The sequence below is a fragment of the Falco peregrinus genome, chromosome Z (assembly GCF_023634155.1).
Source record: "Falco peregrinus isolate bFalPer1 chromosome Z, bFalPer1.pri, whole genome shotgun sequence".
NCBI lineage: Eukaryota > Metazoa > Chordata > Aves > Falconiformes > Falconidae > Falco > Falco peregrinus.
In genome coordinates, this window is record NC_073739.1 from 20,137,731 (window position 1) to 20,279,297 (window position 141,567).

The following is a 141,567-nucleotide window of genomic DNA, read 5'->3' on the forward strand; positions in this document are numbered from 1 at the left end:
TTCAAGATCTTAATATTCTTTCCCTGACACTACTGGAGTCAACAGAAAACTGTGTATAGACAATTATTACACTGAGCTGAGGGAGGAAGCAGTGTCAAACCTGAGGTCTGCCTCTCAGTGCTGCTCACTAGTGCAAGCAAGTAACTATAACATAAAGATCATGTTCACATGGTTTCTGGACAACTCAAGAGCCAAACAGCTTGAGTCTGCTTAGAACATGAGCAAACAGTATCTGAAATAGGCGAACAGAACTTTTTGTCATTGTTCACAATGTATCATGTATTTACAAGGTAATATGAAAAGGAGGACAGCACTAAAATGGCATTAAACTAGGAAATGCAAGAAAGCAATAATCCTTTGCAGAAAACCAACTATTATATGCTCTTTCTTCTCTGTCAGATGTCAGACTGCTTTCACACTTCAAAGAATCTCTATTTCTTAGTATTATTTGAAAAATTCTATTTAAGATTTTTTGAAATAGGCTTTTTACTGTCTTAGAAATATTATTAAAATGTTGACACCTTTGTCCCAATAAGTTTTGCTCTATGCCTTTGCGATTACTGCCATTGTTCTGGAATATCTTTTAATAGCAATTTCAGTTGGATATGTTGACAGAATCCACTGCTTGCAAAGCAGCTGCAAAACCTGCTATACCAGATGTTACTCCTCTGGTGGAGTGTTTCTAGAATGTCTCTTATTTAATATTTTATACTTTTACCAAGTCAGACCATCATATAAAAAAAAATATGCTTAACATGTGAAATGCTTTCCATTTAAGTTTCTTGTATTATATGCTCAACACACAGAATCTGATATGCCTTACATATATGTACAAACCCAGTTATAGGTGGATCTTGTTTCATTCAAGCCAACATGCCACAAAATGTTAGTGTCATCATTTCCGTAAGGGTATGTTTTGTAAATGTCATGTAGTTGCTATAATATATGGGTGATTTAACTATATTAATTCACACCAAAAATCCAGTGAACATGCTCTTTATAAAGATTAGTCAGAAAATGTAACTGACCTTGTTTTTAACACATAAAAAATGTTATATATGAATATATAGTGAACCTGGTTATTAATTTAATTATAATATTGAAATGTGATTTCTTACTTATATAAGAAAAAGATTGAAAAATATATATTTAAAAAATCCTTGGTGGCCTGTAAAAATGTTTTATGAAACGAGTCATTTTGACTTTTGGGACACAACAGAAAAACTGGCTCTTGTTATTGTGGACATATTTTTCTTATTACTTTCTTCACTTCTAAATTTTTTTGCCTTCATACACACTTAGCAGCTACTGCCCTTGTTATGTACACACTAGAACAGGTTTTTCAGGGAAATTCAATGTATTTCAATCCTAAGTGATCACATCCCTCTGTTATTAATGAAGCAGAATTAACTTTGAGATTGCTTCCTACTTAGTATTCATTTCACATATAGTCACCCTGTAAGCACTTACATTCCAAAAATATTTATGCATTTAATTAGTATTTTAATGTATAGAAAAAAACAGAGCCTGGAAAGATGATCTTGTGACAAACTCAAACCTGGGACATTAAATTTAAATGTGTACTGCACACTGTTTTCTTCTGCAACCCATCATAAATCAATTCCTATATCCTACATTTCCTTTTATAAGAAGCAGTTTCATTAGTTCATCTGGCTATTTCAGTTGTTTGTGTGATGTTGAAATTTTCTTTTACTACACATACATAGGAAGGTAAGTAAAAAACAGGATCCTAATGTCAGCTAGATCCTTTTAAGTTTTATTGTAATTGCCAAAAAAAGGAATGTAATTTCCAATAAAAGAAAGGGAGCAAGCCCAGAACAGATGCCTTGGTACCAGTAAAAAGAAACTCCAGAGCACAAGCTGCTATACAGGAAGCTACAAGTCACAGAAGATCTTCTGGCTTTGTAGTCCTCAATGTCTAATTAACATTATTAGCACTTTCATTCTGTGAAGCTTCTTAAGTTCTCTAATTTGGTTCACAAAACATGAACAATTAATCGAAATTTCTAACATTTACTTATTGTCATTTTCAATACAGAACACACTAAATGAATATTTCATTTCATCTGTACTGTTCTTATGAGTGCAGGTGTCTACAATAATCACAAATTTTAGTAAGTACTCCAAAAATATGACTTATATGCATGGCCTCTGGGATCAAGGCCAGATGTAGCTGCAAGGTGGTCTGCACAGCTGCTACAACATCATATGAGCTTGGAGAATGCCAAGATAAAGGAAGGGAAATGGGTCCCAGACGCAACCCCTTTTCCTTAAATAGCTTACCAGTTGGACTTCCCTGTATTGTTCTGCAACATATTATGTCCTACAAATACATGCTGCCCTGCCATGTGCACATATAGGCAGCTGTTCTCCAAGTAGAGATAACAAGACAGTCCAGAACACTGAGAATGCATGCTAAAATATCTGCGTGAAATACCAACATGAAAGGAAGAAAGTCGGAACAAAGCATCAAAGTGTGAAAGTGTTATATGGGGCAATGCCTCAAAGCATCCTGACTATGAGAAGCTGAAAAAAAAAACTTGACTTAAAATTAATTTAAGTAAAAAACTAGTACCACAAACAGCCAATACATCAGGTGTGAGGCACAGTGATTCTAGGCTCTGGAAGGGCAGTGAGGTTTAGTAAGGTGCAAGCAACAAAAATACGTATCTTCATCAGTGACTAAGTAACAAGAAAACAAAATTGTTGGATGAAGAAAGGCTGTAAGTATGACATCAGGGTCTACAAGAAACGTCCAAAGCAAGTTATTTTGGTACTTCACCATCCAGAGGAAATGGAAAGGAAAATTGAAGTTACAACCCAGTAGGCTACACAGACAAGGAACAACTGATGGGAGGCCAGGCTGGCACTGGTTGGAGTTACAGAACTGCAGCTGGCTCCCTTGTCCTCTTTTGACTTTCTCTTTGCTAACGTGCACAATGGAATTTAAGGCTGACATATCTAAGAATTACTTTTGTATGAAAGTTCAAGACAAAGGGAAGCACCTCTTTATTCTCCTTGGAAAATCTTTCCTTATTAAGTTTCTGATTCCAATTTTACACTCAGTGGATACAAATCCAATCTAGATAGGAAATCATATTACTTGATTTTTAAAAACATATTAACAGTATTGAGTACATCACATCCAAACATGCTTTATATGCAGACATAATCAAATACAACTACTTCTTATGTAGGATACAATAGCTGCTTGCCATCAGTGGCACTACAAGGAAAGAATACTCTCTGACTTTAGGTAGGCTGGATACAGCCGCCCAAGTCAGAATTTTTCCAAGACAGCAGCTGTGGTAAATACCCCTCACCTGCAGTCAAGAGCCAAAGCATTTTCAGCAACTATACATTTAACCTGGAATTCAGTTCCTGTTAGAACAAAATACCTTTACTACATTCTGCAAGGATGGGTACAAAGTAGTATCAGTTGGCTCTTTATTAATCCAAATGAAATCCAGACTGCCACTGAACAACCAGTACCAGTTTCTGAAACATCCTAAATGGAACTCTGAAGTTTTACTTTGAAGGACTAGCCTGGCCTGATGCCACTTGCATGTAAGACTTGTTAAAAATTACAGCCAAAGGTGACTTAGCTGCAGTTCACTTACAAGAGATGCCCTGAGCACCAGTCAAAATCAAATATTAAAATACAACAAGATCTAAATACCAGATCCTGCAGAAAAAAAATGCATTACAGGGACAGCTGACAACAGTCGTATTTGTTTAGATATTCAGACTTCAAAGCAGAATTCCAGGCACAACAGTGCCATCCAGGGGCCAGCAAATCGCTGGTGAACATCCAAAGAATTTCCTGAAACTGATTTTATTCATACAAACAGAAAGGCTTTATACTTAAAACAATTTCCCCAAATATTTTTTAGTATGATCTCAGTTCTTATGAATACTGCACCAGATAAACTGTAATGTGAAACAATAACTGATTCACTCTCTAGACATGCCAAGACTTGCTTACATTTAGGCATGAGTTTTGTAGAAGTCCTGTTTCAGTAAAATAGAAAAATATTTCCGACTGTTTAAATCAACAGTCCCTTCCAGCACAATAAACTGGAAATAAGGAGGAAAAGTTCTGCCAAATTTTTTGAGACTGACATCTCACGAAGAGCAAAACACATGCTCAGCCCCATTTCTCTACAGCTACTTAAAATCGTGTAGACAAAAATTTTAGAATGCTAAAGCTTCAGACAATATAATTGCTGCACAATCTGTACTGTGCCTTCTTCACAAATGGAAAAGTCGATCTGCAAATTTTAGAGCAGTTTGGAAACAGAGTGCTCTTGGGCCACGGGGAAGTGGGTAGGGGGTAGGGGGTAAAGAAAAGCCTAGACATATCTGCCGTTTACTCATGTGATCTTTTAAAGCCGGTTCCACAACGGCAGCACGACAAGCAAGAATCACAGATTATTTCCAAGATTATAAACTACTCGGAAGGGCAGATGTTTCATGTAGTTTAAGGATTCAGAGTCGTACAGCTCTGCAGGTCTTGGGCTCATCCAGCCGACGAAGCACCGCAGCAGCACAAAACGCCGCTCGCAGCAAGGCGCCCCAGGCTGAGCTGCCCCCGAGGCGCCCCGCGCAGGTCACGATCGGCCGCACCGGCACCCACCGGCACCCACCGGCACCCACCGGCCGACCCGACCCAACGCAGGTCCCCGGCGGCTGCGGGCCGAGAACAGGTGCGCACGCGCCACCCGGAAGTCGTGTGGCCGGGGCGGAGTCGGAGGACCGAGACCTGCGAGAGCCGGCCTAGAGAGGCTCTACCCATAGAGCTGCAGCCTGGAGCGGGCCTGCCGCCGCGCGCGCCGCGCATGCGCGCAGTTTCGCTTCGCGCTGCTTGCGGTGCGGCGTGGGGGCGCTCGGAGGGGGGAGGGCCGCGCCGGGTCGGGCGACGGCGGAGCTCTGCGGGCAGGGACCGACGCCATGGCTCCCGTGCTGAACCTCAACAACGAGGTGAGCCCCCACGTCCTCTGGGGTGGCAGTCGGAGGGGGCCGGCGGGGCAGGCTCGGGCCGAGCGGGACCCGATGGGGCAGGTGGTGGCAGTGGCCGTTGGAGGGGGCCGGGACACCGGGAGGGGAGGGAGGTGGCGGAGCTGGGCGACGGCGGCCTGTCACCCTGCGAGCGGGCCGAGCCGGGATGGCCCGGCCGCTGCCCTCCGTGGGGGCGGCGTGGCCGCCTGCAGCGCTGGGGAAGGCCCCGCGGGCCCGGCCGCGGCTGCCGCAGCCTGGCTGGGACGGCCGCCGCCGCCCGCCTCGGAAGGGCTGCGCACCGTGCGGGCGCTCAGCGGGAGGACTGCGCGGTGGAAATACAGATCTGCCTTGCGATGATAAGCTACCTTTTGGGGGATGCCACGCAGTTGTCCACATGTGTGCTTCGGCTCGACGTCCTGTCATTGAGTATATCTCGTCATCGTATCATGTCGTATCTTACTGCCTTTGTGTCAGCACTGAAGTTTTGCAGGTAATTCTCTCGGACCTACCAAAGTCTCAGCTGCCTGTCTTCTGAATGGCAAAGATACGATGTTGCCCTATTTTTTTGCAGAGAATGAGAAATTAATGGGTTAGCGCTAACTTTTTCCTATTCTGTAAGAAGTCTGGTGTTTCCTATTTCTTTCAGATTTTTTTTCCTGCTTTGTAGCATGGATTAAGTGTGTTTCACTTGTGTTGAGTTTTGGCTACCCATTGGCAAATCATTGCGTGCAATTGACACAGCTAAACTGTCCTCTTTAAACTGCTGCTGCAACACCTAAAGAGCAGCTGACAGTTATGCTGACCTGAGTTGTATCAGCTTCTGCAGACTGCATTATACACTTCAAGGATTCTTAGATAATTCACAGTATTTGTCATCAGTAGAACAAAAATGACCGATTATACAAGCACTCTGAGATTACAGTTGTATTTAAAGTTAAGTTTTATGTTGTAGGCATGTAGTGGCTCTGACAGAGGTTGGTTTGTAAGTCAAGAGTTTAGTGAGAGGTAGCCTGTTCATCAGAAAAAATGTAGTTTGATATTACATAAAATACAGATATTTACTTGGCATTTTATTACAAACTTTTGTTCCTAGCTGTTAACAAAGGTATGGTCAAGTGTGACTGATTACACTTTGAAATATGCCAATGAATCACTAAAGAGAGCATTCATCACTGAAACAGAAATTTTTTTTGCTTGATCAAGTTCGGGTGGTGATTTGTAGCCTTTCACCACAAAGTTACTCTTATAACAGGGGATTAAGGCAGAAGCGTTATTTGACTGAGGAATGATCAAACAGTTCTTCAGAAAAAGACAGAATGCAAGGATTTGCTGTACAAAAGATTTAAAAATTTTGGTAAGGACACTGGGAGTGCCGTAGTTCAAACATCACCCTGTCCTAAGAGGAAACTGATAATAAAGTTTGTAGATTTTCTGGAGGTGGCAGCTTTCATCGGAGCTCTTACAAAAAACAGGCATTCTCTAACAACAGGTCCATCCAAGATGTAAGGTAGTATAGAGACTGAAATCCTGGATGCCATCACATCAAGAGGGACAGCCGGTCAGGCTGGCTAGGAGTAGAATGGAGACCTAGTGTGAACTGATTAACAAATTTTTCCATTTCTACGCATACGCCTTTTCATAAGCATTAGAACTGTATTAATTACTATGGTGACTAGTCATAAAATCTGAAATATATTCTTTACCAATACCTGGATATCTTCGGTGGATTTATTACTAAGATGTCCTTGTAGGAATGTGTTTCAACAGGAAAAAGTATTTATATTCCTCAAACAAAGGTGAAATGGTGGAAATTGAGCATGAATAAAGTAAAAGTTTTAGAAGGGCTAATGTTTTAAACAATCTTGGACTTCCATTGTTTATTCTTCCAATTTGTGGAGGGAGATTTACTGTAATTACAAAGCAGCTTTATACAGTGCACCTTTGGCATTCCACAGTCAACCAATGCTAGGGATCATACAAATTTCTTCCCCCATTAGACTATATCAAATAGGCATGATGGTAGTTGTTGCAGAAAGAACTTTGTGACTCTTACATAGCTGATAAACTTGTTTGTCTTAGCTGGGTTTACAGTAGTTCTGTGTAAGACCTGTGTAAATTCAGCTGTGTTATGTTTACATATTTTGGGTTTTAATTCTGGCTAAGGCAGACTTCTGCTATTAATTAATATCATAAACTATATTGGTTAGCTAAATGATGGAGTCTCAAGAAATTCTGGGGTGGTCGGTTTCAAAAAATTTTTCCCAGTTGTTATTTTGCTTACAGGTAGAACAAATAGTCGTAAGACCAGTGTTTCTTAGTGTTGTGGTAGTTAAGTACCACCCAGCCACTTGCTCACTCTCCCCTCACCCAGAGGGACGGGGAGGAGAATCGGAAAGGAATGTAAAACTTGAGGGTTGAGATAAGAACAATTTAATAATTGAACTACAATATAAATGAAAGCACAATAATAACAATGATGACAATAACAGTTATAATGCAGAGGGGAAGGGACATAATAAAATCCAGAGGGAAAGGAAGAAAGGAACACGTGGTGCACAATGCAACGGCTCACCACCTGCCTACTGATTCCCAGCCAGTCCCTGAACGACCTGCCCGCCCCAGCCACCCCCCCAAGTGTATGTACCAGGCATGACATCCCATGGTATGGAATATTTCTTTGGCTAGTTTGGGTTGGCTGACCTGGCTGTGTCCCCTCCCAATTTCTTGTGTTCCTCCAACCTTTTTGCTAACAAGGCCTGAGGAACTGAAAAGTCTCACATCATAGCTAAAACACAGCACCATACTAGCTTCTAAGAAGATAATTAACTCCATCCCAGCTGAAACCAGGACACTCGGTTACAAAAATTGGCACCTTTCTTAATGTTAATTATTGATGTCCTAGAACTACTTTGTTCTGCAGTGTCTATAGCATTCCTATAAGCTGTATTGTCATAGATAAAAGTTGCACAGCATCTGTTGTGTACAGGTAAGGTATAGTTGTTTATATCTTACTTCTGAATGGGAAGTATAATTACTTACCACTTGAGTAGATAGCTTCAGTTCAGTGTCATTCAATGGCAGGAGTTGTTTGGGGTATTACTCTTCTGGTGAAAATAAAAAAAAAAAACAACCACTCCACACTCTTAATGGAAAGTTTTCTTAGTACAGTGTAAAAATCAAGCCTTTGCTTCTAATATTATAATGAAGCGTATACATGTTTTGAAATTAAAGGCCATTTAATTGAGTGATAATTTAACTTTCTATCACCAAAGAAACTTCGAAGTTGAGTATTACTCTTAGTGCAAAAATTTAATCCTTCAAGGAAGTGAAACAAGTGAAGAACTGATGTGTGTCTCCCTCATGACAGTTTTTGAATTCATTGGCTAATTTCAGGGAATTTGGAAAGGAGTAGAGACCTCAGAAGTTGTCTTGTTTGGGTTTTTTAAGTATTATTTGGTTAAAGAATAGTGCCTCCATGAAGCACCATGCTCCAACTGTTCTGATCTAATAGGGAGCAAAGAATGAAAATGTTTTACTGTTTAGGTGACTGTATGAATGGGATCTGAAGTTACTGTACAGTGGTCAGGATCCTGGGTGAAAATAAGAGGGAATTGCAATTGTGACGAGGTGAAATGATACAGAAAAATGTAAGAAATCAGTCATAATTTTTCAGCTATCCACAGAATAATTTTGGACAATCTGTTAATAATTTATTTTATTTTTTTATGCAAAGTTATTTTTCTATCAGTGTAACAGCTTCAGAAACTTAAATTATTTCTGTGTTAACAAACAGGTATTGTGCCAAAAATGTATAAATACTCTTTTTTTCTCTAATTGCATATATACCTAGTTAATAACAGAAAAAAGCCACATCTTGGCAGAACCCGCAGTTACCAGGGTCCAGTAATTTTAAAAAGCCATCGTCTTGCTGCTGGCAAATAACGTGGTGTAGTTTCAGTGTGACTGCATGACTGAAAAATTAAAATTGAAAAGAGTTAAAAAAACCAAATGTTTTTATAATTCAGACATCACATTTCTGTATGGGATTACTGAATTTTGATTTCTGTGCCCAAGGAAGAGCTGGGGGCCGCAGGAAAGTAAAGACTGTAGAAAGTTAGGACAGAGTGAGGACTGGAGTGTTTAAGAAAGAAGAGCAAAATGCAGTATTTCTTACCATTTTCTAACCATGTTCTTTTATACAGGGGAAAATATAACTTGTAGAATGAAAAAGTTCAGTTTTGCAATTCTGATATATCAACTGCATATGATCATGCTGTTGAAGGGTTTGTCTGTATTAAGCCTAACTGTATTCTCATCTTGTGTTTAATTTTATAAGCTTGCAGGCTGAAGGAATCTTTCTAAAACACTGTTGCTGTCTTGTGTGTGTTTCCTGTTGCTAAGTTTTCTAAGAATATTCAGGTGTCTTGTCACATAATAGCTTTCAACATTAAACTTTTCTGGAAACATTTGCTAGATGGCAGCACATAATCATCCACAACCGTGGACAAGGGCAAGTTTCAAGGGAGATAGCTCCTGTAATGTGAAAAATTATCATTGTTGATCAGCAATATACAGTAGTATGAAACTGAAGCTTTTGAATGGGAACCAACCCAGATTTGTGTTTTTTCAGAACCTATGCATCTTAAATAATGTTGTTCTGTTTTTACAGTGATACCCTGGTACCAATACTGTATGATGACAACAAATACAGTTATTGCTCTGCCATCCTTTTTACTTTTTTTTTTAAATTAAATTCTGCTTACAACTACCTCAAGGAATGAAGCTGCAGAAAGCCCATGATGCTAGTGGAAATGATGACTGTATGAATTGCTTTGAAAATAAGTGTTCTAATCTGCATCTACACAAGTGCTGTAGTGGTGAAGTTGAACATTAGTAAGGCATCACATTATGTAAAGCAACTTTAAATCTCCGATTTGAGAGGTTTTTCTGTCAGTGGGACCTACGAATTGAATTTGCCAAAGTTGTTTGGGTATGGAAACTTTGGTATCAGGTGATTTTTTTCTCTTTAAATCTGTATTTAATAATCAATTGCATGCATCCAAAATAATTTCTCTCTATAAAAACATTATGGACTTCTTGCTGAATTAGAAAAAGTTGAGCTTTATTTACAAAGCTGTAGTTTTTAAGTAATAAGAGCTGATATCTACATAATGCTTGTCATCTGCAGCTGGTGGATTGTTCTTCTTTTTTTCCGTAAAAGGTAGGCTCAGGATAAAAGTGTATCTTCAGTGTAATATGTGTGCACACACGTTTTTCAGTCTGCTAAACAAAGTGCAGGTTTAAAAAATGTTATATAGGAAGCTTAGTAATGATGCTTAAAGGTGGTGGATTCCACTCGATAGTGTTTTGGATCCCAACAGCTTGTGTTGTGATACTCAGCATGACAATACTTGGCCCTTTTACTCTTTAGATTTAGGACTGACATCCTGATCTCTTGACTTAATCTGGACAGCAGTTTAGGTGAAGACATATTCAGAAAGCAGTCTGGACATGTGCCTAAGGATTTAGACTAGTATACAGTGAAATCAAAGATGGATAGTGTAGCTGGTTATGAAAAAAATCAGACAAAAAGACAGGGGAAATGGCCTTAACTTGTGAAAAAAGACTGACATACGGTCTGAAAGTCTGAAACTGCAGTCTGAGTTATATTTGTAATCCTGCGAAACTTGCATGTTTTATCATAGTTGCAACCAGAAGTAAATGTATGTTTGGAGATGCTTATATAAAGACTGGATTGGCCTGGTGTAGCATGGATAGGCTAAATGTTTGTCAGTAGATGGGCAGACACAGCTAAGATAACAAACATAAATGGAAAGGCAGTTACTGAAATTGCATTTGTACATGCCTTCAGTCACAAATTGCTGAAAGGTGAAGCACATGCTTTTAAAACTGAATCACTTTTGGTGACCAAAGTTTCTGTATAGCAGTGAAAAAAACCATGGTCTGACTGGGGTATCAGGTGGAGTTATTAAAGAATGGAGAGGGGGCAATTTGAGAGGGTCATGCATTCCTCCTGAGACTGAGTTGACTTGTATAGCCAGGAACTGCTTTATGAATTTTGTAAGGTGCATTAAATGTGAAAAACCTGATTACTTACCCATGCTAGTCCTTAGTGCATTATCTATTTCTGTTACTGAAACAGTAGGTCCAGCATGTGAATTTTAAATTGATCTGAAATGAAATTAACTTACAGTTTGGTGGTGTTTTTTTTTTTTTTAATTGATTATTTTTGCCAAGAAACATTCCATGCAAAGTGAGTTTAAAAATTTTCCATGGTATTTATTTGCAGCTACTTAAGGTCTTCCTAATAATTCATTCATTATTGAATTTAATGAACAACAAAATTATTCAGCCTTCCTCAGCATGCCAGGATCAATATTCAATGTATAGGCACTGGACTTGGCAGTGCTAGGTTAATGGTTGGACTTGATGGTCTTAAAGGTCTTTTCCAGCCTAAACAATTCTATGATTCTATGGTTGTGACTGCCGCATCACTCAGATATGATATGCTTCTCTATGTTTTCATTCACTTTGCTGTTCAGTGTGTCTCAGGTACGTGATGTGCCTCTGAAGGAGTGTGGTTCTCTGGCGGATTTCACAGGCAGCTGGGCTCACTGCTTCTGAAGCTGTGGCTTCTCAATCTCCTTGCTCCTCATCCATTCCAGCCACATGGTCCTACCTCCTTCTTCTGTGAGCAGAATAATTTTTTTGCTAGGGTAGTTTTCTGTAATGGATTTAAGGTAGCAGGGTCTTAACAGGGAGTGTGAGCAGCAGGCAGATGGGATCAGGGAGGAATGGAAGGGGTTTGGAGGAGGGGTGAAGACAGACTGTCCCAATGCCACCATAGAGAGCTGTTCAGTTGGCTTGTGGGGCTGGTAGAACTGTGCTGTTCTTCATCTCACTTAAGTGTTTATCTTTAAGCAATGGCATTTCTGTGAAACAAGCATAACATCTGGGGAGGGTGTCCAACCAGCAAAACTTAAAATAGTCAGGATGATTATATGATGTGCAGTTGTGTTCTCTGGTAGGTGTTTATGTTACAGAAATTCTAATGGTCAAGACTAGAAGGGCAGGAGAACTAGATGGTTCAAAGAGGAAGTCAAAGGAGCTCTTGTATTTGTCTGATCTTAATGTTACGTAATGACTTAATTGAAGAGTAGCTACAAATCAGCTTGAAAGAAGAATCTTACGATTTCTCTGTTACACTTAAATAAGTTTATTTTTGGAAAATGTGACCAAGGGTATCTCGAGGGGGAAAAAAACCAACCTGGTCTCTTGTCTGTTGCAAAAGAACTCTTAAAACTGGTTGCAGTCCTGTAATAAGTCAAGCAAAACATTAATTTTCAGGAGTTAGACTTCCCACAGTAATCAGAACCGTGAACACTTAGGCTTGCTTTCTTGGGATTTCTGTAAAATTGCTTTCCTCTATCATGAACAGGCTGATGTGAGCATTCAGTTTTTTAATGTATTATATCCAAATGGCTAGTGTTACCTAAGGTGTGTTCTGATATTTTTAAGTGCATTCCTGGACCTTCTTTACCAGAGATAAAAAAAGAATCCTAGGTGGAAACTTTCAAAGTAACGGTGACTGAGTGCTATAGGCCTTACAGTGTTTACAGCAATCTGAAGCGGGCAGCCAGCCCGGTGTGGTGATCCAGGCTCCACTGTGAAATAAAGTAGCTACCCATAAAGATCTGTTTCATGTGCTATCTCTTGGGCTGTGTGGGAATCTAGGAACTCCTATAGGGCAATTTAATATTCCTATGTGCAGACTTTATAGCTGGCTAAAGGGGAGGTGAGGCATGAGGTGAGCTATCTGACCAGTTATCTGGTATTGGACTGAGCTGTGAGATGCCTTACTACTCAAAATTCAAAGTACCATACTGTCTTTCAAGGCATGCTGATGTCTGATGAGGAAAATGCTTTTTTTTTGTTTGTTTGTTTAATGGCTTAGAAAACTTTCCAGTAGTTGAGAAAGCTGGTTCCCTCAGTCTTAAGATGAGTTGAATCCTGTAATCACAATGACCAGCAGAGTGCACTAATCACAAATGCTGGTGAATGCTAACGCTGGGCTACTGTCCGGCAAAGAAGGGAGATTTTCTGGGATGAGGGGAGCCTGGTCATGTATTTCACCAGTGGGAGCATTTCCGTAGGAAAAGTCCTTGGCAGTGCTCCAAAGGCTGCTTATCCAACAATTAACATAAAATACATGAGCTCCCTCAAAGGAAATACTCAAACTCGGAACTCTTTACCCCTGAGGAAATTCTTCTTGCTGGTCTACAGATGAGTTCCCTTTTGCTGTTTTGTCTCTGGCTCATGAGCCTTGTTTGTTCCAGCACCTACCCAGCATGCTGGCCAAGCCACTCTGAAGTAGAAACATTTGTCCTAGACTCTCTCACATTGAAGTAGGTCTGTAGTTTTACGCTTTCAGTTCTGCTTAAGTACCCCAACATCTAGACTGTTCCTCAGATGGTGGACACCAGTTCTAGTACTGTTATGAGCTGTATGCCAGTACAGTTAAGCTATATCTGCTTTAGGTTCATCTGTGATCACGTCAACATTATTCTTAAGGTGAAGTGATTAGCACTTAGGTACTTCTGAAAAAGTATGGGTACCTAGGATGCTCTGTAGTCAGAACTGAAGCTGTAACAATTTCTGGCACTGCCAAGACCTGCATATCCCTGGCTTGCATGTGGGCTTAAATACTTCCTTGAAACTGGTCATGCAGTCTCTTACATGTCACTGAAATAAGTCTTGGAAAGGCATATAAACAAGTTATGAGAACCAAGAAAAAATAAATTTCTACACAATTCAAAACAGAATAGCTAATCTTTTCCATCAGTTTATTTCTCGGTATACTGGCAAATCAGTACTTTTTTCTGTAAATTGTAAGTCTGTGCACAGTTAGAAAGCAAAAGAGACTTTCTCTTTAAACTCTGGAATACTTGGCAGCAGTCATTTCAGCTCTATGGAAATGCATGTAAAAATTCTTGCATTACTTGCATTACTAATAAGTAATTCTATGTACAACAGTTTCTTGAAGGAGAAGAAAATTGGGCTGGATTGGGCTTGCATTCTGCTTAAAACAGTTGAAGTGTTAAATTACTGACATTCTTTTACAGACCATGTAAATGTCCTAAGGAAAAGGTCTTTTGAAAGCTTATGAAATTTCCAAACTTACACTCTGTGAGATAGAATTCTGAGGAATTGTGGCTTTTTTTTCCCCCTAGGAACTGTTCCAGCAGCTGTTTCTAAAGTTTCTAGAGTTGCCACATCATCAGTTGTACTAATATTAACAGCAAACTCTGATCTGCTATTTGCACAGATTTTGTTTCAGCAAATTACTGAAGCAATTAAACATGGCAAACTATGCAGGTTTTTTTGCTTCTGGCAATATTGTATACAGCCGTTATCAAACTACTGTACTTCAGAACAGAAATGAAAACTTTTCCTTAGCTCAAGTGGTTTATATAAAGTGTGTGTGGTAGGCCACGTAGACTAGTAAGATGCTGTCATAAAACAAAACATCTGTGGTTCCTTGGTGTGGTAGTATACACTAATGAAAAAAACATGCAAACACAGTCATGGGAAACTTTATAACTTTTATTTTAAAGGAACTGTGAGATACTTGCAGTATACAGTATAGTCTTTTATCAGATGTAATTTATGAGTATATATGCCTGCATAAAATACAGTTTTTAAAAATGGTTCTATTACCGTAAATCTGCTTAATAGCTTACTGCTGTCATTGCAGACATCTTTCTGCAGCCTTTACATTGCTGGGTTGAAGCTTGCTGCTAAACAAACAGGGAGGCAAGGCTGAAATGGGTATAGAAGGGAAGGGGTGTGTGTGTGTATTTTTTTCCTAATAGAATTCGGGGTTTTGGGGGAGGGGGAAGGTCTTAAAAGGAGAACAGTAATCAACTGCAAATTCATTGTGAATTGCCAATTGGTGTGGCAATGTTAAAATTCTTTTCAATTTGTCTTATGCTATGAGGGTTGATAGTGAAGAGCAATTGAGGGAAAAGTTTTTTAGTGAGGGTTTTCAGCACAAAAGTGGCCAGCTTCTAAAATTCAGTGACTTTTTTGATTGTCCTTTATGTCATATAAGAGTAGGGGATTTTAAATTCTTGCACTGATTTTCGAAGAAAAAAATTATATTATTTCTGCTACAAAGATGGGTCACAATGGTACATGTTAATCCATATGGCATTTAATACCGAAGGAAATGTGTATCTGTGTGTATATATGTCAAAAATTAACCACCTAGAATGTAAATCAGTGGGATATTTTTTTTTTTTTAGAATGCAAATATTGTGTTCATTTTTATTCTGGTGAATTTTCTGCTCTGTAATCATCTGACTTAGAATCATGCTTTTCTGTTTTGTGATTTTTATGTTGAGTAAACAGGTTGAATTCGGTCCAGCAGAGTATTTGTATAACTGCTGTTAGAGAACTTCATTTAAACCACCAGTAAGCTTGATAATGAGATCTCCATGACACCAAAACTAAGCTAGGAGTTCAAATTTACGTTTTGAGTGAACTGTCTAGAGATCTGGTTGGATTCCTTCAGTTGTGTTGGAAACTAGTTTATTGTATGTTTGTAGACATGTTTAAATTCCTTTTTATCTGTGGTCAAGCAAACATTGGATATAAAGTGGCTCTCAGCAGTTGAGTTGCATAACTGTCAATTTAAGATATTATTGTATAGCTGCTTGGTAGATTCAGAAGCCAGATCGCAAGGTCTTTAAAATTGAGGTAATGTGAAAGAGTTCAATCTCAAAAATTCATTACACTGTCTAGCAGCAGAAATGAGTAATCCAGTAGGAAGCTCAGAGTGAAGAGTAAAATGTGAAGGACTTCTTGTTTCCCATTTTTAATGAGACAAATATTGGAACTGGGGCTTGTCTTTCTCCCAGAAGATACTGTGTGTTAAGGTAAGATTCCAGTGAATCTGGAAAAGCTCTTTGTTTGGAAGCTATTTTAGAAAAAGAGTGCCATCTTATGATTTGGCTTGCTCAGTTTCCAAATAACTAATGAGAGTAAGCCAGTTTTAAATAAGTATCTCCAAACGTGCTCTAAAATGGCCATAAATTTGTGTTTATTCCTTTGTTTTTTCTGTTCTGTATTTTCTTCTGCAGTTCGGGAGTTCTTAGCTTTTTTTGCTAGATTCTGACTTTGATAATTTCAATAGAGAATGGAAACTAGCCAGCAAAATAAAGTTGACAGTGGAAAACAGAACTTATTCCTCAGGGTATAACTCTTAGTACTTCTAAAATTAAAGATACTGAAATAACATTTATTTTGTCTTGAAAGAAAGTGTTCACAAAAAAGCCCACCCGTTGTAAAGAAAATAAATAATTTAAAGCTGATGGTGGAGCAGGGCAAACAGAAATTAGTTTTTTATATAAGCAGTACATACCAGTATATCACTGGCATAGAGCTACCAGTGAATGCTGCATATGGATATCTGAATGTCTAAGTGGTTGGGGAAACATTTTCCATCGAATTTGTAGCCATTACGATGTGTCAGGTAAATGACAATAACAGGCTGTCTTCAATACGTTCAGAATCAGTTTTACCTTTGGAGCCAGAGTACTGAGGGAGCTGGAGGAAGTGCTCACAGCCAATTTCAATCAGCAGTCCTGGCTAACTGGGGATGTCCCAGTTGACTGGAGGTTAGCAAATGTGACATCCATCTACAAGAAGGGTAAGAAGAAGGACCTGTCAGTCTTGGTCCTGGGGTTATTGAGCAGATTCTGTCCACAGCCATCACACGGTATGTGCAGGACAACCAGGGGATCAGGCCCAGTCATCACAGGTTTATGACAGGCAGGTCCTGCCTGACTAACTTGCTGTTCTTCTGCGACAAGGTAGCACACTTTGTGGACAAAGGAAAGGCCATGGATATCATTTACCTGGATTTTAGTAAAGCCTTTGACACAGTTTCCCACAGTATTCTCCAGGAGAAACTGGCTGCTTATGGCTTGGATGGATGTGCTCTTCACTGGGTAAAAAACTGGCAGGATGGCCAAGCCCAGAGAGTGGTGGGGAATGGAGTCATATTCAATTGGCAGCTGGTCACAAGTGGTGTTCCCCAGGGCTCGGTGTTGGGCCCGGTTCTGTTTAGTATATCAATGATCTGGATGAGGGGATCGAGTGCACCCTCACTAAGTTTGCAGACAACACCGGATTGGTGGGGGTGTGTTGATCTGCCTGAGGGCAGGAGGCTCTGCAGAGGGATCTGGGCAGGCTGGAGCGATGGGCCCAGGCCAGTTGTATGAGGTTCAACAAGAAGTGCCGAGTCCTGTACTTGGGTCACAACAACCCCACGCAGCGCTACAGGCTTAGGGAAGAGTGGCCCCTCATTACAAGAAGGACATTGCCCCACCAGAGAAGAGTAATGTAGCTGGTGAAGGGTCTGGAGCACAAGTCTTATGAGGAGTGGCTGAGGGAACTGGGGTGGTTTGGTCTGGAGGACTCTCGGAAGGATCTTACTGCTTTATACAACTACCTGCAAGGAGGTTGTAGTGAGGTGGGTGTCGGTCCCTTATGCCAAATAGGAAATGATAGTATGAGAGGAAACGGCCTCAAGTTGTGACAGGAGAGGTTTGGATTGGATATTAGAAAACATTTCTTCACAGAAAGGGTTGTCAAGCATTGGAACAGGCTGCCCAGGGAAGTGAGTGAGTCACCGTCCCTGGAGGTATTGAAAAGACATGTAGACGTGGCACTTAGGGATGTGGTGGACTTGATAGTGTTAGGTTAACAGTTAGAATTGATGATCTTAAGGATCTTTTCCAACCTAAAGCATTCTGTGATTCCTCTTTGCTGTTTTATGAGAGCATGTTAGAAGAAGTCTGAGGTCATGTACAGGTATGCTAATGTAGGAAGGGATACAGTGAATAGAAACTGGTTCTATGAGGCTGGTAAGAACTGTTCTGAATAGCAACTCGTTCAAAGTAATGAAGCACCCAGAGGCAAAAATCACTGAGGGACTGCTGCAAAGGAAATGAGTAGCATAGGAGCAGGAGGGCATAACTGACACTTAGTTCCATGATAAAGTAGGAATTCTTTAAAATACAAAGTGAAAGGGCAGGTAAGGTGATTGCTTGCTCTTGGAGCAGTTCAGAAATTACAAGAACTATGGAAGGAAGAGAGAGGGATAGCTGGTAATTCTTTAAATATTGCAACAGTCAAAAATGATAGGTAGGTAATGAGGTGTGTCGGACAAGAGGAAATAGAATGAGGAATTAGGAGGGCTTATAAGGAGGGGAGATGTGTATTTGGTATGAAAAAAATGGAGACTGAAAAAAGTATCAAGCTTCAGAATAAAGAAATCCCCCAACAGAACCAGCACTTGGTGTGGGAGAGGAGTTCTAAATGGCTGGACCATAAACATACCATACCTAAAATAGATGGTTGATATGAGAGACTTCTAACAAAGGGGATTTTGCAGGGACCTTTGAGTGCTGCTCTAAGTAGTTAGTAACTAATACTGGGATAGTTGCGTAACCTCTTATAGCTCTGGTGTCTTGTTAACTGTCTGATGGAGAACTAATTGCTTGAAGGTATAGTTTTTAAACAAAAGAGTAGTGTCTGTAAGACCACCTGACAGGGATATTTTAAGCTCTTCATTCCTTTTACTTTTCATACTTGTCCTTTTCCTCAGTTTCTATTTTATGTCATGAAGAAAATTCCATGAAGAGTGCAGTTTATTAGATTATTTTTTCCCAAACACTATCTTTTCCATGTGTATCTGTTCATGAAAAATTCTCATAATGAAATTGTTTGGGTTTTTTTGAACAGTTCTCAGGGAATATAGAACTCTTAACTGGTATAGCAAGGTAATTCTCCATTCCCACTAGAAAGAATTCTTCCTGTCCTTCCAAAAAAACTGAAAAGTAAGTTACATGCTAAGATACCTCACTTTCTAAGATAGTTTTTTGGGGGGAGTGGGGGCCTCACCTGTAACTGCTCTGCAAGAGAAGGAGTTCCCACTAGTCACAGGATAAGTCATAAAGACATGATAGCAGAAATCACCTTAATGGAAGAGCAGGGTTTTTGTGGGAAGTAGGGTACTGTTTCAGAGTCTGGCAGGCCAGTAATATTCAAGCATGTTTGAAGCCAACAGAAGCTCACCTCAGATTCTAGTTAGTTTAGTAGTCTGGGACACAAGGTTTAGTAAGTCAGAAAAATACGAGTACTCAAGATCTGAACAGTGGTGGTACTCACTGGGTATGTTGTGGTATGTATATTTTACGTGCATGCTAGGTGACCTTGTACTAGGGGTAGTGTAGAGCACATGAAAACCCTTATGCTAGACTTTTAGTCCATTAGTAGAGGTCTGAAATCTGCTGTTGTTAGTTAGCATTTGTTAAGTAAGGAAAAGACAGTTTTTGTAAGAAGGTATGCAAAAGTACCAAATATTTTGCAAATCTAGAACTGCATACACATCTTTTCTGTTCTTTCCCTGTTTTCTTGTCTGTTTTTTTTCTTTTTCTTTTTTTTTTGTTAATGGAGTATTTCTTCCTTTGTATACATGAATGTGAAATCCTTATTACATGTTTATTGTCACAGCATTTTTCCCCTATCCAGGCATAGGAAAAAACTGTTCATGATTTATTTTCTCCATGCCACACACCCACCCACCCCACCCCCCGCAACCTTCACTCACTAACTTTTATTTGATCATTTTGTTGGACTAGACATAATTCTTTGCTTTCCTTATACTCCCTCATTCTATGACATACCTCTCTACTGTTCTCCTGATGGTTTTGTTAATGATACGGTGATGCTAGTTACAGACTTTTTATTTCCTCTTTAAACTTCAGAAGTGTTGTATTTGAGGATCACACAAGAAAGTAGACACTCTTGGGAGTTAAAGATGAAAAAATTATCGTTAAAGTGTACTTGCATGACAGAAGTTCCTTCAGCTTGTGAGAAGAGTGTAGTACAGAGAGAGTTGCTTATTCCTCCAAAATGAGTTAGTACTGGTGATACTCATGTGATGAAAATTAGCTTTAGCTGTTGCAAGATTTAACTTGGTGTGATTTGCTTCTATCCAAAAGTTAATTAATACTGTTTAATTTTAATAGTAGGCGTTGATAGTTGAGCCCTTGCTGTTTTTTAATGGGAGTTTTCACATGCCTAATGAACCTCCCAGTCTTTTGGTTTCCTAATACTTAGTCCTCTTCGTACATGTATGGACAGGGATGAACTTTGTTGAGGAGGAGTTCAAATTCAAAACAAAAACTTTATTTTTCTTATGATAGTAATAACAGGGGTTTTTTATTTTTTACAAACACAGGTTATACATATACTTTATAGACAATCTAAAAGTTGTGGTATTTAGTTCATTTTTTATCCTTCAGATTTTTTAAGAAGTGATTTAATAAGTATTCCTTTACCTTGATCACTCCTCGGCTGATGCTGAGTTTTGTTTAATGATCTTGAAACCCTATTTCCTTTATGATTCCTTTATGCTGCCTGCATAATAACAACTATATAGTGACACTGAAATAGAAATTTTGAAGTGGGTGAGTCTTGGTATGAAATGAGTGGTTGTGTTGATGACAGATTCAAAAAAATAATGCGTTTTCTGGTTGTATTACAATATGGATATTTGGCAAATGTGCTGCTGTAATGTTGCACAGGCTTCCCATTCTTCCCCTGACTACTTGGCATGTGAGACTAGTGTAAGCTGAAGGTAACTATAAAAATGTCTCTTTTTACATGAAGTATCTTGCACAGAAGAACCTGTCCAGTTCAGCAGGCTGTCAGTGTTCTAATTTCCCTTGAAGCTTCCATCACCATGTTAAAAACACAGTCCAAAGAATGTGGTAAGAATAATACAAACTGTATATTCAGGTTGCGGAACGTGGCATCTTAGGGCTTTGAGTCCAGTATTTCTTAAACTGATATCCTCAGCTGTTCCTTTGTCTCTACAGGTTTTTTAGTGTATTACCTTTGGAGTTTCTCTTTTTGAGAAACTTTGAGAAAAATCAGTAACTGTAGTTACGGCACATGTTTCCCACCTGTTTGGCTGATCAGGAGATGTGACTTGTGTTTTCTGGCTGATTCAGAGCCAGACGTGCTGGTGAATGAGTACATGTATAGTAATTGGCAGCCAAAATGGGAAAGATTTGAATTCTGCCTGTGTATTTCTTCCATGCTAGGCATACTAATTTTAGTCCTTATCTCCTACTTGGCTACCAGTTTTCACAAAACACGTAGGAGCTCTGGCCTCTGCTGTTTTGTCAAACTTGGTTTCTGTTTAGTAAGCTTGAAAGTTACTGGGGAGGGATAATGACAGGCAAACAATGTGCTGACAAACTTAATTTCCTCAGAAACCAGGTTAACAAATTTAATTCCAGAACACACACAGTTTTAATGTTCCAGTCTTTCAGGACAGCTGAGAAAAGTTATGTGTTTGCTCTCAGGACTTCTGAGTTTTTTCTTTGGTGATGTAGGAGGCTAATACCTCCATCTCTTCACAGAAATGATCAGTATTTAAAGTCAATTGGAAATGCTGAGCAGTAAACAAATGTTGAAAATCTGTGTTTTGAAAAAAGTTGAGAAAGTGGGATTTCTAGGATGTCATGGACACAGTAAGTTTTAAATGTAGGATAGTATATGTTTTCCTTCATTTTTTTAAGCATGTAAATGAAGTAGTTTATCATAATGTCAGTGTTGCATAAGTTACACAAATTGATGTAATACTTGAAGTCCAAGTAAGCAATTAAAAAGCAAAATTATACATATAAAAAAAAAAGTCAGCTTGGCTGACAGTCTTCAGAAGTTCTTTCTTAAGCTTTCAGTCATCTCAGGTGCTGATTCTCTGCTGGCTTTTAAAGCCCATCATAAGCTGTGCCACCTTTCTGATGCAAATAATTGCTTTCAGTGGATGTTGTCCAAAGCACTTCCAAAAGAAATGAATGCATAAATAACATGAGATCAGTTCTACTAGTGCAAAAAGGAGGGGCAGCATGCATTCTAGTAGGGCTAATTGGCATGCAGCTGCCACTGTCCCTATTTCCCCACTCCCATCCCATACCCCATTAGTACTCTAGTGCAGCAGGCTGATCTTAACAGGTGTAGCTGAGCAGTGTTGTTGTGGTTCAAAAATGGATCTTGATGTTTTACTTAATGACAAAGCACACTTGCATGCTAATCTGAGTGAGACAGTTTGACAGTTGACTTGGCTGTGTGGCCATAGGATACTGGAGGCCTGTTGATGAGGAATGAATGATCCACAAATGCTGAAGTCCTGGATTTCCTTGAAAGTGAACTGTAGCATGCAAAGAACAACTGGTTGGCCAGAGCAGTGGTATGAGGATGCTTGAAAAGCACGTTTAATCAAGTGCAATTTACTAGCCCATTATTTTGAACCTCATGAGGTTCAACAAGACCAACTGCAAGGTCCTGCACCTGGAGTAACTTGGATATTGGAGATACTTGGAGTAACCCCCAGTATCAAAACAGGCTGGGGATTAAGGGATTCAGAGCTGCCCTGCAGAGGAGGACTTTGGGGTACTGGTAGATGAAAAGCTGCCCATGAGCTGGCAATGTGCACTCACAGCCCAGAAAGCCAACTGTATCCTGGGCTTCATCAACAGAAGTGTGGCCCAGCAGGTCAAGGGAGGTGATTCTCCCCCTCTACTTCTGTCTTGTGAGACTCCACCTGGAGTACTGCATCCACCTCTGTAGCTGTCAGTACAGGAAGGACATGGACCTGTAGGAATGGGCATAGAGGAGGGCCACAAAAATGATCAAAGGGCTGGAATGCCACCTCTGCCATGAGGAAAGGCTGAGAGGGTTGGAGTTCTTCAGCCTGGGGAAGAGAAGGCTCTGGGGAGACCTTATTGCCGCTTTTGAATTCTTCAAGGGGTCTTGTAAGAAAGATGGGGACAGACTTTTTAATAGAGCCTGTAGTGATAGGACTAGGGGTAATGGTTTTAAACTGAAGGAGGGTAGATTTAGACTAGGTATCAGGAAGAATTTTTTTGCAATGAAACACTGGAACAGGTTGCCCAGAGAGGTAGTAGACACTCCATCTCTGGAAAAATGCAAGGTCAAGTCAGAAGGGGCTATGAGCAACCTGATCTAGTTAAGTGTCCCTGTTCATTAAAGAGCAGGTTGTGCTAGGTGACCTCTAAAGATCCCTTCCAACCCAAACAATTCTATGAATATTCAATAGTCCAATGCTGTGTGGAAGTGAATGTAAATGAGGAAAGATAGAGAAGAATATAAGGGAAACAGCACTGTGTTTACAGTTTGCTAAAATTTATTCACTCTCTTACCATACCCTTCTTGTAAACATTTCTACGATGCAATTTTTCAAGTGCCTGGTATCCTGTGACTGAGACAATCAAACTGATATAGAGTAAGGGAAAACTATCTGATGAACTGGTTTGACCTTTCAGCTGAGCTGCCAACTGGTTGTTCTGCTGCTGCTTTTCTTGCAAGATGGAGTGATACCTGTTCAAATGCTTTAGTTTTACACTCTGTTGCAGAGGAGTTAGTGCTTAATAGACCTCTTGCTGGCTTCCATAGCAAGGAGCCTTACATCTCTTAGTTTTGTCAGACAAACCAGTCCCTTGATGTTGTGGGCCTTTGACAGATGGACTGAATTTAAGTTCCATTGAAAATGCTTGCTGAGCTGGTAGCAAGCAGTCAGAAGAGAGACTTCCAGCTCCTCACTGGTGGTTAGGCTACTACTGTGTTTCATGAATTGTGGTAAGTGAAAGGGTGGTGAGTGCTGAATAGTGTTACTTGAGCTCGTTTTTAGGTAAGAGGAGGTTAGTCTTTGAAAATTATACATTAACCTTAGTCATATTTTTAAAATACCCTCTGAAGAGAGGTATAAGTTTGTAAACCTCTTCTGTTTTTTTTTTAACCGCAGTTTCTACAGAAAAGCTCCTATCTTACTTAAAAGTGGAAGAAGAGGAAGCAGCAAATGGCAGTGCATCTAAAAGAAAAAAAAACTAACAGTCACACCGCACCCCTGAACTAATACTGGAAACACTGTTGTTGCCTTTATGGTTTTGTTATGTAAAACGGGTCATAGCCAGTTCTGCCACAATTTTCTTTTTATGATAGCAGTTCAACTCTATGGGTCTGGATGTTTCAGATCTGTGTAATTCATCCAAGAAAATGGCACAGGTTGTTTGTGAGTCAGTATAGTCAAGGTGTGGTGGTGTGCTTCATATTATGCAGCTAATGTAGAGATTCATAATGTTGCCATGGGAGCATTGCTGTCTTTTCAATCTACTTTTAAAAAGTTCACAATTTGAAGAGAGAAAGGGGAAAAAAACCTCACCACCCTCATTACTTAATCATGTGTGTTCATACTGATAATTCTTAGGTCACTACTGTAGCTTCTGCTATTACTGTCTTCCTGGAAAATCAAAGCATAAGGGGGTGTGAAATTCACATGTGGCTTCTAGCTAGAGCTCTGGTCTAATTAAAAAATCCTAGACAGAAATCCATTGATTTGATCTTGGCTGTGTTGACTGCCTTGATAACATCCCTCTGCAACATTCCATGGAAGTATTTTTAGCAGAGTGCTAGCTGAGAGTTTTCAAACTCGTGTCCAGCTGATCAACTAAATCCAATCAGATCAATTAGAAACTGCCTTCAGGAAGTTCTCTGTTTCTGAAGACTTGCAAAAATTTTTATTTCCGTGTGGTGACCTGTGTGCTGATTCATGTAATACAGCATCATTGTGCTAGTTTTATCACAGTTATTTCTTATCTGGACATTTATAACTACTGCTGTTTTACTTAGAGTTTAGAAATGTGTCTAGCCAGCTCATGATCCTGGTTTGGACTTGAGACATGAATGCTTTCTGAAGTACTACATAGAGCCTGACTCCATACAGTGAGGCACCGACTTTGAAGCAGTAAATCCATTAAATTTTGGTCTTTGGCAACGAGCAAGTAATTCTAGACTAGCCTTACTCTCTCTTGACTATCTGAGATACTTGGAATTGCTTTTCAAAACTTTTAGATGAAAATGATCTTTGCTAGCAGTCCCAGTACTCTATTGTGGTTTCCACTTGGAGAAATTATGCTACAAATGACAACTGTTCTCCACGCAGGATTAAATACGGTGCTATATTGAAAAAAGAAACTCTTATTTCAGTGTTTCAGTTGAGAAGGTACAAAGAAAGTAGCATGGGCAGACAGTGGAAGAAGGGTTTGACAGTAACTTACAAAGAGTGTGTGCATTGCTTTTGCTGTGAGAAGGGTGGAAGTGTGCCCAAGTGGGGCAGTGTGCTTTTTCCCATTCATCTTTAGCACCCCCCCTTGGGAACCTGACCATGTCAGTGAGTGTCCAGAAGCCTGAGAGGCTGCAGGTGTTTTGCTTTGTGGGTGCCTCCAGCTAGTGGTGGTGTTTCTGCCTGCTTTGGGCAGAAGAATGCAATATTTTAATCCAGGAAAAAGTTGCCTTATGTTTCATGCACTTTATCTATATTTTGTTAGATGTATCGTGTTATAATTCATTCCACTTGGTTCAAATCTGATTGCATGTAGCTGAAGATAGCGAAAGCAAGATTAACACTACATTGGTATGGCCACAGACACTAGCTGAAAAACCTGTGTGTTCCTTAGCACTCTCTATGTTGGGATTTGTTCCTTATATTAAATACAGGAGTAGCTCATTTTTCATAGTCTGGTTGTAATCCATTTCTCTGTCTCCTTCTGTGCATTCTCACTTTGTTCTTTTGCCTTGGAATTAGCTAGCATTCATGTGACCATCAGACAAAACAATTCAGGAAACTGATTTGACTGAAAACTCACCTTGTTTTGGGTTTTTTCTAAGGTTAGGCTGTAGGGAGTTTTTCTTTTTTGTGGATATATTTGTATAAAACTGTCCTGGAACTGAACAACTGAACCCTGATATTCCACATAGGTGCATTTACATTGTTCTTGCTGCCTTTACCTCCTACTTATATATGTTTTTATAATGCAAATATATGAAGCTGTAATAAGTCTGACTGGCTATTTTCAGATATTTTGACATGTATAAAATATATGCTGTAATATAGTGATTCTTTTTCTAAAAAAGAAAAAAAAAGTAAACTTGGCAATTCCCAGCTTTTCCTAAGTATCTAAAAATCGTTAGATCTTTCAAGCTGACATTCCAGATAATAGAAAAATATTTGTAATGAAGTTCCAGAAACATTTTTTCACTTAGATTATTCACTCAAAAGATTATGTACTATTGTTAGTTCTGGCTAATATGTGATCCAGCTGCAGGTGTTTTGAATTTTGAAGCTCTGTTGCCAAATAGCACCAAAAATTAACATTTAGAATACGTTGTTGCCATGGTAACTTCTTGGTTTGAAGACTGCCAAGTAACTATAAAATGAAACCAATGCTTTTGATGTGCTCTAAAACGAGGAAAGGCAAGAAGATCAGTGAGAACTGAAACATTACTTAGTTCCATGTTTTTCTTGTAGGTGTTGGAGAGACTTTGAATACTCAAATACCTTTAATCTTTTTTCTTAAGCTAGATCTCTTGCTTTGACTTTTGTTGTTGCCTAAATTATGCATCATACACAACTGGTTTTGGTGTGTTTTTAATGACTTTTTCCCTTTCTACTTTTGCAGAGCTGCTTAAACCTGAGGGGGTTCAGAAGCAAATTTCTTAATGCAGTAAAATCAAGAAGCTGTTACGTACCTTTGGGCACATGCAAATATTTTTTTCCTTTTGCTTTGAGCCATTTTAATCTTAATGGATCAGACCATTATTTCAACCTGCTAGGGTTCTCTTGGCATGAAAGGGCTCCATTAGAACTGACCTATAGCTGCACCTACAATCTCGTTTATCACTATCTTCATTTACTGGACCCAGTTTGTGCAGATATGTGGTAATTACTGACAGTGATGTGGTCAGGTATATTTGAAGTAGTTTCTTTCCTGAGACGGAATTTAGGAGGTAGATTCTTGATGTTTTCTCATTGTCATCCCACTCTGAAGTGTGACCTCCATGTCAGATAAAGTCTGTTAGCCTTGAGAGCACAGGCAGAAAGCGAAGGAGAAAGCAAACTCAGAACTACACTCTTTTTTTCAGGGATCAAGTAATAGAAAAGACGTAAAAGACCTTATGTTGCAAAGTGGATTTGGACATGTCTATGTAAAATTACAGAACGTTGTTAGGAATGATACCTTCAAACTGTAAAGGAATTTTTTTTGTGATTGTGTCTGGACCTTGAAGACAGTCTTCATATAGGAGAGACTTCGCCATGCTGGGGGAGAGGAGGGAGGCCTCTGTTTAATGGGTGTGCGTTTGTACAACACTATAGCTATTTCACAATACTATACATTCTTACAGTGAGGTTTTCCCACTGGATGAGGTTCAGTGCAGTGTCCTTCCTTGAGGAGAACAGTATAATTTGTATTTTCTGGTTACTTGTACAAGAACTAGGACTAGACTGTGTGCTGGTATAAAGCAGAAGTGGATGAAGAAACTCCGGTCTGCCTAGTGGTGGTTGTTAAGGATTTAATAATTTAAGTGCATTATTGGGTCAGGACCAAAATGTTCAGCACCTCGTGGGCTGAAGCCCAAAGAGAACAGTTGTATGTGCTTCAGGCTACTCAGAGGAAGACGACATGGGCATCAGTTTATTGGCTTTCTTGCATTTTGGATAGCTGGGCCTGACTGCGTAAGTAAACTTAGAGTTAAGAAGAATTTAAGATATTCTGGGTCTTTCAGGTATTTTAATGTACATTACTAGCTTTTGTACATGGTAACATGACAAAAACACTTTCCATATTGTAAACCTACAGTATTTCAATGTTTTTGAATAAAGTAGATTAAAGAAGTCATGGGCAGAAAGATGTTATTACTTATTTTTTCTCTTAACCCTTTGAATGAATATTTTTTGAAGAATGGTTTCATTTTAAGGGTTTTTTTCCAGGGGTGTGTTTAGTTTGGTGGGGTATTTTTTGGTCAAGTATAGTTGATACTACAGAGTAGACACGTACCTTTCTTGATAGATTACAAATCTTTAGTCACACTTTCCTTTATTTTTTTCTAATTGGCTGAACACTAGCTTAGTTTGGAGGCATGTTGCCTGTACAGACCTCAAAACAAGTTTCAGAAGTGGCCAAGTATAACATTTTATTCTAATGTAGTGTTCCTTTGAGAACTTTGCTGCTGTTGTCTTAAAAATGTGAAGGCAAATACCTTTGACTAGTCATGTGAATTTGCATGTAGTATTGTGTGTGTGCTGTTACTTTGTCCACATTGCTTAGTGTGTTTTTGTTGCCATCACTGACATGAGGACTGTTCCATAGTGATTTACGGTTTTGGAGCCTGAACCAGATATTTTTTTTTTTTTTTTTTTTTTTTTTTGCTTTCATCTAAACAAACTTTAGATGTCTCTTAAAGTTTATTGAAAATTTTAATGTAAGGGGTTTCTGCAACAGCTTAATTGTGTAGGAGGCTCTTAAAATAACTTTCTGTTCTCTTACATGTGGTTTTTGTCTTGTCTTACATACAATAACCATATCCCATTAATTTAAAGGGGATAATGTATGTGATCAGAAGGCCTTTCCAGTAAGTCAAACACTGATGCAGGCACTGATTTAGCCCTTCCAAGATTTTAGTTAGTTGAAAGTAAGTTTACTTTAATTGTGACTGAAATTTCAGTATTTGAACCGAACTAATTTCTTGCAAAAAAACCTAGAAGGAAAATTAGATATCAAAGGTACCATTAAACAACCCAGTGTCAGTTTCTCTCACTTGGGGGCTTGGACGTGCTGAGAATTGGGGAAGACTTGATTGGATTACCACACAAGAGGACAAATTTCTAGGAATGGTTATCCACCCCTCAGAGGCAGGAGCGACCTGTAATAAGAAAGCAGTGCTTCGTTTCTCCTGTCCTCTGCCATAAATTCTGGGTTAAATACAGTGCTTGTGATGCCTTTAAACACACACTTGTTAGATGCATTGTTTGCTGGAAATGATCCCCTTGGTTTGACATGTACCCTCTTGTTCCTTTGTACCGTGCCAAGCATACTCATGCATCCACAGCAGGGCTCTTTTTATTGCCAGATACTGCTGCTGCTAGCAGTGAGTACCCGGAGCTCGTTTCACTTCGGTGCATTAGTGCAGGTTGTGCTGAAGTCAGCAATTCCTGGTATAATCCCCCTCGGTAAGGTGCACTGCTTGGGCAAAGGTAGATAGCGAGGGAGGGTTCCTAGTCTGGCCAGTCCTTTGCTGATGGCAGGCTGTGCTCATTGCCCTTTCGTGAAGCGGCAGCTACTGTCCTGCCTGTGGCTTCAAACAGCTTCTGTGCAGTTGGCTGGCGCACATTGTGTGTTGTGGCAGTGCTTGCTGTAGGTTGCAAGCTGTTGGGATGGTGGAAGCCTCTCTTTGTGGAATACCTGCAACCATAGAACTTTTTACATTTCACCTTTGTTTAGGATCTGTAGTAATATAAATACTTACACTGTGGAAGGCAGAATGCAGAATGGATGTAATTTTTATTCCTAACAATAGCTTTTGAAGCATGCTCACGTGCTTCCAGGCTAGTATGTATTGCTGTCAAGGTTTGTTTTTAAAAGTGAGTTCATGTCCCTTATGATTTCTTTTAGATTTAGTAATTTATATATCATCAATATATATTCTTATTTTTATATTACCTTTGGTATTTCTGTTGTATTATCTATTTTTCTATATTTCCTATTCTTACTGTGTAAAAATTGTAATTAATAAATAAGTAATCATCAATAAACACAGATGTTTTTTAGTATAATAACATAGTTAATAAATTGTAATGGCTTAATCACCTTGTAGATAATGTTTTCCTGCAGAATAAAGAAAAGTCTTCAACAAAGTAAAGCATCTCTTCTTTGTTGCAAGGTATCCTTGAAGTGGTTATTTCCACTTACAGTTGCAGGCTTCCTGAATTTCCAGGAATCCTACAATGCTTTCCTACTGATAGAAGAAATTGGTTGGTTCAAGATTTGCCTGTGTTTATAATTATTCTTTTTACTGTATTTACTGTGACCTCTGAGTAGATGAAAAATCCTTACTGCCCAGCCTTAAAGCATTGGTAGGTCTGAACCTGAAATACTGTGATGTGTCTTCAGTTTCAGTGTAAAGACGACTTTTCTTTTCTTGTTGTCTTAACCTATTTATAAAAGAAATCTTATTATGAGTAAGTATTTGTTGTTATTTTTTAAAATCTACTGGTTCTGGTGGGGGAGGTTTTGACAGTATTCTTTTTTCACCAGGAGGGAACTGGCTCTCTCATTTTTAACATGAGAGGCAGATAGTTCAATGAGTCCTAGGAGCCACCCTAGGTCTAAGACCTATTGTTTCTGTAAATCTAAAGCAAAACTTTTTTGATTTCAGTCCCAAAGAGCTGACTGCTTTCTTATGAACTTTATGAGTACTTCCAAGAACACAGTTGATGCATAGTGTCCCATGTGAAAGAAGTGGCCATGGATTACATAAATTGATATTCCTAGTCTGCCAAAGAGCAAATACCTTCCTTCATTCCTTCTGTCATGTATCTATCTAGCCTTGGTTGGCTGGCAGTGCAGGAGGCAAGGGTTTGGCTCATCTAGACCCCAGAAACATGCTGTGTCTGCATTAATATTTCTATTAAAAAATACATTACAAATACATTAAAATACAAATATTTTTTGAGAGAATGTTAAATATACTTCATGTTTGGATAGACAGTAACTAATATGTAAAGTATGAGTTATTTAAATTCAGATGTGTTTGTAGCTTGTTTTTAACAGTTATTTAAAAACAAAACAAAACCAAACAACCTCCCTCCCCAAACTTTCTGAGAAGGCATACCCAGTTTGCATCTGAAGTGCCAAACTCTTTGAACATACATGGTATCTAAGATGTATTCAACCAGAAGATGTTTCCTTTTATTTCTTCCATTTAGAAGAAGGTGTGATATAGGGAGCTGTGTTAATTCCATTCAGTATCTTATAAAAAGAAATGTTCACGTGCTCGGCTGGCAAATGGTGATGTTAAGGATTTCTTCCCTAGTACTTGGCACATGGACACTTCAGCAGTGCTGCTGTCTAGCAGAGACTTGACACAGGTGCTTTTTGGCATGTGGTTTCTGCTATTAATTAAATTAGAAAATTTTGTAGGTAGACCTGTGTGCACAGTTATTTTTTCTAGGATAACCAAGGTAGGTACTGACCTTGGCTGTACCTATTTTAGAACAGGAGACCAATTCTAGGTTAGTCATTCTTGACCCAAGACCTTCTTTGCCTTTTCCTTTCTTTCTGTGCCAGCAGTGCTGCACCAGTACAATTCCCTTCCCCTGCTTTTCAGGAGGGCACTGCTCCATACACTCCTCCTCCGCCCTGGCAGCGGTGGGGCGGGCAATCAGCATGTGCCCCTCTAGAAATTGTTTTCCTCTGACTGATTCAGCCTTCAGTAGAACCGCTGCTGTGAACAGCTCAAGGCCTAACCGCTTGCTTGTGTTGAGTAACCTAGCTACAAACATAGTCAGGTGTGCAAAATATGTTGGGTGGTTGTTTGGTGGGTTTTTTTAAATAATAAATTATTTAGTCTCACCTTTATGGTCTCTGCACAGGGGATATGTACTAGCCAGGCTTTTCACCATAGGTGTGAAATATTCCCCTGTGAGCTCTGAGGATTTTTTTCCCATCTTTTTTTGGTCAAGCTTGATGCAGATTTATAATCCTAATATTCCTGGTGGAACTGACTTGATGGTGCAGTCACAATCAAGCAAACATTTTGGTGTTATCTCTGAGAAATTAGAAAATAAAAGAGAAATCTCAGGTAAAGAACTTCTTTGAGAAAGAGATACCAACTTGTTTTGAAGCTTATCCCATTGGATACATTTTAAGAGAAATTCAGCTTTTTGTCAGGAAGACTGATCTTTTTTTTGTTTATTTTAATATTTTGTATTTTCTAAGATTAACTGTTAAATAAAAAAGCTTAATAGTGATAGTAAGAATCATCTGAATAAATAAGGAGGTTTTTGAGTTGTAAAAATGCAAGGTTATAAGTCACTGTTTACTCCCTGTATCTCCAAAATGTGCATTGAGAAGACAGTGTCTAGGCTTAAGGTTTCCTGTGATGAAATTAAATAGCAAAAGATTCCAAAGATTTGTCTGTTTATACCATCTGTCTAATAATAATTAGAATTCTGTTTCTTTTATTTTGGGGCAAGAAATAAAACGTTTGAAGTACATTTTGGGAATAGAGTACTAGGTTGGATACAAAGTTGAGAGACAGTAATGAGCTGGAAATCACTTTTTTATTTTCAACAAAAAACAGTTCAAACATGAAAAAAATTTTCATATCTCAAATTCTGTTCTAAAATGTTTAGTTTAGAAGTCTTTCCTTAATCTTTCAAAATGTTTCATAATGAGAATGCTTTTGCATATTACGTACTAATGGAAAAGTACTGGTGCTGTTTTACCTGGACAAAAATAAAACAAGTGAAGGCAGAAGGTGACTCTTTTCAAACCTCTAGCTCAGTCTAGCTGTAAGAATAATATTAAACTATGGCCAGTTAGGAATGTCTTCTGTTGCGACCTTGGACACATATTTAGACTGCTGGTTATTCTTCCTCTGATGTTTATTGAAGCAATTGGATTTTAAATGAAATCTGAATTCATTTGACCTGGGATTTTGTTAGTAGGTGAATGCACTCTGTTTTAAAAAATAGTTCAACAAAAGGGACTGATTTCTATAATAAGGCAAATGTAATTAATGTATTGTTTTCCTTGATTGGTTTCCATATACAAGCTTTATTAATGCCTTCCATCTTTCTGACAGGTTGTGAAGATGCGAAAAGATGTGAAGAAGGCCAGAGTCCTGACTATTCGCAGACTAACCAGACACATTGGGAAATTGAAGCTGAAAAAGTCAGTTTTAAATATCAATGTTACTTGTGTGTTTTTAAATGATTCGATATCTTAATTGTTTTCCCAAAAATGGAGAAGTGAGAGAAGCATGTATTACATTTTAAACTTAAGGCACTATGATGCATAAATTCTGTTTGTCTTAATTTTACATCACTTTAGATAGAATAAAAATAGTATCTAAAAAACAATTTCATAAAGCAGAATTGGGATAACTTTTTTTTGAGGGATTTAGTGTATTGGAACTTAATCCAAATCACTTGTAGGACCTTCTACAGCACTTTTAACAATGTCAGATTTGATCTGCTAGGTTATTCTGCTGTTGAAAGTAAGTTATGCAACATTTTCTCACTGCAGTTGTCTTTAAGGTTCTATAGCAAAAAACACTGTTCAGTTGGCATAGATATAGAGGTCATACTTGTTTTTTTAATAATCAATAAACTTAATTAAATAGAATTTAAATTTATTTTAATTAAATAAAACAGTTTAAAGTTTATAATTAATTTTAATTAATGACTTGGCGTTATAATTTTAAATAATTTATTTTTTTAATAATGAGTAAACAGATAAACAACATTTTGTAGATTAAAAGATAACTGGCCCAGAGTAATTTTCAATGTGGCTTATTGGAGACAATAGAAGATACACCTGTGACTTTGTTCAAAGTGTAAATTGCCCATACTGGTCTCCCATGAGTTTAGCCTATTGTGCAAAATAGGAAGCAAGGCCAATGATCTTTTAAGTATTATAGATCTTAAAATGTAATTCCAGTTGAGAGATCAGTGTCTCCTGTACATTGTTGATAGGAATTGTAGTTACTGTTTTCTAATGAAATAACATCTGTCTGTCTTACTGTTCTAGTAAATCCCCTGTTTTTTTCCTCTGTTCAGAACAACAGAAGCATTCAACTGTTTGCTAAAACATTCATTTAACAAGGGAATCTGTTTATGCTCACTCTTGTGATATTTTTATTTTGCTACTTAGTTTTAGCGCACAGGGAAATAAAGTGAACAAAACCCAGATTTTTTTAATGAAGACAGACTTCATTTGCAGGGGTTCAGAAGACTTGAAATTGAAGAACCAAAAACGAGTTGAGAGATTAATTGAAGAAATCCATGCCATGAAGGTAATACCATGTTTAGATATTTAAATATTAGAGGCAATTAATTTTCGTTAGGAAAAAGCTTGGTCTGTTTTCTGGGACTGTACTACTGGAACTTAACTGAAATATTTCTAGAGTCAGCTTGGTCATTAATGTAACATAGCTGGAAAATTATGAATATTTGCATATTTCCATGTTTGTTTGCCACATCAATCAGAGGTGTTATTTGATTCTCAAGATTGCCAGGCTAAACATGAATTTGTTTAGAAATGCATGGTGCTTGAAGTACTGTAACAGTTAAAGTGCAGAAATTAAAGTTCTCTTGCAGCTCAGGAGTATGGAAGGCATTTTGTGTGCCTGACAACACTGTATCCTTATTATCAGTTATCTTAGCTTTAAGTATGATGCTACTTGTATTTTACTTTCAACTTCAAAGTTCTGTAGTAGTTTGAAATTTTAGCTGCAAGGAACTGGTAACACTTGAGTCAGACCTTTTTTCTCTTCAGCCTAGCTGTGTTCCTATGCAGCACAGGAGTCCTGCATAGGCCAAGATAACTTTTCACATGAAATGGGTGGGGGTTTTGTTTTTTCTTCATGGTTATAGTCATTAAATCACCCTTACCGTTCTGTTTGGTTTGGGTGGGTTTTTTGGTTTAACTTTTATTTTTCTTTTTCTTCCCTGATCCTTTGGGGTTTTTAACATTTTTTTGTAGTTTTTCTCCCCTGATCCTTGCGCAGATCTTAGTCTTCAAGAAAGCTGGTAACTGGAAAGCCTTCTTTGACCCATTTATATATGCTTTGTGCCAGATTCACCAGGTGGAATCATAGGGGTGCTCAGAAATCAATAAAGAGGAAAAGAAAATGGGTGGCACTATATTAAAGGGTAAAGCACTGGTCAAGGAACATGACAGTCTTATTGAGGCTTGCTGTCAGTCTTAAACTTGGTCTTGTGACTTTTTTTTTTAATGACATTTATGTGTCTATTGGAGCATGATGAGACTTCTGGAAACGTTTCTCAATTTGTATGAGTAAATATCAAGTGATAAGGTGTGGTGTAGGACTGGAGCTCACAAGCCCATGTTTTACAGGGCTTCCATGAGCACTCCTGAGAGGGTTTTACTGCAAGATCCATTCTGCACGTATCTTCCAGAAGTGTTTGCTTTGTCCACATTGTGCTTTTCTTTCCAGGATTGGCTAGTGTAGACATCTTAAAGGCTATGTGCACTCAGGACTATATTGGCCAAGTACATTCAGGCCGTTTCTTCGGTTGGTGTTAATGAGTGCAGGACTTGTAAGTGTTAACTTTAAGGGTGATTGTCAAGGGAGGACAGATTTGTGATCTGGAGAGCTGAAAGCAAACAAATTTTGCTTTGAAATAGTTTTATTAAAGGGAGGAGTCTTCAAAGTGAGCAGCTGAGAAAGAGGAAAGGCTCTCCCATTTCTCAGGCCGGTAGCTAGTAAATGTGCTCGGTTATCTGAAATTGTGCTGTAAGTGGTCTTTATTGTTAAAAAAAATGCACTCTTGTATTAATTATTTTTCAATAGCAAAAGGATTGGCTTTTAGTGGGTTTTTTACTTTGAAAATTAACAAATAAGACACTTACTATCTCTACAATGTATTTGTTTCATAGACAAAGGAGAAATTCCTGTTTCTTATGAAAAACCTAAAAGGCAGTAGTTGTTTACATATTTTCACCACTTGATTTCTAGAGTAAGACAGCTTTTTAGAGTTGGAATAGAAAATTTTTTCATTCATCATGGAAGAGTAACAAGACAATTTTCACAGAAATTGTTGATATTATTTAAGATAGGGGAAATTTTATGTTGGTATAAGAACACTCCTGTCAGCCTTTTGTCTTAAGTTACTGATCATAGGATTCATAAAGAACTCTTAGCATAACCTGAATGGATATTTGAAAATTTTTAGGAAATAATGGACAGATTAGAAATTGTGAATGAAGCAAACTGGTAAGCAGTCTACGAAGTTCCAACTTAGAGCAGGCTTGTATTATCCAGTCTATTCTAGCAGTTTCCGTGTGTGGATCTCAAACATTTGTCAGAGGAGATGCAAATCCTTTCAAAAGCGATTGACTGTGTGCAGAATATAGGAGTTGATAATTTTCCATGTAACATGCAGAAATAGTACATAAATTTCTATCTTATTTGTTTTATCTAAAAAAAAAGCCTTCTTGCTTACTGAATGTTTAGTCTGGAGGAGTATAGCAAGCTGCAAAGAGAAGTTCAATTGAAAAGACAAAAACCAGTAAAAATAATTATGCTAGCCGTTACTCTGGTTTGGAGGAAAAAGCAGATGTTACAGCAGAGTTTGACAGCATGTGTATTTTCAGATCAAAAAATATCTTGAGATTGCTACTTAAAACTTCTAGAACTTCTTTATTGGTTGGACAAAAGTATGAGGGGCTGCTGTAGACTGAAGAAAATACATCTTTGAAAGAAAAGGCAAATACTACCATTTTTCCTTCATTTTTCCCAGTTGTCAAAGATGGCACACCTTTTTCTAAATAGACATTTTTCTTTTAGTCGGGAACAAACTCGGACTACCTTTCTCCTGCTGCATATCCAGAAAAAAACCCCACCAACCTTCTGGGGACTGCTGGCAGGAATAGTCTTTTGTGAAGGACTTCATATATCCTGATGACCTCAAAAGCCACAAGAGGATTCCCTTTCACAGAGAATTTGTTTCAAGCTCAGGGAAGAGAGACTGAAATTCTGGGACCTTCACACTGTTGTCTGTTTTACTGAAGGTTTTAATGTGATGGCTTAAGTTTCTTTTACTCAGGAAAATAATCTGAGGAGTTGAAATCTTAATAAATGAGAATTCCTTGTCGCCTTAAGAATTACATTTCTGCATTCAGCTGCCTGTAAACCCACAAACCTTTTGTAGTAGTTCATTTACTGGGGGAATCTGTTTCTTGGTCAGCACAGTGCCTTAATATGGCTGCTGCCACTTCATGGAACCTGTTATCTTTCATCCAGACCGTAACAAAAAAAAAAAAAATTAAAAAAAAAATTAACTGATGGTTCATCTGTTTTTAGATTCTGGCTGCCTTCAGCTCAGCAGGACTTGTAAGAGCTGCTGTCCTTCTGAATGAGGCAAATGTGAACTTTGAATTATAAAATCTTACCTTCTCTTTCTAGTGTGGATCGTTACTTATTACGAGTCTGATGTTATAAGGAGGACATAATGCATACAATTATTTGATAACTCTTGTCTTATCACTAACTTTTGGAGATGCTTTTTTCCTGTCTTCAAGTAGACTCTAATTGGACACAGCTGACATAATTTCACTGGAAATATATTTCCTTAGGAGTAGGATGTAATTAGATGCTCACTTTTCAGTAAATTCTGTGTCTGTTTACTTTTTTTTTATATCCTATACATAGTCACACATGCATAGTTCTACATATATTGAAAACTTCGGAACTGGTGCTGGGCTTCTGTTATTTGAATTTGCAAATAGCATATATTGTTGTATTATTGTTGGAATTATGTTTAATTTTTGATTCTATATGTTTTCATTGTTAGAACTGGAGATTAAAAATAACTTAATTGGCAAAAACAATTAATAATTTCTCAAGCACAACAACCAGAAGTAAACATTGTGGGAAGTGAGAACAGTTAAAAATTGCAGCTACGTGGATGCAGGAACTGGATTAATTGTTTGCAGGAGTTCGCAGTGCTATTGGAATAGTACGCTGTTTTCTGAGGCCTTCAGATTTTGTTTTGCCAAAACTGTTTAAAGTATTTATTTAACGATTCATGAAATACGAGAATAAGGAACACTATGATCCTTTCTAGTCCTTCTAATAAGATACTATTTTTTTAAAAATATAAAATTGTGTATACTTACAGGAATTTTTTTATTTGTTCATCAGGGTTGATGATACTTTCAAAATGGATGAATTATCCATTGTTGAGTACTTTTAACCATATTTAGGAAGCTATGATACTACAAAAATTTCTTTACACAAAAGTAACTGTCTAGTGATGTCTTAGCAATGTGTAGCTTATCTTGAATTGTTTCAATTTCTTGACTGAAATTAGGTTTGAATACAACTTTATATGTATGTTTTGCTGTGTATTTAGGAGTAGTGTTTGCCTTTACCTTACAATGAAAACCTTGGTATGATGGCAGGTTTACAGCAATATCGTGTTTAGAGGATGCCTGTTAATGAAGTACAGAAGAAAGGCTGTTTGCAGTGCTTGAAGGGAAATATGTCTTCCAGTTGTTGTGAATGGGCAAAAACATGGGCAGTTGTTTACAACCATTGTTAAATGGCTTGGGAAGACACTTCCTTGGTCCTGAAAATAATCACTGGAGAATTGGATAAGGCAGTACAACGTTCTTGTTTACATACACATAAAACACAGTAATTATCACAGAATAAAGAGTTTAGTACGAGAGATACAGGGGTGAAACAGTGTTTCATTCTAAATTATTTTCTCTTAACTTTATATTTTAGCAAGATATGAACAGGAGTAAAGTATGAACTCCAGTATTATTGTCAAGCTTTTGAAAGCCAAATTGTTACATAAAGGTAGAGCTTCAGTCTGAAGGATGTTTTCACAGTCTTTGGCCTTGGAACAAAAATTGTCTTACTTTCATGAAAGTAACAGTGATATGGATGAGAAAGGGCTTTTGCTTAGGACTGGGTAACTGATAATTTTAGAGTAGGTCAGCCTAAGGAGCTTGATAGATCTTTCTTCTGTCATCTTTTCGCATGGAATTTTTGTCTCTGGAAATGCCCAGCTTTTTCAGAAAGCCTTATCATTTTCTTCTAACAGTAGTGGTGTCTTTTTTGGTTAATGCTTTAATCCTGTAGCCTTGGTTTCAGGTAACATTTCACTGTAGAATTGCTTTGAGTAAGAGTGAGGACTAATTCACTTGGAGTTTTGCTTTTTCTTTCTCCTCGTGTATGTTTCCCACAACAGTCTTCCATATTTTCATTCATAGTAGATAGCAGACTTTCCTATTACTATTACAGAAACTTTAAAGCTTTTTTTGAAAGATTAATGGAAAGCTTTTAAAATCTAGTGTAGTCATCTTAGGAACGGTCCTTGATGCTTCTCATTAAAAGGCAGAGGCAGGGGTGGTCCAACTTGCACAGTGGTGTGGGTCAGATGCCACTTACAGACCATTTCATGGAAGCTAGAAGGAGTAGAACTCAGTCATTTAGCCCTCCTTCAAAGGAGCAGTGCACATCCTTGCCTTGGCACGTGTCTTGACTTGTTATCCATACATGATGCATTTCTCTCCAGTAATGCAGGAAACTTGGTGCTTTGGGTGGTGGATAGATCCATGTGTGCATTGGTTGGATGTACATGTGCAAGAAGTCAGGCACTTTAATGAGACACTGAATTTTGCTGCTTATGTTCTCGATAGCACATTGTACTTTGTCAATGACGTTATGTGGCTCTTCTAGGTAATACATGCATTGTAAGGCAGATAATTTTTATTTTTACGAGGTCTGAATATTCATTCAGATACCTCAGATTCTGTCAGGGCTGAAGTAGAAAGCTCTTCCCAATAAGAAACTGTGCAAAGAGTGCTTAACACAGAAGATAGCATGGATAGACAGTGTGTTCCTAAGCCCAAACACAAAAAGGCAGTCCACCAAAGGTGGAAGCAAGGACATACTACCTGGGAAGAATATAGTGACACTACCTCAATGCACAAATAATGTTAGAAAATAAAAAGCTTAAATGGATTTCCAACTAGTGAGGAATGTGAGGGTCTGCAGGAATCATAGAATCGTAGAATGGTTTGGGTTGAAAGGGACTTTAAAGATCATATAGCTCCAACTCACCTGCCATGGGCAGGGACACCTTCCACTAGACCAGGTTTCTGAAAGCCCCATCCAGCCTGGCCTTGAACACTTCCAGGGATGGGCCATCCACAGCTTCGCTGGGCAGCCTGCTCCAGTGTCCAGCCACCCTCAGAGTAAAGAATTTCTTCCTAATACCTAATCTAAATCAACCCTATTTCAGCTTAAATCCATTACCCCTTGTCCTATCACTTCACGCCCTTGTGAAAAGTCCCTCTCCAGCTTTCTTCTGTAAGTACACTGGGAGCAAAAGTAAAGCTAAAGGAAAATAAGGGTCCACAGTTCAGTGAGAGGCTATGGAAAAGGACAAGATATTCAGGGTGGGGGTTTTTCTCTTGTTTTTTACTGGTTTGTTCTGCTCTTCGGCCTCTCAGTTTCCAGAGCCTACAGGCAGAGTTTGTGGGAGTGAAGTGTTACCCACAGCAGAAAATGATGCCATTAAGGAATGCATAAGTCAATTGGGCCTGTACAAGTCCATGGGACCAGATACCTTATACTTGGGATGCAGAAACAGCTGAATTATATCATGATGAGGCTGCTTTCATTGTTTCTGAAAGGTCACAACTGAAAAAGGTTACTGATGTTTGGAAAAAGGCAAACATCCTATCAACTTCCAGAAGGAGTATCTGAGAAAATGCAGACTGATTAGTCTCAGCTTAAATCTCTGGAAAAGTTGTGGAGCAAGTTTTTCTGGAAGCCGATTTCAGGCACAGGAATTAAGCACAGGAAGATGACTGGGAGTAGCCAGAATGGATTTACCAAGAGTGAATTGTACCTAACTGACCTGATCCCCTTCTGTGATGAGGTAATTGTGCAGACAAGAAGGAACCAGCAGATGCTGTGTACCTTGACTTTTAGAAAAGACTGTGACACTGTTTTATGTAATCTCCTTATAGCCAAAGTAGGGCCAGGAAGACAAGGAAGGGAAAGTTGCCCTTTGTGTGAGAGAGCAGCAGGAATTTATAGAACTCTGCCTTGAGGTGGATAACGAGCCAGTTCAGAGCATAAAGGTCAGCGCTAGCAGCCAAACATAATACCGTATCTACTACACCTACCCTGATCAGAAACAAGTAAAAGAATCACAGCATCATTTAGGTTGGAAAGGGACAATCACTTTCCTAGTCCTGCTGGCCACACTGTTTCTGATACAGAGATGAAGACCCCCTTCCAGATGACTTCATGTACCCCATCCCCTCGGCAAAGAACAACTTCCCTGTGTTACGCAGCTCCTGCCATGCTGGGAATTTGTATCCAGAAAAACACTTGTATTTCTTAATCTGTTCTACTGATTACCTCTAATTTCTGAAGTAATTACATCTTTTGGGTTTACTTTTCTTTGAGATTTGCTGGGTTTGAAAATCTAGCAAAAATACACATTACTAAAATCACTGAGCTTTTAACTGACTTTCAGTATTACCCGCAGAATCCAAAAATGATAGTGTTGTTTTAAAAATAATATTTCAGAAGTTTCAAATTAGGAAAAAAAACCACTTTTTTTTTTAATGTCACCAAGAGAGAACTGTTCTGGGATTCATGAATGTTGGAATGTGGATTCTGAACATAGCTGAGGGACCCCAGAGGTAGATAGTATTGGGGTTTTTTTTAGGTTTGGGCTTGTTCTCAGGTAAATAATAGAATCATAGAAGCATTTAGATGGGAAAAGGCCCTTAATTTCATCAAGTCCAACCATAAACCTAACACTGCCAAATCCTACCATTAAACCATGTCCCAAAGTGCCCCATCTACACATCTTCTCAATACGCCCAGGGATGCTGACCCAACCTCTTCCCTGGGCAGCCTGTTCCAATGCCTGACAACTCTTTTGTTGAATAAATTTTCCCCAATATCCAAGTTAAACCTCCCCTGGCACAACTTGAGGCCATTGCCTCTCATGCTGTCGTTTGCTACTTTGGAGAAGAGACCGACCCCACCTGCCTACAGCCTCCTGTCAGGCAGCTGTAGGGAGCGATAAGGTCTCCCCTGAGTCTCCTCCTGTCCAGGCTAAACACCCCCAGTCCCCTCAGCTGCTCCTTATCAGACCTGGGCCCCAGCCCCTTCCCCAGCCCCGCTGCCCGTCTCTGGACACGCTGCAGCCCCTCAATGTCCCTCTTGCAGTGAGGGGCCCAGACCTGAACACAGGGTTTGAGGGGCGGCCTCAGCAGTGCCCAGTGCAGGGGGACGGTCACTGCCCTGGTCCTGCTGGCCACACTGTTTCTGATACAGAGATGAAGACCCCCTTCCAGATGACTTCACGCACCCCATCCCCTCGACAGAGCACAACTTCCCCGTGTTACGCAGCTCCCGCCATGCCGCCCAGGGCAGTGCGCACGTGTCCCGTGCTGTGGGCTGGAGCACCGTGGCAGCCTGCCCTGTCAGGGAGCCGTGTACCAGCAAGGCCCAGCCTTGGGTAGTGTCCAGCCTCCCCGTGCTCCCCAGCAGCACCCACAGCGCTGGCGCTCTGCCATGGGTGCCCTGCCTGCCTCCTCGTGCCCTTGCCTCCCACCCCCTCCCAGGCCACCCCGCGCTCCATCTGGCCCAGCTCTGGGGACCTGCCCCAGCCCCTCAGACGGGGCGAAGGAAGCCCCTGCACCACCTCGGCGGGGCAGAAAGACCTGCTCACACCTCCACCCACCCCACCCCAAGGAGGTGGAGGTGGAGGACGTGGCTCCCAGTCTACAGGCCAGCACCAAAGGTGCCGACGCTGCAGACGGTGACGCGGGTGGGAGAAAAGGGAGGTGGGAGGATGGCCCTGCGCTTCTGTGCGCCTGGGCAGCCACTTCCCACATCGTGTGCAAGGAGGCTTTAGGGCAACAAAATGCAGGGCAAGAGAGGAAGGGGGGAAACCCAAACCGGAAAGGGGCAGAGGCAGAATGGCTTCCCCAGGCAGTCTCCCGTCCCGTTACAGAGAGGGCCCAGCCCGCTTTGCTTTCCAGACTGGGCCCGTTAATGCGTGGCTGCACATGCTGTCCCCTGCCTGTGCTGGTGCCAGCGCTGGCCAAAGCCCCCTCGCCTGGCGCCGCTTGCTCCACCACCAGCTTTCCCCCATGGCCACGCGCACCCTGCCCAGGGCGTAGGCGGGACCTTCTCCAGACCACTGAAAGAGGCCTGGTGTCCACAGCCTCTTGCAGAAGAACAGCACCACCAGCTGCTGCAGCAGTGTAAACCACAGGTGTCGAGCAGTCCAGGAGGTTTTTGGAGAGGGCTGATGAGAACTCTCTAACACAGGTGATGGAGGAGCCACTCAAAGAAGATGCTCCCCTGGACCTGATAGATACAAGGAGGGAAGAACTGGTCGGCAAGAGGAAGGTCAGGGGCAGCACTGACCAACTCAACCGTAGAAGGGAGGTGTGCGAGGTGGAAACAGAGACAGGTGGCCGGAAAGGAATATAGAGACGCTGTCCAGGTGTCCACCTGTAGTTGAACATGGCGAGGGACATGAAGGGCAAACACAAAGGACTTCTGCAGGAAACAGCAGCAGCCAAAGGAAGACTAGGCAAAACGTGGGCCCACTGTTAAGCAGACGTGAGATTTCTGATAAAGGACATTAAAAAGGCCAAGGTAGGCCATGATTCTCGATTGCAGTCTTTAGTGGCAAGAGTAGCCTTCAGCAGTCCTGGGTCCCTGAAACTAGTGGGGAAGTGCAGACCAAGGGAGATTTACGGTTGGTGGAGGAGGATCAGGTTAGGGAACATTTAAACAAAGCAGACATACACGAGTCCATGGGACCTGCTGGAGCGTGCCCGTAAGAGGAGGCTGGCCCTTGTTGCCAGTGTTGGTCACTTTTGAGATGTCCTGGTGGGACCAACTTGGGGTGTGCGGGCAGAAGGCTCTTGACAGCTGGGAAGAAGCCAGTGTCACTCCTGTCTTCAGGAAAGGCAGAGTGGAAAGTGAGGGGTACTGCAGGCAAGGCAGCATCTCCTCAGTTGCTGAGGTGATGGACAGAGCAAGTAACACTGGAACCCATTCACAAAACCTAAAGGACAAGCAGCTGATTGGGCATAGTCAGCATAGATTTGCAGTGGGCAAATGACATTTGGCGGACTCGTAGCCTTCTACGGTGAGGTGAGTAGTGTGGTGGGTGAGATGCACAGTGGTTGTTTCTCTGTAGTTCAGTAAAGCTTTTGACACTGTATCCGGTAACATCCTCACAGACAAACTGAGGGGGCAGGGACTGGTTAAAGGGACAGTGAGGTGGGTCAAAGACCGGCTGGACTGCTGAGCAAAAAGGGTTTTGGTAACAGCACGACTGTGTACCTAACTGGAGGCCAGTAACTGGTGGTATAGTGCAGAGTTCAGTGCTGAGGTCTGTAGTATTTAACATCTTCACTGACAATAGGACAGAGCGTGTGCTCGTGAAGTTTGCAGAAGGTGAAGAATTGGGAAGAGTACACCAGAAGGTTGCTGCCATTCAGAGGGGCACGGTCAGGCTGGGGAAAGGGCAGAGAGGAAATCTCTTGAAGTTTAGCAGAAGAAAATGTCAAGCCCTGCCGCTGGGTAGCAGTAAACTCTTGCAGCCATCTATGCTGGTGACTGACAGTCTGGAAAGCAACTTCGCGTGAAGGGACCTTGGTGTCCTGGTGGACACGAGCTGACCGTGCGCAAGCAAAGCAGTCTTATGAGAAGGAAGGCCATCAGTCTCCTGGGTTACATGAGGAAAGGCATTGCTAGTAGGCTGAGGGTGGTGATCCTTCCGCTCTGCTTGGAACTGGTAAGACACATCTGAGGTGCTCGGTCCAGCTCTGGTCTCCTGAGTGCAGGAAAGACATGGACATCCTGGATCAAGTCAGATGAAGGGTCATGAAGATGACTCTGGGACTACAGCATCTAGGAGCAGGTGAGAGAGCATCAAGGAGCGTGTGAGAGAGCTGGGACTGTTGAGCCTTGAGAAGGCTCAGGGGGATCTTACCTGTGTGTAAAAAATACCTGATGGAAGTAGTTGTGCCCACTGACAGGACGAGAGGCAGTGGGCACAGACTGAAATTGAAGAAAGTCTGTTCAAACTTACAAGATCAGTTTTTCACTGTAAGAGTGATTAATCACTAGAACAGATTGATCAGAGAATTTCTGAAGTCTGCATTCTTGGAAATACTCAAAACTTGTCTGGATGTAGCACCGAGGAATCTTTTAGTGGAGTTGCTTGATCAGGTGTAGTTGGACTAGAGATAGAAACTGTAGTGGGAGTAGTACTCCAGACCTTCCTTTGCAAACTCTACAACTCTTGGAATCTGTGGAGAGAGATGAAGTAAAAAACTGGGCAATGTGTGGGTGAAAATCTTTCAGGTCTGTCAGGTTCAAAGGTTTATGATCAGTGGTAGAACATCCACGTGGTTGCTGGTGACTAGTGATGTCCGTTTAGGGGTCTGTGCTAGCAAAAGTACTGTTTGCTGTGTTAGTAGTACCATAAACTATATGGGTTGCATTCGCTGCAGGTTTGTGGATGATACCAAGTAGGGGGACATGGATGATATCCCTGAGGGCAGGGCTGCTATTCCGAGGGATCTGTACAGAGTAGAAAAAAAAGCTGAGAGGAACTGCATGTAGTTCAAGGGAAGCAAATGCAGTTTTGTGTCTGGGATGGAGTAGCTTCATGCAGCAGTCCAGGCTGGAGACTAGTTGCATAGAAACCAGCTTTGTGGAAAAGGATCTGGGTGTCCTGATGGACAGGAAGTTGAACACAAGACAAAAGTGTGCCCCTGTGGAGGGGAACTCCAGCTGCGTTCTGGGCTAAATTAATGTATCTGGCAGGTCCAGGGCAGTGGTTCTTCCCCTTTATTTGGTTGTGGTGGGACTGCAGCTGGAGTGCTGTGTCCAGTTCTGAGCTTTCTAGTAAAGGAAAGACATGGACATACTGGAAAAAGTCCATCAGAGGGCCACCAAGCTGGTCAGGGGCTGGATCACGTAATATATAAGGTAGGAGAGCTGTGTTTATTCATGCTTAATGAGAAAAGGCTAAAGGCAAACTATATTACTGGCTGTAGCTACCTAGGGTGGCCTGGGAAGATGGAGCCATTCTTTCTTCAGAGATGTCCAGAGGAAAGGTGGTGGGCATAAGTTACATCCTGGAGAATTCTGACTTGCTGTGTCAGGAGGAAGGATGGAATTCACCAATGGGGTTATAAAATGCTAACACAGATAGCGAAGAGAGGGTATAGGATTTCAGCCTTTGGAGAGTCAAAATTCAAGGGCCCTGAACAACCTTCTCTGTCTAGAGCTTCTTTGGGCAGGTTGCACTAGATCTGGAAGTCTCTTCCAGCTTACATAAGTCAATGTTTACACAATTGTAAGTAGGAGGAATTTTCAAGTTAGGAACTTGAAAAACTGTAGATGTACAATAAAATTATTTTAGCTTTAGTTAGGAGTAAACACCATCTTATTTGGTGCGTTATTTTTCTACTCTGAGAAATAGCTTTGGGAATAAATCAACAGAGTTGCATGCCTAGGTTTTGATACACATGAATAACTGTGTATGAACTATGCTATACTGTAGTTTTACCTTCCAAAGAGTGTGTGGAAGAGCATCATAAACAGTACTGAATATAGGCAGCTAGATCAAGTGCTTGAGAATATACTGTGTGGAGCAATACCATACCTCCACTTGTCTAGACATTGGAATTTAATGGTGTTTCATTTTATAAACTTAGGGATATTCTGTGCTGTGCTAGTTTGTATTGTTAAACTGGTACTACAAGTAAACAGACAAAACCTGTACACTTCCCGTACAAAAATGGCAGAGAAATTTATATGACAATCAATGTCTCATGACTGGAGGCAGGGAAGATAGTATTATGTATTTCTGTATTTAATTAGTTGCAGTATAGTGTTTTATTGTCCTTTCCATATGAATATTAACAAATCTTGGGCATTGGATTAGAAGGGGAAAAGGGTTGGTTGCTGTAACTTCAAGGTCAGGATTTTGCCTCTTTCACTTTTACAGTATGCTGTCTCTCCAGCTTGTCTATCAAAACCATCATGATAGGTGGTCAGATGTGCTCACTGATACCTTTTGCTTATTTCTAATCATGTAGTTCCATGGAATTACTCTTCTGTAATATCCTTGTAGGAGATAATTCCTCAGCAATTAATGAGCATTTTGTTCAGAAGAATTACGATCTTCCGATACTGAACAAATTCTTACTTAAAAAACCTAACCTCATTCTATTTCTGAATAAAAACACTATATTAACATTGAAATAACGAGCAAAGATGATGTAACGCTTCCAGAGGGAAGTACAAGAGTCTGAACAAATATAAACTATTCCTGGAGCCGATGCTGTGTGTATGTAGTTGTTCTCTAGTCAAAACAGCAAATATGTTGCTTTGGAATTTATTTCATGAAAATTTGGTTTATTCCTGTCAATCATTATGTGTGTGGACTTATCCATAGAAGTGAATGATGACACCTTTTTTTATGAAAACACAAATGTTTTGTTCTTCATAGCTGAGATGGAGTAAAAGTATACAGAAGTGATGAACTGAATGACTGTTGGGATGCCTTTCTCAGAGTTTATAAGGCTTGGCTTTTGATATTCTTGACTAATAAGGATGAGGGGGGAGTGCCTTGTCAAGAGGCTACATAACCATGTCTCCCCTCTATACCCACTTTCCTTGAATATTCCTACCTACCATCTTTTTCTGACACTCTTCTTAAAATGGTGAGAAGGCAGGTTGGTATGCTCTGACTGAGTTCTGTTCTGTTATTAATTTTCATAGCATTATATTTTATATTCACTGATACCTCACTTCTATTCATGTTTATGCTACAGTGAGAACCCCCATACTTAATATAACTGTGTTTTCCCAAGTCAGTCTCCTGTTTGCTGCTCTTGCTAGGTGAAAACAGGGCAACCTTAACAATCCTAGTGTGAGAAAGCTGTAGACTATGATAGATATTTTTTTCTAGCATAAAAGAATACTTCGAATCTTAAGGAAAACTGAGAGAAAAATAGTGTGCGGGGCGAATGTTGCACTGTACAATTTTAATTTGAAATGAGAAAACAACTGACAGCCATTTATACTGTTCTATTTCATTATGATAACAAAAGTAAGGCTTTTATTTTTTTTACCACCAAATACTCTTTTGGATTGCATAAAAAAGGATGGGATGCATTTCTTAAATATAAAAGTCAATAAAAATATCACCAGCTTCATTTTCAAGACTTCATCATTGACAAGATATTTAAATACAAGCAGTTATATGCTTTTTTTGTCATGCACTAGATTCTTTGCTACAAAGTGAAAAACAGATCACAAAGGCAACTTTTTGTTGCATTTGAGTCAACCTAAGGAAAATATTAAAAGTAGGTTCTGAGTGAAGGTTGTCAACTCTTAAAAATATGGCTTGCAGATGAAGCTTTTTCCTCTTGAGTCTTGCATAAGGGTTATACTATCTTGGTTTTTTGTAAGGATGCAAAATAAGTTATTTTCACTTTTTAAAAAATATGGCTTGCAGATGAGACTCCATCTCCTTTCAGAATTCTGCATAAGTATTTTTATTGTTTATTTTAATAAAGAGGCAACCTTTGCAGTAGTCAAAAAACAAATTAATGCAACCCATATGCCTTAATTTATTTGAAAATTGACCAGTGACAGCAAACCGAAACACTTATTGTTATTACTATTCAAAATAACAACAGAAGTGTCAGCATGTTTCTGGGCTCATTTTGAAAATATTTATGTATATTCCAAACAGTTTTGGGTTTTTTTGTTGTTGATTTCTTATATCATCCCAACATGTATTTCACTTCAGTGCACCAACTTGGGCCTCTTTGTAAAACTTCTCCATAATTCATGTAAACCTGAGATATAAAAGAACGTTTCTCTAAGCACTGCATACCTTTTCTTTACATTTTGACCATCCCACGCCAAATTGTACTAATACTTGCCAGAGAAGATGGTCCTTGTGAGATCTCTGAGGCAGTTCTAATTAATTTCTTCCTGTATACTAGCTGATCTTTGTACTTAATTTATTCTGGAGAAGCTAGGGAAAGTATCTCCAGAAAACAGTGAATCTGCTTAGTATGGAGGATCAGTGTTAAAATGTCTCAATATCCTTGAACAACGTTTGTCTTTGGGACATTTTAATCTGAAGAAGTTTCCCACAGAAATTTGGTCTTTTGTTCTTCACAAAAGAAATTATTTTTGAATATTGTAAGAAAGGTTTCATTCTTAATTCTAGTTGGAAGGGAGAAAAAAAGAAACAGGAGACCTACTGTGAATATCTTTATAGTCACTTGGAAACTAATTAATTCAGAATGGTGACTGCAGCTGCTATGATTCCTTATTCCAATTGATGGTTTTGTGTGTAAAGTCTTATTTGCCCCATGGTTGCCTCCTGCTTACAAAAAAAATCTTTTCTGGGAATGTAATACCAATGTAAATATGACTTCAGTGCTGGACAGACTCATTGGCACTTTTATTAAAGAATGGATTTTGTGAACACATGGATGAATAGGATGAGGCAGAATAATTGTACTTTTAGGAGATGAAAGTCATGCCTTGCAAATCAGTGGGAGTTCTTTGAAGGAATAAATACATACAGACAATGTTGCTGATTGAATCTGTGTAGTGTGCCAAATTTCTAAAAAGCCATTGTCCAGCTTTCACCAAACTCTGGTGTTTTTTCATGATGTTTTGTTTTTTAAAGCTGTTCGTGGATATGAGTTTTCTTCTTTTAGTCACAGAGTTAAATATAATAAGTGGAAGAGAGGAATAAATGGTTAGCTTTCATAGTGTTGGAAAGCTAACAGTAAAGTTCTGTGGAGATCAGTGCTGGAAATTACTCAGAAAAACAGAATGGATGACAGAGCTTGATAATCCAAAATTTCAGGATAGTGAAGATACTAAGACACTGCAGAGCAATATTACAAAACTAACTGGGCAATAAAATGACTAAACAAATTCAGTGGTGATAAATGCAAAGTGATTCATGTGGCGGTGGTGAGAATTACATGTCAAATGGTTCATTTTCACTGGACTGAAACTGACTTTTCGGTGAGGAGGTTAGTATTGAACCCATAGGTAGTTTTGTGAAAATGCTGTATTGATGTTTGGCATCTTGAGGCAGAAGACAGTCTGTTCCTATTTAAATGAATTGTTTTACCATATACTGCGTAAGTCATCTTAGTCTATTAAAAAAAAAATAATCTAGTAAAAACATAAAGAAGAGCAAAGGCAAACTATTGATGTTGGAGGTTTACAGAATTCATGTATTTGTCCTGGATGGTTCTTTTGCACTCCATATACCAATATCTTGCCCAGGAGCTTTTAGCAGCCACTTTGAAAATCTGTAGGTACTGAAAAAAAATGGTGTTTTTCATGTTTTGTTGCCAGATCTCTTCTTTCCATCTTTACCCCTCACCTTGGGCAAATGAAGTAGCAGGTTTGTCTTGCTCAAGTTTCAAGATCTCTAGGAAAGGGCAAAAAGTAATTTTTCTTCTTCCGCATGGTGCTTTTAAGAAAAGACTAGATCCTGGAGATGTACTGGGAAGGGGAATGGAAAAAGGAAATTATTTCTTTCCCCATTGTGTCTAAACTTTGAACTCTTTTCCTCTATGCCCTCTGGAAACAGGCAAAGGGGCCCCGTATATTATATGACTGTGTGTATTCGTACTCTTCTACATCTTTCTGCATCTTTTCAGGTTCTTCTGTTTTTCTTAGTCAATTCTGTTTCCATATCTATTTCAAACCAGAATCTAGCAAGTGGGGATCATTAGCTGGATTGCAGTCATTTGTCAGTTGCTGTCTTCATTGGGAACGTTGTGAGAATATAGCACATAACTTTTCCTGGCTGCTTTGGTGGCAGTCTTGCTGGCTTAAGCTCCTGCTGGGAGAAAGGAGACTAAACCGAGTAAGAGACAGCTTTCTGCTGGTTGTGCATAGCGTCCCCTTCTGGCAGGTAACACTGTTTTTCTTTAATTTTTACAAAAACAGTTCATCTGGCAACCAGCAATACTGGCAACAGTTGTGAATACCGGGGATAGTAATTCAAAACCGAAGATAGTTCCAGCCAACACAGGACTGCTTGGAAATATGTTAACCCTGAAATTGCATGTGGTTGTTATTTTAATATTAGAAAAGCAGCGTGGAACAAATTGCCAGTACAGAGTGAAATTACAGATTGTACCAGTGCAAATGAATATTGACATTCAGAACTAAAAGATGTTTGAAGAAAAAAATAATATTCAAATAAAGATAATTTTGGCATCATCATGCTCGCTGTACTGAATAATCCAGTGAGCTCGTTTTTTCCTTTTTTGTAACTTTTCTTTTGAATGTTTGTAAATGTAGTTTACCTTCATAATACCTTCTACTTCTGAAATTGTCACAAGATTACAGACTTGCTAACACTTCTTTTTTGTATCCTGTGGTGAAAATGGTTGCTTGCTCCTTGAAAGTGGCTACTGAATCAGATGGGAACCTCCAAAATTAAACAATTCATTTAATCTGATTGACTAAGTAAAATGCCAAGTTCACAGTGTTCGTCTCAGTGGACTGATGTAATTGCTGGCATTTGACTTGCATACCTCTTGAAATATTAAATTAGTTTATAAACGTGGCAGAAAAGAGCAGCCTATACTTGCCAAATAAAGTTTGGGTATTTTACAACAGCTTAAACAAACTAGCCATGTTAAGTTTTCTTTTGGGGAGTTGTTTTTGCATTTTGTTTTGTTACCAAACTGTATGAATTAGTAGTCTTTGCCTCAGCTGCATGCTCTGCTTTTGAGAGAGCTTGTACAGCATATCAGAATAAGGATATTTAGCTAGATGAAGGTGGTAACCATTTGGGCAAAATTACGTTTATAGAAATATTGTGTACTTTTGATTGACTATTTTAATAACTTTAACTTCCCAGAGAACAATAAAAAACTGAAAACTATAAAATTTTGTAGTGTAAAACTTAGTAGATGAAAACTCACAGGTTGACATTGAATTTCACTTGGATCTAAACTGAGACAGCAATACTGTAGACATTTAGTAATGTTTAAAATCAGTGCCAGCAAAAACCTGACACCAGTGTAGTTTACAAAAAGTACAATTGCTAGACAAGTTCCACTTGAAATACATTCTTGCGTTCCCAATGATTAACTGTAATTTTGGAGTGCTCTTTTTTTTAACAGGTTAGCAATAGTTAGTTCCCATCAAAATCTATATTTTCATCCAAAGTGAGATCTATATTTTCATCTAAAGCCATATATTCATCTAAAGTGAGATAGTTCTACAGGTTTCAATTTTTTGGGAAGTTCTGTTCTAATAATTTCCTCTAGTTACTTATTTAATTTTGATTTTTTGAAATGAGAACTAAGTTGTACTATTTTTTCTTAATCTGTTCAGTAGAATTGCTGCCCAAGTTGTTATTAATCCAACAAGGCTGAAAATTAATTATTTTAAGGAAGATTATCTTTTATTTTGAGAAATCATACATTAAATTAATAGACAAGTTAAAACCACTTTAAATTCTATAAAGCTTTTGAAAGAATAAGGCAGTCGATGAAACACGCAAAGTCATTAAAAAATCCATGATTTTTTTAGTGTATACTTTAGGAAAATTAGCAACTGTAGAACCATTTCTTTTTATGCTTTCCTTCCTCTTTGTAATAGAGAATCTAGATATTTGATAAGTGAAAAATACTGTAATTATGGTAGGACATAATAATAATAATCTTCAACCCTAACAATACAGGGGAATGTATTTAAATTATAATTCACTTAATTTGTCTGCAATTAGAGAGAAAATGTCTTCATTTCTACTGGATAAAACCTCTGGTTTCAGTATGTGATGATACAGAAGCAAGTCATCCAGTCAGGTTGCTGGGAAAAGCTTTGTTGGTTGGACTGGTGGAACAAAAAAAGATCTGTGGAATCTTTTTTTGTTGTGGTTTTGCTTTCCTGTAGTTGTCTGTTCCTTATAACACAGGTATTTACACAGTATATTACATTATACTAGATGAAAAAGATTGGGAACCCATCTTCCCAAACACATTCACCCTACAGTCGTTAATTATTGTCTTTTATGGTCTCTGTTAACACTTAGTAGAGTACTGTGTATTTTTATAAGCTTTACATGTTTGCATGGCTTAGCTTTTGTGCCCATCTGTAATTTTAAAAGTAAGGATTTATTCCAGTGAGGTGCTGCCAGTGCCTTGTCTTTCCTTACCTAAGCATTTTATAAATGTTTCTATGTCTGTTTCGAGTATTACAAATAAATGCTTTAAATTGAATTTTATTTAAATCTAGCATGAACTGAGTGTGGTTTGGGAGGCATAGCAAGGCCATTATGTGTGTAGGGGGGGGATCCTGTAAACTGGGGGAGCTGAGGTGCTGAAGTTTCCCAGCACATCCTTTGCCCTGACCCCCAAGTGTGATTCAGCCAAGAACCCCAAGAACGAACCCCCATTTCAGCTACATGGGCCAGTGGGTGAGCTGACAGAGGATTGGTGGGTGCAGCTTTTTTCCAAATTACTGTTGAGGAAGAAAAATAAGTCAGAAAAGCTTCTAGCATGGAGGTATCTAGATACCTGACTCATGAAGGGCCGTAATATTCTGAGCAAGTGACTTGTGACAGGGATGGCCCTAACAGCACCATCAGAGACTCCCTGTGAATCAGTCTGTGTGAATCTGATTCTCACCTGTGAGTTGAAAACCTCAGTCCTCCTCAGCAGTAATTTGAAACCCTTGCTAACTGTGGTATACACATCCGCGTTAGGTATATTGTCTGCCATGTGCTGCAGCAGGAGGCAATGGCATGGGGTTTCAGTATTGAAGTGCTGAATTGAATTTCTGTTGAAAAATACCTGGGTTTTGCTTGCCATACTTTCAGATTGTGCTGTATTTTTAGTAGAAATATATGGGTGCGAAGACTGGAGATTTCTAGGGGCGGCTAGCAACAGAATTTTTAGTAACGAAGTAGTGCTAGTATATCCATTTAAAGTAATGTATGAGCTTGTGGTTTTGTTAATTAGAAATGAAACAATTTAATGATTATCCAACCAATTTATTAGCACTAAGTAAAATAAATGGTGCAGTTGCATCATTCGGGTGTTCTCATGTTATTTGGTCAGAGGTGATAAACAGGGTTTACTTGTCACTGTCAACAAAGCAGGAAATCATTAAAGCAAAACTCTGAGTCTTTAGGTGTCAAAAGCTTTACTGCAGAAGGTGCAGTCACAAACAAGTAATAAATACAGTGTTCTGAGTTTACCTAACATCAGGTTACAGTTAGAGAAATTTGAGACAAAGCAGTAGACTTCTCTGGAAGGATTTTACGTAATTTAAAGGTGATGGATAAAGATGAGAGTGACCTGGATTGCCTGGATTCCATTGAGGAAAAAAGTAAAGCCAAATGGAAGATTAAATTTCCAGGAGTAAGGAAGACTAGAAGTTTTTTGTGTAGAATGAGAGTTCTCTTCTTTGTATTACCAAGATAAATACTGTATACCATTTTATTCCTATTTTAAAAAGTTATAATTAAAAAATGAGAGCAAATGCAGAAAAGACTTACAGAGGTTGCATACGGACGAATGTTTATTCTGTGGTGCAGGAAGGTCAGGACTTTACTCAAAAGAGGGCTTGAGAGGTGACTTGGTAATAGTGCGTAAGTACTGGTAGGAAGGCAGCCAGCTATTCAAATGTGCTTAATTCTGTCTGTTGGTTAAATTACATAGTGATTTTATAATAAAGCAGATATCTCAGTGTAGTGCTGATCTGTTCAATAGACTTTATTAATAAGCTTAAGACATGCTTAACTAGACAATATCAGATTTTTACTTACTAGCTTAAATTTTCTGTCCTACTGTTCTGTTTATTGATTTTATCCAAATGCCCCTCCTGGCAATACTATTCATCCTGGTTTCACATCTGCTCAAATACGGGCTTGGGAGAATATGGCCTGCGGGGTGGATTTATTTTTTACATAGGCAAAGTGCCATTTAGTTTGTTACTGGTGGTCCACTAATGAGACTTATATCTGTAGAAATTCTTGTGTGTGTGTGTTTAGATATATTTGGGTCACAGTTACTGACAAAGGATTTGGATTTGTAAACTGTCAAGGGAAAAAAGTGTCATTTTTTTCTTCATAATCAGTTTGGTGTGACCAGTTAGAGCACTGCATTTCTTGAAAACAGGCCTTTGTAGCTGAAACAAACTTGTAGTGTTATCATGGATTTAGTTTCTTTTTGAAAAGCATATGAACTTCCAGGTAAACCATGGCTGCTTTATTTCACTGCTTTGAAGATATACCTTTTTTTTGTACTTTCACAATGGTAATATTTACACTAAAAGTCGAAGACTACTTTTGGTCTGAATGACTAAAATACTGAACTTTTATAGACTTAGGGGAACAAATTGGTTATGACAGGAAGCCATGCAGTAATTAAGTTATAGGGGGAAAAAAAACAAGTTATGTTCTGAAATGAGGTTTGGGGTTTTTTTCTCTATCCTTTTCTCCTTACTGAGGAACCTGGAAAAATGACAGAAAACAGCAAGTGCAGTAATGGGTAACAAACTGCAGTTGAGATTTCACCAGAAATATTTGAAGTGTTCTGTTATGTACTGGTATATACCCTGATTCTATTACTTATTTTTTTGCATAAATTACTCCATTTTAAGACAAAAATCATCTTCTGAAGGTGGTCTGCATGGAGTGGTTTCGTAAGGAAAGGCTTAACACGTAGAACTGAGAAAATTTGAAAAAATAATGAGGAAAATGAATGCATTGCATGATAAAGGTAAAAGGAAAATACTAGTCAAAATTGAAATAACTTAGTTTTTAATAGTGTGAGGACTCATAAATTGCTTCCACAGGCCACTACTGGCAAACTTTTTTTTTTTTTCAGAGTCACCTAAAACTGCTTTCCACAGCATAGTTGGGAATACATTTTTTGTGAATAATCTTGTGTTTCTGAGATGTGCCATCCGACAGGGGGTTTTTTGTGTCTTTTCTGTCTTCCAGATGCTATTCGATAAATTACATTTCCATACCCATTAAGTCAGAAACTGTGTCTTCCTCAGTATCACTTGGATAAAATGCTGTCTGAGTAAGCATTAGTCGTGTTGGCATGAAATCCTATTTTCAGATGCCATTTATGCTTGACATACTTGTGTTCGATATAGTCTTGCCTTCCTGTATAAGGCAGCTATAGTTTATTGAAATAAGTTCAGCATCTAAAAAACGAAAACCCCAGACTTTGCTGTTCTAAGTTTCTGTAAGCAGTGGGGTAAGTTTGCTGTCTCTGGTACTGGGACCGGCCTCAGAGCTGCATGGCTGCCCCACAGCTACCCCCGCTGCCATGTCCCTCCCTTCCTGAGCCCCAGCACTCCCTTTTCCCAGCCCAGGCCAGTCTTTGCCCACCCATAATTAGTTTTTCCCCAAATTTGGTATTCCAGTGACTTTGTAGGCGGTCTTGGCTTCATGTGTTATTACCAGTGTGGTTACCTTGGTACCATCAGCCTTGCAAGATGGCTCCCCTGAAAGCTGCCCTGTACTCCACCTTTCCATGGAGCTTGTCTGTTTTTCATGTAACTCTGCCTTAATCATCTGTAAAATCCAGCCGCTCTGTCAGCTTCTCGCATTATCTGTTACATCCAGCAGTTTTCTTATGTCATGTCCAGTAGTTTCTCACATCCTGTTTATTCAACTGAACCTCAGGCCAAGGCCTAGCCCTGTGCCGGCAGCCGTGATGAGGTCCAACCAGCTGGCGGGCTGCCTTGCCTGGCGTCCCCCCGCTGCCCACCGGCGTGCGGAGCAGCTGCTCGAGCGGCAAACACCTGGAGGAGCCTCTGTCTCCACATTGTGAACATTGTTGAAAAATAGTGCAGGTCCCAGCTCTGAGAGTCAGGCTGGTCCTGCTGCTGCCACTCAGTTGCCTTCGCCACCTCCTTGCAGTCTCATCTGGGTTGCTCCTGTGGCAGTTGTTGGCTCAGCTGAGGCACCAGGACAGGGCGAGCTACGGCGTTGTGCTTTGTGTTGTGTACATCAGCCTCTTCTCTTGCACAAGTCCCCGTCTCTGAAAGGGCATCATGACAGAAGTTGAGATAGGAGTGCAGTCTGTAATGAAAAGGATTGGTTCCCCTTGTTGCTCTACTACACGTTATCCATCAGCGTGCCAGCATTTGCAATCTAGGGCACTTGGTGCTATCAGCGCTGGCAGTGTGTCTGCAAGTCGGTAGCTCTTGTATTTGCAGTCTCTTTCCCACAAGAGAAAAACATGGTCAGCATGCAGGGAAGCATGCATGTTGATTCCAACAGTTGATTTTCTGTCATCTCTCAAGAGGCAGTCACTACTTCAACACCTTACTTTTAAGGCTTGTTTTTTTTATAGGTATTTGGAGGTTGTTTAAAATATTTCTCAGAGATGATTTTCGAGGGAAGAGAAGTGTCTGTGTTGGTTGGGGGGGCTGGAGGACTTTGTCTGTATTTGTCTAATCTGGGGTTATCGTGGACCGGATACTTCATGAGGTATCGTATTATCTGGTTCCCTCTTAACTTTTGTATTCCCTCAGCACTTGTAACATAACTTCTCATTAATCTTGGAAACTTACTGGCACAGGATATTATGATACCATTTCAGAAAGCAGCTGTAATGTGTGAGGGCATGTGGAACATGGTGAGAGCTTCATTATGAGCCTCCAGTAGCAGACCTTTTCAAAGCTAAGGGTATAGTAAGTGAAGGGAGAAGGGTATAAACAAAAACAGAGAGCGGAACAGAGCTGATGGACAAGGGATAATGGAGATAGTGACAAAGACAAAAAATCTCCAGTCACTAAGTAACGGGCCATTAAGAAGCTACTGGTATTGCTTTGGGGAAGGTCAGCCTGGACTTTGTAACTGATAAGGGGAAGCAAGATGACCTTGAGGATTTTGGGATACCAGGGGACCTGTGGACTGTATGAAATTTACTAAACAATGTTTAGGGGGCATCAGTGGGAACAAGTATCAGAGGGGGCAGTCCCAACCAGTGCCAGTCAGTACACTTACCTGACCAAGCCCTGTGTCTGATCGCCACAGTCTGTATTTTTTGTATAAATCCTCGCTTAACTCTGTGGAATCTCACTCTTCACCCTGTGTGTGCGAGTTCTGTGGGGACTAGGTGCCAGCTATGGGAGGGACTGGCATGAGTGGGTGCAGGACCAGAAACTGGAGTCAGACAAGGGTGTAGGTGCCCCAAGCCTGTGGTGTCAGACGCAGAAACAGGTGAGGGTCTTGGCTCCAGCCACGGGGGCAGGAGCAACACATGTCCTAGCTGGGAGGACAGGGACTGTGTGTGCTCTGGGTACAGCTGTGGGTGAGACTGCAGGACAGGCTCTCAGCCCAGCATCTGGACTGGGACCGGACCACAGGTCGCAGCCCACATGCCTGGTGTCTGCTGCTGATGGAGGCAGGCAGTGTCTGTATTTTCACATGGTTTGACCTCACATGTGTCTGTTTGGTATGTCTAACTCACTAACAAACTTCAAGTTGTACTAGCAGTGAGTGGGAGGCATTGTGTCCCCGGCAGGGGTATCAGGTGGACAGAGGGCCTATGCTGGTGTTTGGGATAAACCTGAGAGCATGGGGTACCTGTAAGACGAGAGTGTGAGTGCGTGCATCTGCCTGCTAGTGATTTGCTGCCAGCCAGCAAGTAGGAGGCCCGTGAGATGGATAAAAGGGCTCTGGACGTAGGCAGAGGATTAGATGGACAGGGCGATATGCTGTGCTGATATTTGAGGGATTCATGAATATGCATGTATGCATGTGCTTGTGAATCTAGAGGGGGGTAGGAGGGAGCACACACAGTATCCTGACAAGATGAAAAGGAGGTTGGCTGGCTGTACTTAAGTTCACGTGAGTTGTGGGAGTATTACACGTGGCTGCTGTCAAAGGTGGTGCCTTGTTTATGGCAGCTCACTCATAGCTGAGCTTCACTATTGGTTGAACCTGCTACATCTGTGGACCTGTGATGGAGACCTCCAGATCTCTGTATGCACCAGGCTAGGCTCCAGCAGCAGGGCCAGAGGAATCCCTGGACTGGTCCCAGAGATGCTGGAGGTGACAGCCGCTTATAACATCCTGTAGCATAATCAGTGAAAGAAGATTTCGTAATAGATATTCAATGCAAAAGTTCTCTTTGTGAGTTGGGAGTTCTTGAGCTACGGGCAAAGTTGACAAAATTATGCTGGAGAAGATATCACCATAACCTTTTCCTATTTTCTTGTCTGCTGCTGACCCTTAATAGATGCAGAAGAAAGGTCTTTATTCCAATAACTTGACTTACATGACTGCTTTTACAAAACCAGGGTGCTGCTGAAAACTATTAAGTCAAAAATGCTTGGTTTGCCTTAAATTTAAGAGACATGAAGGAAGCACTTTATATATTTGCGGCTTTAAGCCTTAACAGGAGGTTCTTGGCCTCATTCTGTATTCTAAGCATATCAGTGAAGCTCCATTCATTATTTCACATTCCAAACTGTAATTCTTTCTTTGTTATTATGCTTGATTCTGCAGTATTAAGGGAGTTCTGCAATATTGTCATACAAAATTTAAACCTTTGACATCCTAGTGCAGGGATTGCTGAAGTTTACCTGCCTCCCCTCTGAATCAGGTTGCTGCGTTTGAACCCTAAAGAGACAGGATATAGGCAGATTTATTTGGGATGAAGATCAGATAAATTATCTTTTTTTTTTTTAATAAAGCAACAGCTTGATTTAATGAATAGTATTGCGTTCCAGAGCTTCATTCATAGCCCCCAACCAACTATGTGACAGTAAGCATGTCACTTAACCACTGTGTCCTACTTTCACCATCTGTGAAATGCTTTGAAAAGTCATGGAAAACTGAATCATAGGTCTTTTCCATCTCTAGATTCTGTTAGGTCATCCAACTGTCTATCTGCCAGTAGAAGATTGTTTCCTATATCCACCAGTGTTTTTCCAGTCTGGATTCTGTCCTCCAAGTGATTGGTCTTCCACCAATGTACCTCTGGGAGATGATTTTGCAGACTTCTAGACCTCATTGTCAGGAAGCTCTTCTGACATTCACAAAAAGAGATTTATTTTTTTATTATTAATTTTTTTTGTTACTTTGTCCCCATTATTATATGTTTTGTTATAGTTGTAAGACACATGCTATTTACACAACACCTTAAAGGTCTAGGTAACATATAGAAGGAAGGACAGCGTAGGGTTTTGAAACATAAAGTGTGACTGTGTTTACAAAAGTAATCTACTTGGTTCTTTCTGAAATTACGTCTAAGGAAGTGTGCAGACTGCTCCAGACTTAGGACAGAAACAGGGTAGGATATGGAAACTTAATAATTGAGCAGGGTATTAAAGTGTGGGAATACTCATCAAGGATAATTAAGTAGGGAAAAACAGAGAAAGGAACAGATACAACTTAGTTGTTGGACATTACAGTCTTTGCTATTATATAGTACACATTTTTTTCCTAGCCATTTGTAAATTATCATGTCTCCCATAATTTGATTTGCATTTGAATCTTTGCTAATACATTAATTATTCTGAGCCAATAGTTACAGTAGTTGCTTTTAAGGGTTTTCAGTTTGTGCCTTGCTTGTCCAGATCTGAGTGTAACGTTAACTACAGGTGCAGCCCAAGCACCTGGACATGTCTTGTTTTCTCAACTGTAGTACCTTGCATGGGCGCTTCCAGTTTAGGTTTTCTTCTTCATTATTAACCACAAGTGTTGCAAAATTAGTGTATTTTATATTTAAGTCATCTTAGTTTCCTGGAATTTTAGAAATTCAGCAAACAGATAATTTTCTTCAAGTGTTGAAACCACCAGCATTTTGATACAGGATACGTCTAGTTGAAAGCTATCAGAATAACTAGGTTTCTTTGTACAAAGTTTCTCATTTTTCAGAACAATAAATGTGTAGAGTTATTTGGGTTCTACATAACAGTAGTTAAACTGCTTTTAAAATGGCTGTCTGACAAACAACTGGTATGTAACATGATTTGACACAGTGCCCTTGGACGAAAAATCCAATATTCAATGCATTCAATTGATAAGGTTAATAGGGCATTTTGTAATACAACGTATATAAAGAATGTATTTTTAAATAATGAGAAGTCTGCTATGGGGGCATGTTTCATAAAATATTCAACTTTTAACAAAATCCACTTGTCCAGGATTTTCATTCCTCTATTTCAGCTGCCAATGGAAATGCTTAAGTCCAGGAATGAAAACTGCATGTGTAGTCAGTCTCTTCAGAAAAGAGAAATATTTTATTTTTTTTTTCTCCTCAGCTTAATTTTCTTTGTTTTAAACTTACGCATTCATGTATGTTGATAAGTTCTGGTATAACTTGAGAATCTAAGATCAGTGAGGCATTTAAAACCTTCCAAAGTTTATTTGTAGCACAACTATACAATTTAGACATTTGTGTAAATAAAATCAGCCTTCTGCATACTTTGCTGTTGAAAATTTCTGTTGTCCTCAGTAGTAGTAGGTAACAGTCAGATTAGTTGTAACGTTTTGGAAGTCAGTAAATGTAGTATTTTACATACACACAAAAGAAATCTCTGTGTAACAAACTGATTTCCTTCCTGTAAGAGATCAGAGGGGGATTCCATGAAGTTAGAATGTTTATGAGGAAGGTGAACCTTAGAAAGATTTTGTGAAGTCTGTTCATAAGAAGAATAAATATGTCTTTCATCCACAGGAGATAAAGCCAGATGAAGTTACCAGAATGGCTCTTAGAACAGAAGTTAATTTCGAAACTGTCTGCAGAAAGGTGAGGTTTGATGTTTTTTATTTTATTTCCACTGCTTCTGTGAGTGTGAGAGTGCTTCTTAGGAAAAGGTGCATATGTGGGTGGGAGTACATGCATCTGCAGTGTGTTCTGTATGTTAGAGTGCATCTTCATTATAGACCTTATTTCCTTTTCTAAGGAAATTTACCCACTAAGACATACCTACAGAAAAAATTGTATAGCTGTTTAGTACAAGTGGCTTGTCATCTAGACTGGTGGGCTAATCCCTAGTAACTAGAACAGAATACCAGGAAACATAGTAGTGGTTTTTGAGTCTTCATAAATAGATTCATTTTATGTAGTATATATACGGTTCAGTCAGTGTAAAAATATCTAAGCTTTCAATAACAGTTAGAAAAAGACTAAACACTTCTAGATGCAGTTTCCACATGTGAACAAAATGTGACAAACAGGTAGAATTTTAATAACGCTGTGGCTCACAAATTTCAGTGCAGTGTTTCTCCTGAAGCCCACCAGTGGTACATTATTAAATATTACCTATCTAACTACTGATGTTTGTAAGAGATAAAGATGTACAAGTGGGAAGACGCTTGTTGAAATAAGCAGTTGAGGTTGCGGATGCTCTAGAAGAAAAGTGAAGAAGAGCAGAAACAAGTACTGGTTTAAGGGATGTGCTGCAGAACTGATGTCAGAAAGCAATTCTGAATCAATTCCTTCCCATCTTCCTGAATTCTTATGGGTGGGTCCACTGAGGGAGTCTGAAATCTGAAATATTTATAGTCTAGAGGCTAAGTTTTCATGTAGAATAGAGTCACTTCATCCTATAATGGCATCATTGATTTGTAATATAGCTATGCTGTTGCAAAGCACAGTCATGTGTGATACCGTTAAGTTATTAGCGTAGTGTGCAGTAGGATTTCCATGCTTCATGTGAGCAAAATCAAGTGAAGAGGAAAGTTTTATAGGAATTTTGTATTTCATGAGCAGTGTTTGGATGGAAGTATCTTACTGCTTTTCCTTCTTTTAATGATAAAGAAGAGTAAAAAAGGTAACAGATAAACTGATATGGAGCCTAAAAGCAGCATTCTTCTTTTAAATCTATTTGACGGAGGTTTTCCAGTCTGAAGGTAAGCTAGTAAAAAACTCGTTGCTGTAATATTAGAAATGGTGCAGAAGTGAAGATTCTGGATGTATGAGGGCACATGGAGAGGGATTTTGTGCTTGAAAAGGGTTGCTAAATTCAAACAGTAAGACATTTTGCCACTTCCTGTAGGAGATTCTTCTGCCAAGAATTCAAACGGGTCAGGATTATGCTGGCTACACAAAGTATAGAAGCCCCAAAATTAAGTAACTGATGCTGTTGTTTTAAAGGAGTTTACATGTTTGCAATTGGAATTTTATTTTCTATGAGGACAACTTTATTGCTGAGAATACAGAAGGAATATTATTAATCTTACTAGTTTATTTTGTCCCATTATTTTTGATGTATTCATAGTCATGGCTGATTGTATGCTTTCCATATTTACTTAAAATAGGCTTCAATTAGCTGTAATCCTTGAAAGCAGGTTATACAGGTATCTTCATGGAATTGTTTTGGGGTTTAGAACTGTTATGTCTGTTACATTTTGCTGGTCTTGTTGTTCAGTGGTACAAAAGTCTGTTGATCTCACACCTTGTAGTGAGTGTATCTCATCTTTCATACCAAGTTTGTGGATAGGTGCTGATGCTTTTTTAAACCCATAGAGAGTTTTTAACCTCACTGCAGTGGAAGAACATGAATAATTCATTATTACAGTACTGTTGACAAGTGGTGGCTAAGCCATCATAAATCTATTAGTTGCTTGGTTGGCCATAGCATATCCCCAATGAAGAAGGTGTCCCTTCTGTTCTTTAACAAAAGTTAATTTTCCAATATATTATCTCTTCTTTTCCCCCAGTTACTTATTAAACACAATAAAAAAAATCATTGATTTTCTATTCCTAGCAATATTCAGTAGGTCACATGAAATGCAGACTATACTGTTTACCTTTTCATTAACTTGAGTTTCGAAATATTTGAAGAAAAACATCCTGTGGCTGTTTTCATTTTCAGAATACGTTTGTTTTCATTGATAAAATGCAATCTGCTTTTAATTCACTGTGGAATGCTGAATATTAGTTTTTCATAGTGGACATGTAGTCAAGATATTTGTTTAATTCCTTTTGCCCACTGAGATTTTATGTTCCATTACTATGTTCCCCCAATATTTTTTTCAGAATAAGATAAGCATACTTTCCTCTTTTAAAGAGTTTGCATATGTTTTAGTCAATAGCAAATGGCACTGTAACTTGAGTTCTTATGATTTAGCTGTCAGTATTCTGTACTGGTGGTTGCTAATAAGCAAATGAGATTTATCATAGTTGCAGAGTGAGTTGGCAAGAGTCACCAGCCACATGACACAAGACTTCTTCCTTTCTGATTTATAAAAATGTTACAGGACTTACCACATTACTGTAAGACAAGAAGCAGTAGGTGCATTTCTGCTGAAATAATTTTAATCCATTTTAATATTTCTGCAGCTGGCACCATTGCTATCAACAGATGATAAATTATATAGTAAAAGTTGTAATGAAGTTGCCGTGCGACAATTAACTAGACTTTATGTTGTTGGTGCTTAGTTACAGCTGTTGAAAAATGGAACCTTTATTTTCTAGGGTTTGACTGGGGTTTTTGTGCACTTTCTGTACGCAGTTTTATACTATCTGCAACAAATGTATTTGCCAGCCATTAAAAAAATTAAAAAACATGGCAAATCTGTTGTCTAATGTTTTTTCAAACTGGAATTTCCAGCTGTGATTGCATTTTGAAGTGTTCCGTATAGTATATGTACCTGAACTCTTATGGGAGGCTTGGTTTGTTAGTGGTGTGCTCCGGCACCCTGAAGTTACCAATTGGAATCTCATCCTAAAAATGCTGTGCATTACAAGCAGGAAACTGACTTAGGAACTGACTAAAGTCTGAACTGTTATCTTCAACTTATTGCTAACATAGTTTTAAGGTAACTTAGATGGATTAACACAGGCAGGATAGATAGGTTAATATGTATTAGTATTTTTCTGTTAATAGAGAAAATATACAGGGAAATTGTATCTATCGTCTGTGCTGTTTCTCCCGAAAAGGTGACATTGGTCCACCTGTGAACGCCTTCGTCATAACTGGTTTGTTTTGTTGCCTTTGCACCAGGTGCTAACAGATACTAACTTACTGTAGTATGTCATTTAGTCTTCCTTCCAGTAAGTCTCTGGGACTTAAGTGTTTTAAGCACTGAGAATGACAGAATTCTACTCCAGCATAATCAAAACTCTACTACAAGCAACAATCTGGAATGTTCACTTGCCTTAAGTCAAAATACTTCTTAGGTTTTCTAAGTAATTCAGCAACTTTCAAATGGGGGTGGGGCGTGGGGTGAAGATTGAAAGTGCAACTGCAAAGAACTATTTTATTTTTCTTTGAGTGAAAAATAGAGTACCAGTATATGTTATTGTCAGGGCTTGAATTGAGCACATGCTTCTGACTTGCAGAAATACCAACAAATACTTACAGATGATAAATACATCTGTTTTTTGCTCCAGATACAGTCTTCACATAACCTTAGTAGCATCATTTTCCTTATTTTGCACTGAGCTCTAATCTGTGGTTCTTGAGAACAGCAGCACCTTTTCCTACTGAGCCCTGTATTTTCAGCTGTTACTCCAGTCCTGCCGTGTTTGAATCATGCAGATGCTTGTCTGCAAAGAGGATTCCACACAGCAAATTTTGAGTGTATTGTGATCTTCATGAGTTCATTGGGCCGTGCCACATACCTCGTGAGTCTCAGAATTACTGAAAAGCTTGCCACAATTTCTGTGTTGAGAAATTTCTTCTAAACCAGAAATGTAAGCCATTACTAGCTGTTAGAAGTTTTTTGGGTTGTTGGGTTTTTTTGCTAATGTAAGGCCTCGTGAGCTTATTTTGGATTGCTTCACATTCAGAAACCAACTTTGTCTTGTTTGGAATTTTAAAAGGAATTCAAAGGCTTTAGAAACAGGATCTCAGGCAGCTCATGTACGGCCATAGAGACGTGCCAGGATTTGACTGAGCAGCCTGATGCACAGTATGATTTTGACCATTAAAAGTCTAAGCTGCCTGATGAGGACTGCTGTACTTAACATGGTTTCAGAGGTGTGACATTAGGGCTATGTAGCTCAGGTCCAGGTATTTTTAATGGATGCCCAGGGACTGTTATGCTACAGTTAAAGTTCTGGGGTTTTTTTCAGGGATGAGTGAATTTAATATCTGTGGCTCTTAACCTATATGTCTCAAATGGATTTGGGATTGGGAAACCAGCTAAAACACTGACAGTAATCAGAAAAGATTTTCTGTGATTTACCAAAGGAGAGTTCACTGTTTCACATGTGAGAAGACCCTGTTTCACCTCCCAAACTCCTCTGAATTCACTGAATCTCTGATACAGGATTAAGGAAGTCCTTGGGCAAGAAGAACATAAGAAAGAGGTAGAAAAACATTTCTGCACAGGACAGATGAGAACAAAAAGGAGGAAGTTACAGGACTGATTATATATTACCTTTATTTCTTTCAAAAGAGTGTTGAAGTTGCATATCAAAATAGCATTTCTCAGATTTGTATCGCCTTCCTTTTAAATTATGCCGGTGATGGCTTGCGATTAGTCTGTTTATCAGAAAGACAACCTCTTTCTTATCAGTAACCAAAAAAAAGAGTGAGAATAGGGTGGTCACAGTGCTTGTGTTGTCCTATGTTCTTCTGTTTAGATTTACACCGAAAACCTGTTTTACACCAACAATCTGTGAAAGGCAGTTTATGACAGGCTTCTAGCTTTGAGGCATTAACTAATAGTCTGTAAGTAATTATTTGGAGCATCAGTTTCCCCAGAGTCTATCACTAGATGGTAATCTTTGGTAACGAGACACTAGCACATGCAGGATAGGGTTACACAATCAATAAATGCATAACATTCATTCTAATGAATACAGTTATTTATTAATGAAATTTTAAACTTGATGCTGCTAATACTTTTTAACTGTGAGACAGAAAGAAAGGAAGATGCAATTTCTGAATCAAGTAGAACTTTTGATTAAACACATCTGCATCTGAGGAGGAGCAGTCATACCTGTATTTTCTAACTTGTAAAAATACAAAGGTTTCTATTTTAGCTGAGAATTCTAAATGTACACTTGTAATATTTTACTTTATTTTTAAAACTTTTTCTAGTGGAAAATATATAAAACCAAAACCTCTGTATTCTCTGTGGATTAATCTGAGGAAATGCACTAAATGATAAAAGGGGCCTGATGCAAAGTGTTTTGCAGTTTAGTTGAAGACTTTCTGTTAACTTCAAAGACTTTGGGTCAAGCACAGAGTAGTTGCTGTCTTGCGTTTAGGCTTTGGGGCATTTTTCCACAACCTCCTCCCTTCTCCACCCCCCACCCCCACCCTTCCCCCTCACCTCCCCCGAAGAAGAATTCTACTGACCACAAAAACATATACTGATTAGGATAGATGTTATTATTGGTATAAATCTTCTGTTTCTGTTGTTACTGCCTTTAATAGCAGCATAACTAGATAATTACTGATGTGGATTTTTAACATTCTTTGCTTATGAAAATATTTTGTTTGCAATCCATAAAACCATAGGGCGAGTACTACTGTATGAATCAGTCTTTTGTCTAATACTTATATGATAGTCTATCAGTTTTGTGTAATATGCTTATCAATAATTCTTTGCGCTTTGGTGTTTTGTGGTTTGATTTTGGCTATGTGGGGGTAAATGCCTGGTATTTTGGGGGAACCCATGAAAAACTTCACCCTCTTTTTTTTTTAAATCTAAATTCTATTTGTTACACTCTTCTTAAATTAGAAATTGCGTATAGATAATCAGAGCATACTTAAAAGAAGAACATGTGATAACTTAATAGTTTAGTGATGACCTACCCAGACTCTGTTAGCACTACCTCCATCTCATTCCCACCCCACCCCCCTTCTTTCTTTCTAAGTATCAGTTATTGGAAACATCAACTTCACCTACTTTTGCTAAGAATGTATTGCCTTGTACCTGCAGGGATGTTTCCATTCTCCAACAAAGTGTTTATGCTGTGAATAGTAAAATAATAATACTCTCTTTCCTACAAGTTAAACCGTTATGTTACTTACTTGTTTCAGTATGGAAATGAAGGTATTAACTTGCATATCAGATACCAGGTATACTTTTCTGTATCTAATAGTTGCATCTGTCAACATTTTACATTTTTGGAAATGTGTTGCATTAATTTAATGGCACAATTTCCTGTAACACAGGCTAAAATCATTTGCTTGATGCTGGGAATCAGTGTTGCAGAGTTGAATTCTTTTTGTCCGGAGTATTTTGACTTTGAATGGGAGTTACACTGAATGTATGAAGCCACTGTTCCCTGAGAATTTTCCATGTCAAACACCAGATGTTAACATTAAACAGGAATGTCTGTGGTCTTCCTTAGACTACTGATGAAGTGAAGAATTTTGCATTCAGTGATGAATATCACATTCAGGCGTAAATACTTTCTCTGTGTGACTGATTGTTTTTTGTTTTCCTGAAGGTTCCCCTTCTTTTGGATTTGATCACTTGAACTGCAGGTTGTTTAGCCTGTCTTCTAAATATACTTCTCTACATTTTAGAGCCTGGAATCAGTTCCTACAGCTACAATTGGAAGTTTTTATGTCAGTATAAAACTAAGTCTGTCAATTTTTGACAAATCTCTCTCCGCTTTTCTCTCACCACCTTCTGCACCCAATTGTCCATCTGTTTGCTAGCCCAGCCAGTATCATTCCCTTTCTAGGCTTCCAGTGGGGAAGTTCAGGCTCCTGTCTATGCTCTTTTCTGTCCACTGCCCTCCCACCTTTGGTTAGCCATTCCTTCTGCCCCCCTGCCCTTTCCCTTACTTTCTCTGGGCCATTTTGTAGATCTCTTCTCAGTTAGCCCTTTGCATTCAAACTAGGCTGCCACACATGTGCCTCAGTAGGGTCAGTGTCTGAGACAAGGAGATAGACTAGACCAAAGATGCCATCATCTTCAACAGCAGGGTAGCAATTGCAGTGATCTCAGTCTAATTACAGCTTGGATTTTTTCCATTCTGGAAAGAATGTGGAAAGTTCAGTATTTAAATAAACTGCTAGTAACTTAGGCAGTTTTTCACAGAGATACTATGTTTGTATCTGACAGAAAAAGGCAGTCTCCTGTCAATGTTAAGTTACTGTCAAACTAAGTTACTAGTACAGGGATCTTTCTACCATTCATTTGCATTCCTGTGAAGCTGTCCTACTTAATTTTGTTGCCTGACTGAACTGACTGTTCAATACTATTCCAGTGTATTCCTGTCCTTAGACAAGGCTTAGTCTCAAAAGTTATGGGATTGGTTTTGATTTGAATATGCTCATTTCACTTATTTGGTGTGTCAGACCAGAATGTGGGCAGGCATATTGTTGTTAGTAAAGCTCAGAGGGAGTCGATTCACATTTTTGAAAGTGATACCTAGCTTGGATCATACGGGTGATTCAGATACAATGAACGTGCTTGCAAGAGCATAAATGGACAAAATGGTGGGTGCAGAAGAGCCGTCTTTTTAAGCCCAAATATGCTTGTGCACATGCACATGGCTGGTTTTTTTCAGTCCCAGAAACGTTTATATCACAGCACTAATGAAAGACAAGCAACTCTCAACCTAATTCCTATTTTTAATGAGTATTAAGTGATGTCTGTAAATGTCTTAATGGATATGAGCTGTCATGGGAACAGTAGAGGAAAACATTAGAAATAGTTTGGGTTTTATGCTTTTCTTGAAGAAAATGCAGGGGGAAAAATGTAGTGTAACAAGAGGTTCTCAAGGTGTGGTGATTGGTGTGGCTTTTTTATTGGGGGGTGGTGTCTTTATTATTTTTTATTTAAATAAAAGAAGGCCAAGTTACTGATGTCCAGAATCTCCTTGGTATCCTTCTCCAAAATACTGTTCAGACTTGCATACAGTGCCCAAGAGGCAGGCAGAGGTCCTGAATCTCGATGTATGGTTGACAGTCTGGTATAAAAAAAGAGTTATTTAGGTGTTTGGAGAACCTGTGTTGGAAGAACTTGATACAAAAGATGCATTATAACCAAAATTCTGCCAGGCTGCTAGCATGAAAATTTTAAAGGTCATAAAGGAATACTTAAACTAAAAGCATGGGGAAGGCAATATGCATGGGGAACATCTGTTTCACAATGACATGACCAACAGGGGCATGCAACTGCTTTTCAGAATGCTTCGTAAGGGCCAAGGAGGGTACAGCTTTATCCAATAAAAAATGAAGGTGAATCAGACTGCCTACAGTGCCAGCTGATTGCCATCTCCAATACTAAGGTACAGAGAAAGGGTTTAAATTAGGAATGCTTCCATGCCAATTCTTGAACCAAAAAAATTAATGGAGGGAGAGTAGGATAGCTGACGTATAGCGTTATCATATAATAGATGTCCTCCTTCTAACAGGTCTTCAAGATAATTAATGGAAGGTTCCATCTTTACATTCCATCTTTACAGGGGTAGCAGAGTAGGGTGTATGTGCATGAAAATGTGCTGTGTTATGAAGCACTGTATTTTAAGTCTAACAGCACAAATGTATTACAGGAAAAGAAAAGCACTAAGAAACCTTTTAAACAGAAGTTCCAACTGTCATAAAAGTTTGATAGTAGTAATGTGCTACAGCCTTGTCATGATTTTGCCCTAGCACATTCTCCATCCATTATTCCATGTCATTTATGCCATCCTCAAGTACCACACTATTCAATACATCCTCATTAACCACCATCCCCATTCCCATCCTTTGATATAATACACAGATATCATTCCCCTAGTCTGCGGACCACCTCTGTAAAATGTTTGTCAAATGTCCACAAAATGTCCTCTGAGTTAATTTAATCCATGAGCTTGGGCTCTGTCTTGTTATAGGTGTCACTCAGAAGAGGAGAGGTGGTGTGTTGCATGGAGTTACTGGACACCAAAGCCAGCTGAGATTGGGTTACTGCTGCACTTGCACTGCTTCTTGTGAGGCTTGACCTCCACTGGTTTGGGTGGCTCCTGCTGTAGTAATTCCTCTAATATGCAACTCAAATAATGGGTTACAATAATTTAAAGGTATTTCCATTACAATCTCCACCCCAGTCCCTTTGAGCCAGCTTATAGGGTTTAACGTGGCAGTGACTTCCTCCCCTTGCCCCTGCTCCAGCTTGGAGGTATCCACAGACTGCAGTCCCTTAGGGTTGTACCTACTCCAGGTAGAGCCTTATCTGTGAGCCACAGTCTCTCCAGGGGGACACCTGCTGCGGCATAGACTTACCCACAGCCACAGCTGCTTTGAGGTGCCCCTGTTCCAGTGTGGCCTTACCCATGGGCCACAATGCCTTCAGAGACAGACCTGCTCTGGCGTGGCCTTACCCACAGTCACAGTCCCTTCAGGATTGACCCTGCTCCAACGTGGCCTTACCCCTGGCTGCAGTCCCTCCAGGGGTGTACCTGCTCTGTTGTGGGCTTTGCCAAATGCTTTGAGGTGCTCCATCATGACCTCATGCACAGCCACTGATGCTTCAAGGTATATCTGCTGCAGCATGGACTTACCCACAGCTACAGATGTTTCAAGCTGTACCTTCTCCAACATGGACCTGTGCTTGGGCCACAGTCCCTTCAGAGGTATACCTGCTGCAGCACAGACATAACCATGGCCTCAGACACTTCAAGATGTACCTTCTGTGGTGTGGACTTAATCACAGCTACAGACATTTCGGAGTGTGCTGCTCTGAGGTGAGCTTATCCACAGGTCTGCCTCCCCTCGACTCAAGCTCACACTGGAGTTCCAGCCTGTCCAGCACAGCAGCGCAGACACAGCAGCCATGCCCTGGCCACCTGCCAGCCCCGGTGCATCGCCATGGCTGTTACCAGCATGTTCCTGGGCACAGCACAGTGAGATGATCAGCAGTACAGCAAGCAGCGAAAGCAAGAAGCAGCCACTAACAAGCACTAGACTCTAATATACAGTGAGGCAAGCAAACCCCGTGGCAAGCACAGAAACTTGCCCATTAATAGCTAAGCAGCAATAACAGCTATAAATTCAGTCTTTCACATTCCAACTAAATCTGTCATTATCTCAAACCCTTTTGCCCCATGTTGTGTGCCAAAAAGGACTGTTGTGCTTTAACCCCAGCCTGCAACTAAGCCCCACACAGCTGCTTGCTCACTCTCTCCCAGTGGGATGGGGGAGAGAATCAGAAAAGTGAGAAAACTCTTGAGTTGGGATAAAGACAGTTTAATAGGTAAAGAAAAAGCTGTGCATGCAAGCAAAGCAAAACAAGGAATTCATTCACTATTTTTCATTGGCAGGCAGGTGCTCAGCCATCCCCAGGAAAGCAGGGCTCCATCACACATAACAGTTACTTGGGAAGACAAACACCATCACTCCAAACATCTCCCCCCCCCCCCTCCCCTCTTCCTTCTTCTTCCCCCAGCTTTATATGCTGAGCATGACGCCATATGGTATGGAATGTCCCTCTGGTCAGCTGGGGTCAGCTGTCCAGCTGTGTCTTCTCTCAGCTTCTTGTGCACCCCCAGTCCACTTGCTGTTGGGATGGTGTGAGAAGCAGAAAAGGCCTTAGCTCTGTGCAAGCACTGCTCAGCAGCAACTGAATCATCCCTGAATTACCAACATTGTTTCCAGCACAAATCCAAAACATAGATGCTGTACTCACTACTATGAAGAAAATTAACTCATCTGCAGCCAAAACCAGCATAAGCCTCCAGTCAGAATGATGATGGTGAACAGAAAATGTTAAATGAGATTAGAGAAGCTACAAATTTAGGACATATACTAATAGTGAGAGTTTTCAGTTACCCTTAATTCACTTAGGTACTAAAGACAGAATCTTTGAATTGCATCCTTTAAATCAGTTTATAAAGTTGATCCACATGAAGAGGCAGGGAGAAGGGTATGCTCAACCCAATGAGAAAGTAAACCCTGTCTTGCCATCCATCTGTCTGCAAATGCTCTAATTATTGGTACACTTTAAGCAATGTCAGCCAAGGTTACTGAAGGTGGTTTAAAAAGCATTAACTTCCAGCAGCGTTGTTTTTTGTGTGAGAAATCAAAATCAGTGTACCACTGAGGGAAAGGTGGCCATGGTTCATTACCTCTTGATCTTGTTTTGAGAAGCATCATAGAGCTGGCACAGAAGGTAAGTGCAAGGAGAGACAACATAATGTAGAACATATATAAGTTAAAATCTTTCATTATTTTGGTTGCTTAAAGAACTTAAAGTGTTAAGATGTCTTTAATGTTATATAAACAGTTGTAATCTTTTATGTTAAAGACTGACAGCTACTCACATGTTACTAGCTGGAAAAGCTCTTTCTGTACATATGCTTTGTAGTGTGACTCAGAATTGCATTACAAAATCAGAAAGAAATAAGTCTGACATTCCTGATGTTTCTGAAAATGAAAAACAGCTGCTGCTGTCTTTTGCTCTTTTTATTTTTATAAATGAAACTCTTATCAGTTTTTCATTATATATCATACAAAAATAAAGTACAAAACCATTCTGATTTCTTCCTCTCTTCCCAAACCAGATCAGTTTTTTGAAGTGCTGCAACTCAGAATTAAGAAATAGAGATTTATAAAAATAAAAATCATTTTTAAAAAGTTATGGAATTAGATGGGCCTTTTCAGCTCACTATGAAGCCCATCAAGTCTCTTAACACTGGAAAATTAGACGAAAAGTGCTAGAGGGTACTATTGCTTGAACCTTTAAAACTTAACTGGAGAAGGTGAAAAATTAGATCTTCTTGAATTTTTTTAATTCTGTTTAAAGAAAAAACTCATCTATTGGGATGTCAATGTAGCTGCTAAGACCAGCTACATTAAAAATTTACAGCTTGGTAAAACGAGAGTATCAGTTTACAGCATAGCACTCCTCTATGGCAAGATTACTAGGTAAGAGAAAGTATGGGAAACATGAGGTAACTAGTCATTTAGTGAAAGTATAACAGCATTAAATTTAAAGCGTGATAGTCTAGTTTTCCTTGGGTTTGGAATATGAATAACTGCATGATTATTGAAATGGTTGGGTGACTACACATTAGGAAAATTCTGCATGCCAGAGTTAAGCAATAATGTAATGGCCTCGAAGATGCCGGAGAGCCTCTAAGCATAAAGGTGACTGTTCTGTATGCCATATGGTGAAATACCTGCTATAAAATGTGGACATCCAGGATTTCCATTTATGTTACATCCATCACGTGCTGACATGCTCAAGTAATATCAGGGCTTCCATATATAACTAACATGTGTTTATCATTAGAGTAAGTTTCAAATGCATATACTCCCTCAATAGACTTAATGATGGAAAATCTACGTTTTGGTGCCAAAGAACTGGTATGTTTATCTCAGATGTTTTAATAGTTTTTCAGTGAACTGAATTTATATTTCCATTGTCTTTTTCAGAAAGTGGCTGAAAAAACATATAGATTAAAAGAAATCTGTTTTCAATTGTGCACAAAAATTGCAATGTGGTATGCCAAGAAATTCTGTCTTGTTTTGAATAGCATATTATAACATGCCCTACCCCTGGTTAGGGTGTGCGGCGGTTGTGAAGTCTTTAAGTCATCTGCGCCTCCAGATCTCTTGCTCTCATATTTAGTTCCTTCAGCAATGCTCTGAACAGAAATACGTCTCTCCTGAGAATTTTATCTGAAGGCATTGACCTGACAATAGTTATATATAGGTGTGTTCCCTGGTGGCGGTGCTTGTAAATGTGAAGGTCTGAGCAAGACAGGGTTTGTTGGCGGGGATAAATCAATTACTTTAATTTTATAAATTATCTAAAATTAAATGGGAGTTTGTTTTTGGGATGTTAGCTAGCTTTGAAGCTTTGCATCTGTTTTAAATTTGAAGATCTGAACTATGTCTACTTTTCTGTGTTATAAACTGTTTTTCATATGTGCTTATACATGTTGTGCTGTATCAGGCTGCATCTGACAAGTGATAATTTGAGGTCTGAGCATCTGTTTTACAGTGAAATATTGTAAGGATGTCTCAAGATTACATCCCTGAAAGTTCAGTAGAGTTTTGTCACCAAATTGACTTCACAAGGAGACTAGCAGATATCTCAATTCTTAAACTTCTCAGGTTCATCCAAGGCAGAATACTCTGAACTTCTTGGCCCATTAAAGAGTTTTATTAATATGGAGCTCATCCCTGTGTCTCGCCAATTTATTTGCTACCATGTGCTTCCACTCAGTCTTCAGAGATGCCTGTGATACACAGCTGGATCTGGGGAGCTCAGATGCATTCAGGTCATAGTGAACCCAGAGAATGCTGTTTCCTGCTCAGCTTGCAGCACTGCCTGACTTTGTTGGTCTATTTTGTGTTTCTGCTCTCTTTTCTATGACAAATAAGTACAAGTAACGCTTAACTCAGGATTCAGAGCTAATAAATAGCTGCCTATCTTGAGTCTCTAGACCCTCATTCTAGATGGCCAGTTACAAGCAAATGATCTGTCAGCTTCAGTTTTCTGCAGAAGTCAGTCGTGGGTTTAGATCTGATATGTAGTGGTTTTCAAAACTAATTTATATATGACCTTTCCTCCAAATTTAATTATGTTCTCTGAAGCAGTCTATGTGAATTTTGTGGCAAAGACCTTTCTCTTTGTGTTGTTCACAGCTACTGCCTGTTATCTGAGATGCATTTTGTTTCTATTCCCCTGAAAGTACATTTTTTGTTGCAGGCTTTCTGTTTCATCGTATTTGGCTTTCCAGTTTACTTTCTCAATATAATTGTCTTTTGTCTGATTTAGGCTGTGGTAGGGGAGGTTGCTTGGTTTTTCTGTGGGATTTGTTGGGGTTTTGTAGTGGCATCTATTTTACTGTTCTGTGTGCTGGGCTTTTTTATTCAGTTTGGCAAGATGCATATATTTTATAGTGATACAGTGCCTCAACCATTCAAATGTCAAAACATATAAAATGCATATATTTAATGCAAAGCTATATATTAAAAGCAAAAACCATGTAGCCTTTATATTGTTACATGTTATGTGTTTGCTTTTATGTTGCTGTAAGAACTGTACATATTTTAGACTGGTTAATTGTACTGGATATAAAATTCAGATTATGTAATCTTTTTATGTTACAGATATTTCTTAATACTACAGTCTGAGGGGCACTCTTTTTTACTACTGCTTTCTGCTGGGAATTGTCTACATCATAGACAGATTTGTCCATAGCGTAATGTTCAGCATGCTTCTAGGTTTTCTCAAAGGCCAGCAGAGGTTTCAGTGTTGGTAGTCACAGTGAGTTAGACCACCACAACTGAGTGGGGGAATTAGCACAGTGCTCGCTTTGTATCCTCATTCATAACCTTAAAAAGTTAACATTTTAACATTTTTTTCTTTAAAACTGTGTATATTGTTTCTGTGGGATGCCAAAGTGAGAGGATTACAGACACATATTCTTACTAGCCCTGGAAGAAGTGAATAAGAGTTAGCAGCATTTGAGTTTACCCATAATCTTGCGTTGCAGTTTACACCTAGAGTTGATCCTGTTCTCCATGAGAAGATAACTAAGAATCCATGCCTGCTTTATTCTGGAATTTTTTGCTCTGCCTTTGTTTTTTGAAACAATCATAGGAATTATTTTATGCATAAAGAGAAGAAGGAAAGTATTAGTAGAAGATTAAGTACATAATTTGTACTTGGGCAGGTCTGGGGTTTATGCCAAGCTCTGCTGTAAATCGCCGTGGTAGTTTGGGATGAAACACTCCATTTCCCTTTGACTATTTCTCAACCTGAAAAATAAGCATTTACCTCACGCTTGTATGGCTGGCTAAATTAGTTGTGACAGGTTAATCCAATGAAACTCTATTGGCTCTTTTATACTGCAATTAAATGTGGTCTTCTAACACTTGTAAAGTGCTGCGCTTCTTGAAGGGCCTTTAAACTTTTTCAGATGCTTGGATGGTAGGTATTTTTTATCATGCATGCAGCAAAGAACAGCAAGAGATACGTTTTTGTTTGAATTTGTGGCCTATTTTGCAATTCTTATTTTAAAAGAAGAGGTGATAATGATAGAAACCAAGTTTATACTTCATACACTTTTTTTTTAAAAGACAAGCCAAAATACATGTAGGAGCGAAGGGAAATCTAAGTGAAAAAAATTATGGGGAAAAGAGCAGCTTTGGTCCAGACATGCAATTTAAGTTAGGGCAGTGTAAGCACCTTGATAGGATTTAGAAGAATCTCATTCTTCTCCCTGACGCTGGATTGAAGAGTCTGCGGAAGTCAGTGATGAGTGCACAGTCAGTGCTTCTGCCATCAACACAATGTCAGCTAGATTCTCCAGACCTCTGTCTTCTGTTGTGTACAGTTCTGCAGATGGGCAACAGTTGTCCAGAGTACCCCATGTATGGGTCTTCAGCTTCCATAATCCTTCTGTATTGGGTTTGTGTGGAGGTTTTGGTAGCAGGGCTGCTACAGGTGTGGTTTCTGTGAGAAGCTGCTGGAATCTTTTCCCATGTTCAATAGAGCCAATGCCAGCCAGCTCCGAGACAGACCTACTGCTGGCCAAGGCTGAGCCCACCAGCAACAGTGATAGTGCCTCTGTGGTAAATAAGAAGGGGGGAAAAGTTACTGTGGAACAGCAACTGCAGCCGGAAAGGAGTGAGAATATGTGAGAGCAACCGCTCTGCAGACACCAAGGTCACTGAAGAAGGAGGGGCAGGGAGGGCTCAAGATGCTGGGCCAGAGATTCCCCCCAGCCCGTGGTGAGGCCCACGGTGAGGCAGGCTGTGCCCCTCGCCCATGGAGGCCCACGGTGGAGCAGATACCCACCTGCAGCCCATGGAGGACCCCACACTGGAGCATGTGGATGTCCAAAGAGGGTGTGACTCCATGGGAGGCCTGTGCTGCAGGAGTCTCATGGCAGGACATGTTGAGAAAAGAGTCCAGGCTGGAGCAGGTTTGCTGTAGGACTTGTGACCCTGCAGAGGGCCCATGCTGGGGCCACCTGTTCCTGAAGGACTGCACCCCATGGAGGGGACCCATGCTGGAGAAGTTCATGGAGAGCTGTCACCCATGGAAGGGACCCCACACTGGAGCAGGAGAAGAATCTGAGGAGTCCTCCCCCTGAGGAGGAGGGATCAGCCACAAACCCCATTCCCTGTCCACCTGTGCCACTCAGGGGGGAGGAGGTAGAGAAATCAGGAGTGAAGTTAAGCCCAGGAAGAAGGGAGGGGGTGGGGGGAAGGAATTTCAAGATTTAGTTTTTATTTCTCAATACCGTACTCTGATTTGACTGATAGTGAGGTAATTTTTCCCCAAGTCAAGTCTGTTTTGCCCAAGATGCTAATTGTTGAGTGATCTCTGCCTGTCCTTGTCTCGACCCATGAGGGTTTTGTTGTATTTTCTCTCCCCTGTCCAGCAAAGGAGGAGGAGTGATGGAGCAGCTTTGGTGGGCACTTGGCCTCCAGCCAGGGTCAACACACCACAGCTTACAAGATAAATAAAGTAAATATCCAAATATTTTCATGGTTGAATTACCACGATAACAGAAAACAACCTAAATAAATATAAACTGTGGCAAGCATTGAAAAAAATAATAAGCAAGAAGCCAAGGGGGACTCCAGGTTTACTTGTGTATCCTGATGTTTTGTAAGAAATTGTCATTTCTTTGTTGTTCTGTTACAAGACATTATCATGCTGACATTTTTTGCAAAGCTTTTAGATTTGTTAGGACATACACTCTAGCTTCATTTGGAAATTTTTCATTAGACTACTTCAAAACTTGTATATAGTCCAATTAAAAAGTCTGTTGAAATTTGCATGATTTCCTGAGATCCATACAGAATTAATTGCCATAAGAACTTCTCATCTGCCTTGCTATTAAGCCTGTATAGCAACTTCTTTGTAACACCTATACCCTCATTTTGATACTATGTGAAAAAATTGGGAAAGCTTGAGTAAAAACTGAGTAAAAGTTGATTATTAATCTTGACAGGTTTGGGCGCTCCATTTCCAGTGCAGAGTCTGAAGCACTGAGTGCGAATGTTTCTCTCCTTTGAATACTACGGGATTGCTATTTCAGTATTTAGGAGAACCACCCTCTTTTAAACTTTTGCCACATGTAACAGAGACCTACTTACTGCAATCTCTAGTTGATCCATCCTCCTATTACCAAGATGAGGCACAGTCAGCAAACAATCTCTTGCTCTCAAGAGCTGAGAGACAGCAGTGCTGCCATGAGAGATACCATTAACCAATTCCCTCTCATACCACACTATTCACAATGTCTGATGGCCACAAATCACATCCTGTATGTCTTACAGACAAAAAGGAAGAGGGAGAACTAACAGCATTTCACAGTCAGAAAGTAAATTTTTTCAAGGGTCTTATTCCAAAACCAGTATGAGGTCATGGGATGGACTTGGGTGGCAGCCATGATTTGGCACCTTCAGCCACCCTGTGACTCTACATTAACCACATCTGCTATTATGAAGGACAGCTGTAACTAGTTAGAGCTCTGGGAAGAACGTGTGGATTAACAGGTTTTCTGTGTGGTTTTTTTTTAAGTACAGAGACAGCTCTTCTCCTAAGCTGCTACAAAGGGTATTGAAATGACATCTTGTTTTGGCCCAGGATTGGGTTTGGTTTTTTTTTTTCTTTATGCTCTACCCTGGTTAGTATTAGCTCTGCCATTTTTTTGCTTAAAATCAGGCTGTTGTTACACTCGACATTAAACTGCACTTCCATTTAGTTTAGGAACTGGAGTATGACATGCTACAGGGTTACTTTTCATGTCGTGGCTTTTGCCATGTACTGCATACTTGTCAGTGGGGTTGGGGTTTCTGAACTGTCTCCATTTGAATGTTGTTATTTTCAATAACTGAGATATGATCTAAAGGGACAGATGCAGGGCCACCAAGCATTACCAGTTTGGTCCTTTCACCCAGCTGAAATTCTGGTAGCAGTCTTTTTCTGTGAGACGTGTAACAAGGCAATCCCCTTCTGTACAGAAGTCAATGGAAGTATGACCTTTTTCTTTCCTGTTACTGATTACAATTATAGCAGAGAGGGTACCAACAAAAGTAGGCTTGAACAGGAAGAGTGATCAGAATGGAGCAATGGTTAGAAGTCACCATTTCACGTTCCTGAGTGAATCCCAGGTTTCTGCCCTGTAATTCTTCCTGAAGCACTACTGTCTCAAGTATGCTAACAAGGTATCCCTTTCAACTCCTGCAAGCCCATCTGCCCCAAGGTGCTGAGACACTCATTTTCTCATTCTCACTTACTTTATCACTTGAATTGTATGAAGCAGTTACTCCCCAGACAACTTCAGCCTGACATTTCCATCGTGCTGCTTTTATGTTTGTTTTTGTTTTACCCAGTACTGCCAGCTCTCAGAGCCATTCTGTACTTCTGACCCTTGTTCCAGTGCATCTCAAAACTTGCATTGTGAATCTGTTTTTATCTTAGGAAGTTTATAAGTCTATTCTCTTCCCAATCATTGCCACATTGTACGAAGTTTGTCTCCCTTAAGTGGGGCATACATGTGTGTTTCCACATGTGTAAGTTATACAACTGTTGCTTTATTATGCTGTAACTGACAAGTTATGTTCTGAAGTTTGTGCATCTGTGTGCACATCTACCCCTCAGGATGAAGAATGCTTGTTTATGCAGTTTGGGTTTCTTTTCATTTTAAGAGATTTCAAACTGTAGAGATCAATGCAGTTAATTCAGTTAAATGTCCACATGGAATTTAATGAAACATTTCGGTGATGATAGATAGACGTCTTCAATACTATATAAAGAAATAATGCATGACTTACCAAGACAAGAATTGTGAGAAGACTGACTTTCAGGTGGTTCTGTATGTAGCTTACAACTTCTCACTGAAAAGTGTGACACTCTACACTGCTTAGTTGCTTTGTTCACTTTGCAGTGCCTCAGTTGCACATTGAATGAGAGAGAGTGTTCCTGTGGAAAGTACTAGGACATTCTTGTGTGACAAAATGGACAGTGCAAAATAATACAAGAAATAGCAGGAATATTTGAGAATAAACATGTCCAGTTCCAGTGTCTGCATAATTACAGATACTGGGGGCAAGGAAGAGGGGGAAAAGGTGTTCTTGCTGTAAATACAATTGACGTTTTTCTATTACAATTTATTTTCTGCCAGGGTTTTATATACTGGAAAATACTTAAGGAAAAATACATTGAGCATTGGATATGCCAAAAAAACCAAACAGAAAAGTAGGAATTTTTAAAGAATGTAAATGTCATATTGTATGTTTGTTGGCTACTGTCTATCACTGTAAGTAGTGGTTTTGATGTATTTTGCTATAAGGAGAAGACGTGGTTATTCCATATGGATTGGCATGTATGTGCTTAAACCTTTTCTATAAATATTTGAATTAAAGGACACCAGGTTTTGCACAGAAGCTGCTGCTGCTCTCTCAACTTCATGGTGTATTTTTTCAAAACCCACAGGAAGTAGCTGAAGGGAAAAGTGTATCAATTAAGTTCAGAACTAGATTTTCCAGCTATAGAAAAATATCTGAAGAAAACAGCATTTGAACTTCAGAAATGTGAGCTGTGAGCTTGCTATCCCAGGAATCTGGTGGCACATGGGGACCAAAATTCAGATTTCAAGTTCTCAGAGCTAGGCTAGCCTGAAAGTAAGCCAGTCAGTGGCCCTTGGAAATGGACCCACCTTTTGACCCATCTCCTCTGGCCAGTGTTCATAGTTTTGTAGACAGTCTACAGAGAAAACTTTTTTCCAGTTTTTCTTGACATAAAGAAAGAACATTGTAATAGCAGAGACTTGAGAAGAAAGGAAAGTACTAAAATTCCCAGATGCTCTGCACTTCAAACATGTAGTATGATGGATATACCTGGAGTATATTTTGTAAGCTCTAGAACTATGAAAAAAAGAAATACGAACAGGATTTGCTTTGCATTGCCTGAGGAACAAGATTTACATTTTGCAAACCAATTAGTTTCTGCATTCAGAAGTACTGGCACTACTGTAGATGTAGTGTCTTCTGCTGTCTTTCCTTCAGGCCAAAGCACTGAAAGTGACTCTGCTGCACTAGTAGTTGGCATGAAGTGTCCCTCTGTCTTTTTGCAATGAATACATATTTTTTTATATTAAGTGGCATAATTCTTCTGGAAGAAAATGTATATGCAAACAAGTAAGATTCCCCACTGAGCGCTCTTAGGTCAAGCAAATCAGATTCTTTAAATATGCATGGCTGATGCGTTAGGTAGCATTTGTGTTGTAGGTTTAACCCCAGGCAGCAGCTAAGCACCCAGCAGCTGCTCACTCACCCACCCGGCAGGATGGGGATAGCACCAGAAGAGCAAAAGTGAGAAAAACTCATGGCTTGAGATAAAGTTCAATAACAGAATAAGGAATTTATTTACTACTTCCCATCAGCAGGCAGATGTTTAGCCACATCCCAGAAAGCAGGGATTCATTTCACATAACAGTTACTCAGGAAGAAAAATGTCATAACCACTAACATCCTTTCTTGGAGCTTTTCTTTGCTGAACATGACTTGGTATGAAATAGAATACCCTTTTGATCGATTTGGATCAGCTGCCACAGGTGTATTTCCTTCCCAACCTCTTGCCCATCCCCTGCCTACTTGTTTGGAGGGCAGAGTGAGAAACAGAAGGCCTTGATACTGGGCAAGCACTGCTCAGTAATAACTGAAACATTGGTGTGTTACGAACTCTGAGATGCTTTAGTCACAAATCCAAAGTATGGCACCATCTTGGCTGCTATGCAGAAAGTTAACTCTGTCACAGGGCAGAGCCAGTACAGTCTCCTCCCCTTGTTCTCTACCACTTACATACATGTGACTTGGGCTCCATCCGTTGCAGTGGTCTCTTGGGACAGGACAGGCAGTGTGTTAACATTGAGCTGTTGGCTGCCCAAAACAGCTCAGGTTGGGTCATGGGGCACTTGCCTGGTCCTTTACAAGGCTCATCGTCTGTTGGTTTGGGTGGCTTCTGCTGTAGTACTGCCTGTACCATATAGCTGAAATCACACATAGCAACAATTTAAACATACATCCATTACAGTACTGCTAGGAGGAAGGGAGGAAGGTCTTTCCCTCTCTTCAAAGAAAAAAGAAGACAAAGCTATCTTTGGAAGTCTTAGATACCTCTCATTTTGTTCTTCAAGCAGAGTGATGGCAAGAACCTGAAAATGGCATAGCTTTTACAAGTGTGTTATATCTAGGACTTGTGATATATAAAAGAGGAAGTCAGGTGCAATTCCTACCTTTCTCCTTTTCCTTTGTGTTAAAGCATGAATACCGTATTTGTTCTTTGAACCGGTCTGGAAGCTGCCTGGCAGAAAAGGGCCTGGGGGTGCTGGGTGACGGCCGGCTGGGCAGGAGCCAGCAGTGTGCCCAGGGGGCCCAGGCGGCCAGCAGCACCCTGGCCGGTGTCCCCAGCAGTGTGGCCAGCAGGACCAGGGCAGTGACCGTCCCCCTGCACTGGGCACTGCTGAGGCCGCCCCTCGAACCCTGTGTTCAGGTCTGGGCCCCTCACTGCAAGGGGGACATTGAGGGGCTGGAGCGCGTCCAGAGACGGGCAGCGGGGCTGGGGAAGGGGCTGGGGCACAAGTCTTGTGGGGAGCCGCTGAGGGGGCTGGGGATGTTCAGTCTGGAGAGAAGGTGGCTGAGGGCAGACCTTCCCGCTCCCTGCAGCTGCCTGACAGGAGGCTGTAGTGAGGTGGGGTCGGTCTCTTCTGCCACATAACAAGCAATGGGACAAGAGGAAATGGCCTCATGTTACACAGGGAAAGTTTAGATTGAGTATTAGGAAAAATTTCTTCACTGAAAGGGCAGTCAAGCTTTGGAAGAGGCTGCCCAGGGAGGTGGTGAAATCATCCCTGGAGGTACTTAAAAAATACGTAGATGTGGTGCTTAGGGGCATGGTTTAGTGATGGACTTGGCAGTCCTGGGCTAGTGGTTGGACATGATGATTGTAACAGTCTTCCAACCTAAATGATTCTATGATTTTGTGCAGAGTTCCAGTATTCCACCACATCAAATTCATGGTCGTTTGTCTTTTAAGATCAAGTTTGATCTCTCAACCACATTTAATGTATATTCTTTCAATACCTGCTACGTAATTTTGCCTACTTCTATGGCATCTGTACTGCATTTTTTGCAAGCTGCTGTACTCCTTGATGCAGAATGCCTTCTACCAATATGATGTTCTTTATTCAGGGGATTCATTAATTTGCTTTGTATGTATAAGAAATAGTGAATGTAAAATCAGTATGTTAGCTCTGAAGGATGTGTCTGGTATGCTTTTAAAATAAAAATTGTATTATCCCTATTAACTACCTAAGAAACAGCAGATTTACATGTCTGTTACATTTCTGTCAATGTTTGGCAGTCAAAATTTTCCTCATTTAAAATGACAGTAATACCAGAAAGTTAAGAAATATTCAGATATTATTAAGCTTTTCCTCGTGTTCATTTAGTAGTCCGGAATCACATTAGTATGCATTGTAGCATAACTGATACAGACCTGTGTAAGTATTCACCGTTCTATTGACTTCATGCCTTTGAATTTATTTTGTATAGCCAAATTGTACTGCAACTGAGCGAGCCATTGCAAGACTTGCAACACACCCCATCTTGAAATCCAGATTTGTTGAACTGAAAGGTATGTAATATTATATTAACTTGTTTATGACTTCAGTAGCTTACTGGTGTGTTATCTTGTTCCTGTACATTCCTGACATGAACAACCAGTATAAAAGAAGTAAAAAACTGGAAAAGCCCCTGTAGTTACCTTAACTAGGTGCAGTGAACAAAGTGTCACAACCTTGTAGTCATTTATATTGGTTGAAATGGGCTTATACGTGATAGTATACTATATGACATTTAAGATACAGGTTGTAGGACAAACAGGGCTCATAAGGGGTATAATGGAGTATCTCTAAATGAAATAGGACCGAACTGGCAATGAGTACATAACAGGCAGATACAAAACTAAAGGGGAATTAAAACTGTGTTCCAAAGGCAGCTAAGAGGTTTTGCTCTGGAAACTGTCCCCAGAATTCTTTGGGAACATTTCCTGGTTCTTTAGGTTATCTCTTGTTCTCTTTAAACTCAGTCTTTCCAACTGAAGTTGATGTTAAAAAAGGACAAGTCCTAAAAAGGGACAAGTCCCAGTAATAATGTCACAAAATTACATTGTTAATAACAGAGTATGTCAAATACTCATTTAATTGTATCTGAGCAATTTACTATTTGTTTGCAGTTTTCACACACAAAGTAATGCCCTAAATGAACATGATTATCAACTGCAGATTATTTGCTGAAAGAAAAGCTGACAGTTAAATCCAAGTTTAATAGTGTATTCAATCAGTAATAATTTCAAGTTCTTTTCCTCACTTTTGTTGGTGCTGTACTCTTAAGGTATTTCTTGACCCATGTGTTCAGTAAATGATTGATAGGGACGTTCAAAGTACATTTACTCAATACAACATATTTAACTTGCAAAGATATTTTATTATATTAAAATAACTTATGTAAACTCATGGGTATCTGCAACAAAAGGTTTTTTCTTCTGCTCCTTGTATAGCTGCTGTAAAAGCTTTTAAGGATGCAAGAAAGAACCCAGACAAAGCCACTCCTTCAAAAAAGGCTAAGTCAGAAGAACAGCCTAAATCAGCACATTTCAACAGGAATTTGGATGACCAAGCTCTTAAACAAGCTCAAAACCAGCAAGGATGTGAACAAAAAACAAAAATTAGTATGAAAATAGAAACTGACAGTGTGGGTGAAGAACTTTGTGAGAGTGAATCTGAGCAGAAAAATGTGAAAATGAAGACAGCATATGCTACAGAAGAATCTTCATTTCAGGCAGTAGAAATGCAAGCAGGCAGTCAGAGTAAAACAGGAAAGAAGCTCAACTTTCAAAAAAGGAAAGAAAATATGAGCATGAACAAATTCAGTGCCATAAAAGAAAAAAATAATGATGATAGTGACCAGGAACATCCTAATGAAGAGGAGTACTTTGATGATAGTACTGAAGAAAGGTTTTATAACCAGTCATCAGATTCTGACAGTGACAGCAGTGATGATTTCTTCATTGGCAAGGTAAAAAGAAAGAAAAAGATAGCAGCAGTTACTGATCCTTCTTCAGCAAAAGAAAAGGATAGCCTTCAGAAAAACATGCTGAAGAAAGGAAAGAACACAGCACCTGGGACAGTACAAGATTTAATCATGGAAAAAGGAAAGCCACATGCAAAACCAAGCAAGCTAGAATCAATGTTTTGCAGTTCTTTGTCTACCTCTGATCAGAAATCTCAAAACAGAAGAAGGTAAACCTTTTCTTGTTATGTTCTCCATTCCCTCTCTCCTTCCCAGTAATGGAAATTGTTGTGATTTTTAGTACCCCTTACCAAACAAGGAGAATTTCAGCTAATTACAGCTTAGAACACTTTCACATAAACTGCTCTGCAGTGTTGTTGGGCTTTCGTGACACGTATTTTTCATATTCGCATTAGCACTGACATATTCATAGGGGTTCTAAATAGACCTGCATCCAAATTAAATCATGACTGAATACTTATATTTTTACTTCTTGATTAACAAAGAGGAAACAATATGTAAGGGTTTTGCACGTTATGCTTGAAAAGTCTTCGCACAAGTGTTTTGATGATAACTATTCTTTACTCACAGGTGTCTGTTGTCTTACAAGTTTCTTGATAAATCTTAAATTATTTTTTTTTTTTAGAAATTCTAAAGATCAGCCTCTAAAAAATGGAAGAACAGGTATGTATTACTTAATCTGATGAAGTTATAAGAGTAAAAACCTTCTTGAGATTTTGTTGCTTCTGCAGTCTAGTCATGATAGGCTAGTTTTCTGTTTCATTTCAGTTTTGTGGCACATATTTCAACATTTGTTGTTAAAATGGTCAAATCGTTGAGATTTCATTTTAATCTGCAGATATGGTTTGCTATTTCCTATTTTTTAATATTATAAATATTTGAAGTAGGGAAACATAGGAAAGTGCTTTTCCATCTTTCTTCATGTTGAGCAGTTAGTGTTATGTGTGCACAGTTAAAGGTGTCAGCTTATGATATTTCACAAGTAGTTTATCTCATAATTAATACCTTTAACGGCTCCTTCAATATTTTATTCCATTTATTATATATGGTACCATTTTGGAATTCATTACATCAAGGATATCATTTCATGCATACAGAGTTACATTGTGTAATATCTTATTGGTTTATTATGAAGAAAAAAGCTGAGACTGTGCTGAGTATTTGTCTACACAAATTTTAGATGCGGTCAGTAGTAATAAACCTTACTATTTGCAGTCTACCAAGTGACAATTTATTGGACTGCAAGGTGAGGAAATCTTGCTGGGAACATTCAGACGAATGTGCTCCCTGTGGCTCATTAAGAAATTCTTGAAAACATCTGCAATCTCAAAGTAGTTTTAGCATATTTTTGTGAAGGTTCATGATGTAGTTAATATTATATTTTGTACTTCTTGCACAGCTCTTCTTAAAAAGGAACCACACCTCAAGAAGCAACCATTTGCAAAAGCTACCAGTATTAAATGCGACAATAAGAAAGCATGTTCAGAGCAGCCTCTTCATCCGTCATGGGAAGCAAGCAGGCGGCGCCGGGAACAAATGTCCCAAATTACAGCATTCCAAGGGAAAAAGATTAAATTTGATGACTAGACTATGTATGAATTTTATTAAAAAAAAGGATTCTTGCAGGTTTGCATCCTGTGGTATTTTTTTACAAAGTAACAACTGCTGTTTGAATACTTCTGTCATACTGCCCTTATCCTTTGCAACCTATAAAATAGCAGCTGCTAGAACTTAACATCTATTAATAATTGAGATTGCTTCATTTATTCAGTGTGCTGTCTGTGTTAATGTATGGTCATATGGTGTTGCTTTGTAACTCCCATTACATAGTGCCACCATTTACAAAATACATTCCAGCATGAATGAATGTTTTTTTAGGAACATCATTTGTGCCCTGTGGGAATAGTACAGATTCTTTGGAGCTTTTTTTTTTTTTTTTGTAGACATGTTCTTTAAACTATATGAGGACTTTGATGTCAAAAGAGGGGAAAATACAAAATATTGAGGTGATAATCCTAGGACTATATTATCAAGTACCTCTCAGCCGAGCAAAAGTAAGAGATTCCTAAAACTGAACAGACTTCACAAAATAATGAATGTATAGGGTAACTGGAAGAGCCAATCAGTATGCTGCATGATATGAAAATTTCTGGAGAGCAATAAAATAGTTGACTGTTGAATTATGATCTCTGTCCTGTGATTGCACTGCCCATTTCAAGAACTGAAAGGCTGTCTTTCATGTTGTTCAGGTGGATATATCTGGGTGCTCCAACAAGTCTGTCTTGCACTGTCTGAAAGAATGCTGAAAAACTGAAAGGTCATTGTACACTAAGAAACATATGACTTTCAAGGGCCATTTTGAGTTTGGGCGTTCATTTGCTTGGGATGAGGTTAAATCTTCATTGTATTTTTCCTCAGGGGCTTTTTGTACTGTTACACTGAAACAGGTTCCGAACTTGTAATTAATCTTTGGCAGTGTTGTTTATTTAAATATATTTGTCTTTCAGAATCTTGTATCTTTCATAATCCAATTAATTCAGAAACTTGGTAAATGACTGCAGTAGGTGTAGGATAATACACTGTGCAATTCATGTAGCATTTTGTAATGCCTAAGAATAGCCCTGCATCCAATCAAAAGTCTATGTAGCCTAATATCTTCAACAATAGTCAAGAAGGGATGGTTTAAGCATAGTGATAGAATTAGCACAGTGATATATCATCCAGCTTCCAACTCATTGAGCTTCCAGTTTTATAGCTCAGGGACATCTTGTGATATGTGCAGCTTATTGTGTTCAGTAATTGTTGATGGATTTCTTTTCTGCAGATAAATCCATGTAAACTTGTAGAATCTGTAATCCTTAACAATGTAGAAGTCATTCCTACGTATTTCACTCTTCTGAAAAACAGTCCTTTTCTATGTCTCAGCAAAGAAAGCCAGCAGCCCCTTGGGGGTGCATTAGAAAGAGTGTTATTAGCAGGACAAGGGAGGTGATCCATGCACTGCACTGAGCACTGGTGAGGACGCATCTGAAGTGCTGGGTCCAATTCTGGGCGTCCCAGTACACGAGGGATAAGGACAGACTGGAGTGAGTCCAGCAAAGGGTGACCAAGATGATTAGAGCTTGAAGCATGTGAGTAGAGACTGAGAGAGCTGGGACTGTTCAGAAGGAGAGAGGGTCGGGGGGGAGGTGGATCTTGTCAATGTGTATAAATACAGGGAGGGGGAGGCAGGGCAGGGGGAGTGGGGGGTGGGGGCTGGGCAGGAGGAGTGTAAAGATCTAGCCATACTCTTCTCAGTTCTGTTGAGTGGCAGGGCAAAAGGCAATAGGCACAAACTGAAATACAAGAAATTCTGCTTAAACAAGAAAAACCTTTTACTGTGAGAGTGATGGAGCACTGGCACAGGTGCTCAGAAAGGCTGTGGAGTCTCCATCCTTGGAGGTATTCAGAACCTGGCTAGACACTGTCCTGGGTAACCATCTCAAGGTGACCCTGCTTGGACAGTGGGTTTGAACTAAATGATCTCCAGAGATCTCTTCCTACCTCATCTACTCCTTGTGATTGTTTATACTTGGGACCAAGCCAAGCAATGACTCCCTAACCATCAGCAGCTCCACAGGAGAGTTACTGGACGTGTCTAAAACATGTAGGTGCTGTGTAAAACCTCAGTGTATTCCACCTGGGGTAACATTAGAGTCAAATGGCAGGAAAAACTTCAGGGTTTTTTATGTAGTGTAACTCGGTTGCTGGTATGCCCCCCACCCCCTCTTACAGACTCTGCATCCTAATATTTATAGCCCAGCTATTTCTGCCCATTCTCCCATCCTGTGTTAAGTTCTTGAAGGCTAAATGTTCCAGTTGGTCCATTTTGTCTGCCTCACTTAGTTAGGCTTTCTTTTCTGCATCTAAACAAATGTCAGTATATGTGGTATTACCTTCCTGAATGGCATTGCCATTCAGAGGAATTAGAAATTAAAATAACACTCCACTTCCCAGTGTTCTTCATTGTTGTTATTTTCACTGTACTGTATCGAAGAACATCTAAGGTCAGAAGCATCAAAATAAAACATGGAAATTACGTTTACTGTGGTTTTGTAGGGAAGGATACTATTTTGCAGAAAAAGCCATGCATTTACCTGCTATTTACAAACTTGGAAGTTTCCCAGATGCAAACGCTAATCCTTAATATTTCAAATAAATAAGTTAATAAATCCTAGCTGAATGCTACACCAAACAGGTGTTTGGTATGTTCAACTTCTCTGTTTCCAGTAAACAGCAAGAAAAATTTCTTTTGGTAGATGTCATCAGTTTATATTACAGTTCTTCATGGACCTGTTATAGCAGATGAGCACCCTGTTTTAAGAGTTGATTCTCATTAAAGACCAAAAAGTTAAAGATTGCAAATAGGGTGGGTTTTTTTTGGGGGGGGAGCTCTTTAAGGAGCTTATGTTCTGAAGTGCTTTTTTGCATGTGCTTAGAGGTCTAGGAGCATTGGTTTTTCTTGGCATTTCAGCAAGCTGCTTACTCCATTCTTACAGCTGTAATTTGTGGCCATAGAATTCTTCCTGAAGGAAGCCTGGCTTATCAAAACATCTTTTTTTTTGTCTTCAAAACACTTCTGAGCTCCCACTTTAAAGAAAAAGATAACATAGGGGGAACATGAATGAGAGAAGAGAGATTAGGTTACTGGCATTGCTTCATATTTTAATAGGTTGCTACTGCTTTTAGCTGGTGCTTAGTGACTCACCTGGATCACAGCCTTCATGCATTATACAAACTAGTGATGATTGAAACTTGAGCATTTTTTGTGTGTAACTGGGCAATTTTTTAGTGAACTGATAAACCTAATGAACTTGCCTGGAGGTTGTTGATAAAGTTCAGAACATTTTCTCATTATACCAATGTAACATTTTCAGTATATACATGATTTTAACTTTACTTGTATCTGTAATACTGTTTAGACAGAGGCTTCTTACAAAGTACTACCAATTTATTTTTATAGTGATACGGAAAGTTACTTCGTCCTGTGATGATTAAATTTAAAAAATAAGAACCATGCTTCTAGTTGAGTACCATACCATAGAAGAAATGTTCTCAGTCAAGGTACATACTGTCGGTATCTTTTAAGAGAATTTTAGTTTAAATGTGATTATTCTTTTTTTTTTTTTAGAAGAATGACAGGTGTACTATTGATAGCACCAGTTTGAAGATTTCCAAACAGGCACAAATATTTCTCTCATCAGATTTTATGGACTGATTAGATCAGGAGAAATAAGGCTTGAATGAAAATGCAGTTATAGCCACACTTTCTTAACTGAATGTGTTGAGCTGTTTTCCAGTTGTAGACTGGCAATAGATCATTTTGCAATACTAGGCAAGTGATCTAATGTGAAAATGAAATTGTAGAATAGCAGATAGAAGTTACTTGGAAACTAAGAGATGCTTTATTTTCAGGAAGTTTTAATATACTTTCTGCAATAATTGTATGCACTTTTTTACTGCATTTTTTGTATTTGCATGGATTCTGATCCACACAGTTCTGCGGTTTAGGGATAGTACTTGCAGGAATTCTCAGTTTGAAGCTCTTAGCTCTTAATATGTAGCACTATAGGAATATTTTTTTTTAAATTAATTACAGAAATGTTGTCACAACATTGTTTATATCTGAAGTAATTCTACATCTATTTTATGAATTGTAAAAGATACTACATCATATTTGTCTCCATTTACTCAAAGCTGAGAGTGCCATTAGTTGATATTTAAGTGTTTGATAACCTCTTCTAGAGTGAACATTCCAAAGTTTTTAACCATGCTCTTCTGTATTAATCCCTCAGTGAAGGGACAAGAGTTGCTTCACAGTTCAGCATTTTTTAACCAATGTAGCATATGGATTGAAGAGGCAGCAGGACTTTTGTTTGTACTTGGGGTAAACAAGACATGTGAGGAAGGTAAAATGTTTTTGGAGTAACTGAGTGTTAAATGCATTAGTCAGTTTTCTAGAGTACATAGACTTTCTGCCATGGACTGCACAAATGTTCTTTCCATGAAAGTTAGGTTTCTGGAGCAGAAAAGTGGTTTCTAAGTTCGTGTGCCTACAGAGACAGATGATATGGTAACGAGAAGTTGTATCCAGATGAACCATACCTCATCCTGTTATGCTTTCATGTGTTAAGCCTTTGTGTAGTATAGGAGGCAATTTATCATGCCTTGCAACTTTTTCTTTCTTGCTTCTAACTTACTGTGATACTTTTCCTGAGACCATGTCAGCATGACAGAATCTTCCTCATTTTCATATAGATATAACAGCTTTAGTTGAATCTTTCTCATTGAGAGATGGATCTGGCCTATGCATTAAGTATAATACTTCAACAAGTAGAACGCTTGAAACATTTTATTCAAGTCATTTTCACATAAACTTGCAACCATAATACGGGCATGTAACACAAGAATATGAAAGTGCAATGAAGAATACAAAGCTAGTGCCTGAATATTATAAATTAGAGCTCTTCAGATAAAGATGCAAAGTTATTGAAATTAAGAATCTTGGAAGAAAAGTGAAGGAAATAATGAAAACTTTTTAAAAAGTTGCAAAAACAAGTGGCATTTCACTGTATCTGTAGCATTTAGTTGCATAATAAAAACCTCCCAATAACATACTCTTTGGTTTTAATTCAAGTTAAAATCTTTCAGCACCTTTTAGGATTTGGAGAAAATGAAAATGCCGTATCGGCATAAATGTGAGACACAGGATAAACCACCTTTCAATGTCTCATTTATGAAATTCACCCTGCTGGTTTTGAATGAGCACACTGCAAACAATGCATGAATTATTATAGGAAAGTACATTTGGTGTTTGCACTCATTCGACACTGCACAGTAAACTTTGGAGCATAGAGAAAATGAGTAGACTTTTACTAACACAAAACATCTACACAATATGTTGGTTCCATTGGTGACCAATCTGTCATTTTTGTTACACTGTTGTCTAAAAATATGCAAATATCAGATGTATTTCAGGATTAAAAAAAATACATAACAAACCCCTCCTGTAATGAGCCTGACAGACAATACATTGCTTATGTGCAATTTTTATCTAAAGATCTGAAATGTGGGAGGTAATTGCTTCACACACATTTTCATGATTTGGCTTTTCAAAGGAAATTCAAGACTGCAAGACATCAAATTTGTACTAGAATTCTCACAAAATTTAAATCTGATTTTGCTCCCACTGAGACCAATGGCAAGATGCCTTTCAAAGATGATGGGAATAAGCCCAATGTCTGGGAAAAAGGATTCCAAAGTATAATTTGCTGTATGAAATATGGTTTTATCAAAACTTTTTATAAATGTTTTTCAACAAAAATGCATGTAATTCCACAAATATATTCCAGTATGAAAAAGGCAAGTTAAGGTGTCTGGGTCAAAACTGCAGAGCCAAGTTACTGAAAATACTGGTTGGCACTCCCCTATTTAGAACTACTTCTACAGATTCTATAATAAGCTCTTCTACTGCGTTGTGATTTACTATAGTTAAACAGGGGAAGTTAAAGTCACATTCCTTCATTTTTTTTAATCCTAAAATCCCTTGGTTTTCTAAATAGACTGTTCATGTCATTATAGGCAATTTTTGTGCTATTGTACATCACTGTCATGTTGCTTAACACACATTTCAAAACAAATACAATATTTTGCTACGGAAAAAAAAGCTACAGTTTTGTAGCTACAATATCCCCAATATTCAAAGTTATGGCGTTCAACACCTTTCCGAACCAGGCCATTCCCACTGAAAGGACTAAGTCCAGTATTACAACGTGCTCTGCCTACAGAGATACTCAAGGTCCTCTGGTTCCTTGCTGACTTCAGTGGAGTTCTGCAAGTAGTTTGGGTATAGACATGTGAGCAGGTTATTGCCTCGTAAGCCGAGGGATAAACTGAATTCCTGTGGCTGCTCTGTGTCCAATTAGTGCTCTCTTATCCCACATTCAGCATCAGGCACAATGAGGTACAAGCACACAACCTCTAACCAGGAAGCAGCCCGTGCCCACAGCCTAGCTTCCATTACAGTAGCTTTTGTGTCCATTGCCCAATCTGCTGTCAGGACTTTCACCCCAACTGTGACCTAAGGCTGTAGAAAGGTGAATGCACTTGCATCCCTTAACACCTTTTAATCTTAAAAACTCTTTGGGCTGAGATTGCAGAAGCCTAAGCTTTAAACAGACCCTCATTTGTGCAGGCATATGTAATAAATGGCTTTCTAATAAATCTAGTTTCCAAATTTTGCTTCTGTTTGATGCCCATGCTGGTGACCGATGGCTAAAACGGATCTCTCAGCAAACAAAAAGGGACCTGCAGGTATAGATGGGGTTTGTTCTGCACACACTCCCAATGTTGAGTGATTACCATCACAGAGTTGCTGGTTCTTAGATTAAGTATACATACTAGTTGTGCAAATTTGTAACCCAGTTATGATTGAGGTGGAAATACTTTATAATTGTGAAATAAGCTTAAATATATGTAGTAAAGAAAAAGCTGATCCTTAAAGGGCAATTCATAAAACTTCCAAATTAAGTCCATAGGGTTTTGTTGCACAAACCTCTCCGTACTCCTCAGATTTTTCGTTTTTGACTACACTGAATAGCACAAGTATATTGCAATTTTTTTAAAGATACTGACCTTCCCGTGTCTCATTAGATGTTTTGATCTGCTCATTAAACTTAACCAATGCCAATCAATATTTCTAGGTCCCTTTGTTTCAAAAGTAGATCCTTTATTTTACGTGATCAGAAATCTTATGAAAAAAAAACGCCAGATCCCCTTGTGATATGTTATTTCACAGTTTAAAAACAAAATCACAGCTACTGTAGCTTACAGCAGGGTGCACTGCAAAAGCAAAATAATTTGGGGATAGGAGGAGGAGTGGTGTACCCAGCACCAGTTAAGCAGTTCAGCAAAATCTTTAATTTGGGCTGGAAGTTCTTCCCTTTTGACAATGTTGTATTTGGTTCCTGAACAGCCTGAAGTAGGATGTTAAATACATTGACTTTTTTTCTCCCTCTAAATATAGTATATTTTCAAATTCATTGTTTGAGTACTGAGATACTAATTTTTAAAGTCAAATACAGTACTTAAGGGGGAAGCAGGTAGTAGGCTTTTGCTAGAGATTCTAACCTACTTCTGTTTGTGGTGCCACCTGAGTTTATCGCCTCTATTATTTTGATGGTTAACCTGTTCAAGTTGGATGTTTTTCACAGATGACTACATCAGGAACTCTTCATCACCGCTAAGAGCCCTCTTCTTAACAGGTGTTTATTTTTATCCACATTAAGTTTGCAGAAGTCTTTTAAAAGCCCCACCTTGAAAAATCTCTTGAACATAGAAAGGTGGCTAAGTTACTTAAGTCATTTCCACAGATGAAAAGGTTTCTTTCAAAACCCCATCTGTTTTTTACTTAAGAAAATGGAAAAACTTCTAAAGGTATTAAAAATGTAAACATAACTTTTCTTGCAGGGGTATAACTGATATATATATATATATGTATTTCTCTGCTATATGTTAATATTCCTTGAAAACTGAACATACTTTTTTTCTCATTCGTATCAACATGTCCTAGCAAGTTTTATTTTAATGGTACTGTAGCATTACTCTTAAGCTGTTTTTCATTCTGGTATTTTCTGAGATAGCTGACATTAGTACTTCCTATTGCATTTTATTATTGCATTCATTATACATAAATTTTTGCTACCTTTTAAAATATGTTCAACTCATTCACCAGTAATATTCCCACTGAAGTCTATTATCGCCTTAACTCCAAATTTTCAGGAGTTAAGAAATGCTCATGTTTTACGAATGAGTTATGATTTTCAAAATTTCAAAGTATCTGTGCATGAATCACCAGTTCCACACATTTCAATAGTAATGAAAGTAACACCAATTTTTAAATGCTTAAAATCCAGTTACAGATTTGGTTGAGAAGCAGCTGAAGTGCTTCAAAAATCACATAAGGTGTGTGGGTGTATGTGTGTATGTTCTGCAGTTTTGTTTCTATAGTGTTTACATCCTATTGGAGTTTATATAATGATACTTCAGTTCAAAACATTTGGCACGGTCTCATCCATTATCTTGCATCTTTCTCAGTATCTGTGGAAAGAGGAGAAACAATGTTATGCAGATGACACAGCACATACAAAAAGAGTATCTGCTAAATAGCCTTTTGCCAGCTTGAAGGCTAGGTCAACAAAATGGAACAGAAATTTTGTTTCCTCACCCTGCAAGAACATATTTACTTGTTAACATTCACAGAGGTACCGTGGGGAGACTAGAAGCTGAAGCCGTGAAGCATAAAGTTATATTTCCCTTCCACCTGAAGTTAACAGAAACAGTGTTGCTAGAAGTACCAATTAGTCCATCCTGTTACAGAGAAATGCTTTAAAAGCTCCTGTCACAGCTCCACCAAAAGTAATCTCTCATGACCTGCAGGACGCCTGCTCTTTTTCCTCTGTTTCCTGCAAGTCTGACCAGCACATGACAAGAACAGAGGATTTTGTTGAAGCGATTTTGTTGAAGCCATTTGATTTGTCACATTTATGACCAAAGTGTGATTGCAAATGCAGATCTCCACATTGGCACGGGAAAACGTTTCTCATTTTAGCCTCATTTAACTACTGGTCTTCCTAATACAAAGTAAGGAATCTGTATTTTAAAGGCTAATTAAGCAATAATCACATTAATTCAATATGTTTGTTTCACTGATGCTGTTATAGCACACTACACTGGTCATTTATTTTACTTTCCATTTACTGATCTGGAATTTACTTCACATAAACTTTTATACAATCCAAATGAAGCCCCTTGATAAGTATTTTGTATGAGCAACTACTATATTATCCCGAGAACTGCTTACCTCTGTGTTGCAGAAGACTTGATTGCTTTTTGTGTGTGTGTTTCACAGATACTAAGCTACAGTAGATCCAGTAGATCTACCATGAGAACATTAATTACATGAAATTCTCTTTCGGGTGGGGGGGGGGGGGCAGGGGGGCGCATAATTGTGGCATTGATTAAACTTTTAAAGAACTAAACTGTAAATGGGCTGTGTCTGGAAGAACTGTTTACAGGGAGGATGGCTACTGTGTCAGCAGCAGCAGCAAAGTAACATACATGTGTGGGATTTTGCAGAACGTCTTAAGAGCTCTGTAACTGCTCAACAGTTTTGTGTGGATGCTATAAATGAGCACAGAAAGGTTTTAGTGCAAATGCAAAGAAGGTGTGGGCCAGAGGTAGTTACTGAGCAGCCCAGACAGTAGCAGCAATTTTGAAAGTGCTATATAATATCCTGATGACACACTTGCAAGAGTGAAAATCTCACAATTGTTTTTCAGGACTAAATAATTTTTAAAAATCAGGGCTAGCCTTACGGAAATAGTTTAATTAGCGGAGGCCAGGAATTGGAAGCTATGCATTTACCAAGAGCAAAGCAATTGTTCCCATCGTTCCTGCCAAAACAGACTTTTGAAAAAAGTACCATCTGAATTTTGAATTAACACACGAGGTCCTGAAACCACAGCACAACATACTGAAGAAACTGGTATCACAATGGTGGGAGCTACTTTTTTCAATCTAAAGTAAATCTCCAAGCTTACAAATCTCTTTGTCAACTCAGTACTGTCAATATGAAACAGTTGCAAAAACAAAGGAATGTACTTACGGTGAAATTGTACAGCCAGAGGCATATGCATGGTGGCCTGTATAGCGTATATCACAGCGTACTATATTGTTGGAGTAATCAGATTCAGGCACCAAGTAGCTGGGGTTTACACTCACCTTGAGGGGAGAAAGCACAGTGTTGTCTACTTCCAAGTTTAAACTGATAACTTTCAAAAGTTATATAATCAAATATAATCAAAAGTATAATCAAAAGAATATATGCATATAATTTGCTGCTTTAAAAAACAAACAAAAAACCCCCAAACCCTAAAATGCCCCACTCCCAATACGCTTACCTTCAGAATATAATTTCCAGGTTTTACATCTGTAATATCAATCCACTGGCAATCTATATCAGCATTGTAAGTGTCGTAGCAGCCAGGGCTCAGTCCCTTAAAAATGAAGTTAAGATGGATGTAAAAAAATCATTAGGAATAGTAACATTCTAGACATTAGGGACTCTCAGACTGAAGTTCACTTAACTGTCATATTTTTCTAAGAAAATTACCTCAGTAAATGAGGCTTGTTCTTTCTTGGCATTTTATTTGAATATTAAACTAGAACACATAAGTCTAACACACTACTTTTATAGACAGCACTGTATTACTGCTACATAAGAAACACCTATACTATTGATAGTTGTTCATCTGCGAGATAGCTGTACTTGTTACAGTACTCCTTTTATGTAAATATTGTTGATGCTATTAGTCACTGTTCATTACAAAAGATGAGAATAAAATCAAAACCGACCAAAGGCTGGACCTAAATATCTGTAAATCTCAAGTAAATAGCTTCCAAGGTCCTTGAGTACAAACTTGATCACTGTGTTGGAACGTGTCTCTACTCTTAGGAATAATGCAACTTTTTTGCTATAGATGTGCTCTGCCACAGTGCCATCTTTGAATAGTGCAGTTTACGGCCATTTTCACATTGAGTTTTGCATGGAAGTGTCGTCTCTTCAGGCAAATAGTGACACAAGAAGCTGAGAGAACTGAAAATGTAGCCTTTCTTCCAAATGAATCTTTTCTGAAAACTTTGCTGTTAGGAACATTAGTAAAAATCTCCATGTATGAGTGTATCAGTGGTTCAAATCTGGTGTCATTAACTGTGGCCAACATAGATTGCTCTAGGCAAAGCTGATCTGCTCTGGCGACACACAGTGCACAAAACCCAAGCGTTGCAGGAATTCCCTCTTGACCCAGCTGGTGATCAGCTCAGACTCTCGCACGTATGTGCCAAGTCTGAGGCTGGAGGAAAGTTTTACAGCCCCGTTACAAACCCCTGAAATATGGGCTTCCAGTGGAAACGCTGACACAGCCATGATTCTAGTGACACAAATACTGCAGCTGTAAAATATGTATGTTGCTTAGCTAGATGTCATTGTTTACAGAAGGAGAAAAGATATTTATAAAACCTCTTCAAAGCCTTTCTTTATTGCAGATCATTCATTACATTTAAAATTCAAATGTGGACACGTCAGCCAGTAAAGCATAGCTGCCATTTCTCTGTGATAAAATAACTACCTTCTAGATTAAAAACTGCAGAATAAGGGATACAAGTTTATGTATAAGTATGGCCACACCGAGTTAAACCACAGATCCATCAAGCCTCAGTATCATGTCTCTGACAGTGGTCAGCAGCAGATGCTTGAGGAGAAAAGAACGTAAAAAATGGGATGTGTAATGTCCTTTACCCAGGCAAATTCCTTCCACTAGGCATTGAATTTAACTGCATTTAAGACATGGCGTACCATCAGATTTTTCTGTTTAATGGTCTCCATTACTTTGGCTACATTGTTTTTGAACCCATGTAGATATTTATGATCTCTCCAGCATCCTACAGCAAGGAATTTAATATTTTATTCATGTGTCAAAACAGCACCCCTGTGTTTTAAAGCTGTTATCTGGCAGTTCTTTTGGATGTCCTTAAATTCTTTTATTGGGAGGAACAGTCGATATCAACAATTTCATCTTTCCATCCAGGACTACTCAAGATTTCCTATTATTTCTGGTTTTCCGAAAGTGTCTATGGGCATTTCCATTGTCAATGGGAACAGTCTATGAAATCTTTTAAGTGTGGTAGCCATACTACGCTACTGATCATCCTTGTTTTCCTGGGGTTAGTTGGTTTGATTTTTTTAAGGTTTTCTGTAGCAGTTTTGAGAAGTGGTGACCACAGCTCCATGCAATATTCAAAATAGGAGTCTACCATGAATTTGTGTGATATCATAATGGTACATTTCATTTTTTATCTATTCCCTTAATAAGCCCTAAGACCTTGTTTTACATTTGTATATGACGCATCATTATGTTCACGTAGCTGCCATTCTCTTTAACAGCCTTCTATACACACATAAAACTATGCTCTTAAGTTTTCTGTGTTGGACTGCCAGCCGGTAGCTATAGGTATTAGGGAATTCAGCACCTCACAGCCTCATGCTCTGTAAGGGAGAAAATACTGGCTACAAACTCTGGGACTAGCCAAGGACATCACTGAGCAGTCTGTGGGGAATGAACACTGGAAACCACTTCTTTACTGACTCTGTCTTGAGTTCTCTTTAGCTTTCTTGACTAGTCCTATAAGCACAAGAACTTGTGGTGTGTTTTAATATAGTTCGGTTACCAGTGATGCTAGCTAATGAGTGTCCCTGCATTTTAATGAGACACCCACGTTTAGCAGCATCTGGGTAAACTGTAAGTCTCCAAGTGGCTATCCTGGCCTCTATGATGGAGAACTTCAGAGCTAGTTAGGGCATCAGTTGATTGGTAGAAAAATACCCAAAATACCCAAAGCACCCAAAGATAAATTAGAAGGGGGGAAAGAAACTGGTTGTCTCCAAACGAAGTCTTACCTGTGTATGCGCGGTACATGCATACCGTCTGTAATATCCATAATCACAGGAGGTATCTTCGAGACAGAAACTTGCTTTGTGTCCTTCAGCAACCTTTCTATGTGAGCTTGCATCCAACAAGTCATAGTGGCTGAATTCATCCATGCTGTGATAATGTCTGTAAAACCATAGGTACATGATTAAAGATGGATCAGGTCTTGTCAATAACAGTTCTAACATATTCCTATTTGATCTACCTTCTGTTAGATCTGACCAAATTTTATTTATTACATAGAACTTCAGTGTTAGTATACTTTACTATTGCTGCCTATTCAGTTAAGGGTTTTTTTCAGCATTCTAATTTTCAATTACTATGGAAATGCCATCTTCTATAAATAATACATTTTAATTTAAGGGAAAGACTCCATAGCAGCACTGTTTTTCCAAAATTTCCTGTTTCCGCTCTTCTCCAATAACAATAGCAAGCATCAAGTAGTTCAAGTTTGCATTGTACATCTTATAACTGCCTTTAGCCAGAGTTTTGCTAGGAATTCTTACCTTACATACTATAAATTCCAGGGGAGTTTGCTATTTGCTAGAAAAAACCCAACGATTTACTTTCACGTTTTGATGGCCCTCAATCAGTGTAACACATTTATAATGCTAGTGACAATAAAATCTGCATAAATAAATCAGCTTATGTGTAATAGCAGTGGAGATCTCCTCCGATGCCAACAATTTTTTTAGTCTATACTTAATGTAGTCTCCATTTCAAAAGTGTGTGTGCTTCGGATCTGGGCACAGTGGGTTATTTTTCTTGCTGTCACGCACAGTGGGTTCTAGTTGGACTTGAACACCTATTATCCTTGTAATTTCACTTTTTCCAAACACATGGAAAACTAAACTTGTACTATCAACCGGCACTCTGCGCAGCATTTGGCTGTCATTACTTACAAATGTTTTCAGCTCATGAGGTATATGAAAAAGATATAATTAAACAGAATTCAAACCTATTGTTAAAATGAAGAGAAGCGCACAAGCCTCACAAGCATGCATGTCAGGAACACTAAAACTGGTCTACAAATGATGATGACTAACACTGAATTCTGATGGCTAGCCAAACTAATTGGCAGTTGTAGTTCATTTCCAAATAGGCTTGTATCACTGTCATGGAAATGATCACGAGAAATGCATTTTTTGTAGGCAATGTATTTTCTGTCCAAGAAATGAATCAACATCAGAGACACTTTGCATCTGGATAGCAATATCTGGGCTATGATGGCAGAGTAAGAAACAGCTTTTCTGCAAATGGGACGTTTCAATTGCTCTCTATCCATTTCATCCATTTATCAACTTTGTAAGCTCCAGGATTGGGGGGTTTTTGTTGTTGGAAGTGATTTTTTTCAGGGGTGGGTATTAACTAAGGCATTTATAGAGGCTTTTTTTTCTTTGCTTTGATTTAGTTTCAGCTTTTTTGATCCTTACAAGATTTATAAACTAGTAATATCAGTCTCTTTTTGAAATAATTTGTTCTGATACTGATTTTTCATTAAAAGCTTAAAGCCTCTGAAGCTAGACAGAAATACTCCATTGACACCAGGGGCCTTTAGATCAAGCCCACATTACATACTACTTTTTTAATGAAGTAATACTAGGTTATTATTTATGTACCCATAACCGCAGGATTGTATTTTAAATAAGGTGGAAGTAAGGTAAGCTTTCCAGAAGTTTACAATTGGTCCTTCTATGAAATAGCAAAAATTGGAACAAATCGGCAAACTGTTGTATGTGAATTTTCTGAAAAGGTACAAGTTTGCAGCGTTACCTGCTCCCAAAATGTTGAAAATGTTCTACTACATTTGCCTTGCCATGTTTCCAGCAATTTTGCTGTTTCTAAAGTAATACTGCCATAAGGAAGTATCATGATATGATAAAGGACATAATAATGGGATCAATCAACTCAGTATCTTCTATTTTCTGGATTGACCAGACCATTCTTTGTCAGGAACTAACCCATGAAATCCAGGTCAATAAGTATGGGTCAGTGTTTACAATAATGTGTTATAGGGAACATGTTAGTAGATGTGCATTTTGGCATTTCCACAGTTATTTTAACATAATTGGGACTTTTAATTATGGGTTCCACTTACATGTAACTGGACTATAATCCATGTAAAATATATGTAAAGGGAGAAGGTGCTACTGTCGAGACTTGTCTCTGTAATGAATTCCTACTTGTGAGAGTTTCATATTTCTAGATAAGCTTCATAACCATTTTGGTTTCCTGTGGCTATATAAAGAGTAATTACCACTGCCCTAAAATTGATCAGGCAGTAAAAGGCTTAAGTTTCCCCATGGCTTCCCCCTGCTTCACTGCAGTTTTAGAAAATGTCACCCTGTAAGTGAAATTTGTTAGTAAAAAGATAATTAGAAGGTACCATACTGAGCACTTCACTCACTGGTGACAGCTGTGCCACTCCCATGAATAACGGGGTCTGCTGGGCAGAAAATCTGATGTGCCTTGATTTTTCACTCGTTGGGGGAATCTCAGGAGCACCCGATTGTCATAGTCTCTAACATCTGCTCGATAAGCTGAACTGTAAAAATGCAAAAAAACAGAAGCCGTAAGTACATGCAAGAAACAGTTTAATAAACACTTCAGTTTGTCTCAGAAGTAACTAATAGCACAATTTTTTTTTCAGCCATCTTAAAGCTCATGCATTGGAGACACACAAGAATTCCACGTGGTATGCTCAGAAGTGCCTGGTGTCAGACCACGACCTGAGTAAGATTCAGATCGGCTTCTAGCAAAAAAAAAGGGAGTTCAAAACCTTGACTCTGTGCCTCCGTCTTGGAAGCAGATCACTGCTTATCTGTAAAATTACTCTGGTACCAAAAATACAATTTCATCGGTTGCTGTTAACAAAATAACTCACTGTGTATGTAAGATCACACAACAGATGTTTCTGTTGTAGAAAAAAATGAATATATATGTGCCTCAGGCTGTATTTTCCTATTTGACACATCTATTATCTAGTCCTTTAAGCCAGCAAGATAGCCAGCAAGAACATTTCCATTAGTCTTCACTGTAAAGTTAGCATAAAAAGTACTACTTCCTATGCCTCGTTTTCTTTTTCCAGCAAGTGAAGAAAGAGTCTAAAACCCTGGAAACAGTCTGACATCAATTAATGATGCTGGTAAATAAATAAAATCTGTTTTGCACGATAAGGTATCAAACAAAATGGTTCAAAACAGCCCCATTAATTTCTTTCCAAACAAAACAGGAAAAATCCCTCTTTGCCAACTGGACAGGACCTAACTTCATGGCAAAGCTCTTATCTCAACACGTTAAAAGACTTTGAAACACTTTTCAGGGAGATTTTATTCTTAGGAGGTATTACAAGGCATAGGCCCAGAAACAATTAGCAAGTTATAATTTTAGTAGTAACTTTTGCTGATTAAGAGTAGGGTTGGTCTTTTTTCTTTTTTAAATGGAGTAGGGTATGATCTTTTTTGGTTGGGGGATGAAGGTGAAAATCACCAAATTCAAGCAGGTTTTTTTAGGTGCCTCCATTTTGCAAAATTATGATATGTTGGACTGAGCCTGATAATAGAAACGTGCAATATAACTTTTCACAAAATGTAGGTTCTTCGAAGCATCTGTAGTTTGTCTCTCTAATATGGCGGTATCGTATTCTTATGTTCAAACTCCACCATCTGCCACGGGCTTCAAAGAAGGTTACAAGCAGGGCTAGGTTTGCTCGGACCATCGAGCCTCAGGTACTCCGTGGTGGGCGCAGGGGCACAGGAGCCCGCAGCGAGCCGTGACGCGCGGTGGTGCCTACCTTGCCAGGCAGTTCTCCTCGGCAGCGCATCTCAAGTTATACATGGACATCCTCTGGACGTAAGTGGACGCCTGGATGTAATAGGGATCCGGGACTAAGTCAGGGAGACCTGCAGTTCATCAAACCAACCACAGAACAGCAAGATCAACCCAGGACACGTCTGCAAATACTTGGCCGCCGTCCCAGTCGTGAGGCGCCGCCGTTCCGCTGCGGACCCCTGCCCACCACAACGCTCGCTCTCCCCCTTGCTCCTTCGGCGTTTCTCAAAGGCCGCATCGCAAGCGCGACGGCCGGACCCCCGCGGTGGGCTGCCCCCCCCCGCGCCGCCCCCCCCGCCCCCCCCCAGCCACGGCAGTGGCCGCTGGGCCCCAGCCGCCTGCCGGGAGGGTTTTTCCCCGAGCGAGAGGCGGTCAGGGCACCGACCCCCGCACCGACCCCCGCACCGCGTCCCCTGGGGACGCTCCGCGATGGCACCGACGGGCGCCGGGGGGGAGCGGGGCGGCGCGGCGGGGGCGGCGGGGGGGACGGGGACGGGGAAGGGGAAAAGGAAAGGGAAAGGGGAAGGGGAAGGGGAAGGGGAAGGGAAGCAGGAGGGCTCTTACCGTACTGGAAGTAGCCGGTGCCGTAGCCGGGTCTGTACCTGCTGCCCTGGCGGGGCCTCTCGTACGTGTCGTAGTAGTTGTAATAGGGGTTATCGTCCGTGTACTTATAGGGGTTGTACGGGTCGTCCCCCACCATGACATCTTCCCGCCTGGGTCTGAAGCTGCTGAGAGGCGGCGGGGCGCCAGCCCCGGTGCTGCTCCGGTTGGTGTCGGTGCCGGTGCCGACGGCGGGGGCGCTGGGGTCGCTGGGTCGCGACGCCCCCGAGGAGGTGCTCCTGGCCGCCCCGGCCGCCGCGGGGGTGGCGGCCCCCTGGCTCCGCTGCCCGGCGGCGGCGCGACCCCCGGAGGGAACCTGGTAGCCGGCCTGGAACCAGTGCCGTGCGCCGGGGTCCCCGCGGTTGCCGTTGGCGGCCGGGGGCTGCGCGGCGGCGGCGGCGGCGGCGGTGGCGGTGGCGGCGGGGCGGGCGGCGGCTCTCCGCGGCAGCGAGCCGTTGTTCCGCAGCAGCAGGATGGGGCTGCCCGCCGCCTCCGCCGCCTGCCTGCGCCGGGGCGGCTGGTACTGGGAGCCGAGGCTGAGCAGGCTGTACACCTGCCCGTTGTTCTCCCACTGGATCCGCTGCCTCCAGGCGGCGGGGGGCGGCGGGGGGTCCCGGCGCGGCGGCGGCTGCTGGCAGCCGGCGGGCCACAGGCAGCTCCAGTAGATGCACGCGTGCAGCTGGGCGAGCAGGAGCCCCGGCGGCGCGAATTGCATCTTCTCCGCTGTGGGGGTGCGGCGGGGTAGAGAAACGGGCGAGAGTGCGGGGGGCAAGCGGACAGCGAGGGGCGCCTTCCTGCCCGGACGGGGCGGGGGTGCGGGGCGGCCGGGGGCTGCGCCTCTGGAGGGGTTAGGCGGGCAGCGGGGTCTCAGGCGCGGCGGGACCCGGGCGGTGCCATCGGGCAGGTCGGGCCGTCGCGAAGGAAACCCGGCCCAGGGGAGGCGGCGGGAGCAGCTTTTCTTCTCGCCGATATTTATAGGCGAGGGGATGCGAATGGGCGCCGGAGCAAACAATCAGCCTCTCATCGTTCTCCGGCCCGCGCTGGTGTCTGGAGCGAGGGAAGGAGGAGGAGGAGGAGGAGAGACCAGGGACTTTAAACTTGCTGGCACGCTCGCAAAGTTACACAAGCCCCGCTGGCTGGGCTGGCTGCGCCCCCGCCATTTGTTCACGTAATGCGGCTGGAAACGTGCGGCCCTGACAGTTCCCCCCCGGCCGCCCCCAGCCCGCCCGCGCGGGGGGGACCGGGGGGGGCCGGGGCGGCGAGGGCCGGCGCGGCGGCGGGGGCTCCCCATCCTCCCCATCCATCCTCCCCATCCTCCCCATCCATCCTCCCCATCCTCCCCATCCATCCTCCCCCCGCGCCCGGCGAGCCTGCGGCGGGCGGGCGCGCTCAGACACACGTAGGCTGCCAGAGTATGCCGTGGGGCAGCGCCAAAGTATGCAAAGGAAAAATGCTATTAGCTCATCAGCGCTGGAGAGACTAGAAACGGGGTGGCGGGGAGGGGGAAGGGGCCGCTAGCGAGAGAGGAAACATGTTTCTGGAAAAATGTGCTGGCAGCACATCTCCGGGGCTGGAGCAGCTGCTGGGGACCTTCGTCTCAGCGCTGAGTAACAGTCGGATCCCCTTAATGACCTCTTAATTAGGAGAAAACCTCCATCAAATAAACTCTTGACTATTGACTTTTGCGTTTTCTGCGCATGAGTCACACGAGAATTACACTGGCTTTGCTCCTCCCGGAGTAAGTTTTCATTGAAAAGTGAAATTTCACATGGGAGAGGCTTAGCCCCGTCACCAGAAAAAACAAACCTGGCTCGGGCAACGTCTCCCCAAAACCATGCTGGCAAAGAGGAGCAGGCTGTGGCCCGAAAGCATTTCCCTTCCTTCCTGCTTTTACACAAGTTCATCAACACTGTGTTCTGATAAGTTCAATCACCCAGCAAGGCAAATGAATTAAGGTCCGTGGATTTCAGCCAAAACTCCTTTTGGGTGTATTTTTCCAACGGCTGTTTGCTTATGAATCCTTGCAAAGGAATGGAGAAGAATACACAAAAGTTCTCCTTTACCAAAAGTTTGGTGGTAAGGATTTTTCTGAAGCAGTTCCTGTCAAAGTGATCAGCCCAGGCTGGAAGATTTTACTCTACTGAGGCAGATGCAAAGCATCTTCCCATCCCTGCTGTTTTCCCCAGGTCAGATGAACAGTCCACATGCTACTGGCCAGGCAGGTATTTGCTATGGCATTTGGACATTCCTCATACAGTTCTTTTTTTTTTATATTTATATATACATATATAAATATAATATTTTCTTTTGATTGCATATTTCTGCAAATGGTTCACACTTCATAATCTAAATACTGTAAAACACGGTCCTTCGTTGTGGCTGGGACAAATTGTGAATTGCTGATTTACACTGTGACCTAATTACTAGTCATAATACTTAGCTTTAAAGTAGCTTTTTGTAGCCCCTGAGATCAGTAGTGCCATCCTGGGCATCAAAGTTACCGCTGTGGGTCAGAGGCTGTGACCAGTGCCTGATACCGGCTGCTGGCCAAGCCAGGCTTGCTTGCTGTGCTCCTGGTCTGGTCAGGCCTGTGCTGCAGCAAGTGTGCAGCCTTGGGTCTACTTCCCTGCCATCACCTGAAGAACTTAGGCTAGGGTTTTAAAATTGCTGGTAAATTAGCAGTTAACTGTAAAAATTCCCAGTCTGGAGAACGCTGAGGAGCACAGCAAAGGTATGCACCAAAGTAGGCAAAATCTTTGTACTTGGGAACAGCCCCGATAGCAAAGTGGGTGTTGGTTGTAACGGCTAGCCAGCACCAGGCTGGTGGGGAGCATCTGCGGGACTGGGCTTCCCACCAGAACCAGTGACCAGTGTCTTTCCACATGTGGGTTATGTCTGACACTCGGGTCAGTACTAGTCTGGACAGCCTGCTACAGTGGTGGTTGGGTTTGGGCTCTTATTCGTCATGTTTGCAGGCTGCTCATCCCCTCAGATCTTTCTCACTGTGGCTTTGAAAATACTATTCTCCATTTAAGGGTTTGCCTAGAACAATCAGTGACTAAGACTGAGTGAAATGGAAAGGTTGAAGATTGGGAAAACACAACGCTGAAGGAATGAGGTTTCTGTCTTTCTAATCTTCCTCTAAATCTTAGTAGTGTTACAAACAGCAGGTTGTCCAATTGTGATATTAGACAATGTTTCCACACAATGGGATTCTAGCCATACTTTTTTCTCCCTTTTTTTTTTGCCTGATTAAGTAACTATTTTTCAAGAAACTGGAGAAAGCATAGTTGAGGCTAGTCGTCCCCATTTATCAGCCATTCATGTTGTTTGCCTTTTTTTCCATAGCGTGAGTTTTATTTGTTAATTAATTTTGGTTTCATAAAGCATGAAAAGCACTATCAGCATGCCTAGAGAGCCACTTATCATTAGGTTGTTATGTCCATCCAGCTACTGTCATCTCCTCACAGGTTGCCTAATTATACCTAGTTTTAATACCTTGGGTCTCTCTAGACCATCAAAAAAACCACCAGTATCTGTGACCAGAGGTATGGAGGTGAAAATCTCTGCAGTCCTTTAAAAGTCTTGGAAACAAGCCAGGAACCATGATTGCTTTAAAAATGCCTTAAAAACTGTGGAGTGGTATTAGGCTTTCTTGTGAGGTTAACACAGCTTCTTCAAAAAGCCCAGTTCTAATACTGGATCACAGTTAATTTAGTTACTTAAGCATTTGCCTACCTTCTTCTTTTTTGGAATGACTGGTATGCCTAGGTACTTGTTGCACTGGGGATTTTTATTTCTGCCGTCTACAGAAATAAATACACTCTATTTTAACTGAGTACTTAAATTTTCCTTCACCAGAAAATTACACTAATTGAAGCAGGTATCGCTAAGTAATTGCAGTAATTTCTCAAAATCTGAGACCATGAGGTATTATATATTTAGATTTAATTGGTAGGTTGTTGCAGTGCTCATTCAAAAATTACACATGGAAAAATGTCTTCAACAGCATGTGTAGCATTTGAAGCCCTCTTTATGTGTACACCACTATTAAACATCAGTTGTGAATCTCAAAAATGGGAAAATATTAACCTGTTCTTTGAAAACCAACAACGGCAACAACAAAAAACAAACAAAACCCATTATTTGAATTTGGTACATCTTAGCACACATCCTAAGGAAGATATTTTAAGGTTCTCTGAGCTTACTGTTTAAAGTGTGAATGATAAAAGCATGATAATGTAGAAAAGGAGAAGTTATTTTAAATTGCAGTTTACACCAATCATATTATTTGTTACTTTTAATGCTATTTTTTAGAAATCATCACATTTTTTGCTATAGGATGGCTAATTTGTGTTCTTGTATAGTGTTAAATTAGGATGCTTAGCTAAAGTCATATACATGAAGCCAGAAAAATAAATAATTCTATAAAAACCTAACATGAAGCTAGACAAACTGAATATGTGTTAAGTATGTTTCTTTGAAGCTGGTATTTATTTGTTTGGGATCAAAGGGTTGGTTATTGAGGAGTCATTATGAGAAAAAGCTTGAAGAGCAGCGGCTTGTTTTAGCTTTGTGTATCTAAGAAAAATTTTTTCCTCATCCAAGTTATTCTTGAGTAGACAAAGAACTTACTCTGATTTTTCTGTCAGTATAAACACTGAGTTCCAACTAATTTATTCAAATTTAATTGTTTTGCAGATCTTACAGTATTTTTTTATAACTTGTCATTTTTTGCATTCAAACATTCAATATTGGGTAATTTGATTGCGTACTAGAACACCATAGATTTTTCTGAAGCACATTTTACAGTAGGTCCAGGTATCTTTATTTAGAAACTCACTTGGATTAAAAGGTTCCTAATTATAACGCATTCCATTTAATACTTGGAATTAAGATGTTAAGATATTCTTTACAATACGTGAACTTCACTAGAAACTAAGAACACCTAAGTATTTTCAGACTCACGTCTGTAATGAGATATTTTTCTTTTTAACAAACCTACTTAATTAGAGACCAGGGTTATAGACTTTTCCTGACACCAGTAGTCTTTGGAGCAGACTGTAAGAATTTATTTTGACAAAAGTTAATCTTCTAGTTAAATTTAGCTACCATTTGTAGGTCTGAGTTGAAAGTCTCTAATCAGGCAGCTTCCTATGACCATAAGTAAAGCGCAGAAGTAAACTTCCAGACTTTTTTCTGCTCTGAATTTATATAGGAACACATAGATTTTCATTGTTTCAATGAACTTGTTGATTTGTTTAAGAAAGAAAATAGTTATAATTTTATTAGTAGGTAGTCTTATTCAAAATTATCAGCCAAAATGGCACCTGGCACCTATCTAATATTTTGCATATATCTATCTGCATTACAAAACTAGTTTGTGGTTACTTTGTTTTATACACTGTGGGTAGAGCTACCGAACTGCGGATGTCTACGCGTAATGAAGGAAATTAGGCACACTTGTCTACCTCTGCAGGATCTGACAGCATTACCGAGAAAGGCAGCTACAGGACCTGAGATAGCTTTTGTTCTTTTCTTGTGTGGGACCCAAAGACAAAAGCCTTCTAATATCAGTGGATTTTTTGCTAAATCGGGGGTCTGCAGTGAGGTTTTAATAGTACTGGTTTTTTAAGTTTAGAGCATCAATGTGCTGGTAAAGCTGAATATGAATCGCGTTTGACAGCATGCAGTTACATGGTTTTGTACTTTAACCTAGATTTTAAAAGGCCATAGTGAAAATTAAACAAAAAGCCTCTCCATTCTTTAATTTATAGATTTATAATATACATAGAATATATATAAATCTATAATTTATATTTCATGTCTGAATATTGTTTTCTGACTTTTCTGTTTGTTTTCTATTGGCCTCCCAAAGGTTTCTATAAGAAAGATAAATTAGGCAGCTACTGCAAATACAATCAACGATTTGAAAATCCAAAGTTATTTCTTACGTGTCAGCGCCTGTAATGAAAGCTTCCCTAACTATTGTCTTAGAAGTATTCATTTCAATGGCATGCAAAACTTACCATCAGTAGTATAACTGGATATGTTTTCATTTCAGTAAGTTATCTGATGACATGTACAAAGGAATAGAAATCCAAAACAAAGTGAAGAGCACGCTGTCTGTTCATTAATGCCTGTGATAGCAACTGGTTAGTTTTACTTAGCAACATTATTAAAATTAAAACTAAATTCGTACAGTGCATGTGTAAACAGTACTTTTTTGTTGAGGGAGTTCAGTCTTGTATTGTCTTCACAAGCAGAGCACATGCTCAAGACTGCCTACCATCTCAGATCGAGCTACCTAATTCTGCTGACGTTTTCAAATACTGAGAAGAGGTAACAATGATAAACTTGAAAAACCCAAGTAAATTCAGAACAGTTCTATACACAGACATGTCTTTGTTGTGGCAGGGCTCCAAAATGAGTCTTCTCTTCTGCATATTTTGCACAAACCCCCCCCCCCCCCAGCTAGTAAGTCCAAGCTGATGAAGACTTGAGAAAAGAGTTTGCTTTTAATTGAGGCATTCACGAGACTGTTCTGAGATTAAGAACATTATGTATGAAGGGAGATGAACAGACAATATTTCAAATTTGTCATTTGCCTTTCTTCTTCAGCAGAGGAGAAGTCCTTGTAAATCTGTCACAAAGTGGAACACTGTCCAACATAATGTAAAAGCAGAACACATTGGCAGAGATTTTGGAACAGGATTTTACTATGCATTTCATCAGAGCTAGTTAGTGCAGCAGTGCTCTCTAAAGCGAAGCTAACTTTGTTAAAATACTATAAAGGACTTCCAGATTCATGGTGTCTCTCTCATTCATCATATCTAGGTTGCTTTATTTACAAGTAGATATAATTCCTAACTCTCCTACATACCTGGATCTGATTGTTCTTTTCCATCTAGCATATAACATCTTCATCGTCATAACCATTCCTGAGTTTGCATAGCTGTCACAGAGACAGATAATTTTCTTTGGGGAACTTCAGTGTCTGATGGAAAAATACCAAAAAAAGAGCCCACTTTCAAATTCCAAATGAATTTTCACAACTGACATTGGAGAAGAATTCTGTGTTATACTGATAAGGTGCATACAAAGGCTCAATGGAAACTGCAATAAATAATGCCATTGATAATGCAAATGTGGATGCATAAAAGGTACGAAAATGATGAAGGTAGTCAAGAGCTGGCAGAGGAACTCCCATACCCTTGTGATCAGGATTTTAATTGTTGCAACTTTGTTTTCACTGAAGAGTATGTACACAGTAAACAACAAACAACCCCACATTTTTGCATGAGAGAATGTTTTAGAGGTGAACACCAAGGACATTAGAAACATAGTGTCCAGTCTGTATTCAAAAAGAAATGAAGGAAGAATAGAAACAGATGGAAAGGCCAAATTTTCCACATTGAGATCTACCTCTATCAGAACACAGAAGCCTACTTGACAAAAGGTCTTGTGATAGAGAAGCAGGTTAAAATTTATAAGGTACCTTATATTAGCCAAGCTCCCACAGAAAAAACAGTATAATTTAGGCATCTAACCACCTTTAATCCCTCTTAGATGTCTCCAGCAGTGTTTTGCTCTACCTGTTGTCAAAATATAAATGTCTGATCAGAGGGCAAGATGTTTCTAAAATAAATACCCTCACATTTCCAACTCAGTCTTGGTTCCTAGCTTGGTATTGGCAAGCAAATGTTTGATATTAACACAATCTGGCTCTGTTTTGTTTATCAGACAATTATGTGTGGAAAATTTCACCTGTAAACCCTGAAAAAGGTTTTCTGTGTGGCGTACATAAACAGATGTGGTGTGTCCTCCTGGAAGCTATGTCGAGGCATATGGATGACAGACAGGGAATTAGAGACTGCCAACATGGCTTCACCAAGGGCAAAATCCAAAGAGTTGCAATCAACAGCTCGATGTCCAAAGGGAGATTGGTAACAAGGAGTGTCCCTCAGCGGTCCATATTGGGACCAGTGCTGCTCAATATCTTTATTAATGACACCAACAGTGGGATTGAGTGCACCCTCAGAAAGTTTGTGGATGAAACTATGCTGAATGGTGCAGCTGACTTCCTTGAGGCAAGGGATGCCACCCAGAGGGACCTTGGCAGGTTTGAGGAATAGGCCCATGTGAACCTTGTGAAGCCCAGCAAGGCCACATGCAAGTGTCGGGGCAACTCCCAGTATCAGTACAGTCTGGGGGTTAAATGGATTGAGAGCAACTCTGCAGAGAAGGACTGGGGCACAGTGGTAGGTGAAAAATTGGACATGAGCTGGCAACATGCACTTGCAACCCAGAAAGCCAACTGTGTCCTCAGTTGCATAAAATGAAAGGTGTCCAGCAGCATGAGAGAGCTGAATCTTCCCCTCTCCTGTGCTGTTGTGAGACTCCACATGGAGTACTGCATCCAGATCTGGAGTGCCCAGTACAAGAAAGACATGGAGCTGTTGAGTGGCTCCAGAGGAGGGACATGAAAATGGTCAGACAGATGGAACAGTTCTCCTAGGAGGACAGAGAGCTGGAGGCATTCGGTCTGGAAAAGAGAAGTCTTTGGGGAGACCTTATTGCAGCCTTTCAGTATATAAATGGGGGCTTACAAGAAAAACAGTGTAGTGACAGGGCAAGGGTCAACTGGCAAAGAGTCAATTTAGACTGAATGTAAGGAAGAAATGTTTTACAATGAGGGTGGTAAGACACGGGGGTAGGTTGCCCAGAGAAGTTGTGGATGCCCCATCCCTGGAAGTGTTCAAGGTCAGGTTAGATGGGACTCTGAGCAGCCTGACCCAATGAAAGATGTACCTGCTCATTTCAGAGAGGTTGGAACTAGATGACCTTTGAAGGTCCCTTCCAACCCAAACTATCCTATGTGTCTATGAAAATGGGTATATTTCCAGTTCTGAAAAAAATCAGCTTACATACAACAGTGAAGATATGCCAGGTTGCCTAAATTGATGGTCTGGACTCAAGCATTTTTTGGATGCTGAGCATTTCTTTCTCTAGTCATAATTAAGTATTCTAGGAAGACTGAAAAAAGTAGTGTCTACTTGAATGAGTCTTGGGAAGAACTTGCTTTATTTATTTACCTTTCTTGTAAGATGAAGAGAACACTAAACCTTTTGAGAATTTTTTTTGTGGTTCATATTCTCATCCTATCCAAGTACATGATCTTTGTCCTGTTATCTTTCCCCCTTACTATTCTTGTTTGTTTGTTTGTATGTTTGTTTGTTTGGGGGGTTTTGTGTTTTCTGAATTGTTAGGTCCTATTTCAAGCCAGATTGTAAGCTCTCCAGGGCAGGGACGATGGCTTCCTATGTATAGGCTCTGTGATGCTCACGGTAGGGCACTGAGTTTGACTATTACTTTTGGCCACTGCTGCAACATGAAGAGCAGCACTGAATACAGAATGCTGTACTGAACAGATTTGACATTAAAAGTAAGTGAAAGCCTTCATGCAGCTGTGTGTATTATTGAACAAAGTTGACACTCAGCAATTCTGACTCAAATAAAACACCCATGGTGGTTTTCCCTTTGGTCTAAATTTCATCATAATATTTTGTCTTACATACCAATATTATGAACTCTCTTACTATCCTGCTTTGTAGTAGATCTTTTTTGAAATACATTCTTAATCTAATTCCTACTTTTATCCACAGGTAATTATCAGATTTCACTTTAGGTGTTCTCATTGCTCAGATGATTGGAGGAATTACTTGAAGTAAAACATTAAGTCATGCAGTTAGACTGAAAGGAATGTTTATAAAAAGATGTTGAAGGTATATCAGGGCAATGACTGCAATATTTGCTTTACCAACTAGGAGCAGAAGAAAAGAGATATACTTAGAAAGTAGTTGTTTGGCTTCAATGAGCTTAAAAAAATGTTGATGGTAAATACCATTTTCTCCTCACAGTGAAAAGACTCAAGCAGCTAGAAACTGAAGACCAATCTTTGAGGGTAAGCTCAGAAACTGTCACGGTATGCCCGGTTGATTTCACTGGGTTTATTCTACCTGAGCTGAGGCCCAACACAGTAATTGCTTTAAACTGCACTGCATGTGTGTCATTTCAAAGGATTCAAAATTATCCCTACACTTGATGTCATGTAGCCAAACAGAAACGTCCATGAGAATACATTACTCAGAAATGTATACACTCAGTTGTGCTAATTTCAGTTGAATACTGGAGTGACAGAAGTGACTGCTGCCTTGATCTGAGAAAGTGGAGCCACTTCTCCACCCCTCCAGCTGACTTGTGTTGTCCCCTGTGATATATGTGTAGGCTGCGTGACTGCATCAGGTCAGGAGATGTGGTGATGATGCCACTAGGGTCTACAAGAGGATAGGCAACAGGATGGTGGAGAGAACCAATGGCAAGCAGCCTCAACTCTGGTGCAGCACTGACTTCTCTGTAGCATAGGAGGCACTAGGGAATAGCTGTGGTTTCACACAATAGCTGGGTTTGTATCAGCTATCTGTATGGTGGCATGGGGCAAGGACATGAGGACATGAGACGGGGAAAAAATAAGAACAATTAAACCCTTTACTTATCTTCCCCAGTAGATCTACAGCTAAACCCACAGTAGTCTTTCTTTTAGTCTTATTTTACTTGTCCTTGTTTAGCAAAACTTCCTGTATGTGTCTATCTATATAATAGTGTATCTAGATACAAATACCATTTCCCTGCATAGCTTGAACAAAAGCAAACGCTTGGATCTATAAGAATACACAGATCATCATAAACAAATACATACAGTCCTACGCTTTAGGAAATTTTCTAGTTCTGGTCACCATGCCTGCTTTGCTATGGACAACTCAACAGAGGCATAGCTGTTCTGCAGAGCAGGGTGTCTCACCAGTCTGAAAGGAAGCTGTGCCTGCTCCTAGGTTTTCTGCTGTTTCTGAGGGAAGGTTGTTGTGACTGCTCCACTGAAGTCAAGCTTTGTTAGAGAAAGCCAAAAAGTGTTTCTCCAAAGAGCCATGAGAAATCAATAAGGAATCAGAAAGTCTTGACCTAGTGGGATTTTTTCACTCATTGCCATGGACCTTTTAAGGAATAAAGAGCAGAACCTATAGGAACTCCAATAGGGCTTCTCTAGGAATTGTATCAGCAGAAGAGACTGTAGGAAGAGAGAACCTGAATAAGCATTTGCAAGTTTAAGAAGGAAAGATGCTGCTTGAGGAGGATGAAGCTTACTGAATGTCTGGTTTCAGAAGCAGGTGTTTCCCTCACAGATGTGTGAGGAAGACACTGTGTCTGGATTCCCCTTTAAAATTATGTGGACAATCCTCAACTGTAGTGAACAACTCCTATGAGAATCAGTTGATAACACCAGGGTGGGGCTTTGCAGCTGAGAGTAGAGTATTTAACATGTTTGTATGTGTCCTGTGACGTATATTTTAAAGAATGAAAATTCCACCATGTACTGTCTTTTTCACATTTTTTGTTGTAGCTTTGCCTTTCCATTTCACTTTGCATTAAAATCAGAACGGTTTCCAGCACAAATCTCTTCTTGTAAAACTTTGGTTAATTAAAGTTTAAATTTAACTGTGGTAGAAAGTAGGGTCAGAGCACAATTTAAAATGCCTGAGTTAATTAAGGACAAGATACTCTCTTTCTCAAACTATATTTGCCTTTCCACCATTACTGTACTGTCCTTACAGGCTAGTGTTTACCAAAGACTAAACAATAACAAGTAGCAACTTTAGTTTGCATTACATCATGGAAGATTCAAAAGCACATTATAGAAATATCTTCAATCACTCTGCACACCACTGAGGAAGAGCATGTCATCTTTGTTAAAGTAATGTTAATGAGCAGTGTTGGAGAGGAAGAAAATGAAATATTCTTTTATAGAAACCTCTGGGGAAATCTCTAAGTATGATTACATGTGTTAGAATTTGGATTGGAATTTGGATTTACAAAATTTTAAAGCCAAGAAGGACTTATACAGTCTAATCTTCTGCATAACACAGGCAATGGAATGTCACCCAGTAATTTCTACATAAAGGTATAATTAGTCACTGAGCTAAGATACCTTTTTTTAGAAATACAGTCTTGGATTAAAGAGGTCAAATGATAGAGAGCACACCACATCCCAAAGACAGCTGATGCAATAGTTTTTTTTCCCCTTCACTTCAAAACAAAACAAAACAATGCCTTATTTATAATTTGAATTGAACAGGTCCACTGAAGCTGTCATTCAGGACAGCACCTGTAGTAAGAAGGCACCTGCTAACACAAGCATGAACATGTTTTAAGCATGAAAAGTGGTGACTGGAGGGTTAAGAAAAATAAAGCAAAGTTTTGGTCACTGTTGTTTGTTCACTTACCTTTGCAAGGTCCTTCACTTTCCCCTTCTGGCTGCTTGCTTCATGAGGGAATGCCAGAGTGCTGAAGAGCTGTAGCAGCTTTGAAGCACCTTTTGAAATTAACCCTGCCATTACCTGGTCTTTGGAATGACTGTCCTTCACCAGCTTTCTACCTGCGTGGAAGAAGCATGTTGCTTATAGTAGTTTTGGATGCAGCATCTGGTGTGATGAAAATGTATTTATCTAACTTTGCATTCTTCATGCCAAACAATGAAGTGCTACTGGACTGAGAAAACCACCAATGAGTGTCAGCTGGCAGGAAGAGACCTGCTTAGTGCCCATAAGTATTTTGGGAAGTTTTCATATCTGAAAGCACCTGAAGACAGTCTGATGCTTTTTTTCCCAGGAGAAGATCAAGCACATTAATCAAAATAAATTGCTAAGTCTTCTCTATTCTTACATGGTTTTTACTTTCTAAACACTAGGATCATAATGAATACCGCATCACTTCTGAAAATGCAATTTCCTCCGCCATTTAAAATTTATGTTCAGAACACACAATTGTAGTTGTGGTTTATAAAACTATCTTTAAGATTCACATTCTAGTGAAAAGGTATACTAGGTGGAGAGACTGGTCAAAAAGCGTCTGGTGCTGGGGAACCACAGAGCTCCACATACTCAGTCCTACATCACGATTTGCAGCTTTTGCCCAGACTTAAAATATGTCAGGTAAACTATATCCTGTACCTGGAGAAACTGGCCAGGTTCCTCTCTTTGTGATTCAGAGACAGCAAACAGAGACGAGAAACAAAGGACACATTTCCATGGTGGTGAGTGTGACCCAGTCAGTCCTGTCTCACCTGCGCAGTCCCAGCAAGCCCTGTGCACTCCAGACTGCCTGGTGCACCTCCGAGCTCTATGTGCTCAAATCCTTACCAAGAAGGTAATCCTTCTCCCAGGAAGCCTGCAAACAAAATGAGGCCACTGGAACATTAATTCCTGCTCTTCTGGATTTTTGGTGGCTATAATCTCTTATCTCTTTAGGTTTTAAATTACCATTGAGATAAATTTGCCTTCATTTTTTATTTTGCTTACTGTGGCAGCACCCCAATTACAAAAGTAATGCTCTCAATAATAGTTTGTTCTGTTCAAGAACATAAGGTTTGATTCAGTCATTTTCTGTGACAGAAAATGGTCGTGCTCTTATTCATATCATGTGAAATCCTGTTTTCATAAACTATGCAGATACTTACACTATTTTGGAGAGGTGTTCCAAGCAGTGAACGAAATACGTATGTTAAGTGTGAGATACTGGTATCCTTGAGAAATGCAAACTAAACTCATTTGAACCCACAAAAAACTAAGCACTGAGGTTACGCCATAAAATGTGGTGGGCAGTTTCTCACTACTGTAGGCCAGTAGACTATTAGGTATGCAGGCAATATGTGTGTCTTTGCTCCTGTGGATACTGAAAGTATTCTGAGTTCCTCATGACTTTAAATATTATGTTATAAAATGTTAAACCAATACCTTTAAGACAAAACCAGAATCCAACACATGCCACCTAAATTACTAAGGTTGAAAAATAAAAAATCAGGACTTAAGCTTCTGAAAAAAAATTTTTTGATGGAATATATTTCCGCTTTAGCTATAAAAATACTTCAGTTTAAACCCCTGCACTTGTTTACACCTGAGAATAATGGTGTACCTTATTCATTTGCTTTTGGAAAAGGCTATTTTTGTTTCAGCCAAAGCATTTTTTAAAATTTTTTATTACAGCATCTTTGAGGTTAGAAGTTACCCTGTCTTTTTAAAGGGAGTTTCCTGTTAAAGAAAACTAAGAAAATTATATGCCTCGATCCAGCAGGACAATTTATTGTTGTTTATGTCTGCAGTGAACCTAACAGCAACACATATAGCAGCAAGTTTTCTTTCTGGGAAAACCAAACAAATGCTGCCCTCATTTTGTTAATGAACAGATAGGTTTTTCAGAGTTCACCGAAAATTAAACATTCTGAAAGAGACTAAAATGTACTAAGTAGGCTTCTTAAAAATAATACGTGTTGGGAAAGAAGAAACTCAGAGAGTGCATTCATGTGAAGACTGTTGTGAAAGCATTTTCTTAGAACAGATCTTTGCAATGGTTTTTCCACTTCTAAATGCTGATTGTTGGGTTTTTTAATGCAGATTTCTGTGGCATTAATTCTGGGAATTTTTCCAGTTAAACCCATTCTTCCATGTAGCCCAAGAGGAAATTCTCGGCAGCAATTCTGAATTGTTTTTTTTGTTTGTTTGTTTGTTTTATTTAGGGAGATTGATGTGGAAACCTTTGTTTTGTTTTGAGACACCCTTAGACCTGTCATGTGCAATGCGATGATATTTAACCTTAGAAATGCAGCTTCTTCAGAGCCAATAATGGGGCAAATAAACACTTACCCCTTGATTAAAAAGAGGAAAATACCATACCACTCAGGAACTTGGACCTTTCTAGCTATCAACAATATTCTGTGTGCTCATTGCCCTCTCCTGGTTTCATCTGGTAATTTTTCAGGTTTCAAATATCCAAAACGAGCCTCCTGAGAACATTATGCATTCCTCCGACAGAATTTTTTCCTTTTTCAGTCCCATATACCACTCATGGACATGGGTTTTCAAGTTGTACAAATGACCTCTTTCATTAGTGTACTGGAAACAGGCTAAAAGGCAACATTTGAGTCAGACCTGGTGAACTCCGCTCCTTGTGCTGTTGCACTATTAGGGCAATGCGGGTAACGCCTGAAACTAAACAAATGCTTTTTGTAACATCCTGCCTTAAATGCTTACAACAGAAGGAGGCTATTATGAGATAATAGATTATGATAGGTAGGGATGTCAGAAGACAGCAATCTTATGGTTCTTCATGAAACATACGAGGCCCAGCTTTAGCTTGTTCAGGGCAATGCCTGACTGTCTCCAGGGCTGAAAGTACCACATGCCTTCTGGGCCCGTTCAAGTATTTCACCACCATCACAGTAAAATATTTTTCTTAATATTAAGTTAGATTTTTCCCATGTTCTAATTTGATGAGCTTGTTCCTTAGAACAGGACCTTTCATTTCATAAAGGAGAAAACTCATGAAGACAGAGGAATGATAAGAGGTTTAAAATCATGACTGGTGCAAAGAAGTACTCAGAAATATGAACATTGCCAAGCTCACATTGTAAAAGTTAAAAAAAAGGAATAATCTTTTTTACAGCAGGTTATAATTACCTCGTGGACTCACTACTTCTGAATGATATAGTGGGCACAATGCAGGAGTTGTGAACCGAACTGAGAAAATAATGAAAGACAGAATCCATAAGTATGTATTAAATCCAGCAGTTTGACAGCAGCTGTGCTTAGGAGAGCTGCAGCCTGCTGACTTCTCCAGGTTAGGAATGTGTCCCCAAGGTGGCTCAACCCAGACACACCTGCTGGTGTTTGGCCCCCTAGCCATCCTATGCTGGGTACCGGCAGGGGCATCATACATTAACACAGGTGGCATACATGGTAATGGATTTTGAATTAAGAACCCCGTGGCCTGCATTTGTCATCCAGAAGAATGAGAAATTTTAAGTGCAGCTTTAATGGCATGAGATGGAAAATACATTGAAAAGAGAAGTAGCAGAGTCTTATTCCATGTAAACAGTTTTATGTGTGAGCCCAGGATCTAATCTCCCACATACATAAATTTGAAGGAAATAATCTTGGATTCCCATATAGACTGAAGCTTCTCACTGATTTTTATATCCTGTTATATGTATCAGGTATTTGGAGGGGGGGGGGGGGGGCAAGGAGGGCAGGAGAGTGGGGAGAGAGTATTATGCATACATGCATGTGTATATGCACATATAAAATGTCAACAGAATTACTACATTTCATTTAGAAAGTTGTTCTCTGACCTACTGTCCTCTGTTTCTGTGAAATGAGTGCTGGAGTAGTAAAAGAGGCTTTAAAAGCCCACACCTGGGGAAAGGCTTTCCCAGGCAAGGAAGCAAGAGGGACAGCCAGCTAGCCAGGTGTCTTGCAAGGACACCTGCATAAGGGCCACATCAGCAGTAAACCCAGGCGTGCAACTAAGGCATAATACCGAATCATCCCAGATTTTCCTGCTTTGAATGCAAGGTCATGTGTTTTATGATGCAAAATCTAATTAATCATATTTAATTTACCACATTTTTAATTTAGCAAATTCCCAGTTACTTGATCTGTTGGAACAATGACATGAAGATCTACAATTATTTAAGCCAATTTTTCGACCTTGCAAATTCATAGACTCCTACACGCATGCAGATACAGTGTTGTCCTGAAAGCCAGAGCACTGGGACATTCTTGAAACTTCGCTTTTCCTTTAGCTATGTTATTTATTAATCTTCTCCATTTGAAGATAATTCCATTCAGATCCCAAACTGCCCAGGAGGAATGTTGGTGGTTCTGGGACCTCCCAGGTGTAAGGGAAGTCTTTAACTTTAATGGGATGAGACTTAAACTGAATGTTTAGACTAAAGAATTTGTCTACAATAACTTCATAGTGCTCCCAAAATACTCTGTCTGCCAGATTTAGCAGACATTCTGGTAGGTTTCAGTGGAAATGTCCACATCCTGGAATATGGCTTTATATAACATGGTAACACTAAAAGGAGTTAGAACTTTTGGTTGTCCTTACAGCTAAAGAAATAAACTGTTAATATAGTAGGTAACATACAGTAGTCACTAGGCATCATATGCTGTGTTGGTATAGGTAGATCTGCAACCAGATTGTAAAAGAGGTTTGATCAAGTGTCAGGTGGAGGCACTGAATATCTAAGGCACATCAGTGTTTTTAAGTTCAAGGTGAGAGAATCTTGTAGTTTAAATTGAAAATAAAGAGATACTACAGAAGTGGATACACTTTGATTATTCTTTATGTATCTACACACTTTTTTCATAACAGGTTCAAGTCCATGAAAAACTTCATGGATTTTAAGGAGACATAATGCATGTAAACTGTTAGAAAGGTAAGCATCACTTCGCCTTTCCTTTAGTAAATCTTCACGTTTGGACAGTAGTTTTTCTACTGAGGCTTAGGGTATAGTTTTAATTTCTGTCAGTACAACAATGTTTCCTGGTGAAACCAACTCAAATTCATCACCCAAAGACTTTGTGTGGTTTCACACCTACTTCCTACTTTGTTTCTACTGTTTATAAAATTTATAAACTAAATTGGTTTTTATCATCATCGTCATCTTGCCATTTATTCTTTGATAAGGTAGTCATTTGCTTCTCTCCTTTTAGCTTCAAGGGTGTGTGAGAGGGGGAAGATGAACTAATTTGATTTTTCAAATAGTAGCACCAAATTAATATCCAGGCAGAGATTCTGAATTGTACTACTAAAATATTATCTTTTCCATGGCATTTTGTGCTCCAAGTTAATTTCTAAGCAATATGATTTATTTAACTAAGATCAGAAAACTCACTGGATATTAAAAAGTGGCAAGTATTTTCTTCTTAAAAAGATTTTTAATTTATTTAGGAAACCATAAATATAAGGCAATTTTAAATGGAGAGCTGGAGATTAGCTAAAGCAATGCAAGAGAACAGGTGGGAAGCAATACCTTAAGTGTAGTCCAGAAGAACTTAGACCATCTATGGTCAGCTATGTCTGACTCTTTGAAAGTATACTGCTGTAAAATACTGAAGTATATGGTGATAATAACTGAGTGGGTGAGAGCTTTCTTTTGAGTTGCTGCTAGCTAACCCTGTTGTCCAGCACAAAGGTAGGAAATGCTGTGTTGCTAGAGGTACAGTATGTTACATGAGATGAGGGCAGAATTAGGGGTTAAATCACTTGTAGCCATTATACATCTAGAAGTGTTCATGAAAGAAAGGATGTTAGCCTTGGCATAAAAGCTGAGTGGTAATATGAATGAGTAACAACTACACCCGTATAAATTCTCCATTATACGTGCATCATACTGATTGATGCAAAACCTACTTCTAATTTATTTTCCTTTCAAAACAACATATTTATCATGTATAGATGAACAAATTGAATTTTGCAAGGCTAATGTGCCAGTAGTATTTATAATTCACGTATTCCTCAGCTATATACATAAATTCAAATGAATAACTTTGCAGAACAGTGTTTTTAATTGTCAAACAACTACATCCTAGAATGTCCCCAGGCCAAATTAAATTCAAGATTTTTTTAGAGTTAAAACCAGACACAGCTCTACATAAAGTATTCATTATACCTGTAAATGGTACTTAGATTTTTCTTGGAGCTCCCGGCAATCTGATGGTCTGCAATTTCTCATCAAGATGAATCTGTGCTCCTTGCTCAGTTGTGGTTACCCTAGACAGAAGCTTTTGGGACATAAGGTATTGTGTATTCTGTTTTTTTTCTTTCAGCTCTTTTTTCTTTGGCTACTGTTTTGAACAACTCACTCCAAGTGTGCATCACTGTTCAGCTATCCTATCAATCCCACTTTGTCTCAACTAAAGGGACATTATTCTTGCATTGTTTTATACTACCCTACTGACAATTCCCTTCCCACAATTTGACAATGAAGGGTGTGCAGCTGGTGGCCCTGCCATTCCACTTTTAGTCAGTATGAACCACTTCCAACATATGAACTAAAGCACTAGTTGCTTTAGTTGACTGCCCAGTTTTACAGGAAGAGAACATTATTCCCTAATATTATTGCAGTTTATAGTCAAAGTAAAGACAAGATATTATTCATGAAGCAAAACACACTTGTTTTGGCTAGATCTACAAGGATGAGATGGGGAAGCTCTCCAAAAAGCAACATGAAGCAAGAAATGTTGGCGCACGTAGTCCTGTACTAGCATAGTTGTCATGCTTTAGACTCATTCCAGGACTGGACATGATGTCATATGGGTATGGATAAGTTTTGTTTCTTTCCTTGCATACAGGCAAAAGAGGTATAGAGACAGGAAAACTGCAAAAACAAAATGGTCAATTTTCATTATAAGTAGGGGCCATGTTGTGTCTAAGGCAAGTGAGTAAATCATACCATTTTCTACAGCCAATACGGTTTCCCACAGCCTCCTCTTAGAGAAAGTGATGCGTTACAGTCTAGAGAAATGGTCCATGTGTTGGGTGGGGAGCTGGCTGACAGGACACACCCAGAGGATGGTGGTAAACAGCTCCTTTTCAGACTGCCAACTGTCACAAGTGGCATCCCCCAGGGATCTATATTGGGCCCAACACTGTTTAATGTATTCATAAGTGGGTTGGATGATGGGATCAGGTGTATCTTGGTGAAGTTTGCCAATGATGCCAAACTGAGTGGGGAACTGGATACTTTGGAAGAAAGAGCCACCTTGCAGGAAGACCTGGATAGTATGGAAGAGTGGGCTAACAAGAACCTTATGAAGTTCAACACAGACAAATGTAAGGTCTTGCATGTGGGAAAACATAATCCAGGAGTGCAGCACAGGCTGGCATCTATCCAGATGGGGAGGAGCTCTGTGGAAAAGAATCTGGGGTTCCTGGTGGACAACAAGCTCAGTATGAGTCAACAGTGTGCTGCTGCAGCAAAGGAAGCCACGAGGATGTTGGGTTGCATCAACAAGGACATCACCAGCAGAGATAAAGAAGTCATTATCCCACTCTGTTCAGTGCTTGTCAGGCCACACCTGGAATACTGTGTTCAGTTTTAGTCCCTGCTATGCAAAAAAAGATGTGGACAGGCTGGTGAGTGTCCAGAGAATGGCTACAATCAAAGACGATCAAAGGACTGGGAAGCCTGCCATATGAGGAAAGGCTGAGAGAACTGGGTCTGTTCAGGTTTAAGAAAAGAAGGCACAGAGAAGACCTTATCACCATGTTCCAGTGTTGAAAAGGTGGCTACAAAGAAGACGGACTCTCCCTTTTTATGAAGAGTCACATAGAAAAGACAAAGGGCGATGGGTACAAGTTACTCCTGAAGAGATTCTGATTGGACACAAGAGGAAAAAATTTTTGCAATGTTTGCAATCAGCCATTAGAATAATTTCCCCAGGGAAGTGGTGAATTCCCCAACACTGGACACCTTTAGGATTCAGCTGGACAGGGTGCTGGGGCCATCTTATCTAGACCCTGCTTTTGCCAAGACAGGTTGGACCAAATGATACTTGAGGTCCCATCCAAGCTGGTATTGTATGATTCTGTGACTCTATGATCAATCTATACGATAGACAGTAATTCAGTTGCTAGGTAAAAGTACTACTTAGCAATTTAATTATTCATATGCATTTAGAAAGTGTTTCTGTTAAAGTTTCAGTTAGGAGTTAAAGGCACAAAAATCCCTGACCTAAGGAATCATTACTGTATTTTTAAAAATTAATTCTTCTGATTGTAAACGTTCAGGCAAAACAGACAAATAGCAGCTGTACTGCTATGAAATGTAAAAGGTTGACAGCCGTATAAATTTCCTTGTCCTCCAGCTGAATTCGTAGTGGCATCCTCTCGGGTCTTAGTCAATTTGCTTCTGTCCTGACCTACAGGCAATCTCTTAAACTGAATTAAAATAGTTTGTACTTGATCTACTACATCTCTCTTTGTGTGCCAGTAAGAACTAAAGACAGGAGAGGTTTTATTTCATATATACATTGAGTGACCCTGCACAAATCATGGGTCAATAGGAAACTGTCAGACAAGTTTCTCTAGGGCAGCACCACTCTTTAAACATACTGGCTAAAAATATCCTCTTTCTCTCTTACAAAAATATATTTTTCTCATTTCCTCCTATCAGTAATTTTTACTCCAGTCCTGTTTTGAGAAATAACGAAGTTCTGAAAAGGCAAGAAAAAAAGGAGACTAGTAAAAATAAATATCTTTAGAATCAAATAGATGAGGACTGGAACCCACTTCTTGTGAAAACATTAATATTTTCAAAAAAGCAATTAAATGTGAAAGCATTTCCCTGTTTACCTCACCATAATTCAAGGTCCAGTGCAGCCACAATGTGCTTGCATTGCTTATATAATTTTTAACTTTCAGAAGTTTCCCAATAGCAGATTTTTCTGCTTCCTTGCCCACATGATACACTGCCTTTTATTGCTCATAGTCTGTGTAAAGCTCAGGCCATTAAGTATTAAGGGGCTGTTACAGGAAGGGTTACTAGTCCCAAGAGTTCAGAACTTGTTTTAAAGCCTGTAGTTTCCATAGTTGCCTTCAGAATTCCTTTTTTTAAAATACTTCTTATAGGTGTAATCTCAAACAGATGCTGGTTTTTCAGTGACGTATTGTAGTTGTAACAGATTGAATCTAGTATGCTTTACCCACCACTGTCCACAACAGATTGCTTTTTTCACCCAAGGTCTGACACTGTAAATTGCCTTTCACACCTGAAATGCAGCACAACTCGCTTAATCCTTTCTTTTTTTTTTTTTTTTACCTTTATGTTTCTTCCAGCTTTGGCACTCCAGTGGAGGGATCTTTTATGGTGTAGCCTGACTGGGTAAGTTACGGGCAGGTGATCACTGTGTGAGCCTAGCTCATGCAAAATATGTGCATATATTTTCTTTTGCCATAAATAACTGCACCTGTGACTGCATTGCCTCACATTGTCAGGAGTGTGCAAGTTCCCAGGCTACCCTCCCTCCTTCTCGTGCTCTCACCCTCTCCTCCTTTTTCTTTCTTCATCCCTCTCTTCCTCATATACGCAGGCACACACACATGCACATCCATACCTATCTGGCTGCTGTCTTTGTTTAGATGATTAAATAGCTTTAGATACAGCATTTGTTTTCTTTTATTTACATTTCCTTTCTGTTTAATCGTCACAGCTGGTTCAATCTATTAAGCTTGTGTAATGTTTTCTGGTAGGTGAGAGAGGGATGTGGAGAAATCTGCTGGAAAAAAAAAAAAAAACCCACAAAGAGAATCTTTACAAATTTTCAACACTAGTAAACTACAAGTGTTACACCACATTCCAATCACCAGTTGTTGTCACTTTGCGTTACATAACGCCACAGCACACAGTAAATAGCAAGATAGGCGCTATGGCAAGTATCTCCTTATACAGCTAGGAAATACGGTAGTGTACATTTGTACTGGGTATCCAGGCAAGGTTTTGCAAGGGTGGGGCTGCGGGGGTGGCCTCCGTGTGAAACAGCCATTCCAGCTGGCTCCAGCGGACCCACCACAGGACACAGCTGAGCCCCTCAGCCATGCTGGTGATGCGTCTGGGAAAGTGTATTCAAGAAGTGGCAGAAAATGCCAGAGATGGAGACAACAAAACAAGTCAGAAGGTGCTCCATGGCAGAGTAAATATTCCCTGCAGCCCATGGAGAACCATGCTGAAGCAGGTGTATCCTGGAGAACTGGAGCCCATGCTCCATGCATGAAGAAGACCCATGGCGGAGCAGGGAAACAGTGTGAGGAAGTAAGAGGGGCAGAGAAGCAGCTGTGGTGTGTACTGGCTGCAATCCCGCTGCACCACGTATGGTGGGATCGAGAAGTCAGGAGTGAAGGACTGCACATAGGCCTGGGAAACAAGGGTAGAAAGGTGGGTTTATTGATTGGTTTTGTTTCTCACCATCTGAATCTATTTTAATTGGCAATAAAATAAATGTATTTTCCCCAAGTCAAGTCTCTTTTGTCCACAGCAGCAACCAGTAAGCAATCTCCCTGTCTTTATCTCAACCCATGAACTTTCTCAACCTATTTTCTCTTTCAGTTCTGCCGAAGGTGGGGTGGTGAACAGCTGGATGGGAGTCTGGCTGTGGCTGTTTGCCAAGGCTAACCCACCACAAAATATTACTGTATTATGGTGGCATGCAGAGGTTTCAGAATTAGACCAGGAATGACCCTTGACTGTAAAGATTATACAGGAAGACCACCCAGAAGCAAGACTCAGAACTCCTGTGCCACACACTTGTGAATCAGCTATACAATCACCAATCTTTCTGACGGTCTAACACATGCCATTGTGGAAAAGTGAAACCTGGACATAAAGAAACACAAAAGCTTAATTGGTACTTCATGTAATGAGTAATTACAGATTTACATTGCAGCTTTCAAAAAACTGAACTCCATGGAGTTTCTGTGGTGAGACACTGCAGTGAGGATAACTCTGACAGCAACGAGCACTCATCAGTGTGTTTAAAAAACCATCCAGGATGGGTTCCTTTCTCTTCAATTTTCTCTAGTGAACAGCAGCGTATCACAATAAAAATATGACTCCACTGAGAGCACGACAATGTAAGTGAAAGCTGGATTTGGTTAGAAGAGGCTTTCAGTGCTATGCGACAAGTCAAATGAGGTCTTTCCTTTCTGTATTATCAACTTATCTTCCACTGTCTTTATGTCCTTAAAAAAGAAAAACAAAAAAAGGGAACCCAAGCTCCTGAGACCAATCCATAGACAGTGGCACTATTCCCATGCCTGCCCTGTCACTCATCTTGTCCTCAGGAACATGATTTCCTTTCCTTAACATCAAATGTAGTCCAATGCAGTTTTAAAAAAAAATCTACTTAAGGCACCAAAGAAAAAAGAACAGTTCATAGTGTGTTTGTTTCCTTGGATTTTATGTTTTTAATTAAAAAAACAAACCCCCAAAGTCTATGCTTAAAGCTTCATTCTAAGTGTATTCAAAGTGCATGCCCTCAACGGCTGGGGACAAAAACAGTTTTCTCTTAGGGGGCAGTGGGCTGGCTGCCCATGTTGCTGCTTGTTTGGGAATAGTTGTGCACTCAGGAAACCTGTTCATTGACTTTGGTAATCATTTGCATTTAATCTGCTGAAAAAGAGAACAAGCTAAGATATGTTATACTGCTCAGCTTTTTCTTTATGACAGGTGTAGCCCTGTGAGCAGTTTATCTTTCTGTTCAATCAGTATTCATTGTTTCAGAGTCATGTTGTCTTAGGGCTGCTGTGTGAGTCCATCACACTGTGTTGCATACCAATGCCCTATTTTCACATGAGGTTGTTCATTACACTGGGATGTTTTTCTTAACTTCTGCTGTGACAGTAAGAGTACCTATACTTCAGTTTAAATATGTAAACAGTTATTCATCTGAGTAGTGATGGGTTTTGGCAAAAAGTGTTGCATTAATATTTCACAGTAAAAAAGTTAAAAATTCCTAATGAAATATACATGAAATCTTTTTGTTTACCCAGCCGAACAAGGCCTTTGTTAGAAATTGTTTGAGGTGGATGGACACTGATGTAATTTTGGAAAAAGTATTAAACAGGGAAAAATGTTTTTCTTTTATTACAAGCCAATACTGGAAGAGAAGGAAATACAGTAAAACTTGCCTTAAGCAGTTTATCAGGGGAACAACAAAAATTGACTGTTTAATGGATGTGGCCTTCTAATAAATTTGGAGAAGAATTTACTGGACTTTTTAGGGATATTCTGAGGCCATTTGTAGACAGAGCTGTCTGATAAGGTTTCTGTTTTGTCTAGGTCTTCTGTGTCTTTTTTTAAGGAGAATGTTTAGTTATACAAGTCTCTGTCTTAATAATCAACACTTTGATTTAGTAATTGTTCAGTACCAAAAAGTCTTGCATAGAGTAGTGTACTGAAATATGTGATTTCCCATGTGATTAGTTACTGTTTTCTAAATATGTTTATTATTAAACCTTCAGTATACTTTTCCGTTGAGCTGTATTTCAGAATGAGGCTTCTTGAAGGGACTACTAGGGTCTCTGCTTGTGTTTTGAATACCCAAGTGTTTTCCAAAACAGGAAAATGTTTAACAAAACAACAGTGAGGTCAGGCATAAAATGACAGTGGCTTCTGACTGACCAGCTTTATGTGATTGAGGGAAACTGAGCCCTATTCTTGATGAGAAGATGTGGAAGTGATAAGCTACACAAAAGTTTTCCTGTGGAGTACTGGCAGGAGCCATCATGCTGCACTCTGTAGTACAAATGACTCAAAGATCCTGAGTACAATCAATCTTACACTGTGGATTTTGATGTGTAAATAATACGAAATATGTTTGTAAATAAAACTCTCCTTAGTTACACTGTATGTGTCAGGTTCCCTCACGATGCATGGGAGGTTTATGCTTCCAGAGGACCTGTGACGCATCAAACTGACTCCAGATTTCATGGACATAGTCAGGCAGACAATTGCACAGAAGGTACTCCTTACTGATAGACACTTAATATTTTACTGAGGGCAGCATATCACTACCATCAGCAAGTTTCTCTTGAGAAGTAGGTCCCTGTACGCCCTGGTCATAGCAGAGAGAAAACTTGCCCAGTCAAGATTACAGTTCAGATGTGTGATAAAAGATAAAAGGTACAAGTGGCAAAATCTCACCAGAGATATCATTTTTCTTAAAACCCCAGATATCTGAGTGTGCGAGGATCTCTGCTTTTATTGAAAAAGCAAATAACTTCTAATCCTAGGACTCTGCTGAATCTAGCCTGTTGGTTCACTGTAGGCCTGTAAAATGCTGAAGCAATAGAGGGCATAAAGCAATGGCCATTTGGTCCAGTTTACACCCAGTGAATCTGGGACTACATTTGTACCTCCCTGTGTTGGCCAACAAGGAGTGCTTTTCCATTCAGAAGGCAAATAAGGAGAGCTCAACACCGACACTCTGCTAGAGTTAAATCCCATGATTTTTAAACTGGAGGGAAGTCATCACATTGAGATAAAAAAATGACGTTAACTAGAGTAAGAAGTTATTTTCAAATACTTGCCTCCAGCAGGGAGTCACCCTTTGTAAGAACAGTGAAGAAGTTTCTGTGCAGCTTGTTCAATGGGGAGGTTATACCTTACATGGACTCAACATTTAGTAACTGTGATGTTTTATCTTTAGGCTTTGGACAGTTGCTGTATGTCGGGGGTACACGAAAGGAGCGGGAAAGGCAGTCATTTAAGAAGAGCTGATTGGCAATGGGAGAAGGTAGGAGATAGCAAGTGGCAGGACATTATGGCCCGGTGTTGCTGTATAAACTATTACAACATGTTCATTACATAGTTTTTTACTTCAGGCAAGTTTTCTTGTGTGTATTACACCGTTCTGTTTACAACCATGCAGCTATAGGAATACATACAGGAAAGCCAGACTGTGAAACAGCTTCACTTTCAGAAATCAGCTCTGGAAAGATTATGAAAACTGGAAGTAATGCAAAACTCAAATAACATAGAAAAGAACTCCTATGAAACAGCGTGAAACCTATGGTGGTGGTAAGTGCCTCCAGTAGTTACACTGGAGCTGCAGCCATTTGCCTGATGTAGAATATAGCCCACAAGTTTTAACTTGGTAATATCCCTTTAAGGATCAGATAAACAAAAATGTCAATGACTTTGGCAACATGACCTGAGTGTCTTCGTTGCACTAGGATGAACTGTTCTTGGAAAAAATTCTCCCTGTCTGAGTCACAACCAGGTTTTTCCTTCTGGAGTAGGAATGTGTGCTGTTCTTCCCCCTTCTCCCTTCCCAGTGAGCAACGCTGGCAAATTCTGGCTCACTAGTCAGGCATTTTGATTTCTGTAGGATCTTCTCATTTTATGCCAGTGTAGAAGGTTTCACATTTTTTGTAACATTCTTTCAAAACAGAACTACTCCAGAACAACTTACTAGAGTCTACTGGCTAGACTTTGAGAAGTGGTAGGAATATATGAGTGAGAAAAAGGACGACAGCTACTATGCCATTTAAACGTTTATTATATTGTGAATAATAGATGGGTTTACCTTCTGTTGAACAAAAGAAGTAAACATGTATTGCTCAGATCAAACCACATTTAGCTATTGTTCGTTTCTTTCTGTCTGTGTTTCTACAGGCGTATGAAATCATGAAGGCATTTCACATACCTTTGAGACAGTGAATGCTGATCGCAGTGCTTTTAATTATTAGTGAAGTATCCAGAGCAGTCAATAATATGGGTGGTGCAGATCTGATGCCTCCGTCAGGTCACAGCAGCTCTAGTTTGAACACTTTGAAGCAAAGAGCTCCCTGCTCATGAGGCTAGGAAGTGTTGAGATGGAACAGTTCTCGACAGTTCTCGACACCTTAGCCTGACACTGCTTTGTTACAGAGTCTGGTCATGCTCACCATCATGTCAGAAAATCCCTCTGTCCCAGTAGCTGTCAATGCATTTTGAGCAGCGTAAGGTAAGTGCAAATAGACAAAGGTCCTTCCTTTGTACTTGCCTGCCCCAGTGGTAGGACACTGATGTGACAAGTAGGTAACATAGGGTCAAGCCTTTGCCCTGTGTCAGGCTGAAAGGATTTTTACTGGAGTTTCTGATCTTGTAGTCTGACCTTCAGTAACACCATTTTCTCCAGAACAAAGAAACCATATGCTGGCATGAGCCTGTTCTGTGTTACACCACTTTGAAATAGCTCTTAGCAGCAGTACACCAGCCAAAAATAATTACGGTGAATTCTCCATTATCTGACAGAAAGAAACAAGCATTTTCCCAACAGTAGAAAAGCATGGATGATGCAAGTACTGGGGACAGTCACGGAACCAGTTCTCATCGGATTGGGCAGACCTAGGAGAATGTCCGCACTGCACCCCCCTCACACTCCAAACTGGAAGAGAACTTATTCAGACACAGCACCTGACCTGAACTGACTCTGAGTGCACCACATTGCAACAGAGCTAACAAGCCTTCTAGGAATCCAAATGCTCTGCAGCACAGTGGGATCCAGATGATGCTTGATATGGCATGAATACAAGTGCATAAAATCTGCTGGTGTTGTGCTGGCAAAGAAGAACCCCTTGGATGCACCTCCAGAGGGTTCCACAGTACTGGTTCGGCATGCATGGTGCAGAAAGAACAGGTCTGGCTTTCCACTGACATAATCCCAGACCAAGTTTACACTATATTCTGTGTAAAAACTGCCCCACTACTCCTGTATTCTGCCCTAAGATAATAACTCAAGGAGCCTGGATAGGTTCTTGCAGAGCCAGCTGCACTGTCTCATCTTTGGTGGCACAGTTAATCAGCAGTATAGACCCCCTACTCAGAAACAGTCTGGATGGAGAAATGTGTTGTGCTCATGCCACTTTTTCTTGATACTTGCTGTCTCGCCACCCACAAGGAGGATACAGGAGTCAAACAGCACTGTTCTGTTCATGAAACCTTGGTACAACGCTGTTGCTCTCTTCTTACCTTTGACAACATCCTTGAGCATCTTGAAAGCAAAGCTGCAAGAGCTGGCAACTGGCAATCCATGCTCAAAAAGAAGTAACAGAATGATGAGAGGTGAGCAGGAAAAAAAAAGATGTGAAAGATAAAAGTAATCTGAGTGTATATCCAAAAGTGCCAAACTTATACACTATCTTTAATAGTCAAAGAACTGCCATGTTTTGTTCATAGGCTCAAAACCTTTCATCATGGTATTATTGTATAACTGATGCCAAGCCAATAAGAACTTAAGTCCCATTTTCACCTCTGAAAAAAATACTGCAGTTGAAAATGCAAATGAGTCATAGTATTTTTGCAGTTGGCCACTACCTATTACAAAATGGTTGTTAATATCTTTGTTCTTTGTAATACAGGCAACCTCAAGATGAAGTAATAGTAATGAATTACAAAGAAGTGTGAACTATACTGCAAGTTTCTTTAGCAACACAATAAAAATTAAAAAAAAACCACAAACCCCAAATGCAGTATTTGCCATTTAAAAATTATAAAAAACCCACAGAAATATGATTTGCAAAATCTTCAGCTGGATTTCCACACAATGTAAACATTTCTGAATTATTTGACCACGCAATGTTCTTTAAAAATAACCTTACATGCCTTGTTTAATCTGTATCGACATCATTCAAATCACAGTAGACAATGAAGCTAAAGTGAACTGGCTGAGCAAAGAACTCATATTCTCAGTTCTGAGAAAACAATATGATTGAGCATAGTCTTGCATTTTTCTTGAGTATATGTCATTTAAAAAATAGGTTTCATTTATAGGCAGTATCCCTCAATTCCTTTCCAAAGCAGGTAACAAAGACTCTACTCTTCTAATGGCTCATGGAAGTTCTTGTGTAATTCTGGCAATACCCAAAAGTACTGCTCATATACAGTCAGAAGCAGAGCATAAAAATCTGTCATAAAATTAAGGATGAGAAAAGCTACAAGGAGATAGACACAGGAACGTGGAGTCCGTACAGCTTGTGAACAATTCAACAATAGGCAATGATAAATTCCTGCCTGGAGTGTCTAGATAATACTAGAGGTACCTGCAGCCAAGTCCAGAAAAAAAGAAGAGCAAACAAACAAAATACCCAAACTGCCTGCAAAATGAAGTGAAATACTGTTCTAAATCCTTTACTCTTTGTTATTAATATTACTGTTTGTGTCTCCCTCCTGGAGCTCTTGGCAAACACTGAACTTAAAATATTTGCAAAAACAGTTGGTTCTTCCCACCTCATCCATGCCTTTTCTTAACCCCCAAAATCATCAAGCATTGTGGTGCTCGCTGAAATCCTGTTTACTAACGCTGCTTTGTTACGTGGGTATTTTCAAGTTTTTGAAGGAACTTTTTGTTCCTACGGACTGAAGTCTCCTCGTGTCATGCTGCAGCCAAGTTAGCCAAGGTGCTGATAGCCCCCTGCAGTGAAGGAACATGAGAATAGAGAAAAACTGGGGGAAACAGAGCAGACTTTTCAGCCGTCAACATTTATTTAAATGTAATCATGAAATTTGGCTGTTCCTTGGGCCATGTGTTGTCTGCCCATTCTGCAGGGTGGGGCTGGAATTACTGTTGGCATGAATTTGTTTGGCTTCTTATTTTCATAACCCTTCAGAGCCACACAAGGGGAAAACAAGAGGCCACATAAGTACATTTGAAGGCTAAATGTTTGTCTGGCATGCTTGCATCATACAGGACTTGGAAGAGCCGAGGAAATCCTTTGAGCTTAGGGAATGTGAAGTGAGCTGCTTAGTTTAATATGCAGACAGAGGGCTGAGGAGGATACAGGAAGGGAAAATACTCATGCAGGTATTGAGAGGGGTCAGCATGTGGGGATCAACTTCAGAGGAGAAAATGGGTAAAAGATTAACTTCCTTGTCTTTCATTATTATGGGTTTAAGTCCACTTACAGCAAGAAGATTAATGGGGCTCTTTGTACCGTGAGACTTCCCCTCCTACAGGAAAAGGATGGGCCCCTTCATTTCATCCAGCTCCCTGATTTTCAGAAGTCCTTTGTGGCCACTTTTATTCACCTGCAGACCCTCTGTTTTCTCCTGTAGTGTCTTGGCCCCTACCTTCTCAGAAACCTCATTGTACAGCCCTCACCTCTTTGCTGCTTTCTTCCTCATGCCCAGATCTGTTGTGTTCCCCACTTCTCCTGATCAGGCTGTAAGAAAGAGAGGGGTGCTGCTACTGCTCCTGCTTCTCAGCAGGAGGGAAGGGTGGCTGACTGCAGCAGGTGATGCTATTTGGAAATGGCTCCCATGTTATGTCTCCAAATCCTCTCCTCTCCAGTAGCAAAAGGTGAGTACAAAATCATGAGAAGGATGGGAAATCCTAGAGAACTTGTGGGCCAAGGTGGTATCTAGAGACGCTGAGACAAAATCTCAAAGATGACTGATAAGCAGTAGCAGAAATACTGAAGGAGAACTGGAAGTGGTTTTCACATGGGTGAATCAGGAGTTCAACATGGTGCTTCCAGTTACAGGTTACCTACATATATTGAATAGTAAAGGGATACGTGCCTAAAGAAAACAGGTGCCTAGAAGAGTACCCCTAACAAAGACGGATGGTAAGGTAGATGAATGTATGACTGAAATAGGTGGCAAAGAAAGGGAGAGAGAAAATGCTCAAACAATACAGCTGGGCAATGAAGACAAAGGGAAAAGCATGCTGAAAAGTGAAATGAGAGGGAAAGCAAACTGGGGGAAAAGAGGAAAGAGGATGAATAAGGAAGCTGGCACTGGCAGGTTTGCCACAGAAGAAGAACACAGCATTATAAAAGTCAAGTGTTAAGAGGATATAGGTATAAATGGAAAGTGATATAGAAAAAAGTAAGAGACAAGGAAAAATTTCAAAATGGGAAAGGAAAGAGGAGGCAGACAAAAAGCAAATAGTGACCAATGTGACTATCAGATGCTTACACTTATTATTAATACAAAGGGACTTCTTATCTTGCAAAGTGCCCACTCTGCTTCTCAGACCAAGACTTTGCTTGGTCTCTTTCAGAATATAAATCCATGTTCTCAGGAAAGGCCTCAGCGGATGTTTTACGTTTGGTGTATGTTTACTCTGATGTCTTGACAGACTGCACATTGGAGGCCTTTGAGTGTTTTCAGACCCATCTGAAGACTGCATAATCTCTGACTTTCTTCGCTGCTTGCTTGAGTGCAGAGAGATTTTAGATCCCATGTCACATTTATAATGTGCAGCTGTTGTTCCAGTGACATCTTGGCTTAGAAGTATGGGATAAAAACTGGTCTAAGTGCAGTTCTTCTCTTTTTTGGCTGTAATTATATTCTGGAACTTGCTTAAGAGGGATTTTTAAGGAAGAACTGGAAATCAGTCCTTTCTGCTAGCATTATTCCTGGCTTATTTAATTTCCAATTAAGTTAATGGATGGAAAAAGGCGAAGGATAGGGAATCACTTGTAGCTATTCTACTTGAAGACCTGTTTTGCAGGGGATATTGTGAGGAAATTTTAAATGAGAGGCTGGTAGGTAAGAAAAATGAAAACCTTTAACATGTAACTACAAATAGAAATGGTAGTAGTTTAAGTCACTGAGGCTTAAATCCCTGTGGGGACCACTTAGGAAGAATTACTTGACTCACAGATTTTAGAGCCAGAAGGGATTACCAGATTGTTAGTTTGACCTACTGTGTAACATGGGGACATAGTATTTCATCCAGCTAATTTTGCAGCTAGCCTAAAGCTTGTGTCTCCTAAAGTCAGGTGGACTTGATTTGTAGATTTGAGAGGGTGAAGAAATCAATGCATCAGCTAACAGTTTGTTCTCTGCTAGTTTAGTCCTTGTTGTCTTAAATCTGTGGGGTTTATATTTAAGTCCAATTTATACAGCTTCAGTCTCTTTTTTTGTTGTTGTTTTGTTAAGATTTTTCTGCTTTATTGGAGGCCTTCATTACCTATTATTTTCTTGATGTGAAATGATGTGAAGGATGTATGCTAGGTACAAAAGATATGTGATTAAAAAAAAAGGACATCCTCTGTCCAGACAGCAGTAATATACGTGACTGGAAGGGTGATCATCTGTTCTCAATAAAATTGCCTCATTTTGAAGTATACTGTGTGTAGCTGGGCTCCCCGGCAGCTCGTGTTGCTGTTCCAGTTTGCATCTAGGTATTGATGCTAGCAGGCTAGGGGCACAGGCTCTTTGGTGGCTCTGCAGTACAATAGGAGGGTAGAGCAGCCTACTCTGGAGACAAGGTGATTCAAGCTCTTGGGACAGCTTTTGGCAATGATAGCTGCCTATGTGGGATGTAATGAGAAGCAAGAGAGAGTGAAATGGCACACTGCATGAGGTTGCAATGAGTCAGCCACTCCAAGAGGCCTGGAAGAAATGTATAGTCTGTATAGAGGAGCTTTGGGCTGCCCTGAGCTGGAGGCAAGGAGTTTGGATTTCTGCAAATACAATTCACAGAATCATAGAATTGTTTAGGTTGGAAAATACCTTTAAGATCAAGTCCCACCATTAAGCTAGTACTGCCAAGTTCACCACTAAACCATGTCCCTGAGCATCACATCTACACGTCTTTCAAATACCTCCAGGGATGGTGACTCAACTGCTTTCCTGGGCAGCCTGTTCCAAAGCTTCACAACCCTTTCAGTGAAATTTTTTTTCCTAATATCCTATTTGAACTTCCCCTGGTGCAACTTGAGGCCATTCCCTCTTTTTCTAATTGCTTGTTTCCTGGGAGAAGAGACCAACCCTCACCTGCCTACAGCTTCCTGTCAGGTGAAGAGTAGTAAGGTCCCCCCTCGGCCTCCTTCTCTCCAGGCTAAAGGACCCCAGTCCCCTCAGCCGCTCCTCATCAGCCCTGTGCCCCAGCCCCTTCCCCAGCCCCGCTGCCCGTCTCTGGACACGCTCCAGCCCCTCAATGTCCCTCTTGCAGTGAGGGGCCCAGACCTGAACACAGGGTTCGAGGGGCGGCCTCACCAGTGCCCAGTGCAGGGGGACGGTCACTGCCCTGGTCCTGCTGGCCACACTGCTGGGGACACCAGCCAGGGTGCTGCTGGCCGCCTGGGCCCCCTGGGCACACTGCTGGCTCCTGCCCAGCCGGCCGTCACCCAGCACCCCCAGGCCCTTTCCCACCAGGCCCTTTCCAGCCGCTCTGCCCCAGCCTGTAGCGCTGCGTGGGGCTGGTGTGACCCAAGGGCAGGACCCAGCACTGAGCCCTGCTGAACCTCACACAACTGGCCTGGGCCCATCTCTCCAGCCTGCCCAGGTCCCTCTGCAGAGCAATCCAATCTGATCATCTGGTGTTCTTGGCAGTCAGGGGAAGAAACTTGCAGCAGAGAGTTCTTGTGTGTGAGGAGTGATGACTCTCAGGCTGCCTCCTAGGAGGGCAGGCCAATGAACATAGCATGTACTGCAACAACAGTCCTGAAGAGGGAATATAAACTAATAGTAGTATTGAGGGCAATACAAATGCCCTTCTTTGTGATGGACTGAGTAGTGTATGATTAAAGGTTAAAGTACCACACAACCATTCACAGGAAAAAATTGCGTATAGATGTCTCTCATAATTAATGATTTTACCCCTTTTTGCTAAGAGAAATTAAATGTGTTAATTAAAATTCTTCTTCATGCATGATTTTTTCTTGGAAGTTCATCACCTCACAATCTTCATGCTGCAGTTTACTCATCTATTGCTTCTTCTAAATACTGCATTTTTCCTTTTCCTGTCCAAACATGAGGATCCTTTCCATCACCTTATTATGTTTTGGAGTTTCAAAATTCAGTCTCAGAATTTCTCTTTTATTTGGTAATGGTACTAACTCAGAGGATTTGATATTTCTCCTATTAATCTCTGTTACTAAAAAGTGTTATCAGAGATATTGTAGGACCATAACTGTGGGGTAATAGAGTTTTGGGGAAAAAACAAAGGCAGTAGGTATTTTCAGGTGGTCAGACAGTGAAATGTCATTAACACTGTGTAATTTGCTTGGAGTAGTCCAGCCTTAGAATGTATGCCAGTATTTCACTGCATGAAAAATTGTTGTTGCTTCAGCTGCAGCCATATCCATCTCCCTGGGAAGAGTTCCAGCTTCAAAGGGAAATATGGTTGTACATGTTTGAACTGTGGTTTTAGCTGCAACATAATCTTTTCTGTCTTCTGGCTGTCCATTAGAAATGGTAGTGAAAACATGGCGGATGGTCCTTTCAGCCTCAGTGTAACCTTTCTCTTTCTCAGGAAAGAAAAATTCCCCAACCTAGAGTTGCTGACATCCTGCCAGATGCTTTGAAGGTATGCTTTGTTGGAGCACCTGCATGCTAATCTGTAGAGTAAAGCAAAAGGATGGCACCTACCAAGGCAATGTCAATAAATAAATACATTGGTCTCTTAACTAATGCCCTCACAACAACTGATTCATATTAAACATAGACTGATTTCATGGGCTGAATAGTCTAATTCTTAAATCTTCAGTTACCAAAACATGTTGTCAGGAGAAAGTCTTCAATGAACCTAACATTGCTGCTTAACACACATGAGAAAAGAAACACTGGTAATTGGAAAGCCATACAAACATTTCTGAACTTTCAGAAAAGCAAGACAGAAAGTAAAAATGTTGTATAATAAAATGGACTTCCCTCATTTATTTTCCCCCCGTGACCAAATGAATTCTAGTAAACAGTAAAAATAAAGAAGTCCAAGCAATTGACCACCTCTCACCTTCACCCCATCCAAGATGCTTTTTAAGGCATTTTTCATGCTCTTGGTTTGTTTGTTGTTCCTTTGCTGCTTCCAAGTTGACCTTCAGATAGGATCCCACCCAGAGTTTTGCAAGAAGCAAAACAGGGCAACAAAAGCAAAATAGTTATTAGCTGTAATGATGGTTACAAAAACATGTGCAAAGTAATTATATCAGGGCTGTTTCTGTCTTGTGCGGATACAAATATTTTTATTGATGTTTGTCTCAGATCCTTTGGGAAGTTTTCAGACACATTGGTACCCTGTGATAAATTTCTGTATTATTTTAAACATTTTTTCATGGCTTCCCTATGACCCTTCCTGTTGTTCCAAGACGCCCTGTTTGAAAAATATTAAGACCACAATCTTTTTTATTTATTAGGTAAGAAGGAAAAATAAATCAAATTAGTAGATCGCACTCTTTCCATATAAATTCTCCCTGATTGCATATATACATGAAATGTAAACTAACCTATTATATGAAGTAATTATATATTTTATATATATAATATGAATATATGAATTATAGATATGAATAAGAAATGGAATAATTTTATATATATATTTTATATATATATATATATATATATATATATATATATATATATATATATATATATATAAAAATATAAGAAAGCCTGTTCCAGGGAGTATCTTGTCCATTATGTGATTTAGTCCAGTTTAAAGAAGGTACACAATGGAAAAGAATTATCTTCTGCTGTTTTTCTTCCTCTGGTAAAAGTAATTCCTGTGTGTTTTGTTGGTATTTTATCTAGTCAGCAAGGGTTGATGGTGGAGTACTGAAAAGATACAAACCAAAAAAGTTTAAAGGCAATTTGGTACCATGCAATTTAAAGTAGTACAGAGATCTGTACCAGTTAGCTGCAGTAAACCACATGTATGGCATATGTAATATAGCAAACATTTTTCAGGGTTGTCCAGTTTTGTTTTTCAAATATCTAAACATCTACACACATAGAAGCATACATACATACATACATAAAACACTAACCAGGAGTTTATCTGGAACATCATCACCAATGTTTTATATATATTATGGTATGAAAGGATTTATGTAAAAATCTACCAAGTTTTATATCCATAATAACTTATTTAAAGATAAGTCTATTTTATTGACTGTTTTTGAACATAAAATATGTTCCATCACCTTGATGAGAACTTTTTAAAGGATTTGACAGGGGAGACTTTTAAATTGGAGTTTAGTTTGTTCCTTATGTCTAGTGATCTGAAAGCACTTTTGTTTTTTTTTCAAAGTAAAAAGATGGTAAGGGTTATGGTTTTTCCTTCCTAATAATTTTGTACTGTGAATACATCCCTTGGCATTTCCAGACATTTGCCCTGATATCTGGGACAGCTCATGTGGAAAAAAGTCTTATATGTCTACCACTAAGGTGGATTCTAACACCTAGAATCATACAATGGAGAAAAATATTTTTGTATCTTCTGAAGACACGTAGGTGACTGTAAGTGCTTACAAAATGCAAGCACACTTTAACTTCTTTTTGTAACTTCTGTTAGATCTATGAAGTAAAGGGTAACTCTAATCTCAGTACTTCCTGATTTTCCACACT

General features: G+C 39.8%; 2 protein-coding genes across 5 annotated transcripts; one reads left to right on the forward strand and one right to left on the reverse strand.

Annotated features, from left to right (window-relative positions):
* Positions 1-4,852: 4,852 nt before the first annotated feature.
* Positions 4,853-87,998, forward strand: SRFBP1 (serum response factor binding protein 1). 3 transcript variants are annotated; one of them, XM_055791152.1, is made up of 8 exons: positions 4,853-5,001; positions 32,842-32,930; positions 33,981-34,053; positions 61,530-61,601; positions 84,280-84,361; positions 85,286-86,027; positions 86,444-86,481; positions 87,218-87,998. In XM_055791152.1, the coding sequence occupies exons 1-8, from the start codon at positions 4,972-4,974 to the stop codon at positions 87,403-87,405; spliced, it is 1,314 nt and encodes a 437-aa protein (XP_055647127.1). In that variant the 5' UTR covers positions 4,853-4,971; the 3' UTR covers positions 87,406-87,998. The 3 variants fall into 3 exon arrangements, with proteins under 3 accessions (XP_055647127.1, XP_027638961.1, XP_013152672.1); XM_013297218.3 differs by lacking the exon at positions 4,853-5,001 and adding an exon at positions 5,382-5,509; XM_027783160.2 differs by lacking the exons at positions 4,853-5,001; positions 61,530-61,601 and adding an exon at positions 5,379-5,509.
* A 4,193-nt stretch (positions 87,999-92,191) lies between these two features.
* LOX (lysyl oxidase) lies at positions 92,192-105,922 on the reverse strand. Of its 2 annotated transcripts, XM_013297215.3 has the most exons (7): positions 104,799-105,916; positions 104,197-104,305; positions 102,811-102,948; positions 100,373-100,529; positions 97,818-97,913; positions 97,523-97,638; positions 92,192-95,955 (listed from the first exon to the last, which is right to left on the reverse strand). In XM_013297215.3, exons 1-7 carry the CDS (start codon positions 105,547-105,549, stop codon positions 95,949-95,951), a joined length of 1,374 nt encoding a protein of 457 aa, XP_013152669.3. In that variant the 5' UTR covers positions 105,550-105,916; the 3' UTR covers positions 92,192-95,948. The 2 variants fall into 2 exon arrangements, with proteins under 2 accessions (XP_013152669.3, XP_055647373.1); XM_055791398.1 differs by lacking the exon at positions 92,192-95,955 and having other exon boundaries at positions 97,519-97,638; positions 104,799-105,922.
* Between the last annotated feature and the right edge of the window lie 35,645 nt (positions 105,923-141,567).

Coding starts and splice junctions, on each gene's coding strand:
- SRFBP1 (XM_013297218.3), top strand. CDS start 5,414: ATGTGTGCTTCGGCTCGACGTCCTGTCATTGAGTATATCTCGTCATCG. Junction 32,931..33,980: donor GGGAAATTGAAGCTGAAAAA/GTCAGTTTTAAA, acceptor CTTCATTTGCAG/GGGTTCAGAAGACTTGAAAT. Junction 61,602..84,279: donor TCGAAACTGTCTGCAGAAAG/GTGAGGTTTGAT, acceptor TATTTTGTATAG/CCAAATTGTACTGCAACTGA.
- LOX (XM_013297215.3), bottom strand. CDS start 105,549: ATGCAATTCGCGCCGCCGGGGCTCCTGCTCGCCCAGCTGCACGCGTGC. Junction 102,949..104,196: donor GAGGAGAACTGCCTGGCAAG/GTAGGCACCACC, acceptor GCATTTTTACAG/TTCAGCTTATCGAGCAGATG. Junction 97,639..97,817: donor CTGGAAATTATATTCTGAAG/GTAAGCGTATTG, acceptor TCTCCCCTCAAG/GTGAGTGTAAACCCCAGCTA.